This window comes from Coregonus clupeaformis, chromosome 26, assembly GCF_020615455.1.
Source record: "Coregonus clupeaformis isolate EN_2021a chromosome 26, ASM2061545v1, whole genome shotgun sequence".
Taxonomy (NCBI): Eukaryota; Metazoa; Chordata; class Actinopteri; order Salmoniformes; family Salmonidae; genus Coregonus; species Coregonus clupeaformis.
The window spans coordinates 40484415-40628593 of record NC_059217.1 but is presented as its reverse complement, the minus strand read 5'-3'; the positions used below and the strand labels follow the sequence as shown (position 1 = coordinate 40628593).

General features: G+C 44.4%; 3 protein-coding genes across 4 annotated transcripts; 1 reads left to right on the top strand and 2 right to left on the bottom strand.

Annotated features, from left to right (window-relative positions):
• Positions 1–72778: 72778 nt before the first annotated feature.
• LOC121539919 (overexpressed in colon carcinoma 1 protein homolog) lies at positions 72779–97561 on the bottom strand. 2 transcript variants are annotated; one of them, XM_041848566.1, is made up of 6 exons: positions 97320–97561; positions 80196–80220; positions 78977–79012; positions 74834–74913; positions 74187–74226; positions 72779–74013 (listed from the first exon to the last, which is right to left on the bottom strand). In XM_041848566.1, the coding sequence occupies exons 1-5, from the start codon at positions 97360–97362 to the stop codon at positions 74222–74224; spliced, it is 189 nt and encodes a 62-aa protein (XP_041704500.1). In that variant the 5' UTR covers positions 97363–97561; the 3' UTR covers positions 72779–74013; positions 74187–74221. The 2 variants fall into 2 exon arrangements, with proteins under 2 accessions (XP_041704500.1, XP_041704499.1); XM_041848565.1 differs by lacking the exons at positions 72779–74013; positions 74187–74226 and having other exon boundaries at positions 74802–74913.
• A 1549-nt stretch (positions 97562–99110) lies between these two features.
• On the top strand, positions 99111–114526 carry LOC121540379 (DCC-interacting protein 13-beta). Its single transcript, XM_041849220.2, has 20 exons — positions 99111–99438; positions 100696–100794; positions 105521–105580; positions 105990–106061; positions 107091–107178; positions 107303–107344; positions 107444–107502; positions 107844–107990; positions 108153–108388; positions 109251–109439; positions 109559–109601; positions 109810–109866; positions 110966–111060; positions 111232–111387; positions 111494–111546; positions 111649–111823; positions 111943–111979; positions 112284–112439; positions 112575–112622; positions 112721–114526. The coding sequence occupies exons 1-20, from the start codon at positions 99385–99387 to the stop codon at positions 112850–112852; spliced, it is 1998 nt and encodes a 665-aa protein (XP_041705154.1). The 5' UTR covers positions 99111–99384; the 3' UTR covers positions 112853–114526.
• A 2288-nt stretch (positions 114527–116814) lies between these two features.
• Positions 116815–118141, bottom strand: LOC121539844 (gamma-tubulin complex component 6-like). The gene is made up of 4 exons (XM_041848499.1): positions 118004–118141; positions 117758–117923; positions 117191–117374; positions 116815–116900 (listed from the first exon to the last, which is right to left on the bottom strand). Exons 3-4 carry the CDS (start codon positions 117351–117353, stop codon positions 116815–116817), a joined length of 249 nt encoding a protein of 82 aa, XP_041704433.1. The 5' UTR covers positions 117354–117374; positions 117758–117923; positions 118004–118141.
• Positions 118142–144179: the final 26038 nt, after the last annotated feature.

Here is a 144179-nt window from a genome sequence, read left to right as displayed (position 1 = left end):
ATTGGCTGGGCCTGGCTCCCAGTGAGTGGCCTGGCTCCCAAGTGGGTCGGCCTAAGCCCTCCCAGGCCCACCCATGGCTGCTCCCCTGCCCAGTCATGTGAAATCCATAGATTAGGGCCTAATTAATTTATTTCAAATGACTGATTTCCTTATATGAACTGTAATTGTTGAAATAGTTGTATGTTGCGTTTATATTTTTGTTCAGACAGGAAAGTTCTACTATCCCAATTCAATATAACTTTAAGTTACATAATGTGATTAATAGTATGATACATGGTTTGCAAAAGTTCAGATGCCATTTCTCTGAGCCATAATTTCCTTTTGAATACGCTCTGGTCTGCATACTCCTTCATTGTTTTGTTTTCATTTCTTTTACATCAACATTTAAGTGTTGCTATGAAACCACTAAGTTGTAGCTCACTCCATATTTCAGCAGGAGAAGTTGTGAAGCAGCGAGGACTGAAATAGATTTAGCTTGGCTCTCAATCCCTGAATTCAAACCAACCCTGTCCCCTTTGAAGCAACAGAAGTGTACAGTTTAAACACCAACACAGAGTTGAGCAGAGCCAAATTGTGCATTGAGAGTCACTGTGCCTGTTAGCGTGCGATCCTTGAAACATGAAGCTGGTGTAGCTGTCGGACCACATGGGGAGTAAAATTTAGATTAAGATTTTATTAGGATCCAACTCCAATGGTGACAGCTAGTCTTACTGGGGTCTGACACATAACGAAAAAGACATTACAGACAAAAGACTACAATTTACATACATTTAAAACATTAACATGTAGTGTGTGTGTGTGTGTGTGTGTGTGTGTGTGTGTGTGTGTGTGTGTGTGTGTGTGTGTGTGTGTGTGTGTGTGTGGTGTGTGGTGTGTGTGTGTGTGTATCTATCAGTTACACACACATGTCAGTACATACACACAAAAAGTAGGTGACATGGGGGAGAGGCGTTGTGCCGTGAGGTGTTGCTTTATTAGTTTTTTGAAACCAGGTTTGCTGTTCACTTGCGCTATGTAAGATGGAAGGGAGTTCCATGCAATCATGGCTCTGTATAATAATGTACATTTCCTTGAATTTGTTCTGGATCTGGGGACTGTGAAAAGACCACTGGTGGCATGTCTGATGGGGTAAGTGTGTGTGTCAGTGCTGTACACTGAGTATACCAAACATTAAGAACACCCACCCCCCTTTCAATTCGTCGGGCATGGACTCTACAAGGTGTCGAAAGTGTTCCACAAGGATGCTGGGCCATTTTGACTCCAATGCTTCCCACAGTTGTGTCAAGTTGGCTGGATGTCCTTTGGGTTGTGGACCATTCTTGATACACAGAGGAAACAGTTGAGCGTGAAAAACCCAGCAGCGTTGCGGTTCTTGACACAAACCGGTGCGCCTGGCACTTACTACTATACCCCGTTTAATAAAGGCACTTAAATCTTTTGTCTTGCCCATTCACCCTCTGAATGGAACACATGCACAACCCATGTCTCAATTGTCTCAAGGCTTAAAAGCCCTTCTTTAACCTGTCTCCTCCCCTTCATCTACACTGATTGAAGTGGATTTAACAAGTAACATCAATAAGGGATCTTGCTTTCACCTGGATTCACCTGGTCAGTCTATGTCATGGAAAGAGCAGGTGTTCTTTATGTTTTGTATACTCAGTGTATGTAAGTTGACTATGCAAACAATTTGGAATTTCCAACACATGAATGTTTCTTATAAAAACAAGAAGTGATGCAGTCAGTCTTTCCTCAACTCTTAGCCAAGAGAGGCTGGCATGCATAGTATTGATATTAGCTCTCTGATTACAATGAAGCTGCAGTTTACCTAGGTCCTTATTTGCAGCACTTAACCATATGACTGGACAATAATTAGGATAAGATAAAACTAGAGCCTGCAGGACTTGCTTTGTGGAGTGTGGTTTCAAATGTGAGGTGATGTATTTTTGTGAGGTAAGGTATTTTCGACTGGAAAACGTACATGTAATGCATTCCAGGCTTCTCGGCCGCATACCGCCCTCCCCGGCTACATATAGGCATTAACCCTCTCCTCTTTCCCAACATTAATAATAAACCCACTGCCTTTCAGGAAGAGCTCATTTCAGACCAAGAACACAACTCCCTCTTCTGCCATTTCCAGAGGCCCAGGGAGAAAGAACGAAGCCCACCCCAGAGCAGAGCACAGACACTGGGGTGGAACCTGGACCCCAGACCAACATGACCCCTATCATCTGACCCTCTCCCGTGGACTTGATGCTGGGGAAACCCTGTAGGTGGGAGACCCCCAGACCTCTCCCACACACACAGTTTTCCGCTTGATCCCAGACACACTCTCCAGTCCCTGCTGACTATAAGTATCCCTATGACACAATACTGCTATCTCAGCCGCCTCACTGCTTGACAATAGAGATTGGTGTTGACTGGGTGATGCCTGACCTTGGAGCTAACCCTGTACTTGAGTGTACAATATACATAGCTGTACTCCCTAATCCTGTAATGAGGATACGATATACATGTAACTGCCAAAATAAAGGAAACACTTGAGTAAATTAGGGATACAAAGTATATTGAAAGCAGGTGCTTCCACACAGGTGTGGTTCCTGAGTTAATTAAACAATTAACATCCCATCATGCTTAGGGTCATTTATGAAAATGCTTGGTAGGCCATTCTTTTTGCCATTATTTTGGCTACCATAGCTATGCCCCCATCCACAGGCCACGAGTGGTCACTGAATGGTTTGATGAGCATGAAAACTATGTAAACCATATGCCATGGCCGTCTCAATCACCAGTTCTCAACCCAATTGAACACTTAAGGGAGATTCTGGAGCGGCGCCTGAGACAGCGTTTTCCACCACCATCTACAAAACACCAAATTATGGAATTTATTGTGGAAGAATGGTGTCACATCCCTCCAATTGAGTTTCAGACACTTGTAGAATCTATGCCAAGGTGCATTGAAGCTGTTCTAGCTCGTGATGGCCCAACGTCCTATTAAGACATGTTGGTGTTTCCTTTATTTTGGCAGTTACCAGTACCTAGCTATACTGCCTAAACCTGTAATGATGATACACTATGATATTCCAAGGTGTACTCCCAGTTCCAGACCTCTCCCACAGTGTGAGCTACTCTGAGGTGATCTTATTTGACTGTGTTGCATAACAAAAGCAGTGGTTACACCTTGCATTAACATGTGGTTGTCGTCATCCGATCAAGTTTATTGGTTTACTATCAGAAATGTGTCTCTCATCTGCCCACTGCGTCCGCTTTTTGTCCAGATTCCATGGTCCCTCCCTGTATGCAAATTAATCCAACCTGCCTTGGACCTCCCGTTATGACACAAGCTGCAAGATAGATAGGGTAATTCACCTATTACAAACAGCTTATGTGAATGCAGCCGTACACACATGCAAACTAAATGCTGAAAGTAGTAGCCTAGTTATTCATGCATGCAAACAAAAATACTGAAAGCAGCTTGGCTTAGAATACCGACATGAATGCAAACAAATGAATGAGAACAGAACAAAACAGTGGTACCAAGTAGGCCTAGTAAACAAATATCAGATTGATAAAGGCATGACACAATCTATATTTAGATTGTTACATTAACAGTAAATAAACACAGTAAACAATAGGTGAATAAATAACCAAAACAAATAACCAAAACATAGCCTACAGCCTACTACAGTGAGATGCAGCCATGCACAGCTGTCTCGAGCAAGGCACTTAACCCTAATTGCTCCTGTAAGTCGCTCTGGATAAGACCATCTGGTAAATTACTAAAATGTACTAATATCACACTATACATAAACATAAAAGATAAAATGCAGAGACCATTGAGTGCTTTTGACCAAGGGGTGAGAGGTTGGCATGAAATCTCAGCTGCGCTCTATCAGCACCATGGTCATGGACAGCGCCCTACACATTAAAGCAAGGCCATTGAAAACCTAGGCTGGCTAAGGAAGTCATTTCGCCATTCCATACTCTAGGTTTTTGCTGAAATTATGCCACTGACTATACCACCAAGATTTTGATAAAATAAACAATCAGCTAGATTGTTTCTTACCTTTTTAGAAGAGTTGCAGCCTCCTTGATGCTCTGTGGAGCATGTACTGATCATTCCATTCTCCCCAAAACCATCTTGTAAGATCCCCCTCAAATGCCAGTTGGATTAGCTGAGCTTTCCTCGGGTGTAGCATGCTTCTTCTGTGCTGACTGAACACATTTGTCAAAGTCAATAGCATGCTTCCAGTTAAAATACCCAGCTTGGGTGAAGTCCTTGTCTGCATTAGCATTGGACCCAATACAGAACTTTCGACATGGGAAACAAAAGGACGCATTTGCAGTAACCAAGTATTACAGCCACTCTGTTCCTATGAACCAGTTGCTATTAAATGACCAAAAACCTGCAGCTAGGGTAGGATTCTAGGCTAACCTGGTCTGGCTCCTCTGTTCCAAGATTGTCAGGAACAGTCTGAGGTGGAGGGGGCTGTGGATAGTTATGTCGGCAGTCAAATTTCACTTGACCGTTTAGTCACGGTAATTAGGCTTCTCCAAACTCTGATGCTGCTGATGGAAATTCTTACACAGGCACACTCAAAGTAAATCTTAAATGAATCATTGTTCATTATCAGCGCGCTGGAGAGGTTCCAGCAAACTTAATGCATCATAGTGAACGTCTGTCAGAAGCTCTGCTGGGGCAGTCCCAGCAGTTATCTTATATACTGCTATACACAAACAAGTTATATTTGCATGATTTAGCACAATTAATTCATCATTACCGTTTTGTTTCATTCATTTGACCGACCAATACTGGTTCATACATGTGACAGACCAATACCTCACGAGGCTTCTTCTCTCTAAGCTGAGACCTTGAAACTGATATATTTCGTTCTCAAAACAAGGTCTGGGCATACTGCCAAATTGCAGATACTGATAAGTGAGGATTCATCCGATCAGTCACTTGCATGAACACAGAAATAGGTTATTAGAACAGTACATGAATAGAACATAGAAATGTATAGAATAGAAAAGCACCAACATTAAAATTTCCTTCACAATATGTAACCAAAAATCTAATCAAACACTTCATAAGAGCCCATGAACTCATGTTGCACAACAATTCTATAGACATTTACATTTTAGTCATTTAGCAGACGCTCTTATCCAGAGCGACTTACAGTCAGTGAGTGCATACATGTTTTAATTGTTTTTATACTGCAGCTTTTCAAGTCTCTCTGATAGGATACTCTCGAAAGAAGCTCATCGATCTTATTCTCGTGTGACAGGACATTTGCCAATAGAACGGAGGGGAGTGCCATTCGGTTTTCTCTTCGCGTCAATTTCACTAGGACTCCACCTCGTCTCCCGCGTCTATGCCTGCAGCATTTTGGTAGCCCATGGATCAAAGGAATAGGGTCCGGTATGAACAGTGGAACAGCTGAGTCGGAGTTGAAGTCGGATTTAAAGTGGAAATCGAGGTTAGTATCTGTCGATTTGATGTCCAAAAGTGCTTGGCGGTCATATATGATAATAGTGATAAACACGATAAAAGTTGGGTTGGAACTCGTAAGATGACCCCCTTCTCCGTCGGCGCCGTGTTCACAAGTGTGTGCATGTGCACATATGTACATGCAATCGCGTGTGTGTATAGGACATGAAATTGCGTAACATAACAGAGTGATGGCCTCTATTAAAAAGAGGAGGATCCCATCAGCTTTCTATAGGCTAGGCCTACTATATTTATTTCTCAACATTCCTAATGTTTCGAGACAGGTGCATGATAATGGTCCATTCTAAATCAAAACAAATTTCACACATATATAATTTAGTATATGTAAAGACAAGATTAAATGAAGAATAGTCTGACGGGTGACAATATTAGCCTATCACTTGTGAATTATAAATGATCACTTGTGAATGCATTTTTTTTGCGACTTTTTTAAATCATAGTCGCACACTTCATGTAGCCTAGCCCATTGGCCTATACGTTTTGATAGGGTTTGTATCACAACTAAAGTGTCCAAATAACTTCTTAAAATTAAGCACATTAATCCGTTTTACAACGGGTGTAGAGCCTAACTGGCATACATACGCAGCGCGTAAGTTTCAAGATCACTTTCACCATAAAAATGCACCTTTATGAAAAAAAGCATTACATGCATAATCACATTTGCGGTCACTTTTGAGAATGGTGTTTTCCCGCTAATGGAACATTTGTGCTTATAACCTACTGCCGTTTGTGCATTGCTGTGCTTATAATGTTAAGAAATAGCCTAATAGTTTATCAACATTTTAAGCTAAACGTTCTGATCTGTTGCGTCAGCCTCATTACTTAAAAAAGGTTTTTTGATGCTAGTGGTTGTATTAATTTGGGATCTATCGCATCCCACAACTGTCCCAGACTATGTTTGGAATATTTACTTATCGCACAGAATAGAATAGGTCAACTTTTGTACTATGGGGGATAGTAGATTGACATAGGCTAGTGCTTTTGCTGTTCGTTAGGCCTACTCATCTTGTTGGCTGATGAAAAGTAAATGTGGACAGTTCTTCCAATATCTTCAATATGCGCCTCGGAATTGTGGAGAGCCATGTGAGTGAGAGGTGCTTCGGAGCAGGCAGCTGTGAGAAGGGAATTATAATTATTATATTCAAGCCAAGGGCACAACGCCCACTGGCCGTAAAGGAACATTTTAGGGGGCATTACGGCCACACAAAGGGGATGACGCCAGGAAATTTGAGGCATTATCAAGTACTTGTCAAATTGTGAATGAGAGACTGATGAAGTATGTACAGCCTGTGCAAATTTTTTTTTTCAGAGCTCATGCCTTTCATGCAACATTAGAGTGGCAACATGCAGCCTTAGAATGTATTACATTTTAGTCATTTAGCAGACGCTCTTATCCAGAGCGACTTACATGACCAATTAGGGTTAAGTGCCTTGTCGACAGATCGACAGATTTTTCACCTAGTAGGCTCAGGGATTAGAACCAGCGACCTTTCGGTTACTTAACCACTAAGCTACCTGCCGCCCTATTACAAATCTAAACATATAGCCCAATGTTTGTATCACAAATAAAGTTACATAAATAACTCTAAATTAAGCATATAGGAGTACCTGTTTCTTTCTTAACTGCTCAACACAGATTAGCCGCATATGCGCACTCCTTCATTTTATTCAGCTATGTTCAATTGTATTCTTCATACCATAACATAATGTAAAATAATGCCACGGAATTCTAAGCAAATTTTGTCTGCTAAATGAACTAGTGTAGCCCACAGCCATGTGGCATAGCCAGATCAGATCTAACATAAGGACAACTCAGACTATGCTATTCTGTTCTTCTGAAATAAACTGTTTAAAAAAAAAAAATCTTTAGACCTGTCTAAAATAAATAATGGATTTATTGTGATGGTGTAGGCTATATTACATGGATTTATTAGACTTTTTAAAATGTAGATGTTCCAAAGGTCTGCATCCGTGGCTTTTAGGCTATGAGTGGAAGCCAGGAGATGCTAAATGTGTTTATGTTAATTACCTGTCAATTACCGTGAGACCAGCAGTTATTTGCTTGACAATCACCAGCTGAAGAGATTTGGAGCTATTATCCTGGTGGTGCTTGTGGAAGGGTGGGTAGGCTCTGCACGCGGAGCTAGCTGGCAGCATCATCGCTGGTGGTTTGATGCTTCTGCTGCTTCTCATCGCTCTCCTTCTCCTTTGGCTTTGTTTGGGTACTTTGGCAAAGCCAATCGTGGCAGTGGCAGATTAATAATATAATAATATGCCATTTAGCAGACGCTTTTATCCAAAGCGACTTACAGTCATGTGTGCATACATTTTTACGTATGGGTGGTCCCGGGGATCGAACCCACTACCCTGGTGTTACAAGCTGCATGCTCTACCAATTGAGCTACAGAGGACCACAGATTAGTTAGTTCGAGCTAGCTAAATAGGTTAAGGCTAATACATTGTTACAGCTAGCTAAGAAGATAACTAGAATCTGTATAGGTGGGGTGTGAGGCAGAGTTGAGTGAAGCAGCTTCAATAGTAAACTTGACCCCGCCCTTATCAATCAAAATCAAATATTACAGGTGACGCGTATCATGTTATTTACTTAGCCTACCACTAGAAGCGTTTTTTCCCGCTTTTTATATCAACCCAAAGGAGTCATACTTAACTGCCACAGTGGCTTTCCATAGCCCCCCTACACTCACCGCGGTGCTCTCTGTCCATTGTGCTTGTGCTGACAACGCAGTGGAGATTTTTTTTTTAATTGGGCCAACCCGTCACTCAATCATTTTAACTTTTTTGCTATTTTTATATAGGGATTGACGATGGCGCCGGAGAAGATGGCTGCCGTTTTACAGCCCTCTAACCAATTGTACTATCATGTGTGTTTTTTTGCGTTATTTGTAATTTATTCTGTACATAATGTTTCTGCCACCGTCTCTTATGAACAAAAATAGCTTCTGGATATCAGGACAGCGATTACTCACCTCGTATTGGACAAAGATTTTTTCTTCAATGAGTCGGACGCGAAGGATATTCTACAGACACCCGACAAGGCCCAAATCCCCTTCATTCGCATGAGAAAGAGACGGAGATATCGTGGACGTAGGTTGGGGTGCTTTGTAAGGATCCGACGGCGAGCGAGTAAACTGCCTCTTCCATCAATCCTATTAGCCAATGTTCAATCATTTGAAAACAAATTGGTTGACCTAAGACTAACATTATCCTACCAACAGGACATTAAAAACTGTAATATCTTATGTTTCACCGAGTCGTGGCTGAACGACGACATGGATAACATACAGCTAGCGGGCTATATGCTACATCGGCAGGATAGAACGGCTGACTCCGGTAAGACAAGGGGTGGCGGTCTGTGTATATTTGTAAACAACAGCTGGTGCACAAAATCTAATACTAAGGAAGTCTTGAGGTTTTGCTCGCCTGAGGTAGAGTATCTCATGATAAGCTGTAGACCACACTATTTACCAAGAGAGTTTTCATCTATATTTTTTGTAGCTGTCTATCTACCACCACAAACCGATTCTGGCACTAAGATTGCACTCAATGAGCTGTATAAGGCCATAAGCAAACAGGAAAACGCTCATCCAGAGGCAGCTCTCCTAGTGGCCGGGGACTTTAATGCAGGGAAACTTAAATCCATTCTACCTAATTTCTATCAGCATGTTAAATGTGCTACCAGAGGAAAGAAAACTCTAGGCCACCTTTACTCCACACACAGAGACGCATACAAAGCTCTCCCTCGCCCTCCATTTGGCAAATCTGACCATAACTCTATCCTCCTGAATCCTGCTTATAAGCAAAAACTAAAGCAGGAAGCACCAGTGACTCGGTCAATAAAAAAGTGGTCAGATGACGCAGATGCTAAGCTACAGGACTGTTTTGCTAGCACAGACTGGAATATGTTCTGGAATTCTTCCGATAGCATTGAGGAGTACACCACATTAGTCACTGGCTTCATCAATAAGTGCATCGATGATGTCATCCCCACAGTGACCGTACGTACATACCCCAACCAGAAGTCATGGATTACAGGCAACATCCGCACTGAGCTAAAGGTTAGAGCTGCCGCTTTCAAGGAGCGGGACTCTAACCCGGAAGCTTATAAGAAATCCCGCTATGCCCTCCGACGAACCATCAAACAGGCAAAGAGTCAATACAGGACTAAGATTGAATCGTACTACACCAGCTCTGACGCTCGTCGGATGTGGCAGGGCTTGAAAACTATTACAGACTACAAAGGGAACCAAAGCCGCGAACTGCCCAGTGACACAAGCCTACCAGACGAGCTAAATCACTTCTATGCTCGCTTCGAGGCAAGCAACACTGAAGCATGCATGAGAGCACCAGCTGTTCTGGATGACTATGTGATCACGCTCTCCGTAGCCGATGTGAGTAAGACCTTTAAGCAGGTCAACATTCACAAGGCCGCAGGGCCAGACGGATTACCAGGATGTGTACTCCAAGCATGTGCTGACCAACTGGCAAGTGTCTTCACTGACATTTTCAACATGTCCCTGACTGAGTCTGTAATACCAACATGTTTCAAGCAGACCACCATAGTCCCTGTTCCCAAGGACACTAAGATAACCTGCCTAAATGACTACCGACCCGTAGCACTCACATCAGTAACCATGAAGTGCTTTGAAAGGCTGGTCATGGCTCACATCAACACCATTATCCCAGAAACACTAGACCCACTCCAATTTGCATACCGCCCCAACAGATCCACAGATGATGCAATCTCTACTGCACTCCACACTGCCCTTTCCCACCTGGACAAGAGGAACACCTACGTGAGAATGCTATTCATTGACTACAGCTCAGCGTTCAACACCATAGTGCCCTCAAAGCTCATCACAAAGCTAAGGATCCTGGGACTAAACACCTCCCTCTGCAACTGGATCCTGGACTTCCTGACGGGCCGCCCACAGGTGGTAAGGGTAGGTAACAACACGTCTGCCACGCTGATCCTCAAAATGGGGGCCCCTCAGGGATGCGTGCTCAGTCCCCTCCTGTACTCCCTGTTCACCCATGACTGCATGGCCAGGCACGACTCCAACACCATCATTAAGTTTGCCGACGACACAATCAATCAATCAATTTTATTTTATATAGCCCTTCGTACATCAGCTAATATCTCGAAGTGCTGTACAGAAACCCAGCCTAAAACCCCAAACAGCTAGTAATGCAGGTGTAGAAGCACGGTGGCTAGGAAAAACTCCCTAGAAAGGCCAAAACCTAGGAAGAAACCTAGAGAGGAACCAGGCTATGAGGGGTGGCCAGTCCTCTTCTGGCTGTGCCGGGTGGAGATTATAACAGAACCATGCCAAGATGTTCAAAAATGTTCATAAGTGACAAGCATGGTCAAATAATAATCAGGAATAAATCTCAGTTGGCTTTTCATAGCCGATCATTAAGAGTTGAAAACAGCAGGTCTGGGACAGGTAGGGGTTCCATAACCGCAGGCAGAACAGTTGAAACTGGAATAGCAGCAAGGCCAGGCGGACTGGGGACAGCAAGGAGTCACCACGGCCGGTAGTCCCGACGTATGGTCCTAGGGCTCAGGTCTCTCAGTTGGCTTTTCATAGCCGATCATTAAGAGTTGAAAACAGCAGGTCTGGGACAGGTAGGGGTTTCGTAACCGCAGGCAGAACAGTTGAAACTGGAATAGCAGCAAGGCCAGGCGGACTGGGGACAGCAAGGTGTCAGCATGCCCGGTAGTCCTGACGTATGGTCCTAGGGCTCAGGTTCTCAGAGAGAAAGAGAGAACGAGAGAATTAGAGAGAGCATACTTAAATTCACACAGGACACTGGATAAGACAGGAGAAGTACTCCAGGTATAACCAACTAACCCCAGCCCCCGACACATAAACTACTGCAGCATAAATACTGGAGGCTGAGACAGGAGCGGTCCGGAGACACTGTGGCCCCATCCGAAGAAACCCCGGACAGGGCCAAACAGGAAGGATATAACCCCACCCACTCTGCCAAAGCACAGCCCCCGCACCACTAGAGGGATATCCTCAACCACCAACTTACAATCCTGAGACAAGGCCGAGTATAGCCCACAGAGGTCTCCACCACAGCACAAACCAAGGGGGGCGCCAACCCAGACAGGAAGATCACGTCAGTAACTCAACCCACTCAAGTGACGCACCCCTCCTAGGGACGGCATGAAAGAGCACCAGCAAGCCAGTGACTCAGCCCCTATAACAGGGTTAGAGGCAGAGAACCCCAGTGGAGAGAGGGGAACCGGCCTGGCAGAGACAGCAAGGGCTGTTCGTTGCTCCAGAGCCTTTCCGTTCACCTTCACACTCCTGGGCCAGACTACACTCAATCATATGACCTACTGAAGAGATAAGTCTTCAGTAAAGACTTAAAGGTTGAGACCGAGTCTGCGTCTCTCACATGGGTAGGCAGACTGTTCCATAAAAATGGAGATCTATAGGAGAAAGCCCTGCCTCCCGCTGTTTGCTTAGAAATTCTAGGGACAATTAGGAGGCCTGCGTCTTGTGACCGTAGCGTACGTATTGGTATGTACGGCAGGACCAACTCGGAAAGATAGGTAGGAGCAAGCCCATGTAACGCTTTATAGGTTAACAGTAAAACCTTGAAATCAGCCCTTGCCTTAACAGGAAGCCAGTGTAGGGAAGCTAGCACTGGAGTAATATGATCAAATTTCTTGGTTCTAGTCAGGATTCTAGCAGCCGTATTTAGCACTAACTGAAGTTTATTTAGTGCTTTATCCGGGTAGCCGGAAAGTAGAGCATTGCAGTAGTCTAACCTAGAAGTAACAAATGCATGGATTAATTTTTCTGCATCATTTTTGGACAGAAAATTTCTGATTTTTGCAATGTTACGTAGATGGAAAAAAGCTGTCCTTGAAACAGTCTTGATATGTTCGTCAAAAGAGAGATCAGGGTCAAGAGTAACGCCGAGGTCCTTCACAGTTTTATTTGAGACGACTTTACAACCATCAAGATGAATTGTCAGATTTAACAGAAGATCTCTTTGTTTCTTGGGACCTAGAACAAGCATCTCTGTTTTGTCCGAGTTTAAAAGTAGAAAGTTTTCAGCCATCCACTTCCTTATGTCTGAAACACAGGCTTCTAGCGAGGGCAATTTTGAGGCTTCACCATGTTTCATTGAAATGTACAGCTGTGTGTCATCCGCATAGCAGTGAAAGTTAACATTATGTTTTCGAATAACATCCCCAAGAGGTAAAATATATAGTGAAAACAATAGTGGTCCTAAAACGGAACCTTGAGGAACACCGAAATGTACAGTTGATTTGTCGGAGGACAGACCATTCACAGAGACAAACTGATATCTTTCCGACAGGTAAGATCTAAACCAGGCCAGAACTTGTCCGTGTAGACCAATTTGGGTTTCCAGTCTCTCCAAAAGAATGTGGTGATCGATGGTGTCAAAGGCAGCACTAATGTCTAGTAGCACGAGGACAGATGCAGAGCCTCGGTCTGACGCCATTAAAAGGTCATTTACCACCTTCACAAGTGCAGTCTCAGTGCTATGATGGGGTCTAAAACCAGACTGAAGCATTTCGTATACATTGTTTGTCTTCAGAAAGGCAGTGAGTTGCTGCGCAACAGCTTTTTCTAAAATTTTTGAGAGGAATGGAAGATTCGATATAGGCCGATAGTTTTTTATATTTTCCGGGTCAAGGTTTGGCTTTTTCAAGAGAGGCTTTATCACTGCCACTTTTAGTGAGTTTGGTACACATCCGGTGGATAGAGAGCTGTTTATTATGTTCAACATAGGAGGGCCAAGCACAGGAAGCAGCTCCTTCAGCAGTTTAGTAGGAATAGGATCCAGTATGCAGCTTGAAGGTTTAGAGGCCATGATTATTTTCATCATTGTGTCAAGAGATATAGTACTAAAACACTTAAGTGTCTCTCCCGATCCCAGGCCCTCGCAGAGCTGTGCAGATCCAGGACAGCTAAGCCCTGGAGGAATACGCAGATTCAAAGAGGAGTCCGTAATTTGCTTTCTAATGGTCATGATCTTTTCCTCAAAGAAGTTCATGAATTTATTACTGCTGAAGTGAAAGCCATCCTCTCTTGGGGAATGCTGCTTTTTAGTTAGCTTTGCAACAGTATCAAAAAGAAATTTTGGATTGTTCTTATTTTCCTCGATTAAGTTGGAAAAGTAGGATGATCGAGCAGCAGTGAGGGCTCTTCGGTACTGCACGGTACTGTCTTTCCAAGCTAGTCGGAAGACTTCCAGTTTGGTGTGGCGCCATTTCCGTTCCAATTTCCTGGAAGCTTGCTTCAAAGCTCGGGTATTTTCTGTATACCAGGGAGCTAGTTTCTTATGACAAATGTTTTTCGTTTTTAGGGGTGCAACTGCATCTAGGGTATTGCGCAAGGTTAAATTGAGTTCCTCAGTTAAGTGGTTAACTGATTTTTGTCCTCTGACGTCCTTGGGTAGGCAGAAGGAGTCTGGAAGGGCATCAAGGAATTTTTGTGTTGTCTGAGAATTTATAGCACGACTTTTGATGCTCCTTGGTTGGGGTCTGAGCAGATTATTTGTTGCGATTGCAAACGTAATAAAATGGTGGTCCGATAGTCCAGGATTTTGTGGAAAAACATTAAGATCTACAACATTTATTCCATGGGACAAAACTAGGTCCAGAGTATGACTGTGGCAGTGAGTAGGTCCAGAGACATGTTGGACAAAACCCACTGAGTCGATGATGGCTCCGAAAGACTTTTGGAGTGGGTCTGTGGACTTCTCCATGTGAATATTAAAATCACCAAAAATTAGAATATGATCTGCTATGACTACAAGGTCTGATAGGAATTCGGGAAACTCAGAGAGGAACGCTGTATATGGCCCAGGAGGCCTGTAAACAGTAGCTATAAAAAGTGATTGAGTAGGCTGCATAGATTTCATGACTAGAAGCTCAAAAGACGAAAATGCCATTTTTTTTTTTGTAAATTGAAATTTGCTATCGTAAATGTTAGCAACACCTCTGCCTTTGCGGGATGCACGGGGAATATGGTCACTAGTGTAACCAGGAGGTGAGGCCTCATTTAACACAGTAAATTCATCAGGCTTAAGCCATGTTTCAGTCAGGCCAATCACATCAAGATTATGATCAGTGATTAGTTCATTGACTATGACTGCCTTTGAAGTGAGGGATCTAACATTAAGTAACCCTATTTTGAGATGTGAGGTATCACGATCTCTTTCAATAATGGCAGGAATGGAGGAGGTCTTTATCCTAATAAGATTGCTAAGGCGAACACCGCCATGTTTAGTTTTGCCCAACCTAGGTCGAGGCACAGACACAGTCTCAATGGGTATGGCTGAGCTGACTACACTGACTGTGCTATTGGCAGACTCCACTAAGCTGGCAGGTTGGCTAACAGCCTGCTGCCTGGCCTGCACCCTATTTCACTGTGGGGCTAGAGGAGTTAGAGCCCTATCTATGTTGGTAGATAAGATGAGAGCACCCCTCCAGCTAGGATGGAGTCCGTCACTCCTCAGCAGGTCAGGCTTGGTCCTGTTTGTGGGTGAGTCCCAGAAAGAGGGCCAATTATCTACAAATTCTATCTTTTGGGAGGGGCAGAAAACAGTTTTCAACCAGCGATTGAGTGCTGAGACTCTGCTGTAGAGCTCGTCACTCCCCCTAACTGGGAGGGGGGCCAGAGACAATTACTCGATGCCGACACATCTTTCTAGCTGATTTACACGCTGAAGCTATGTTGCACTTGGTGACCTCTGACTGTTTCATCCTAACATCGTTGGTGCCGACGTGGATAACAATATCTCTATACTCTCTACACTCGCCAGTTTTAGCTTTAGCCAGCACCATCTTTAGATTAGCCTTAACGTCGGTAGCCCTGCCCCCTGGTAAACAGTGTATGATCGCTGGGTGATTCGTTTTAAGTCTAATACTGCGGGTAATGGAGTCGCCAATGACTAGGGTTTTCAATTTGTCAGAGCTAATGGTGGGAGCCTTCAGCGTCTCAGACCCCGTAACGGGAGGAGTAGAGACAAGAGAAGACTCAGACTCAGACTCCGACTCGCTACATAATGGGGAAAACCGGTTGAAAGTTTCTGTCGGCTGAATGAGCGACACCGGTTGAGCATTCCAACAGTATTTCCCTCCAGAAGCCATGAGAAAGTTGTCCGGCTGCGGGGACTGTGCGGGGGGATTTATACTAACGTTACTATCTGTACTTACTGGTGGCACAGACGCTGTTTCTTCCTTTCCTACACTGAAATTACCCTTGCCTAACGATTGCGTCTGAAGCTGGGCTTGTAGCACAGCTATTCTCGCCGTAAGGCGATCGTTCTCCTGTATATTATGAGTACAGCGACTGCAATTAGAAGACATCATGTTAATGTTACTACTTAGCTTCGGCTGTTGAAGATGTTGACGAACCATGTCCAGATAAAGCGTCCGGAGTGAAAAAGTTGAATGAGGGAAAAAAGTTGCGATGGAAAAACTAAAAATATAAACGGTAATTAAAAACAAAACAAAACAAAAAAAACATAAAGTTGTCAGCTAGCAAAATAAAGTAAAGTTGGCAGCAAAAACGCACAGCAACAAAACGCACAGCAACACGTCTGATGGATATACTGAGATCATGTGACAGGAACTACCCTCCTTCTTCAGCTGTACTCCCACGGAATGTATGTTGCTTTGCCAAAGGTTCTGAATGATCAACTCAACACAACAGTGGTAGGCCTGATCACTGACAAGCTATTTGCTTTTATTTTCAATTTTTCTTTAATTAACACTTTTTTCTTTTTACCTTTTTCTTTTTTTTAAACTGCATTGTTGGTTAAGGGCTTGTAAGTAAGCATTTCACTGTAATGTGGCAAATACATTTTGATTTGATTTTGATTTGACATAAACTAAACCTGAGGGGGCACAAGTTTCAACTAAGGGGGATAAACCCCCTTTTGCCTACTCAGTTTTAGAGCCGGGCCGACCACATCCTTATGATATAGCCTATATTTACATTTACATTTATGTCATTTAGCAGACACTCTTATCCAGAGCGACTTACAAATTGGTGCATTCAACTTATGCTAGCCAGTGGGACAACCACTTTTTTTATGGGGGGTGGGGGAGGGGGTGGGGTAGAAGGATTACTTTTATACTATTCCAGGTATTCCTTATGAGGTAGGGTTTCAAGTGTCTCCTGAAGGTGGTCAGTGACTCCGCTATCCTAGCGTCGTGGGGGAGCTTGTTCCACCATTGGGGTGCCAGAGCAGCGAATAGCTTTGACTGGGCTGAGTGGGAACTGTGCTTCCGTAGAGGTAGGGGGGCTAGCAGGCCAGAGATGGATGAACGTAGTGCCCTCGTTTGGGTGTAAGGGCTGATCAGAGCCTGAAGTTAAGGAGGTGCCGTTCCCCTCACAGCTCCGTAGGCAAGCACCATGGTCTTGTAGTAGATGCGAGCCTCAACTGGAAGCCAGAGGAGTGTGCGGAGGAGCGGGGTGACATGAGAGAACTTGGGAAGGTTGAACACCAGATAGGCTGCAGAGTTCTGGATAAGTTGTAGGGGTTTAATGGCACAGGCAGGGAGCCCAGCCAACAGCGAGTTGCAATAACCCAGACGGGAGATGACAAGTGCCTGGATTAGGACCTGTGCCGCTTTCTGTGTAAGATAGGGTCGTACTCTGCGAATGTTGTAGAGCATGAACCTGCAGGATCGGGTCACCGCTTTGATGTTAGTGGAGAACAACAGGGTGTTGTCCAGGGTCATGCCAAGGTTCTTTGCACTCTGGGAGGAGGACACAATGGAGTTGTCAACCGTGATGGCGAGATCATGGAGAGGGCAGTCCTTCCCCGGGAGGAAGAGCAGCTCCGTCTTGTCGAGGTTAAGCTTGATGTGGTGATCCGACATCCACACTGATATGTCTGCCAGATATGCAGAGATGCGATTCGCCACCTGGTTATCAGAAGGGGGAAAGGAAAAAATTAATTGTGTGTCGTCTGCGTATCAATGATAGGAGAGACCATGTGAGGATATGACAGAGCCAAGTGACATGGTGTAAAGAGAGTATAGGAGAGGGCCTAGAACTGAGCCCTGGGGGGACACCAGTGGTGAGAGTACGTGGTGCGGAGGCAGATTCTCGCCACGCCACCTGGTAGGAGCGACCTGTCAGGTGTGACGCAATCCAAGAGTGAGCAGTGCCGGAGTAGCCCAACTCGGAGAGGGTGGAGAGGAGGATCTGATGGTTCACAGGCAGCAGATAGGTCTAGAAGGATAAGAGCAGAGGAGGGAGAGTTAGCTTTAGCAGTGCGGAGAGCCTCTGTGACACAGAGAAGAGCAGTCTCAGTTGAATGACCAGTCTTGAAACCAGATAGCAGGAGAGTTGGCTAGAGAAGGCATGCTCAAGAGTTTTGGAGAGAAAAGAAAGAAGGGATACTGGTCTGTAGTTGTTGACATTGGAGGGATCGAGTGTAGGTTTTTTGAGGAGGGGTGCAACTCTCGCTCTCTTGAAGATGGAAGGGACATGGCCAGCGGTCAAGGATGAGTTGATGAGCGAGGTGAGGTAAGGGAGAAGGTCTCCGGAAATGGTCTGGAGAAGAGAGGAGGGGATAGGGTCAAGCGGGCAGGTTCTCGGGCGGCCGGTCGTCACAAGTCACAAGATTTCATCTGGAGAGAGAGGGGAGAAAGAAGTCAAAGCATAGGGTAGGGCAGTGTGAGCATGACCAGTGGTGTCATTTGACTTAATAAATGAGGATCGGATGTCGTCAACCTTCTTTTCAAAATGGTTGACGAAGTCATCCACAGAGAGGGAGGAGGGAGGGGGAGGAGGAGGAGGATTCAGCGGGGAGGAGAAGGTGGCAAAGAGCTACCTAGGGTTAGAGGCAGAGGCTTGACATTTAGAGTGGTAGAAAGTGGCTTTATCAGCAGAAACAGAGGAAGAGAATGTAGAGAGGAGGGAGTGAAAAGATGACAGGTCCGCAGGGAGTCTAGTTTTCCTACATTTCCGCTCGGCTGCCCGGAGCCCTCTTCTGTGAGCTCGCAATGAGTCGTCAAGCCACGGAGCAGGAGGGGAGGACCGAGCCGGCCAGGAGGATAGGGGACATAGAGAGTCAAAATATGCAGAAAGGGAGGAGAGGAGGGTTGAGGAGGCAGAATCAGGAGATCGGAGGGAGAATGGAGAAGGGAGAAGGATTTAGCAAAGGGAAGAGATGATAGGATGGAAGAGGAGAGAGTAGCGGGAGAGAGAGAGCGAAGGTTGCGACGGCGCATTACCATCTGAGTAGGGGCAGAGTGAGTAGTGTTGGAGGAGAGCAAGAGAGAAAAGGATACAAAGTAGTGGTCGGAGACTTGGAGGGGAGTTGCAGTGAGATTAGTAGAAGAACAGCATCTAGTAAAGATGAGGTCAAGCATATTGCCTGCCTTGTGAGTAGGGGGGGACGGTGAGAGGGTGAGGTCAAAAGAGGAAAGGAGTGGAAAGAAGGAGGCAGAGAGAAATGAGTCAAAGGCAGACGTAGGGAGCTTAAAGTCACCCAGAACTGTGAGGGTTGAGCCATCCTCAGGAAAGGAACTTATCAAGGCGTCAAGCTCATTGATGAACTCTCCAAGGGAACCTGGAGGGCGATAAATGATAAGGATGTTAAGCTTGAATGGGCTAGTGACTGTGACAGCATGGAATTAAAATGAGGAGATAGACAGATGGGTCAGGGGAGAAAGAGAGAATGTCCACTTGGGAGAGATGAGTATTCCTGTGCCACCGCCGCGCTGACCAGATGCTCTCGGGGTATGCGAGAACACATGATCAGACGAGGAAAGAGCAGTAGGAGTAGCAGTGTTTTCTGTGGTAATCCATGTTTCCGTCAGCGCCAAGAAGTCGAGGGACTGGAGGGTAGCAACGGCCGCAGAACGGCAGTTCCAGAGGCTGCCGGAGATCTGGAACTCCACGTGGGTTGTGCGCACAGGGACCACCAGATTAGAGTGCCAGCTGCCACGTGGTGTGAAGCGTTTGTATGGCCTGTGCAGAGAGGAGAGAACAGGGATAGACAGACACATAGTTGACAGGCTACAGAAAATGCTACAATAATGCAAAGGAGATCGGAATGAAATTAACTAAACATCTGGGAAAGCGAGAGAGCATGGTCTCCCTCACTTATGATTCACTGAAACACTCAAATATAACTCTCTCAACTTCCACTTTAGAAATTATAATTGTTGTAAACTACAGCGGTTCAATGTTTTCTAGGAATAGACTCTAACTTAGTTTAATCAGCTAGCTAACTTGGTACAGTATTCTTCCGTGAAAACCGCCCAGGGCACCGTATCCTATGACGCCATAGCTAACTAGCATGCTAGCTTCCAATAACACGGTTTAGCACCAATACTCGGTTGCAACAAACTACCAATAGTGTGTTAACATGCTAAACAGATCATTCGTGTTCATGTCTAACATTTTGGGGTTAGTTTTGACAGTTTGAGTGAGTACGTCGTCAACCTATTCAGCCAGTTAGTTAGGTAGCTAGAATAGTTATCATATTAGCTAGCCATTGCTCTCTGTCAATGAACCAACCCCTCCTCCCACGGTATGAAACACACAGAGAGAGCCAAGCTAATGTTAACTAGTCACCCATGTCTTGAATTCCTTTTGAACGACTCTGGTTACCAGTATGTAAAAATAAAATAAAAATAAATGTAGGTTATAACTTACCCTTAGTAGCTACTGTTAGCTAGTTAAGTGTAAAGCTAGCTACTGAATCGACTCAGCCAGTTCGCGTCTGTCCCAATGGAGAGAAAGCGTCTCCAAACATTACAGCTAGGTCGTTCCATCTATTGTTTAGTTAGCTATCCAGGTAGCAACAAGCTAGCTAAATTTCGAGTACAGTAGCTACTAACTACCTAACGTTAACGCTTCAGATAATGAGGTTAGAAAAACAGCTGAATGGTAGGTAGCTAGCTGGCATAATTACAGGTACATTGGAAACAACTATCCACAGTTGCTCATAGTTACCAGTAGCTACCTGCTAGCTAGCTTTATTGGTCCAGGTAGTGGGTTAGCTAGCCTCGTGCTTCACTGGGCTCAGCCGAATACAATACTTACCTACAATAACTACCTAGATAAAATACCTACAATACCTAACTACAATACCTACCTACAATCTAAATACATGGTTTAAGCTTTACTCGACACCATATAAAGAAGAAGTCAAGCTTACCTCCTGTTTAGAGAAACACGACCTCACCCCATCGTATTGCGGACCCTTTTATATCTTGTCATAAGAGCAACTTGACTGCAAAAGAGACAGCTTATAGTTTTTTTCTGATAGTGGATATAACATTGAAGATTTGACATTGTTTCAAAGGTACAAATTCAACATATTTTATAAAAGGTTTGTCTATGTTGAAAATTGATTACCATGATGATGTAATCCTGTGGTAAATGTTTTATCATCAAAACAACAGTTGATGACTTTTTGCAAATCCAATTTATTTTCCCTGTATATTCCACGTCACAATACCTTCACAAATTAAGTTGAAACAATGTTGATTCAACCAGTGTGTGCCCAGTGGGAAAGTGCATCTCAGAATGGCGCAACACCATTCTGGACAGGGTGGTTCTTTATGCATGGGTGTTCACATACAGTTGAAGTCGGAAGTTTACATACACTTAGGTTGGAGTCATTAAAACTTGTTTTTCAACTACTCCACACATTTCTTGTTAACAAACTATAGTTTGGGCAAGTCGGTTAGGACATCTACCTTGTTCATGACACAAGTAATTTTTCCAACAATTGTTTACAGACAGATTATTTCACTTATAATTCACTGTATCACAATTCCAGTGGGTCAGAAGTTTACATACTCTAAGTTGACTGTGCCTTTAAACAGCTTGGAAAATTCCAGAAAATAGTGTCATGGCTTTAGAAGCTTCTGATTGACATCATTTCAGTCAATTGGAGGTGTACCTGTGGATGTATTTCAAGGCCTACCTTCAAACTCAGTGCCTCTTTGCTTGACATCATGGGAAAATCAAAAGAAATCAGCCAAGACCTCAGCATTGAAGGTACCATGTTCATCTGTACAAACAATAGTACGCAAGTATAAACACCATGGGACCACGCAGCCGTCGTACCGCTCAGGAAGGAGACGCGTTCTGTCTCCTAGAGATGAATGTACTTTGGTGCGAAAAGTGCAAATCAATCCCAGAACAACAGCAAAGGACCTTTTGAAGATGCTGGAGGAAACAAGTACAAAAGTATCTATATCCACAGTAAAACGAGTCCTATATCGTTATAACCTGAAAGGCCGTTCAGCAAGGAAGAAGCCACTGCTCTAAAACCGCCATAGAAAAGCCAAACTATGGTTTCCAACTGCACATGGGAACAAAGATCGTACTTTTTGGAGAAATGTCCTCTGGTCTGATGAAACAAAAATAGAACTGTTTGGCCATAAATACCATTGTTATGTTTGGAGGAAAAAGGGGGACGCTTGCAAGCCGAAGAACACCATCACAACAGTGAAGCACGGGGGTGGCAGCATCATCCTGTGGGGGTGCTTTTCTGCAGGAGGGACTGGTGCACTTCACAAAATAGATGGCATCATGAGGAAGGAAAATTATGTGGATATATTGAAGCAACATCTCAAGACATCAGTCAGGAAGTTAAAGTTTGGTCACAAATGGGTCTTCCAAATGGACAATGACCCCAAGCATACTTCCAAAGTTGTGGCAAAATGGCTTAAGGACAACAAAATCAAGGTAATGGACTGGCCATCACAAAGCCCTGACCTCAATCCTATAGAAAATGTGTGGGCAGAACTGAAAAAGCGTGTGCGAGCAAGGAGGCCTACAAACCTGACTCAGTTACACCATCTCTGTCAGGAGGAATGGGCCAAAATTCACCCAATTTATTGTGGGGAGCTTGTGGAAGGCTACCCGAAACGTTTCACCCAAGTTAAACAATTTAAAGGCAATGCTACCAAAAACAAATTGAGTGTATGTAAACTTCTGACCCACTGGGAATGTGATGAAAGAAATAAAACCTGAAATAAGTCATTCTCTCTACTATTATTCTGACATTTCACATTCTTAAAATAAAGTGGTGATCCTAACTGACCTAAGACAGGGAATTTTTACTAGGATTAAATGTCAGGAATTGTGAAAAACTGAGTTTAAATGTATTTGGCTAAGGTGTATGTAAACATCCGACTTCAACTGTACGTTGTCTTTATATTATTGTAATCTTGGATTGTAAATAGCCTTTAGTATACAGTGCATTCAGAAAGTATTCAGACCCCTTGACTTTTTCCACATTTTGTTACTGTCACGGTTCAGACAGACGACCAGAGGACCACAATTGCGTCACACCAGAAAGTTTATTAAACTTAAGGGAAAAGGGAAGTAGGGAGTGAATGAAGGCTCCAGGGGTAACAGGGATCCCGTCCAATGCGCTGGGTCTGTGCCCCCCCCAGTGGCAGCGATGCGTCCTATGAAGCCGGTGGTGGGTGGTCCAGAAGTCCTGGGGGGGGGGAGACACAGACACAACAGGGCGGAATGAAACCAGGCAGCAGTACAGTTCAAGGGAAATCCAAAATACGTAGTAGCAAGGCAGAAGGCTGGTCAGAGTTACCGGGATTGAAGAGTAGTCAGGAGTCGTAATGGCAGAAGCAGGTCTGGATCTCCTGAGGCAGAAGAGTATCCAAAAAAACAGGCAGGTCCGGGGTCACAAAACCAGGGTGAGCCAGAAGCGCGAGCAAACAGGTTCCGGGGTGTGAGCTTTGCAGACGATCTGACACCGGAGAGCTGAAAGACAGGGCCTTAAATACTGGGAGAGGTTAGTGGGTAATGCAGCGCAGCTGGCAGAGTAATTAGAGCCGAGCAGAGCAGGGACAGGTGGAGCTAGTTAGGCTGAGTAGAGAGAGGGAGGTGAGCAGAGTGGAAGCAAATTAAGGTGGTAACCCGGTGGAGTGAGAGGGCTCATGACAGAACCCCCCAAGGGACGGCCCCAGAAGTCCCAAGAGCAACACCACGCCGGGCGGGAGGAGGGGAGCCGGAGGAGGGCTAGAACTCCTCCCGAACGGTCCGAGTGAACGTCCTCATCCTCGGAGGAAGCCGGAGGGCCGTGGTCGGGAGATGGGACAGGTCCCGAGACAGGATCAGGCACAGGACAGGAAGCCGAGCGGGCCGGACGGTTAGGGACCCCTCTGGGGCGGCCCCTACGGATTGCAGGTTGATCAGGATGCCGTTGGTGGAAAGCGGTGATGAGAGTCCTATCCACAATCCGACTAGCTGGCACCCAGGTCCTTTCCTCAGATCCATAGCCCTCCCAGTCAATGAGGTACTGGAGACCCCTACCCCTCCGTCTGGACCGAAGCAGGCGGCGGACGGTGTAAACCAGACCACCATCGACGAGCCGTGGAGGAGGAGGACCAGGCGCAGCAGGGACCAGCGGACTCTCATGGATGGGCTTAATCTTAGACACATGGAAAGTGGGGTGCACCCTCAGGGAATTAGGCAGTTGGAGCCGGACAGCAGTTGGGCTAATCACTCTTATGATAGGGAATGGGCCAATGAACCGAGGTGCCAGCTTCTGCGACTCCACCCTGAGTGGCAGGTTCTTCGATGACAACCACACCCCTTTGACCAACATGGTAGGTGGGAGCAGGAATTCTCCGACGGTTGGCCCCGGTAGTGTAGCTGGCAACGGACCTGAGGAGTGTGGCTCGGGCTTGTGACCAGGTGCGGCGACATCGACGGGCAAAAGCAAGTGCAGATGGGCAAGTAACCTCCTCCTCCTGGCTGGCAAATAGAGGAGGCTGGTATCCATAAACACATTGGAAAGGGGACATACCGATGGCAGAGCAGGTCAGAGAATTGTGTGCGTACTCCACCCATGTCAATTGCTGCGACCAGGAGTGGGGGTTGCGTGAAGTCATGCATCGCAGTGCCTTCTCGAGCTCCTGATTAGCCCGCTCTGACTGCCCATTGGATTGGGGATGGAATCCGGAAGTCAGACTGACTGTGGCTCCCAGCAGGTGACAGAACTCCTTCCAAAAAGCGGAGGAGAATTGTGGACCACGGTCAGAAACAACATCCCTTGGCAGTCCGTGGATCCGGAAGACGTGTTCCAGGACCACCTGGGCGGTCTCCTTGGCGGTTGGGAGCTTGGGGAGGGGAATGAAGTGTGCCATCTTGCTGAAACGGTCAACGATGGTGAGAATGACGGTCATGCCACTTGAAGGGGGCAGCCCCGTGACAAAGTCAAGGGCGATGTGAGACCAGGGACGTCTGGGCACAGGCAGGGGCTGCAGCAATCCGGCTGGGGGCTGGCAGGACGACTTGTGTTGGTTGCAGATGGGGCAGGCTTGGACGAATTCCCGTACATCCTTCCTCAGAGAGGGCCACCAGAACCTCTGGGCGAGCAGGTTGTAAGTGCGGGTGGAGCCAGGGTGACAAGCTAGGCGGGAGTCATGTCCCCACTGAATGACCTGGGACCTCAGGTCTTCGGGGACAAAAAAGGCGGTCAGCTGGGCAAGTGCTGGGACCTGGCTGGTTACGGAGAGCCTCCAGCACCTGTTCCTCAACAGCCCAGGTCAGAGCTGCAACGATGCAGGGACTTGGCAGAATCGACACAGGGTCCTTGGAGGGTGTCATCCTTCTGGAATTGACGGGAGAGGGCGTCTGGCTTGGTGTTGCGTGATCCAGGCCGGTATGACAGAGTGAAATTAAACCTGGTGAAGAACAGGGCCCAGCGGGACTGCCTGGAGTTCAACCGTTTGGCCGTGCGGATGTACTCCAAGTTCTTATGATCGGTCCAAACGAAAATGGAATGGTGGACCCCTCCAGCCAGTGACGCCACTCCTCCAAGGCAAGTTTCACAGCCAGCAGCTCACGGTTCCCTATGTCGTAATTGCACTCAGAGGGGGACAACCGACGTGAGAAAAAGGCACAGGGATGGAGCTTCCTATCCTCCGCAGCCCACTGAGAAATCACAGCACCAACTCCCACATCCGAGGCGTCCACCTCCACAATGAATTGCCGGTCCACATCAGGCATCTGGAGGATGGGAGCGGAGGTGAACCTCACCTTGAGGGTACTGAAGGCTTTGTCGGCTGCTGGGGTCCAGGTGAAGGGTTGCTTGGTGCTGGTTAGAGCAGTGAGAGGGGCAGCAACGGTACTGTAGTTCCGGATAAACTTCCTATAGAAGTTAGCAAACCCCAGAAACTGTTGCAGCTTCTTTCTGTTCTCCGGAACTGGCCATGAAGTGACTGCTGATACTTTGGCAGGATCCATTTGGATACTTCCTTCTGCCACTATGTACCCCAGGAAGGCCACTGTCTTGACGTGAAACTCACATTTCTCTGCCTTGGCGTAGAGGGAATTCTCCAGAAGACGATGAAGGACTTGCTGGACATGGCGGGTGTGTTCAGACAGGTTTCTGGAGTAAATTAAGATGTCATCCAGGTAAACGAAGACAAACTTGTTTAACATGTCCCGCAGTACATCATTCACTAGAGCCTGGAACACAGCAGGAGCATTGGTGAGGCCAAAAGGCATAACCAGATACTCGTAGTGGCCTGTTGGTGTATTGAATGCGGTTTTCCATTCATCTCCCTCCCGGATCCGCACTAGGTGGTAAGCGTTTCTGAGATCCAACTTGGTAAAAACAGTGGCTCCCTGGAGCAACTCAAAAGCAGAGGTGAGCAGAGGCAGAGGGTAACGGTTTTTCACTGTGATGTCGTTGAGTCCCCTGTAGTCGATGCAGGGGCGAAGAGATCCGTCCTTCTTCCCCACAAAGAAGAAGCCAGCACCAGCAGGAGATGAAGATGAACGGATTAATCCTGCGGACAGAGAGCCATTGATGTAGTCCTCCATGGACTTTCTTTCAGGAGCAGACAACGAATAAAGACGACCCCTTGGAGGAGCTGTTCCAGGGAGGAGGTCGATGGCACAGTCGTACGGTCGGTGAGGGGGCAGAGATGTGGCTCTTGCTTTGTTAAACACCTCTCTGAGACCATGGTAGCATTCTGGGACATTGGAGAGGTCAGGAGCGGAGTTAGTAGGTACTGGCCGAGGGGGTAGTGCGGCAGCAAGCAGGCAGGTTCGGTGGCAGTCCTCTCCCCACTCCCTGATCACCCCGGTCACCCAGTCGAGCTGAGGTTGTGCCGGGCGGAGCCATGGGTAACCCAGGATGAGGGGTTGGCCTGGAGAGGGGAGCAGGTGAAACTGGATAGTTTCTTGATGGTTTCCGGACAGACCCATCGAGACCGGGGCCGTGACATGAGTGACCGATCCGAGTAAGTGTCCGTCCAGTGCCCGGGCAGGAATAGGAGGTGTCAAACGGAGGTTCTCCAGTCCCAGTTGGCGTGCCAGCTTGATGTCCATTATGTTGGCTTCGGCGCCAGAATCCACCAGAGCAGCCAGGGTGTGAGTTGAGTCAGAGAGGCGGAGGTGAACTTGCAGCAGGGGGTTTGCGGTCGGAGGACTGGATGGTCATTGAACTCAACCGGACTCCCCCTACGCCCCGGTGAGCTTCGGCCCTTTAAAGGGCAGGTTACCACACGATGTCCATCACCTCCACAATAGAGGCAGAGGTTTGAGGTGAAGCGGCGCTGGCGCTCTGCAGGAGTGAGGGAGGCTCGCCCAATCTCCATAGGCTCAGACTGATCAAGCTGACCTGGGTGAGTGGCAGTAGATGACAGGAGCCCAGTCGGATCTCTCCGAATGCCGGTAGTAGGTGGACCTTGGCGCCCCCTCTCACGACGACGGGTCTGTATCCTTCTGTCGATCCTGACAGTCAGTGCGATGGCTTCATCAAGAGTGGAAGGCAGTTCATGGGAGACCAACTCGTCCTTGATATAGTCAGCCAAACTATGGAAGAACGCGTCCACCAACGATGGTGTGTTCCAAGAACTTCGTCTAGCCAGGGTTCGGAAGTCGATGGAATGGTCTGCGACTGTACGTCTGCCTTGTCGAATACTGAACAGTTCACGAGACGCCTCTGCGGTGGGTGAATCCAGGTCAAACACCTTCAGCATCTCCTCAGCAAACAGGTCGAAGGTTGCACATGCGGGGGTTTGACGTTCGAACTCTGCTGTTCCCCAGAGTCGAGCTCGGCCCGTCAGGTGAGTGATGGCATACCCAACTTTAGCCCCCTCCGTGGCGAAGGTCCTTGGCTGCAAGGAGAACTGAAGTCGGCAGCTAGTCAGGAATGGCCGGACCTGGGTTGAATCGCCGTTGAACCGCTCGGGGTTTCCAATCTTGGGTTCGGAGCAGCGGCTGCAATGACCGGGGCAGGTAACTCGGGGGCTGGGCTGGTGGGCAGACTGGCTGGGGTAAGGTTGGTGAGGAGTTGAATGATCATGGCGAGTTGTTGTTGCTGCTGCTGGAACTGCTGCTCATGCTCATCGGTTTCCATGTCGGGGAAAGTGTGCGCTGAGTCCATAATGGTCAGATCGTACTGTCACGGTTCAGACAGACGACCAGAGGACCACAATTGCGTCACACCAGAAAGTTTATTAAACTTAAGGGAAAAGGGAAGTAGGGAGTGAATGAAGGCTCCAGGGGTAACAGGGATCCCGTCCAATGCGCTGGGTCTGTGCCCCCCCAGTGGCAGCGATGCGTCCTATGAAGCCGGTGGTGGGTGGTCCAGAAGTCCTGGGGGGAGACACAGACACAACAGGGCGGAATGAAACCAGGCAGCAGTACAGTTCAAGGGAAATCCAAAATACGTAGTAGCAAGGCAGAAGGCTGGTCAGAGTTACCGGGATTGAAGAGTAGTCAGGAGTCGTAATGGCAGAAGCAGGTCTGGATCTCCTGAGGCAGAAGAGTATCCAAAAAACAGGCAGGTCCGGGGGTCACAAAACCAGGGTGAGCCAGAAGCGCGAGCAAACAGGTTCCGGGTGTGAGCTTTGCAGACGATCTGACACCGGAGAGCTGAAAGACAGGGCCTTAAATACTGGGAGAGGTTAGTGGGTAATGCAGCGCAGCTGGCAGAGTAATTAGAGCCGAGCAGAGCAGGGACAGGTGGAGCTAGTTAGGCTGAGTAGAGAGAGGGAGGTGAGCAGAGTGGAAGCAAATTAAGGTGGTAACCCGGTGGAGTGAGAGGGCTCATGACAGTTACGTTACAGCCTTATTCTAACATGGACTAAATTGCTTTTTCCCCTTCATCAATCTACACACAAAATCCCATAATGACAAAGCAAAAACAGGTTTTTATAAATGTTTGCAAATTTATTAAAAAACAACAACTGAAATATCACATTTACATAAGTATTCAGACCCTTTACTCAGTACTTTGTTGAAGCACCTTTGGCAGCGATTACAGCCTCGATTTGTCTTGGGTATGACGCTACAAGCTTGGAACACCTGTATTTGGGGAGTTTCTCCCATTCTTCTCTGCAGATCCTCTCAAGCTCTGTCAAGTTTGATGGGGAACGTCGTTGCAGTGCTGTTTTCAGGTCTCTCCAGAGATGTTCGATCGGGTTCAAGTCCGGGCTCTGGCGGGGCCACTCAAGGACATTCAGAGACTTGTCCCGAAGCCACTCCTGCATTGTCTTGGCTGTGTGCTTAGGGTCATTGTCCTGTTGGAAGGTGAACCTTCACCCCAGTCTGAGGTCCTGAGCGCTCTGGAGCACGTTTTCATCAAGGATCTCTCTGTACTACGCTCCGGTCATCTTTCCCTCGATCCTGATTAGTCTCAGAGTCCCTGCTGCTGAAAAACATCCCCACAGCATGATGCTGCCACCACCATGCTTCACCGTAGGGAAGCATTTATCAACAGCGATGTCTTTTGGACATCTTTTTTTTGTTCCTGTCTGGACCCACCTTTTTGTTGTTGTTTTGGACCAGATTTCTTGGTTCAGACGTCTATGTTTGGTTCCGATTCGGCCCAAACATAGATGTCTAGAATTGGTTCAGATTTTGTCGGGTCCAGACCAGACCAAATCTGAACCAATCATAGACATCTATGTTTCACAAGTTTGGACAGCACAGTACAGCACAGTACAGTACTGTAGAGCACAGCAGAGTACAGTACATTACAGTATAGTACACTGTACAGTAAAGAAAAGCAGAGTACAGTACAGTACAGTAGAGTACAGTACAATACAGTAGAGTACAGTAAAGTAAAGTATAGTGTACTGTATTTAACCCTACTTTACACTAATGTACTCTACTATACTGAACTAAACTCTACTGCACTGTACTCTACTGAATTCAACTCTACTGTCCTGTACCATACTGTAATGTACTGTATTAAACTGTGCCATACTGTACTGTGATGTTCAAACTTTAGAAAAATGGCCTACCCACTGGGCACACACTGGTTGAATCAATGTTGTTTCCACGTCATTTCAATGAAATTACATTGAACCAACGTGGAATAGACGTTGAATTGACATCTGTGCCCAATGGATAGAAGCCTATGATTAGTTCAGATTTGGATATGGTCCGCACCTACCAAATGTGTCCTTGTTTGGGGGCGGAGCTCATTAGAATAATACCAGCATGCTTTGTTATTGTATTTGAAGTGATCTGTTGGTTTATTCTACAGGTAGGACTATTTTGAACATCACCGCTGCCAGTTTTAAAGCTTTTGAAAAAGTGATTTGATTTGATTTTTTTATATCTGCCCTCCTCAGGCCACCACCAACCAGACCTGGACCAGCAGACCTCCAACCACCCGGAGCAGACCAGACAGCATTACCACCAGGACCAGAGGCGCGGAGGAAGGACCAAAGACACCAATCTACACGTGAAGCAAGCATACCACAGGGGAGTGCCCCCATTGACCTACGGGTCACAGGCTTCCAGGTGTGTCTGCCTGCTCTGAGGTTTGTATTTTGTCCCCCTGCAGGACCGGAGCAGACCCCCCAAAAAAACACCACCACCCACCTGAACAAGATGACCGATATGAACCCAGGAGTGATGCGCTGCTACAACGTGGTGAGGCTGACGCTAATCCAGAACGAGGAGGCTGCCGAGGACAGAGCCGCCAATCGCCGGGGAGCAGCAACAACAACGGCCAGACCAGAAACCTTGACCCGCTTGCAATTCAGCAGGGCAGTTCTCCATAGAGGTATGGGCTTTGTGCCGTCTGACCTAAACTGCCTGGTGAAACCCCCAGGGCCACAGGAATCATTCAAAGCCAATTTCATGATCCCCCAGTTACTAGTAAGAATTCTGAAAGTGCAAAGATTCAGCTCCGAGCATACCCCTTTTCAACGAATGCATCCAGGACTATGACATACAAGTTTGATTACGCAGGTCAGCGGCTAGGAGGGTCCTGGCCGAAGACAACGTCTGGACTGGGGCATGAAAATGGCTAGTAATGTTAAGACTGGACCCATTCGGAGTGGGCGGAGTCCAACACCTCCCCAGTACCATCACTCTGGGAAACAACAGAGGCTCCATCCACTACTACGGCATGCCCAAACTGTCCAGTAACAGCGACAAACTGGGCCATCTGGCCGCAGCCTGCACAGATCTGTAAAGACAACCATCCCACATCAGACTGTACCTCCACATGCTCCTGCAACCTGTGTGGGAAAGGGGGCCACTTCTTCAGAACCTGCCCCAGTTCCTTTGCCGACAGGACAAGGGCCAACGCCACCAACCCCATGAACCTAAATCCCAACCCCCCACCCCCTCCACCTGACAACAACAACAAAGACCCAGACCCAGACCTGCCTACAGGCACCGCCCAACCCACCACCCAAGATGTCTTAGAAACGGCCCCCACCCCTGTCACCACCCAATATGTCACAGAAACAGCCCCTACCCCTGCCGCCCCTCCACCTTTGCATAATCCTGTGGTAAAAATGTTACCCTCAAAACAACAGTTAATGACTTTTTGCAAATCCCTGGTCAAAGGGTAGCCAGTTTCGAGAGAGACCATACAACTCCCCCCTGCCCCTTAGCGACCCAGATCCACACCGAACATCCCTCCATCCGGATAGGTTAGGGGGCCACCAGACAATCAGAGGGGAGGCACGTCAAGAAACATGAACAGCCAAGAGGAGGGGCCACCATCCAGCACCACCGATCCTCTCTGGTCAGGCTCCAACATAGCGGATGGGGTCGGAATATTGGTGACCAACCCCTACCTCCAACTGAAGTCCATCAGGGTGGTCGAGAGTGGGCGAATCCTGGTCTTAGACCTCGAGACTCAGTGGTTGCCCCTGAGGGTCATCAATGTGTACGATCCCACCAATGTGGCCGAGAGAACATCCCTCTTCAAAAAGCTTCAGTCACTCCTGCTCACCCCCACACCAATCCTGGGGGGATTTCAACTGTGCCCTCCGAGATGAAGACCGCAGCAGGCCCAATAGAGACCGTAGCACACAGGAAATAAATAAATCATTTGACGACTTCTCCCTAACAGATGCCGGTGGCACCTCCCCTCCAACACCAACGTGGGTGAGTTCTTCCGGTGCATCCTACTCCAGGATTGACATGTTCTTGCTCTCGCCAGGTCTGAAAATGTGCTCCCTGACAATCCAGGCGGTGCACTTCTCAGACCACAGGAAGCTGACCGTGTCCATAGATTAGGAAGGCCTAGTGAGAGTAGGTTGGGAGTCTTGGAGGATGAATACATCTATCCTTCAGGACACAGCAGTCAAGCTCTCCTTCTCCAGACGCTACCTGGAGTGGAGAACTTTGAAAGAGCTATTTGACTCCTCGATAGAGTGGTGGGAAATGATCAAGGCCAGGAGCAAGGGCTACTTCGGTGGAATAGGGGGGAGGAAAGCTAGGGAAAAGAGGGCCAGTTTTGAACACCACTACAAAGCCCTCCAATGTCTTAGCCTCCTCCAGCTAGAGGGGTGGGATACGGTCAGAGAGCTGGCCGAAACCAAAGGACACCTTTCTACCCTCTATCGGGAAGAACAGAAGAAGATCCAGCACAAGTCAAAACTCCAGGGTCTGGAGGAGGATGAGAAATGCACCCACTTCTTTCGCAGGGCACGGTCAAAGCAAGAACCCATCCTGTCCCTATACAACAACCAAGGGGCCTCTGTGACCAACAGTGAGGACATCCTGGGGGGGGCCCATGAGTTCTACGTAGCTGTATGACATCAAGCCTGCCGACGAAGCTCTCATGGCTACCTTCCTAGATGGGCTAGACAGTCACAGAGGGTGGCGAGAGCGAGAACCCCAACCTAAACGCTGAGGAGCTCTCCCGGGCCGTGCGCTCCCTTAACAAACATAAAGCACCAGGACTGGACGGGATCCCAGGAGAGTTCTATTAGACCTTCTGGGACCTCCTCAATGACGACGTGACAGAGGTCTTCAGAGCAGTATAAAGGGAAAAGAGGCTGGGTGGGTCGGTCTCGCTTATCCCCAAGAAAGGGGACCTCAAGGATCTCCGGAACTGGCGCCCCATTGACCTCCTCTCCGTCGACTTCAAAATCATGACCAAGGCCCTCACCAAACGGTTCCAGACACACCTCCCTTCAGTAATAGCCCCAGACCAGACCTGCAGCATCCCTGGTAGGTCCATCAATGACAATCTGCTCCTGGTGACAGATCTCATCCTGCACTCCCAGGAGCGGAGATCCCCTTTGGGCCTTCTCAGCCTAGACCAGGAGAACGCTTTTGACAGGGTTAGTCATGACTTCCTGCAGAGGGTGCTAATCAAGATGAACTCCCCCCAATATCTCATCCACTGGATGGAACTATGCTACCAGAACATCACAAGCAAACTTCTGGTAAACAACACCCTCACAGACCCATTCCCCATCAGATCCGGTGTACGCCAAGGCTGCCCCTTAGCCCCTCTGCTGTCCGTCATCTACCTAGAGCCTTCCCTCCAGAAGATGAGGTCAATACCAGGAATCCCTGGCTATCAGATGCCAAGGGCCCAGGGGGAAAGGCTTAAAGTGGCGGCATACATGGACGACATCACCATAGTCGCTCCATTGCCACAGCAACAAAAGTGGTGGACGTGTGCAGCCACTGGCGCCCATTGTCACAGCAACAAAAGTGTGCAACCACTGGCGCCCTCATCAACAGGGGTAGGAGTGAACTGTACCTGTCACAGGACTGGCATGAGACTGTCACCAACTCTTTCCCTGTCAAAACAGAGACCATCAAGCTGCTTGGGGTCAACATCGGAGGGATGGAGGTGGCTCCGTCAGCTGGGAGGAGACCATCCGCCACGTCCAACAGAAGATCTGCGAATGGAGCGCATGGTCCCTCACAATGATGGGTAAGATCCTTGTCCTTTGTCTCTGGGAGCCAGATGGAGCGACTCAACCGCAGCACCCTGTCCAAAGCAGTTCAGAATGAGGCGAAGGGAGTCCCAGACATCCTTAACATCATTAGGGCACAGGGACTATCCAACTTGGTCACCAACATCCACAAGACAGACAGGAAAGCCAGCTACTTCAAACTGTATTTTGCCACCCCCATTCTCAGAACCCTCGGACTCAGCACCATCGACCACACTGTGCCCTATTGCTGGGACCCCCCACCAGTGTACAAGACGTGGAGATATTTTGTCTTCTGGTCAGGTCTGCCTATGGCTGGGCTGGCATCCTGGAAGTACAAGGACATCAGGGCCCATATCCACTCCAAGGACACCATTGCCCACCTGAGAGTCAGTTCAGCCCTAGACCCTCAACAGGTATGGTTAAACGTCAATCAACACGGCATCACAAACAAACAGAAAGACATCTCATGGACGGCTGTTCATGGTTGCCTCCCCACTAGGGAATTAATGTATAGACGGCACATAGCACATACAGAGAGCTGCTCCCACGGATGCACTGACACTGAAAACATCTACCACCTGTTTGTTGAGTGCACTGTGGCCAGGCGGGTCTGGGCCCTGTTTGTTCCCTCTTTCTTCCACAACAGGTTGCTGACCCTACCTCGCTTGAAGGCGGAGAACATCCTGAACGGTCCTCCCGGAGGATGTACCACCACCCAGCTCTGCCAGCAGTGGAGGATCCTGTGGGAGACAAGGAACATCAGGGTCTACCAACAACAAACCGTGTAACGAACGACCCTGAGGAGGAGGATCACCATCCTTTTCAGGGATCATGTCATCACAGATTTCCATAAAGACCCGGACCAGGTGAAGGTGGCAAGATGGAAGGACATCAACATCTAAACCACCCCCCAAGTCGCCGAGACCAAGACAAATCCCAGCCCCGTCCTCCGGTCTTCAACGTTCAGCCCCACCGCCGCATTGCTCCTCTTCCACACCCCACACCACCAACCACGCCTCCAGTACCAGCCAAGGCAGATGAACACATTCTCTACCCCCCACCCCTCCCCTTTCTCCCTCTCTCCATTTCTCTCTACTCTTACCTCCCACTATCACTCTCACATAATTGGCACAAGCCCAGAACCAGGAACCATCCACCACCACAAAAGGGCGGAGGGGGGACCAAACATCAGACCTTCACCCGGAACAAGCGGACCACAGGGGAGTGCCATCACTGACCCCTGGGTCTAGGGATCCCTTGTGTGCCTGCTTACTACTCAGGTTGTCCTTCCTCCCCTCTGCAGATCCAGCACCAGTCCCAGCACCAATCCAGATCCCATTGGCCAGTACCAGCACCAGACCACCAGACGAGGCACGGAGGAGGGACCAAAGATTTTCACCCGGAGCGAGCAGGCCACAGGGAAGTACCACCATTGACCTTGCGTCTAGGGCTCCCTTGTGTGTTTGCTTGCTCCTCAGGTTGTCTTTCCTTCCCTATACAGATCCCGACCCAGCACCAGTCCCAGTTCCTGGTTCCCGGTTCCTGTTTCTCCCAGGCCCACAGTCCTAGCACCAGACCCAGCACCAACCCCTAGTTTTCCAGCCCTGGTACCAGCACAATTTCCAACCCGGCCCCAACGCTAACCCAGGTTTTCCCGGTCCTAGCCCCAACAAGATATCCCTACAAGATGTGTCTTCGACTACCTCCGGAGGTGGTCAGGAAGATCTAATCACAATCAGATCACAATGTGTCTTTTGGTTGTCTATACCTGTCGACAAATGTGGGCACAATCAGAATGTGGACAAGATCAGGACAACGGACGCATGTTAGAACCAGGTATAAACAGGGCTAGAGATGACGTGTGATATTTCTCAGTCCAATGAAAGCCAGATGGCTGGAGGATGGTGTAATGTAATGTACAGTATGTGTTTATGAACAGAGCACTGTGGGAGGTGGTCTCCTCAGTCCTATCCTTTACACTACATTAATGAGTGCCAGTCAGGTATGCGCTGAAAACAACACTGATGGTCGATTGGCTGTACTGCAAAAACATGTTTTGTCACTGCATCACATGGGAGGGATGGGTAAATGTGTTAAGATATACAGTATGTGTGTGAAACCAAATAAGTGTCAATGAACGACCAATGTCTGGGAAAGATTTAGAACACTCAAACTCAACTCTGGACCTCGAAGCCAGTTCCACTGCATTTTTTCATTGTTCCCCTCTAATCAGGAACTGATTTAGACCTGGGACACCAGGTGTGTGCAATTAATTATCAGGTAGAACAGAAGGAGATCCCGGGTTTGACCCGGGTTTTGTCTCTAGACTCCCACATCCCTACAAGAATCTATTTCAAAGTTGTTCTGACAGTGATGTAAAACAGCTATGTTCTCTTTCATTCTCTCTCTCTCTCTGCTGCTCTTCCCTCTCCATCCCTCTCTCAGCTTGGTGGGTGGAAAGACATACATGGGGGAGCTGACACAGGATGACAGGGATTGGTGATGGGTTCTTTTGGGTGCTTTTAATAGAAGCAGGCCCTGTGTTTCACTCCTTCAAGGTGCCGCCTTGGTTTGAGATGATCGCTCCTGCTTGACTTCATTAAAGAGGAATGTGTGTGTGTGTGTGTGTGTGTGTGTGTGTGTGTGTGTGTATGTGTGCATGCATGTTGTGTGTGCGCTCCTATGTATGCTGCACCGCACTCTCCCCCAACCCCTCCTTCCCCATGTCGATTCAATGTTCTCCTCTCAATCGCTCCGTTTTTGTTTTAATTCCTCTCTTCCAAGGCATCTGATCCTGTGGACCTCCAGACGTGTGAGCGGACGGTAAATTCCACCCTCCCAGATGGGGGTGCTTTGAACTCTGCTCCTCTCCTCCACATCACACGAAACGGCCTGGACTGACCCGAACCGGGCCAAACTGAGCCGAACCGGGCCATGACACAGTCTGCTGGTTCTGTGGACCCGTCCTCCTATGCCAGATGTCTCACAGTTTCCCAGCCTCACAGTCTGACTCCCCACTGAACTCACTAACCTCCCTTTTATTGACCGACTTTTGAGGTGGCGCATATATGATATATGCAGGGACCGTGTTGTGGGGGTAGCAGGGCTGCATACCTCTCTGTATGTGGTGGGGGGTAGCAGGGCTGCATACCTCTCTGTATGTTCACGGAGTAGCCTTTCACCTCCTGGGCTCTGGGCTCCAAGCTGCCTGTCTCTGCAGAGCGGGGAAATAAATCACCAGGGGACCAGCACGGGGAACAACACTTACCCCCAGACCCCATTTCGGGTGGAGGAGGAGGGGGAAGAGGGGAGGTGAGTTGGTTTGGAGGTGGACTACGGAGGTACTGTAGTGAGTTTTTGTTCAGCTACAGAATCGAGAGATTCTTTCCCCCTCAGTTCTGGGAATGGGATGGAAGCCAGCCCCCCTGCACCGGACAAGCAGGGGAGAATGTATGTTTTATCTGCACCCTGTTCAACTCACGAGTCTGGCTGCTGCAGCACACAGAGATCCAATCCTTTTCTGTGGGTTAACTCTTTACAGACCAGACTGAGGTAGCATACGTATAGGAAGAGTGGTTTGACAGAGAAATTAGTTTGTGAGACCCTATTACAGTGAAGAGTGGTTGGACATAGAAAAGAGTGTGAGTTGAGAGTTCATTGAAGTTAACTTTAAGCCTGGAGGAAGAAAGGCTTGCCTCTGGAACCAGCCATGGTGTTGTTACACAGAAGTGTTGTATTCGAGTTTCAAAAGGCAGGTCCCTTCAGGCCTCGACCCTTGACCTCTCTCAGCACTGTGTCAAAAACAGCTGTGGTGCACTTCCCATTATTCAGCAGAGTTGTTAAAGGTCCAATGCAGCCGTTTGTATCTCAATATCAAATAATTTCTGGGTAACGATTAAGCACCTTACTGTGGTTGTTTTCAATTAAAATGGTCAAAAATAAACTAAAATAACTTTTTGGCTAAATGCAATTTAAGCAAGAAATTTGCTAGGACTGTCTGGGAGTGGTCTGAGAGTGGGGCCTAATTGGAGGAGCCTAATGGGATGGAGGTGTAACCTGAAAACTAGCTGTTATTGGCAGAGAGGAGGGCAAACTCTCTTTGTTATTGGTCTATCCAAAACCCCCACCCAGCCAAACAAGTTGAAATTTCAGGAGGTCTTTTCAAACAGCTCTTACACTAAAAATGCATTATCATAATTTTCACCATTTGTAAGTATTATTCCAACCTCATAGTGTGGAAATATATATCAAACACCGGAAAATCATGTTTTTGACTGCATTGCCCCTTTAAATTAAGACAGGAAGGCATTGTCTTTCGATTTATGAACTGAATTATATTAGCTGAAATTAGCTCTAAGCCATAGAAAAGACCATGAACAATAGGTGCATTATTCAATAAAGAGCTGTATTTTGAAGTTTTGGAAAGACAAAACAAATCGTATCTTGTGCAACAAGAGTGTACATTTCATTTAAGGTATTAGTCATGGTGCAGAATGGATGGCTAATGACAATACCCTGAAAACCTTGTCATATTAGATTTCAAGTAGATTCTCAACAGTTGGTAGACCAGTTAGTCTATACAAGTCAAAGTATCTCTCTCTCTCTCTCTCTCTCTCTCTCTCTCTCTCTCTCTCTCTCTCTCTCTCTCTCTCTCTCTCTCTCTCTCTCTCTCTCTCTCTCTCTCTCTCTCTCTCTCTCTCTCTCTCTCTCTCTCTCTCTCTCTCTCTCTCTCTCTCTCTCTCTCTCTCTCTCTCTCTCTCTCTCTCTCTCAATTCAATTAAATTCAAAGGGCTTTATTGGCATGGGAAACATATGTCTCTCAACAAAGACTGAGTACAGTGGCTCCCTACAAACAGCATAACTCCCAATGAACTAACTTCTGTTGATGTTTCAGTCTCAATCGCTCTCTTATCATCACATTACATAACAGCTTAGGACTGAATATCCATTGTCCTGCTGCTGCTGGTTCTATTTTAAACTAAAAGGCCTCACGTCTGCCCTGTGGGTCACCTATGTAATGTAAAAAGGTTGCTCATGTAACTGTATACCCCTCTGACATATGTTAACATGAGATCGCTCATCCCTCATCCCTTGTCCACACACAGTCTCACTCAGGGCTGAGGATTTAGGAGTGATGATGGTTATCAGCTATCACACGCACACAGTCACACATTTACATTTTAGTCATTTAGCAGACGCTCTTATCCAGAGCGGCTTACAGTTAGTGAGTGCATACATTTTCATACTGGCCCCCCGTGGGAAACAAACCCACAACCCTGGCGTTGCAAGTGCCATGCTCTACCAACTGAGCTACAGGGGACCACACCACATACACACATATACAGTGCCTTGCAAAAGTATTCATCCCCCTTGGCGTTTTTCCTATTTTCTTGCATTACAACCTGTAATTTAAATTGATTTTTATTTGGATTTCATGTAATGGACATACACAAAATAGTTCAAATTGGTGAAGTGAAATGAAAAAAATTACTTGTTTCAAAAAAGTATAGAAAAAATAAATAACGGAAAAGTGGTGTGTGCATATGTATTCACCCCTTTTGCTATGAAGCTCCTAAATAAGATCTGGTGCAACCAATTACCTTCAGAAGTCACATAATCAGTTAAATAAAGTCCACCTGTGTGCAATCTAAGTGTCCCGTGATCTGTCACATGATCTCAGTATATATACACCTATTCTGAAAGGCCCCAGAGTCTGCAACACCACTAAGCAAGGGGCACCACAAAGCAAGCGGCACCATGAAGACCAAGGAGCTCTCCAAACAGGTCAGGGACAAAGTTGTGGAGAAGTACAGATCAGGGTTGGGTTATAAAAAAATATCAGAAACTTTGAACATTCCACGGAGCACCATTAAATCCATCATTAAAAAATAGAAAGAATATGGCACCACAACAAACCTGCCAAGAGAGGGCCGCCCACCAAAACTCACGGACCAGGCAAGGAGGGCATTAATCAGAGAGGCAACAAAGAGACCAAATATAACCCTGAAGGAGCAGCAAAGCTCCACAGCGGAGATTGGAGTATCTGTCCAAAAGACCACTTTAAACCGTACACTCCACAGAGCTGGGCTTTACGGAAGAGTGGCCAGAAAAAAGCCATTCCTTAAAGAAAAAAATAAGCAAACACGTTCGTTGTTCGCCAAAAGCATGTGGGAGACTCCCCAAACATATGGAAGAAGGTACTCTGGTCAGATGAGACTAAAATTGAGCTTTTTGGCCATCAAGGAAAACACTATGTCGGGGGCAAACCCAACACCTCTTTCACCCCGAGAACACCATCCCCACAATGAAGCATGGGGGTGGCAGCATCATGCTGTGGGGATGTTTTTCATTGGCAGGGACTGGGAAACTGGTCAGAATTGAAGGAATGATGGATGGTACTAAATACAGGGAAATTCTTGAGGGAAACCTGTTTCAGTCTTCCAGAGATTTGAGACTGGGACGGAGGTTCACCTTACATTTACATTTTATTCATTTAGCAGACGCTCTTATCCAGAGCGACTTACAGGAGCAATTAGGGTTAAGTGCCTTGCTCAAGGGCACATCGACAGATTTTTCACCTAGTCGGCTCGGGGATTAGAACCAGCGACCTTTCGGTTACTGGCACAACGCTCTTAACCACTAAGCTACCACTTTCCAGCAGGACAATGACCCTAAGCATACTGCTAAAGCAACACTCGAGTGGTTTAAGGGGAAACATTTAAATGTCTTGGAATGACCTAGTCAAAGCCCAGACCTCAATCCAATTTAGAATCTGTGGTATGACTTAAAGATTGCTGTACACCAGCGGAACCCATCCAACTTGAAGGAACTGGAGCAGTTTTGCCTTGAAGAATGGGCAAAAATCCCAGTGGCTAGATGTGCCAAGCTTATAGAGACATACCCCAAGAGACTTGTAGCTATAATTGCTGCAAAAGGTGGCTCTACAAAGTATTGACTTTGGGGGGGTGAATAGTTATGCACACTCAAGTTTTCTGTTTTTTTTGTCTTATTTCTTGTTTTTTTTTCACAATAAAAAATATTTTGCATCTTCAAAGTGGTAGGCATGTTGTGTAAATCAAATGATACAAACCCTCCAAAAATCAATTTTAATTCCAGGTTGTAAGGCAACAAAATAGGAAAAATGCCAAGGGGGGTGAATACTTTCGCAAGCCACTGTATATGCACGCACTCATGCACACACACACACCGAAGAGACTACTCTCAGCAGGCCCAGGTCAACAGACTGTTTTCTCGTTCAACATTTACAAATACTTCTTACCTAACCCCCAACTCTCTCTCTACACACACACACACGCACTCACACACACATGAACACACACACACGCACACACACACACAGTCACACGTTCTCGCACCTTTGCTTTGCTCCCCTCTCATCCTCTGTGTATCTCACAGTTACCCACCGCAGCAAGGGTCACATCACAGATAAACTCCAACAGCAGCTGTGCACTTACATAAGTAGCTCCCAACGTGTCTGCAGACCGGTTAACCTCTGGCCTATAAGGTCAGAGGTCCAAGGTCAAGCCAAAACATCTGGGCGATGGCCAACACTTTCCAATAAATCAAACAAACTGCTCTCTTTGTGGTTGTAATAATAATAAATGTAGAGCCTGTTAGAAGGGCTCCATCTGTCAAGGCTCATTATGTAGATGGTTTATCACAGTTAAACATGAATGTGTTAGACTATTAGGTGTGTTTGTTTGGATTCCACACAGGAGAAGATTGAGGCAGAGTTATTTTTGAGGGGCTATTTGTACAAAGGCGTCCTGACGCCAACCTTTGTCTTTCTGACAGATGGAGTGGACGTTAGCCACCTGTGTGCTGATAGCTTGTGCCGCTGTTAATCTGCTGGGGCCAAACCTCTGTCATGGACCCAAGACCTGTGAGGAGATACAACTGGAGTGCTTCTGTCAATGGGGTGTGGTAGCAACCCTGGCACTTCACCTCTCATAGTCACAGCGTCAGAGAAAGAATGCATTGAAAATGGTCTTAGCCACTACACCCTATACAGCATCTATAACACAAACATAGGCACAGAAACATGCATACACACACACACGATAACATACACACTATACACACACGTACACATGGATTTTGTACTGTAGATATGTGGTAGTGATGGGAGTAGGGGCCTGAGGGCACACAGTGTGTTGTGAAATCTGTGAATGTATTGTAATGTTTTTTAAATTGTATGAACTGCCTTAATTTTGCTGGACCCCAGGAAGAGTAGCCGCTGCCTTGGCAACAGCTAATAAATACAAATAATGTTTTTTTTCTCCAGCATAGTTATGTCAGATGTGTAGTGGAGGATGCAGCCAGATGATCTGTTTGCTGATGTGTACAGGATATCATTATGAAATACCAGCCTCTCCACAGGCTATTTTTAACCCTGTTCCCGGACCAGATCAGATCGACCACAGTCGTCTGGGGCGACTGTCTCAAACCCTGTCTCGGACACATCTCAAACACGTCTCAAATATATATTGTACTTCTCAGGTGTATCCTGATTACAGGGCCTCTGAGGCAGTCTTGTCAGACCTCATTCATCACTGGGTAAAAGTCGACTCTGTCAGTGTATGGTTGACTCGCTCATGTCCCAGTATGGTTCCCTCCATAGCCGACTGACTCTGACATAAGGTATGCTGACTCAATCTCATGTATGGTCGACTCAATCTCATGTATGGTCGACTCATGTTCAATATGGTTGAGTCATTATTCCTCCGTATAGCCCCTATGTGCAGGGTCTTGTTTGCAACTGAGCTTAACAACTCTCAGAAGATGAGCCTGGTCTCTATGTAGAGGGGTCAGAGGTCAGGGGGGGTGGTCAGTGTGATGCAGTCCCCCCAGCATCCAGGAATCCATCAGCTCACATCAGCTCTACAGGGTATGAAGGCTCTGCTACACACTTTGTGGTAAGAGTGGGTGGGCCCACTAAACATTAGAATGGGTCGTCCACACAATGCATGAGACTAAGCAGGTGATAGATATATGGTTGTAGTGGGCAGTAATATTTGATATATGCATATTATGTGTACCTCACATGTGACTCATAATAAGACTAAGCAATTAGCCTATTAAAATGTTTATCTGACTCCATTAAGATAATTAAAATATACAAGCAAGCATTAGGCAACGAGTTGACGTTGACTACAAAGAATTGTTCTGAGAATTGTCTATATCAAAGGCAGATATTTAATTAACATTGTACAATTAATAGATTCACATACAAGGCATAAAGCTTAAGTTACAAAACATTAACAAGCATTACAAGGCACTACTCTAGGCATGATCATAGAGAGAGAGAGAGAAACAAAGAAACCTTGGCCCATAGCTCATGGGAGAGGGAGAAACAAAGAAACCTTGGCCCATAGCTCATGGGAGAGGGAGAAACAAAGAAAGAGAGTGTAGGTATCTCACCAGCACATGTCAGGAACAAAAAAAGAGAGAGAAACAAATAATCTAAGACCTTTTATAACATCTCAGTTGTTTGGATTCAAAATCAGAGTTGTTGACCAATAGCATTTCTGTAAAATTAACCTCCAAACAGATATCAGACCTATATGATGCAATCACAACAGAACCTCTTTTCTCAGAGGTGTGGCAATGGGGTTGGTAAAATGAACACAGAGAATGCTGAAGACAACACAGAGGAAATTATTGCATTCAGTTGATAAGAAGAGTTACTTCGGGGGCTGCCCTACATGGTACCATACAGTACCATACAGTGGTTGGGGCAAGGCCTGGTCTGTATAACAAAATATCTGGCACACCATGTACCCTGTGACTCCCTCCCTACAGTACAGTCCCTGAGCTCACGCAGTACCCCTCAGAGAGCTGCATGCGGGCAACGCCAGCCAGGCCAGATTGACATCTCTCATTTTACATAACCCCCTAATCTCCTCCACCCAGCCCGGCTGCCACCCAGACACCTAACCAGCACAGCACGGCTCAGGGGGAAAGCTGAAAAGCTTTTGTCCCCAAACAAAGGCAAGGCAACAGGGCCCGCACATCTGTCAGCGAGCCACACTCGTTTGTTTTGGATTTCTCTCCTTCCCTTCCTTTCTGCTCCCACCACCAAGCATGGCCACAAGCAGCCGAAGGATGGAGATGGAGAAGACGGTTGCTATAGCAGTGATGTTTATGGGGACTGTGATACGATGCAGGCCAGGGGGGAGGATATGGGCGGTGTGAGGAGGGACCGAGTGGGGGAGGTGAGAGGATGTGGGGAGGATAACAGTGGCTCGCTGGTTTGGCATATGTATTTTGTGGAGACCATGGTTTAGTGTAGGATGGCCAGAGTGGGAAATGAACACCAGCCAGCAACCAGCCAAATGCGGAGGACATGCTATAGAGCCCTGCAGTGGATTTATTTTTATAGAGTGAGAGTGAGAGACGAGAGAGAGAGTGATTATTGTGGGCCTTAGAATAGCATAATTAGAGAGACAGGCTCTAACCGCCACTATGTGGACGAGGAGTGTGGAGGAGGAGTGTTGTTTTCCTGTTCCTACGTTCCTCACTAAAACAGTGTGCTGTCTGTCCCTCCCAGGTATGGCCACTTACTTGATAATGTTGTTTACTGATTTTGTTTGTTTATGGGGGTGGCACTTTTTGGGAGAGATTCTGTGGGTGATTTCATGGGTGGTCGCTCTTAAATGAAACCTGTGTCAACCTACAGTAAGTGTTTACCCCCACATAAAGAAATACTACAGTTAACTATAGAATACTATAGTAAACTGTAGTATACTGTACTGTAAAATACTATACTACACACTGGAATATCCCTCGATCATGTGTAGTACTTACTATATAATTTAGTAGAATACTGTAGAATACTATAGTATTATCCAGAAAAAAAACACTGTAGTAAATACTACAGTAAAGTCCGCAAAAACAATACACTTTTTTAACTATAGTAAATACTACCCATATTGCAATTTGTACCACCCATAAGTGAGAAACCTACATGTCAAGTATAGAGCATATAGTGTTCCCTACAAATTATAGGAAAGAGTAGAAGTGATGAACTTTGTTCCGACTGCATGCCTACCTACAGGTTATGGACAATTTGCTCTCTTAGTGTCTCCCCAGTCGGTTTCCTAAAGGAGAAAGCCTCCACTTCTATGTCAAAGATAATTACACAAAAACACTATTGTAAATACTACTGTAATATCTGCAAAGACACTACAGTAAATACTAGTGATTTGACATTTGATACCGGAGCTCCAAGACGTGTCGAAATCGCCAAGCAGTGTACTTCGAAGCAGTGTGCCGATGTCTGTATCACTTTATCAGAAGCACGTGATAAATGACGTCCGAAGCTTCATTTCGTCGAACAACCACCTGATTGGTTTGGTATTGGTTTGGTAGAAGATAAAAAGGCTACGATGCGCACGCGCTACGGAGTGTGGGTCGTCATATTTAATAATCTGGCTGCTCTAAGTTCTTTTGACTAGCAGGTGCCAATAGTGTACATTGTTTTGATCAAAGCATTGAGTAATTCACCTATTTTTGACACAATTGGATGAAATAATTCAATGCTTCAGGAAGCATAGTTTCCCCATCACTATTAAATACTACAGTTTACTACAGCAGTGGTTCCCAACCTTTTCAGTTACCTTACCACCAACTGAATTTTGCTCTGCCCAGAGTACCCCTGAAGTACCCCCCTCGTGCATTTTACCAGTAGGCCTATGGTCTCATGAGTCTTTTCAAGTACCCCCTGTGGATAGGCCAAGTACCCACAGGGGTCCTAGTACCCCTGGTTGGTAACCACTGTACTACAGTCTGCAAAACACTACAGTAAATACTAAAGTATGGTACAGTCTGCCAAAACAATACAGTAAATACTACAATCAGCAAAGCACTACATTAATTACTATAGTATAAACTACCGTTTTCTTTTACTACAGTGTTTATAATATAGTTAACCTTTCCTGAAGGAATGTGGAACGAGGGAAAGCTCGGTTTGATGTTTTGAAAGTTTTGAAAGTTTTGAAAGTCTCTGAAAAACTGTTCTATTGGAAAAGTTTGGTTACCTACTACCTTTTGAATTTGCATCAGTTGCTGGTTCCGCTACTATCTGTCCAGGGATCCTGTCAACCAAAAGTCTGAAGCGCTGCTTGGCGTAGCAGCTAGTTTTCCTGAAAGCTTGAACACAGCCCGCGACACGGTTAGCCCTTGTGGCTGGGACCGCGGATTGTCCCCGGCTTGTGGCTGTCTAAATCCCTGCTGTTTGTTGCTGTTTCCATGTGCCCTGCATCGAACTGCATGGAGTACCAGCGTTAGCTTACGTTGCTACCATGACATCCAAAACCAAAGCCGGTGGTAGTAACAGGGAGGACAGTGTTTATTACAAAAGGGTTCTGAAACCAATTGTTACAACAACAGGAAAATAGCTTTAAGAGCTTTGTCCAAATACTGATGTACTCAACTAACAAAATAATGGACAATCTGACCAGAGAGGTCCAGGGCCTTAAGAACAGTTTGCAGTTCTCCCAAGGAGAGGCGGATTTCCTGAAAGAGACTTGCAGCCAGTGCTTAATTTGAGCTGCAAACTGAACAGGATACGGCACCTCTCCGTTTTGGACTGTTTCGTTCCGGAACCTATTTGGCCGGATCCGGTACCTTTCTTGGCATGAAAAGTAATTGTCACTTTTTGCAAATAAAAGCAATCAAAGTTAATTTGAGTTGCCTCTTCATTAATCCTCCTCTTCCTATAATTACTGTTGTCTGTTCAGAAATAAATGAAATAATTCAGAATAGCCTACTACACCATGAGAAGGCCCATAATTTAGCCACGGAGGTTCAATAGCTTATTTAAAAAAATTGCCTAGCTGTGGATTGTGTGTAGCCCAATAATAAGGCATAGCCTACAGTCAGAAATGCACGGCAAATCTGTCAGTGACAGCATGCAGACAAAACAGGCCTTTTGCAATATTTCAAATACAATCACGGGAAAAAAGGTTGGAAAGCAAATGGCTCCTGCTGAAAAGAAAATACTCTAATCTGTCTTCTGTAGGCAACCAAAAATATTTGATCAACTTTGACCAACTTCCAAATATTGTTTTACAAAGTAAAACAAGAGACTGATAGGCTTTTGGCACAAGGACATCGGCCATCACTAGCGAGTGAGCTGCCCATCATTGAGTGAGTCAGTGAAACTGAAAGCATTATAATTTCCTCCTCATATTGTAGCCTACAATATGTGTCTCCACACACCTAGACCTAGGCTACTGATGGATTCAAGACAAGGTCATTTTTATTGATATCAGATTCTCAGTTTGTCAGTGTCAAAGTAGCCTGTCATTTGATCATTTGTGCAGTATTAAAAAAGTTTCTGCCAGTCTCCAGTCATGTAAAATTACATAGAACTGCATGAAATGCGTTTAGAAAAGGCCAAATGTTCCCCAGACCCTAGGCTACTAGAAATGTTCTTCATGTGTGCAACTTCTATAAGTGCCTCTACTCTACTGCTCTATGCCACTACGCCAATCGAATGTGATGGTATGCATGCAATGCTTTACCTCCCGATTTACAAATGAAGTCCATGAGATTACATCAGCACTGTCTGTGAATCATTATTAACAATGACTGGGAAAACATCTAGAGGGACAATCCAGGAGGAATAACATTGTTGTGGATGGCATACCAGAGTCTTCATATGAGAACTGGGCCGAGGAGAAAGTGAGAAAAAGTATCACTAAAAAGCTGCAGATAGTCTGGAAAACCTGTAAACAGCCCAGGTTACAGACCCAGGCTGATAGCGGTCAAGTTCCTAAGGTTTAAGGAAAAGATGGCTGTTCTGGAGAGAGCCAAGAACTTGAGAGGAACCAACATCTGCCTTAACAAAGACTACTCGGAAGCTGTGCGCCAGAGGCGGAAATAACTTATCCCAGCCATGAATGCTGCCAGAGAGCGTGGGGACATTGCTTACATCCACTACATTAGACTCATTGTCCACCCTCCCTCCCAAAAAACTGGGAGAAAGCTTCCGGGTCAGTAGTTTCAGTCGTACATCACACACACACACACACACACACACACACACACACACACACCCCATACACCAATGGACACTCACAAGTGCCTGATTGACTGACTCTATTAGCCGAACAATGTTCTTGTCATGCTTTGTGTGTTTTCTTCTTCATATTATGTCTATCTCAATAAGCTACCCAGGAAAGCGCTAAACATAGCTCATATTAATATATGTAGCCTTAGAAATAAGGTTTATGAAATCAGAACTTACTCAAATCAGATAACATTCATATATTGGCCATCTCTGAGACTCACTTACATAATTCCTTTGATGACACCGTAGTAGTAATACAGGGATATAACATCTACAGAAGAGACAGGAATGCCTATGGTGGAGGTGTTGCTGTATATTGTATGTTCAGAGCCATATTTGTGTAAAGCTTAGAGAGGATCTCATGTCTAATGCTGTTGAAGTGTTGTGGTTGCACGTTCACCTGCCTAATCTAAAGCCTTGTATTTTGGGGTGCTGCTATAGGCCACCAAGTACTAACATTATATGTATAATATGTGTGCAATGCTTGATAATGTGTGTGATGTTAACCGAGAGGTCTATTTTCTGGGTGACCTGAATATAGACTGGTTTTCATCAAGCTGTCCGCTCAAGAGGAAGCTGCTCATTGTAACCAGAGTCTGTAATCTGGTTCAGGTTATTAATCAACCTACAAGGGTGTTTACAAACAGTACAGGAACTATATCATCCACGTGTGTTGATCACATTTTTACCAATGCTGCAGAACTCTGCTCTAAAGCTGTATCCATACCCATTGGATGTACCGACCATAATATAGTGGCTATATCTAGAAAAGCCAATGTTCCAAAGGTTAGGCCTAAAATAGTGTATAAGAGATCATACAAAACGTTTTGTACTGATTCCTATGTTGAAGTAAAATAAATATGTGTTGGTCTGATGTGTGTAATGAGGAGCATCCAGACGCTGCTCTTGTTTCTTCCAGTTATTGATAAGCATGCACCTATTAAGAAACTGACTGTTAGAACTGTTAAGGCCACATAGATTGATGAGGAATTGAAAAGCTGTATGGTTGAGATGAGGCAAAGGGATTGGTGAATAAGTCTGGCTGCACATCTGATTGGCAAATTTACTGTATTGAGAAATTAAGTGACTAAACTGAACAAAAAATAATGAGAAAGTGTATTATGAAACCAAGATAAATGACAAAGTATGATGGAAAAAAGCTTTGGAATACTTTAAATGAAATTATGGGCAGAAACACTAATTAATCTTTCATTGAATCAAATGGCTAATTTATCACAAAACCTTCTGATGTTGCCAATTATTTAAATGACTATTTCATTGGCAAAGTAGGCAAACTTAGGCATGAAATGCCAACAACAAACTGTGAGACATCATATTCATGCATAAAATACCTAATAATTAAAGAAAAGCATTGTCATTTTTAATTCTGTAAAGTTAGTGTGGGTTCGTTCGGTGGAAGAATCATTGTTGTCCATCAATAATGAGAAACCACCTGGTAAGAAAGCTACTGAGGATGGTAGCGGACTATATTGCCACTCCTATTTGTCATATTTATAATCTGATTCTGAAGAAGGAAAAAATGTTTGGCCTCAGACCTGGAGGGAAGCCAAAGTCATTCCGCTACCCAAGAATGATAAAGCACCCTTTACTGGTTCTAACATCCGACCAATCAGCTTGACTCTTAGAAAACTTTTGGAAAAACTTGTGGTTGACCAGATACAATGCTATTTCTCTGTAAACAAATTAACAACATAATTTCAGCATGCTTATAGAAAAGGGCACTCAACTTGTACTGTACTGACACAAATGTCTGATGATTGGTTCAAAGAAATTGATCATAAGAAGATTGTGGGAGCTGTACTATTAGATTTCAGTGCAGCCTTTGATATTATTGACCATAACCTGTTGTTGAAAAAAAATTATGTGTTATGGCTTTTCAACCTCTGCCATATCGTGGATTCAGAGCTATCTATCTAATAGAACACAGAGGATTTTCTTCAATGGAAGCTTCTCTAATGTTAAACATGTAAAGTGTGGTATACCGCAGGGCAGCACTCTTGGCCCTCTACTCTTTCCTATTTATTTTTTTTTACAAATGACCTGCCACTGGAATTAAACAAAGCCTGTGTGTCTATGTATGCTGATGATTCAACCCTATACACATCAGCAACCACAGCTAGTGAAATCACTGCAACCCTAAACAAAAAGTTGCAGTCAGTTTTAGAATGGGTGGCCAGTAATAAACTAGCCCTGAACATCTCTAAAACTAAGAGCGTTGTATTTGGTACAAAACATTCCCTAAGTTCTAGACCTCAGCTGAATCCACCTCTACGCAGACGACACCATTTTGTATACATCTGGCCCTTCATTGGACACTGTGTTAACAAACCTCCAAACGAGCTTCAATGCCATACAACACTCCTTCAGTAGCCTCCAACTGCTCTTAAACACTAGTAAAACTAAATGCATGCTCTTCAACCGAACGCTGCTTGCACCCGCCCACCCGACTAGAATCACTACTCTCGACGGGTCTGACCTAGAGTATGTGGACAACTACAAATATCTAGGTGTCTGGTTAGACTGTAAACTCTCCTTCCAGACTCACATTAAGAATCTCCAATCCAAAGTTAAATCTAGAATCGGTTTCCTATTTCGCAACAAAGCCTCCATCACTCATGCTGCCAAACATGCCCTCGTAAAACTGACTATCCAACCGATCCTTGACTTCGGCGATGTCATTTACAAAATAGCCTCCAACACTCTACTCAGCAAATTGGATGTAGTCTATCACAGTGCCATCCGTTTTGTCACCAAAGCCCCATATACTACCCACCACTGTGACCTGTACGCTCTTGTTGGCTGGTCCTCACTACATATTCGTCGCCAAACCCACTGGGTCCAGGCCATCTATAAATCTCTGCTAGGCAAATCCCCGCCTTATCTTAGCTCATTGGTCACCATAGCAACACCCACCCGTAGTCTGCGCTCCAGCAGGTATATCTCACTGGTCATCCCCAAAGCCAACACCTCCTTTGGCCGCAATTCCTTCCAGTTCTCTGCTGCCAATGATTGGAACAAATTGCAAAAATCTCTGAAGCTGGAGACACTTATCTCCCTCACTAACTTTAAGCATCAGTTGTCAGAGCACCTTACCGATCACTGCACCTGTACACAGCCCATCTGAAATTAGCCCACCCAACTACCTCATCCCCATATTGTTATTTATTTTGCTCATTTGCACCCCAGTATCTCTATTTGCACATCATCTCTTGCACATCTATCATTCCAGTGTTAATACTAATTGTAATTATTTTGCACTATGGCCTATTTATTGCCTTACCTCCATAACTTGCTACATTTGAACACACTGTATATATATTTTCTGTTGTATTTTTGACTTTATGTTTTGTTTTACCCCATATGTAACTCTGTGTTGTTGTTTTTATCGCACTGCTTTGCTTTATCTTGGCCAGGTCGCAGTTGTAAATGAGAACTTGTTCTCAACTTGCTTACCTGGTTAAATAAAGGTGAAATAAAAACATTTATTTTTTAAATAAGATGGCGTAGCAGTGCGGTCACTTTTATTCATTGTTCTTGTGTAAATATCCCGTTTCTTGTTTTTTTTGTCTATTTTGTATATATTTCTCAATTTTTACTTTTCATTCTTTAACTAAATATACTTTCCTGCAACCCGCCTCACCCAACGTGGAAAGGATTCTATTATTTCTTTATAACTTTCATCAAGAACCGTAAGCTGAAACTGAATGGCTACTTGCTATTAGTCACCGTTAGCGTCTTCACCACTGTCCGTGGCCTACACTATCCACCAGCCAGCTCTAGCTCTAGCCTGGACAATTCGTCGGCCAGTCTGCACAGCGTGCTATCGACCCAGCGTGCTATCGACCCAGAGCTTATTGGACTTTCTGCCGGAATCACTGGACCCTAGCGCCGGATCATCGCAACCAGCTAGCTAGCTGCAACCTGTTGTTGGCTGATTACCATTGCCCTATAGCAAGCACCAGTTAGCCTTGAGCTAGCCTCAGGCCCATCTCCCGGCTATCTACCTCTCTGTCAACCGGACGGGACCTCCTAGTGTTGACACTGAGCCCCGCCGATCCAACACGACTGGTTTGCCGACGAAATAGTCTGATGTGGTTTCAACAGGCTTCCCGTTGCGACGACCACGAAGATCCATCTGCCAGCCCCGGCCCGCTAGCACACGGAAACTACAACTGTGCTCCCTGCTAGCTGTGCTGAAGCACCAATTTGAACTGCTCTCGGACTCACATATTGCTGTTCACTGGACCTTATGATCACTCAGCTGCACAACTGATGCCTGCTGGACTGTTCCTTTACACGGTACCCTGTCCTGTTTATTCTGTTTAGCCTTAGCCCAAACGTTATCGCTATTTCCAGTTGTTGTCTTAGCTCTCTCTAATAACACCTGTGACTGCTTTATGCCTCTCTCCCATGTCAATTATGCCTTGCCTATTGCTGTTTGGGTTAGTTCTTATTATACAATTTCACTGTAGAACCCCTAGTCCCTCTCAAACTGCCTCAAATTGTTCCTTTGTTCCACCCCCCATACACGCCGAGACCGGCTCAATCGGTGCCTCCAGTGATGCTATCTCTTTCATTGTTACCCAACGCTTAGGGTTACCTGAACTGTACTCATATCCTTCCATATCCTTTTCTGTACATAATGCCCTGAATCTTTTCTACAACGCCCGGAGAACTGCCCCCTTTATTCTATGTACCCAACGCACTAGAAGACCAGTTCTTAAAGCCTTTAGTCGTATCCTTATTCTAGTCCTCCTCTGTTCCTCTGGTGATGTAGAGGCTAACCCAGGCCCTGCAGCCCCCAGTATCACTCCTACTCCCCAGGAGCTATCATTTGTTGACTTCTGTAACCGTAAAAGTCTTGGTTTTCTGCACGTAAATATCAGAAGCCTCCTTCCTAAGTTTGAGTTATTCACTGCGTTAGCACACTCCGCCAACCCTGATGTTCTAGCAGTGTCTGAATCCTGGCTTAGGAAGGCCACCAAAAATTCTGAAATTTCCATCCCCAACTATAACATTTTCCGTCTAGATAGAACTGCCAAAGGGGGTGGAGTTGCAATCTATTGTAGAGAGAGCCTGCAGAGCTCTATCATACTATCCAGGTCTGTGCCCAAACAGTTTGAGCTTCTACTTCTAAAAATCCACCTTTCCAGAAATAAATCTCTCACTGTTGCCGCTTGCTACAGATCCCCCTCAGCCCCAGCTGTGCCCCTGGACACCATATGTGAATTGATTGCCCCCCATCTATCCTCAGAGTTCGTACTGCTTGGTGACCTAAATTGGGATATGCTTAACACCCCGGCCATCCTACAATCTAAACTAGATGCCCTCAATCTCACACAAATTATCAACGAACCTACCAGGTACAACCCTAAATCCGTAAACATGGGTACCCTCATAGATATCATCCTGACTAACTTACCCTCTAAATACACCTCCGCTGTCTTCAACCAGGATCTCAGCGATCACTGCCTTAGTGCCTGCGTCCGTAACGGGTCCGCGGTCAAACGACCACCCCTCATCACTGTCAAACGCTCCCAAAAACACTTCAGCGAGCAGGCCTTCCTAATTGACCTGGCCCAGGTATCCTGGATGGATATAGATCTCATTCCGTCAGTAGAGGATGCCTGGTTGTTCTTTAAAAGTAATTTCCTCTCAATCTTAAATAAACATGCCCCATTCAAAAAATACAGAACTAAGAACAGATATAGCCCCTGGTTCTCCTCAGACTTGACTGCCCTTGACCAGCACAAAAACATCCTGTGGCGTACTGCATTAGCATCAAATAGCCCCCGCGATATGCAACTTTTCAGGGAAGTTAGGAACCAATATACACAAGCAGTTAGGAAAGCAAAGGCTAACTTTTTCAAACAGAAATTTGCATCCTGTAGCACTAACTCCAAAAAGTTTTGGGACACTGTAAAGTCCATGGAAAATAAGAGCACTTCCTCCCAGCTGCCCACTGCACTGAGGCTAGGAAACACTATCACCACCGATAAATCTACAATAATCGAGAATTTCAACAAGCATTTTACTACGGCTGGCCATGCTTTCCACCTGGCTACCATTACCCCGGCCACCAGCTCTGCACCCTCCGCTGCAACTTGCCCATGCCTCCCCCCGCTTCTCCTTCACACAAATCCAGACAGCTGATGTTCTGAAAGAGCTGCAAAATCTGGACCCCTACAAATCATCTGGGCTAGACAATCTGGACCCTTTCTTTCTAAAACTAGCCGCTCGAAATTGTCGCAACCCCTATTACTAGCCTGTTCAACCTCTCTTTCGTAACGTCTGAGATCCCCAGAGATTGGAAAGCTGCCGCGGTCATCCCCCCTCTTCAAAGGGGGTGACACTCTAGATCCAAACTGTTACAGACCCATATCCATCCTGCCCTGCCTTTCAAAAAGTTTTTGAAAGCCTAGTCAACAAACAGATCACCGACCATTTCGAATCCCACCGTACCTTCTCCGCTATGCAATCCGGTTTCGAGCTGGTCATGGGTGCACTTCAGCCACGCTCAAGGTCCTAAACGATATTATAACCGCGATCGATAATAGACAGTATTGTGCAGCCGTTTTCATTGACCTGGCCAAGGCTTTCGACTCTGTCAACCACCGCATTCTTATTGGCAGACTAAATAGCCTTGGTTTCTCAAATGACTGCCTCGCCTGGTTCACCAACTACTTCTCAGATAGAGTTCAATGTGTCAAATCGGAGGGCCTGTTGTCTGGACCTATGGCAGTCTCTATGGGGGTGCCACAGGGTTCAATTCTTGGGCCGACTCTTTTCTCTGTGTATATCAATGACGTCGCTCTTGCTGCTGGTGACTCTCAGATCCACCTCTACGCAGACGACACCATTTTGTATACATCTGGCCCTTCATTGGACACTGTGTTAACAAACCTCCAAACGAGCTTCAATGCCATACAACACTCCTTGAGTAGCCTCCAACTGCTCTTAAACACTAGTAAAACTAAATGCATGCTCTTCAACCGAACGCTGCTTGCACCCGCCCACCCGACTAGAATCACTACTCTACGTGGGTCTGACCTAGAGTATGTGGACAACTACAAATATCTAGGTGTCTGGTTAGACTGTAAACTCTCCTTCCAGACTCACATTAAGAATCTCCAATCCAAAGTTAAATCTAGAATCGGTTTCCTATTTCGCAACAAAGCCTCCTTCACTCATGCTGCCAAACATGCCCTCGTAAAACTGACTATCCTACCGATCCTTGACTTCGGCGATGTCATTTACAAAATAGCCTCCAACACTCTACTCAGCAAATTGGATGTAGTCTATCACAGTGCCATCCGTTTTGTCTCCAAAGCCCCATATAATACCCACCACTGTGACCTGTACGCTCTTGTTGGCTGGTCCTCACTACATATTCGCCGCCAAACCCACTGGCTCCAGGCCATCTATAAATCACTGCTAGGCAAATCCCTGCCTTATCTTAGCTCATTGGTCACCATAGCAACACCCACCCGTAGTCTGCGCTCCAGCAGGTATATCTCACTGGTCATCCCCAAAGCCAACACCTCCTTTGGCCGCAATTCCTTCCAGTTCTCTGCTGCCAATGATTGGAACAAATTGCAAAAATCTCTGAAGCTGGAGACACTTATCTCCCTCACTAACTTTAAGCATCAGTTGTCAGAGCACCTTACCGATCACTGCACCTGTACACAGCCCATCTGAAATTAGCCCGCCCAACTACCTCATCCCTATATTGTTATTTATTTTGCTCATTTGTACCCCAGTATCTCTATTTGCACATCATCTCTTGCACATCTATCATTCCAGTGTTAATACTAATTGTAATTATTTTGCACTATAGCCTATTTATTGCCTTACCTCCATAACTTACTACATTTGCACACACTGTATATATATGTATTTCTGTTGTATTTTTGACTTTGTTTTGTTTTACCCCATATGTAACTCTGTGTTGTTGTTTTTATCGCACTGCTTTGCTTTATCTTGGCCAGGTCGCAGTTGTAAATGAGAACTTGTTCTCAACTGGTTTACCTGGTTAAATAAAGGTGAAAAAAAAAATATATATATATATATATATATATAGAGATGCTCTGCTTTTTTGAAACCACACTCCACAAAGCAAGTCCTGCAGGCTCTAGTTTTATCTTATCTTATTGCTCAGTCATATGGTCAGGTGCTGCAAAGAAGGACCTAGAAAAACTGGTGATTGGCTGAAAGCCGTGGTATATACAGTAAGACTGTATATCACGGGTATGACAAAACATTTATTTTGACTGTTCTAATTACGTTTATAACCAGTTTATAACAGCAACAAGGCACCTCGGGGGTTTGTGGTATATGGCCAATATACCATGGCTAAGGGCTGTATCCAGGAACTCTACGTTGCGTCGTGCATAAGAACTGCCCTTAGCCATGGTATATTGGCCATATATCACACCTCCTCGTGCATTATTGCTTTAGTATACTATAGTATTTACCATAGTATATTATAGTATTTATACCATAGTATGCTATAGTATTTATACCATAGTATACTATAGTATGTTTTTATGTGGCCCTAATGAGACAGTTCAGCTCCTTTCATAATAATAGAGCATAGAGCTTTTGATGAAATAGTACTTTTAACGAATTGCCAGTTTAATTAACATTATTTTTACATCAATCACATGATGTGTGCGTGGCTGAGCACATTGCACACACATCTGAGAGCAAGCGCTGGAAGTATCATTGGATCTGTGAAAACAGAAACTCAGTCTCTCATTTAGCAGTCTAAATAGGCCCTTACCCACTGGGTTCTGGACTTCTGGCATATATTGATTCAGTTTTACTTGTAAGAGATCAAAAGGCTGATCTGGATCAATCTGGTGGCGGAAGCACTGAATCAAAAAGTAAACTTTCCAAAAGTAGGCCAACGATCTACAGATCTGCCCTACATTAGTGGACCGTGGTGTAGAGTTACATGCAAAGAGTAAACATCACCAGTTCTCAAAGAATAATCAGTGAGGCGCTGATTGAAATTAAACAATTAAGTAAACATCAAAGTGATTGAGTGAAGTAATCATCCCAGTTTCAACAGGAGGATGGGGAAGTGATAGCAGGGTTTAATCAACACATCAAGGCACCATCAGGAAATGGGAACTGAACATCTTGCACGTTTAATGGGCAAATTGATTAGGACCTTATGGTCAATAGAGTAATCATGCCATTTCTCAATACATCAACGCTCCATTTCCTTCAGAACACCCAGCGGAGTGAATAAACTAAGTAACCGATTTAGTCTCTCGCAGTACAGGAGATTTGTCTTGATTAGCTGTAGTGGTGGTGGGGATGGGTAGCAGGGTTGCGTCGGAAATGGCACTCTCTATTCCCTATATACTGTAGTGCACTACTTTTGACCTGGGCCTTGGTCAAAAGGAGTGCACTATATAGGGAATAGGATGCCATTTGGAACACAGCCCTAGTCTATTGGTGAAAGACAAGCTGCTAAATGTATCACAACAGAGCATGCATTACTGCCCTGACAGTTTACATAATACTACTGTACTGAAGCTGGGCCTTCCCTTCGTTAACAGGGATTACTACTCTAATCCTAAACACTGCTCACTACACTTCTCTCATCTAAACCTGTAAAACACACTATCAAGGGGGCCCTATCCACCCAATCCCCCTTACATAATCATACATTCTCAAACTTCAAACGCATGCGGGGTTACTGCATCTGTAACCCTAAGCTCTCCGACTTATCCCCTCTTTCATCGACACCTATCCCGACCCTCCATGTGACGGTGCAGCTTCAGGCAGGACAGGGTAAGGTAGGCTGATTTATTACAGGGTTAATTGTTCACTGAAAAGGAACAGTGGAGCAGCAGAGCTCTGATTATGGTTTAGCTGCTATCAGATTCTAGGATACAGTTCATTAGCTCCATAATGGGGGTATTCTCCCCCAGGACAGTGGAGGTGCAGGGGGAACCAGGGGGGGATCAGAGGAACTAGGGCATGATGAGGGGAGCACTGCCAAGCCACAAGCCTGATTAGGCGCCACTCAGGGGGGTGGGAGGGACTTCCTGTGTGTATCCATGGGCATTTGGCAACACAGGCCAGCTGTATGGTGTCTCTCTCCACTGGACTGTAAGAGAGTTGAGAGGCCAGGAGCTGGTTGTTCTATTGGTTGTCCCTTGGTCGGGTGGTAAAGGATAGGAAGCCCTGGGATGTAGAACAGCGGGGAGGGTGGTGATCCAACAACTGGAATGGTGTGTTGTGACATTATCATTAATCTAGTCCATTGCACATTGCTGCCATAGGCTATGCAGCTCACTCAGAGAGGAGGAAAGAGAAGCAGAGAAAAACAGCAGGGAAAGAATTGAGGGAGGTAATGGGAGGGAGGGAGGGACAAAGATGGAGGGAGAGAGGGAGGGAGGGGGAAAGAGAAAACGCGAGAGGACTGAATATGAGGGAGAGTCATAGAGAGTATAATCAGTCCTGGGACATAATGGACTATAATCTTCTGTTTCCTGATATTAACTACAATCAGCAATCAAAGTGCACTGCAATTCATGAGCTTGTAAAAACACATTTTGGGACTGTACATCTAATGCAGTTTCCTTTTTCGTAGCTCTGTCCCTTTTAAAATGAAATGAAAATGTCTAAAAAAAGACACTTGTTTAGTGGAGCCAGTAAAAAAGCCTCATTTTTTTTTAGGGGAAACTGGAACATTCCTCATGCTCATTAGCTTAAAATGAAAATGGACTCCAGATCAATTAATGTTAACTTTAATTTCTGCTTTTACATAAATACAAAAACCTGGATCAGCCCTTGGAATGTCTGGTGGGGGGGGTGCACAAAGCACACTGCACAGGCCTTGTGAGACCCATGGAAACTAAGCCTTCACATTTTTTACAGGGTTTTGGCAGGGGTCTCCTAAAATGACTCTGGCCTACCTTCATGTTTCTCTCTCTGCCGTGGAAGCATGGGGAAAAGGTTAGCCACTCCGACAGTGAGAGTCCCATGGTAACTACCAACACACACAGGCTCTCTCTCTTTAATGGAGAGTCCAGTTGACATGCTTCAGCTCTGTGTGCAATCAATGGGCGTTCAGTCCGTTCTTTCGGTTGCTAAAAATACAGCTTCTCTTTCATCCTGCTCTTTTCATTCTGCATGTCAGAGTTTTACTGGGTGCTTGTGAGCGGGCCTGGCGGGGCGAAGGGGCTAGCTACTCCTATAAAGTAGCAGGGCACAGAACATCTAGTGATTCAATGCCTCTGACCCACCCTATGCCTCCCCTCCTCTGCCTGTAAAGCCCAAATGAGAGTGAGATGTCCAACCCCCTCATGCTGTACTAACCTACATTCTTTCCAACAGGAGTTAGCTAGTAGAATATGTCAGACGGCTTGAACTGACTACAACCACATGCAAACTCCTTCGCCAAGTGTTCACGTGAAAAGCAGGAGACATGAGGGAGGGGTGTTATAGAGCTATGATAGAATCAGATGAAGACAGCTCTCAGCTCTCAGCTCTCAGCTCTCAGCTCTCAGCTCTCTGCTTTCAGCTCTCAGCTCTCAGCTCTCTGCTTTCAGCTCTCTGCTTTCAGTTCTCAGCTCTCTGCTTTCAGCTCTCTGCTCTCTGCTTTCAGCTCTCTGCTCTTTGCTCTCTGCTCACATACCCCGCCATCCCTTTGCAGAAATTAAATTCGATATTTCCTTCGATTTTTTAGCAGGAACACCTGGGGACCTGGGAGACAGGGGGTCATAGAGGGACTAGGCTGTGGAATCCCAGGCTTGAATTATAACCTAACAGAGTACTTCAGAGAGAGAGAAAGAGCAGGCAAAACAATAATAACCAAATTATACGGAGAGAGAGAGAGAGAGAGAGAGAGAGAGAGAGAGAGAGAGAGAGAGAGAGAGAGAGAGAGAGAGAGAGAGAGAGAGAGAGGAAGAGAACAACAAAGAGACCAAGACAGCGATTACATCAGAGAGAGAGAGAGAGAGAGAGGAATAGAGAGAGAACAGGAGAGAGTGCTATAAGGTCCCCTGTAGAGCTCCATTCTGAGAGCCACGGCGGGCCCCTGTAAGAGAAGCCGGCCCGGCGGGGCCCTGGACGAACCCCTCCTCAGAGGATTAGCTTTGCTATGATTTAGCTCCGTTCTCACTGGCCTCCGGAATGCGACGGATGACGGATCTATTTTCCTACATTGTTTCACCTGCTCTAAATGGAACCACATGCTGCACACACAGGGCCGCCTCTCCTTTGTCTGTAATTGGAAGCACATGCAAAGCAGCGGCAAGGAGAAGAGAGGAGGGGTGAGGAGAGGAGGGGAGCAGAGTAGAGCTGAGCCCTACAGTGGCTCACCTGGGGCGGGAGAAAGGGATGGAGAAAGGGAAGGCCACAACAGGGGAGACTGATCCTCCATTAGGGCAGTGGTTCCCAAAGTGTTGGGCACCCCCCCCCAACCTTGGGTCGGCAGGAGGGGTGCAGAGGTCCCCCTCTCCAAAAATATAAAATAATATACAGTTGAAGTCGGAAGTTTTCATACACCTTAGTCAAATACATTTAAACTCAGTTTTTCACAATTCCTGACATTTAATCCTAGTAAAAATTCCCTGTCTTAGGTCAGTTAGGATCACCACTTTATTTTAAGAATGTGAAATGTCAGAATAATAGTAGAGAGAATTATTTATTTCAGCTTTTATTTCTTTCATCACATTCCCAGTGGGACATAAGTTTACACACACTCAATTAGTATTTGGTAGTATTGCCTTTAAATTGTTTAACTTGGGTAAAACGTTTCGGGTAGCCTTCCAAAAGCATCCCACAATGAGTTGGGTGAATTTTGGCCCATTCCTCCTGACAGAGCTGGAGTAACTGAGTCAGGTTTGTAGGCCTCCTTGCTCGCACACACCTTTTCAGTTCTGCCCACAAGTACACCAGTCCCTCCTGCAGCAAAGCACCCCCACAGCATGATGCTGCCACCCCCGTGCTTCACGGTTGGGATGGTGTTCTTGGGCTTGCAAGCTACCCCCATTTTCCTCCAAACATAACGATGGTCATTATGGCCAAACAGTTCTATTTTTGTTTCATCAGACCAGAGGACATTTCTTCGGGGGGGGCTATTGTTAATCAAATAGTATACCTTCCCAGTCCCTTCTCTCGGCTGTGATGGTAATTATGGGTAACAGCCAAGCCCAGGGATTTCTGAGAACGTTGGGTACAAACATCCATTTTCAGATTTGAACCTCATTGTGAAAACCTTCCAATTGCGTTCCTGATTGAGACTGACACCAGTTGTAAACTCATCAGGGTAAGCGGCTGTACCACTGGGCCTGTTAAGTGTCTTGATTGCAATGAAAAAGCTGGAGGGCCGTTTCACCAAACTGTGATTAACACCCTGTTACAGTCATTGGGTTAGATTAGCTGTCCTGAGCCAAAGTTTGGCGCTATGCTACTGTAACCTTAATTTCTGGATTGTGGATATTAAAATAAAATAACTCACGGTTACAACGGGCAAAGTACTTTATCTTGTATTACTTCTCCGATCACAAGAATGCAGCCAAGTACGATTCACATCAACATCAAAACTCTTTTATTTCCTTTTCGACAAGCGGAGGTGCATTCATGGAATAATTAAGTGCTTCACGATAAAAGTCTTAAAAGGGCACTGTCAGTAATAATGACAATATAGTTTCTGAATAAAAGTTTAATACAAAAACCTAGGCTACACTACTTCAGCCTCAGCAGCCAACTGGAGAGAAGTGCTTTTGGCCACTCTGGAACAGGGTATAGAGACAGAGGCCTGAGGCTCAGGGAAAACCAAGGCCACGGATCTCACTTTTCATGAACAAAAATATAAATGCAACATGTAAAGTGTTGGCCCCATGTTTCATGAGATGAAATTTTAAAAATCTAGAAATGTACCATACACACAAAAACCTTATTTCTCTCAAATTTTGTGCACAAATTTGTTTACATTACTTTTAGCGAGCATTTCTCCTTTGCCAAGATAATCCATCCACCTGAAAGGTGTGGCATATCAAGAATCTGATTAAACAGCATGATCATTACACAGGTGCACCTTGTACTGGGGACAATAAAAGGCCACTTTAAAATGTGCAGTTTTTTGTCGCACAACACAATGCCACAGATGTCTCAAGTTTTTAGGGAGCGTGCAATTGGCATGTTGACTGCAGGAATGTCCACCAGACACCAGAGAATTTAATGTTAATTTCTCTACATAAGCTGCCTCCAACGTTGTTTTAGAGAATTTGGCAGTACGTCCAACCGGCCTCACAACCACAGACCACGTGTAACCACGCCAGCCCAGGACCTCCACATCCGGCTTCTTCACCTTTGGGATCGTCTGAGAGGGGGTGCTGAGGAGTATTTCTGTCTGTGGGGAAAAATGTATTCTGATTGGCTGGGCCTGGCTCCCCAGTGGGTTGGCCTATGCCCTCCCAAGCCCACCCATGGCTGCACCCCTGCCCAGTCATGTGAAATCCAAAGATTAGGGCCTAATGATTTCCTTAAATGAACTGTAACCCAGTAAAATCTTTGAAATTGTTGCATGTTGCGTTCATATTTCTGTTCAGTATTTAGAGATCTGGGGAAATATGCAATGTCATGTGTATCCAGCCAGGAGATCCATTGTAGGCTTGCAGACAGGCTTTTTGGTTATGCTACAGTGACACCTGTTGGTATGAAGCACAATTGCAACATTTTTCTTGTGTCTTTTTTCTTGCACTTTCTGTGCACTCTTGTCTGGTTCCCTTTGAGTTATTGAAAATGGTCAAATAGTTAATGGGTAGAGAGTAACATTTGCTTGATTAGCTATTCAACTGTGAACTACAGGTTGGGAGCTAGTACCTCTCCCACTTTGGCCCCTAGTGAAAACACAGAGTAACACCTACAGTGAGGGAAAAAAGTATTTGATCCCCTGCTGATTTTGTACGTTTGCCCACTGACAAAGAAATGATCAGTCTATAATTTTAATGGTAGGTTTATTTGAACAGTGAGAGACAGTATAACAACAACAAAAATCCAGAAAAACGCATGTCAAAAATGTTATAAATTGATTTGCATTTTAATGAGGGAAATAACTATTTGACCCCTCTCAATCAGAAAGATTTCTGGCTCCCAGGTGTCTTTTATACAGGTAACGAGCTGAGATTAGGAGCACACTCTTAAAGGGAGTGCTCCTAATCTCAGCTTGTTACCTGTATAAAAGACCTGTCCACAGAAGCAATCAATCAATCAGATTCCAAACTCTCCACCATGGCCAACACCAAAGAGCTCTCCAAGGATGTCAGGGACAAGATTGTAGACCTACACAAGGCTGGAATGGGCTACAAGTCCATCGCCAAGCAGCTTGGTGAGAAGGTGACAACAGTTGGTGCGATTGTTCGCAAATGGAAGAAACACAAAAGAACTGTCAATCTCCCTCGGCCTGGGGCTCCATGCAAGATCTCACCTTGTGGAGTTGCAATGATCATGACAACGATGAGGAATCAGCCCAGAACTACTTGTCAATGATCTCAAGGCAGCTGGGACCATAGTCACCAAGAAAACAATTGGTAACACACTACGCCGTGAAGGACTGAAATCCTGCAGCACCCACAAGGTCCCCCTGCTCAAGAAAGCACATATACAGGGCCGTCTGAAGTTTGCCAATGAACATCTGAATGATTCAGAGGAGAACTGGGTGAAAGTGTTGTGGTCAGATGAGACCAAAATCGAGCTCTTTGCCATCAACTCAACTCGCAATGTTTGGAGGAGGAGGAATGCTGCCTATGACCCCAAGAACACCATCCCCACCGTCAAACATGGAGGTGGAAACATTATGCTTTGGGGGTGTTTTTCTTCTAAGGGGACAGGACAACTTCACCGCATCAAAGGGACGATGGACGGGGCCATGTACCGTCAAATCTTGGGTGAGAACCTCCTTCCCTCAGCCAGGGCATTGAAAATGGGTCGTGGATGGGTATTCCAGCATGACAATGACCCAAAACACACGGCCAAGGCAACAAAGGAGTCACTCAAGAATAAGCACATTAAGGTCCTGGAGTGGCCTAGCCAGTCTCCAGACCTTAATCCCATAGAAAATCTGTGGAGGGAGCTGAAGGTTAGAGTTGCCAAACGTCAGCCTCGAAACCTTAATTACTTGGAGAAGATCTGCAAAGAAGAGTGGAACAAAATCCCTCCTGAGATGTGTGCAAACCTGGTGGCCAACTACAAGAAACGTCTGACCTCTGTGATTGCCAACAAGGGTTTTGCCACCAAGTACTGAGTCATGTTTTGCAGAGGGATCAAATACTTATTTCCCTCATTAAAATACAAATCAATTTCTAACATTTTTGACATGCGTTTTTCTGGATTTTTTTGTTGTTATTCTGTCTCTCACTGTTCAAATAAACATACCATTAATATTATAGACTGATCATGTCTTTGTCAGTGGGCAAACATACAAAATTAGCAGGGGATCAAATACTTTTTTCCCTCACTGTACAGCAGCTAGTTTGAGATGCGATTAAATATACAACAGAGAAAAGAGCAGGGGCAATGCCACTGTTGATAGAAGGCAAAGCAGGTGTGATCCGGTTGTGACCAGATGATGTGATTAGGGACGTGTGCTGCATCACGTAGCTACCGCTCATACACAAACGCACGCACGCACACACACACACACACACAAACACACGTGCGCACACACACACACACACACAGATTCTTATCAACACCAGCCACCCCAGTGGTGACTCACTACCCACTGGACACAGACGTCAGCTCAACATCTAGTTTTGATTTACATTTGGTTGAGTTGTCAACTAACGTGAATTCAACGTGAAATCAACAAAAACATGTCAACATGTCATTGGATTTAGGCTAAAAGTTGGGTGAAAAAAATACGAAATGTCCTTACGTTGATTCAATTTGGAAATCCAATCAGTTTTTCACATTGATTCAATGTCATCACATTGATATATTTTTTGTTGAAATTACTTGGAAACAACGTTGATTCAACCAATTCTTGCCCAGTTGGTAGTTACTGTAGACTATCTATCTCATTACTTGCTTCATGAACAGTAAATAGAATAAATAAATGTCAAAACATGAGAATCAATGGTTAGAATGGCCCCCAGATAGCTTTGGTCAGACTCCTTTTTCTTTTAATGTCACACTGTGTGAATGTGATCTGAAGTTTCTCACTTTATGAAAGCAAAATAGATTGCATAGAAAGTCTATGAGATCTAGTTTCAAGGTTTTGCCTGCAGGATGTGCTCGCTGGTCTCCCATTGCTAACGGCTGTATCCCAAATGGAACCCTATTGCCTATATAGTGCACTTCTTCTGACAAAAGTGGTGCACTATAGACTATAGGGAAAATGGTGCCACTTAGGATGCTGCCAAACACTGTTGCTGGGAAGGGTATAGTCTACTATCTTGTGCTGCTGAAGATAAAACTGAAACGGCAGGTCACATGATATTCATGATGAAGCAGCGAGCAACTGAACTAACTGGGGTTGAGATTTATGCCAGCAGGCCTACATTCAATGAAACAGTACCTTCTTTATTTCATTATATAGACAGTCAAGGAGTATTAGTCTCGTTCCCAACTAGAAGCCTGGCTAACGGGGCTATAGGGCACAGTAATCTTTATCTTTCTCTCCAACTTTTTGTGTATATAAGTACGTGTGTGCACGTGCATGCTTGTGAGAGTGTGTGTATGCGTGCATCTCCATCTCTCCAGTCAAAGACTCAATCATGGACACTCTTACTGACAGTTGTGGCTGCTTCGCGTGACGTATTGACGTATTGTTGTCTCTACCTTCTTGCCCTCTTTGTTTTATGCTGCTACCATGTTGTGCTGATAAGTTATTTTCCTGAGGATGGCTCACCCCTCACAGTTCTGGGTGACTTTAACCTCCCTACGTCTGCCTTTGACTCATTTCTCTCTGCCTCCTTCATTCCACTCCTTTCCTCTTTTGACCTCACCCTCTCACCGTCCCCCCCTACTCACAAGGCAGGCAATACGCTTGACCTCATCTTTACTAGATGCTGTTCTTCTACTAATCTCACTGCAACTCCCCTCCAAGTCTCTGACCACTACTTTGTATCCTTTTCTCTCTCGCTCTCCTCCAACACTACTCACTCTGCCCCTACTCAGATGGTAATGTGCCGTCGCAACCTTCGCTCTCTCTCTCCTGCTACTCTCTCCGCTTCCATCCTATCATCTACTCCCTCTGCTAAATCCTTCTCCCTCCGATCTCCTGATTCTGCCTCCTCAAATCTCCTCTCCTCCCTTTCTGCATCTTTTGACTCTCTATGTCCCCTATCCTCCCGGCCGGCTCGGTCCTCCCCTCCTGCTCCGTGGCTTGACGACTCATTGCGAGCTCACAGAAGAGGGCTCCGAGCAGCTGAGCGGAAATGGAGGAAAGCTAGACTCCCTGCGAACCTGTCATCTTTTCACTCCCTCCTCTCTACATTCTCTTCCTCTGTTTCCACTGTTAAAGCCACTTTCTACCACTCTAAATTTCAAGCCTCTGCCTCTAACCCTAGGAAGCTCTTTGCCACCTTCTCCTCCCTGCTGAATCCTCCTCCTCCTCCCCCTTCCTCCTCCCTCTCTGTGGATGACTTCGTCAACCATTTTTAAAAGAAGGTTGACGACATCTGATCCTCATTTATTAAGTCAAACCACTGGTCCTGCTCACACTGCCCTACCCTATGCTTTGACTTCTTTCTCCCCTCTCTCTCCAGATGAAATCTTGCGACATGTGACGGCCGGCCACCCAACAACTTGCCCGCTTGACCCTATCCCCTCCTCTCTTCTCCAGACCATTTCTGGAGACCTTCTCCCTTACCTAACCACGCTCATCAACTCATCCTTGACCGCTGGCCATGTCCCTTCCATCTTCAAGAGCGCGAGAGTTGCACCCCTCCTCAAAAAACCTACACTCGATCCCTCCAATGTCAACAACTACAGACCAGTATCCCTTCTTTCTTTTCTCTCCAAAACTCTTGAGCATGCCGTCTCCAGCCAACTCTCCTGCTATCTCTCTCAGAATTACCTTCTTGATCCAAACCAGTCAGGTTTCAAGACTGGTCATTCAACTGAGACTGCTCTTCTCTGTGTCACGGAGGCTCTCCGCACTGCTAAAGCTAACTCTCTCTCCTCTGCTCTTATCCTTCTAGACCTATCCGCTGCCTTTGTTACTGTGAACCATCAGATCCTCCTCTCCACCCTCTCCGAGTTGGGCATCTCCGGCGCTGCTCACTCTTGGATTGCGTCCTATGTGACAGGTGGCTCCTACCAGGTGGCATGGCGAGAATCTGTCTCCGCACCACGTGCTCTCACCACTGGTGTCCCCCAGGGCTCAGTTCTAGGCCCTCTCCTATTCTCTCTATACACCAAGTCACTTGGCTCTGTCATATCCTCACATGGTCTCTCCTATCATTGCTACGCAGACGACACACAATTCATTTTCTCCTTTCCCCCTTCTGATAACCAGGTGGCGAATCGCATCTCTGCATGTCTGGCAGACATATCAGTGTGGATGTCGGATCACCACCTCAAGCTGATCCTCGGCAAGACGGAGCTGCTCTTCCTCCCGGGGAAGGACTGCCCGCTCCATGATCTCGCCATCACGGTTGACAACTCCATTGTGTCCTCCTCCCAGAGTGCAAATAACCTTGGCGTGACCCTGGACATCACCCTGTCATTCTCCGCTAACATCAAAGCGGTGACCCGATCCTGCAGGTTCATGCTATTCAACATTTGCAGAGTACGACCCTACCTTACACAGAAAACGGTACAGGTCCTAAAACAGGCACTTGTCATCTCCCGTCTGGATTACTGCAACTCGCTGTTGGCTGGGCTCCCTGCCTGTGCCATTAAACCCCTACAATTTATCCAGAACGCTGCAGCCCGTCTGGTGTTCAACCTTCCCAAGTTCTCTCATGTCACCCCGCTCCTCCACACACTCCACTGGCTTCCAGTTGAGGCTCGCATCTACTACAAGACCATGGTGCTTGCCTACGGAGATATGAGGGGAACGGCACCTCCTTACCTTCAGGCTCTGATCAGACCCTACACCCAAACGAGGGCACTATGTTCATCCACCTCTGGCCTGCTAGCCCCCCTACCTCTACGGAAGCACGGTTCCCGCTCAGCCCAGTCAAAGCTATTCGCTGCTCTGGCACCCCAATGGTGGAACAAGCTCCCCCACGACGCCAGGACAGCGGAGTCACTGACCACCTTCCGGAGACACTTGAAACCCTACCTCTTTAAAGAATACCTGGAATAGTAGAAAAGTAATCCTTCAACACCCCCCCCCCCCCCATAAAAAAAGTAAAAAAAAGTGGTTGTCCCACTGGCTATCATAAGTTGAATGCACCAATTTGTAAGTCGCTCTGGATAAGAGTGTCTGCTAAATGATGTAAATGTAAAAAAATTTAAATGCTGCTACCATGTTGTGTTGCTACCATGCTGTGTCGCCATGCTATGTTGTTGTCTTAGGTCTCTCTTTATGTAGCGTTGTGGTGTCTCTCTTGTCGTGATGTGTGTTTTGTCCAATATTTGTATTTAATTTTTTTCCTTTTGGTAGGCCGTCATTATAAATAAGAATTTGTTCTTAACTGACTTGCCTAGTTAAATAAAGGTTAAATAAATACAAATCCTCTGGCAGCAAACTGCAGGTCAATAATCTTGCTCTCTGTCCCACAATTGTCTCATTAATTAAGATGGCAACACAATATTGCTTTCATTCTAACAGAAGCTTTTGTGGTACTCAAATACAATGTGACTTGAGTTTGAAAAACACACTGGAGGGCAACTCCAGGAAGCGTAGAAAGAGAAATGAAGAAACCCCCAAGGAAATAAACTCCATCTCTCTCTACCTCCTCCTCTTCCGCCTCTCTCCCTCCTCCTCCTCCTCCTCTCCTTCTCTCCCCCTCCATCTACTCCCTATACAGTCAATTACCGAGCTAGAAGAATGATTGATCATTTTACAAACCAACTGCTTGAGGGACCCCGTTCAATAATGACAAACATTCCTCACAGCAATGCTTCATTTTGTTTCGCAGTCTGTAATGCCACTAAGGATGGGTGTAGTCCCTGAAGCCAGATCCTATTGATCGAGAAAGTCAGATCCATTTCACAAAAAAACACAATCAATAACCACAGCTGTGCACAGACAATATAAAATGCTTCAATCATAAATAGATCAGTGATATGACAGAGGACAAATAATACATATGTCGGGTTATAACCAATAATTACTGTATGCATGCTTCTTACTGTGTGTTTGAGTGTGTACTGTGTGTACACAAAGTGATCCACAATAAGTTGGGAGCATCAATGATTAGGAACAGTATCTCATACAGTAGTAAATAGCATAAAAAGTCATCCATGGATTATCAAACTCATACAGTAGTTTTCTCATGTGTTTTCTCTTTTCCCAAATGTGTTATTATGGACATTCATTTGTACACAAGGAGATAGACACAGAATAAGAAGCCCACAGCACAGCTGCTTTAGACTCAAATGACTCCAAAGTAATCAATTCCCATGTCCTGTCTATAATCATGTGTGGCATCATGAACAGTATACCACTTCCATGAGATACAGTATATCCTAAGGTTGACAAGTGACCAGAATACAGCATATGGCAGGCCTCCATGGATGCTGCTTTGTTAATGCATTTTCTCCATCCTCCATCCATTTTCTCCAAGAGCTACATTCATATTGTACACTGATAGCTGCACTTGGTTATCAACTCCTGTGTTGATATTCTGTAGCAATGTTTCCTTTCCCAGTGTGGCTATTTCATATCCTTTTTTTCCATCCACTTCCCTCCCAGTCTTCCTAATCGAATAAAGCAGGATTAACTCAGTGACATTCACCCTTGTGTTACAGTACGACCGTCTGTAAAGGGCAGAGGAGTTGGCCAGAGCAGAGAAAAGAGGAAGAGGCAGAGTGTATTGCACTGTGCACTGTGAAAGCCAAAGTCCAGGGGACTCTGATGCAGTGAAACTGGAGGAGCCTCAACAGAAAAGAAATTTAGACATCAACGAAAAGAGACATTGCTGCACTACGTCCCAGTGTTTGGTATGGTAGCCGGGTAGTGGCAGAACAGAAACTGTGGGGTGCTCTTTAATTGGTACCCATCACATTCTTAAGCCTCACCTGCAGCCTGACACATCATACAGTCGTTCATAATGAGTAATAAAGAGGCAAATTAAATGTGTTTACAGTAGGCAACCCTTTGCACAGCAATGTAGTTCAGATGTTAGTATTTTAAGGATCATTTTCAGTATCTGTACATATTAATCTGTACATATTTCCAATCAACTGTTCTTATGCGCAAGGGTTCTACATTTGAAACAATATTCCGGTTTGCATTTTACATACAAATAGGAAAGACAACATTTTACAAATTGCAGATGGAGAGTTTAACGCACCGTAAAAATTACATTTCTTTGCTACAATGGCCGATAAGAGGGTCATTCCACGAAAAGAGTGCCTTTTGCATCCCTTTAACAGTAGCAGTCAGTGCATCCACGGAAGGATGGGTACCACAAGTCCCCATCCGTTTGGTACCAAAAGTTTAAAGTTTTAGACATTAAATGCAAGTAGTTTAAAAAGCAATAGCAGCAACCAACTAGAAAATAACACAACACAATCTCCAAATGGGTTATAGAAGGTTGTTTTTACAGTATCTCAGAAAAAAAGAAAACTGGGTGACCTAAAAGACTCCATAGTCACAAAAGTAAATAACACTTCTTGTTTTTGAGCCGCTGTGTGGATTCACCCCTCTCCCTCTCACTGCATAAACATCTATCTACACCAGCCACACTATGAATCCTTAACTCTCAGTTGGAAATAGATGCAATTGGATTAAATAAATAATATATGCCATTTAGAAGACACTTTCATCCAAAGCAACTTACAGGTATGCATTTTATGTACATATGGTCCCGAGAGTCAAAAACCACTATCCTGGCATTGCAAGAGCCATGCTCTACCAACTGAACTACAGAGGAAAACATGATTGCAGAGCCCAGGGGCGGATTGGCCATCTGGCAATTCTGACAAATGCCAGATGGGCTGGACCATTCTTTTGTTTTGTGGGCTGGTCGAAATATACACCTACAAAAAAGTAATATATATATATATATATATATACAGATTTTTTAAAAGAAAAAGCTGACATGGCCGACAGCCCATTGATCTGTTAAGATCTTTTTTCAACATTTTTGCCCAATTTCTCTGTTATACTAATCTATAATGAGCCTTTGACTGTTCAGTGGGAAATGGCCTGAGCTGAAAACTCAGTAACTCAAATTCATCAGCAAAGACACCTGCTCAGACTCTGTCATCAGTTAGACAGACAAGACCATGGATCGTAAAAAATGGTAAGGGTGCCTATAAACATAGAAAGAGCACATTCTACGTTGTCACCTCACTCAAAACGTCCTAATTTTAGGGCGGCTAAAACCATGATTTGGTCAAACATTAAAATGCATTATCCTCATGATTCCTGTAATGAAAGTGTGTGCCCCGCCCCTGTGCCTGTTTTGCTCGGGCCTGCTGCTGTAATGAGCGAGCCACTCTCCTCTCCCCCCATGCGCTTGAGAGACAAATTTGATCTGATCATATAACATTTAAAAATTGCAATTGCTAGAAAAACACAGCTTTGGAAACGTTGTCCCCTTGTCCTTGTCGAGGAGAGGAGGGTCTCAGCTTTCTGTAGCTATCTTTTCTATTTCTCAGCTCTCAATATTCAGCTCAATAGCAACTATTTTACAACCTAGATATTGGATATGGCTTTGAGATATGGGGCTCTATTTTCGGCTGGCATTAAGGCGACGCTAGTGTCAAATGCATGTTAGTTTGCAATTTCGTCATGTATAAACTGGCGCACTGGCATTTTCCAGCCCTAACGCCAGATTTGGCAATTTACCTGTCTTATATCAGCTTTTTTGTGCTCAGATGGGCGAGGTGGAAATATTTGAGGTGTGTCCATAAAAACAGGATCCAAAGTGCTAATTTCAGGCAGCGCTGATAGGGATATTTAAGACCAACCAAAGCTGGTTTTAGCAGTAACGCAGTTGGTTATGGCATGAATTTTGACAGCGGAAATGCAGCCTATCCGGCCGTGATGCACATTGCCCATATGTGGATGGACCAAAAGTAGCCTAATGTGCTTTTGGTGCCTGTATACTTAGTATTTAGAAACATAAAAAAAGTAATTTCTCCCCTCCATTTCGTTTTATTTGATTAAAAACCAAGCATATCCTCCCCTCCTCTCAATGAAGGCTTTTTTAGTCTGCCCAATGCAATTGCGAAGTAGTCAAGACTGTTGATATAGGGTTTGGCTCCTGAGACCGCTTGGATATAAATCTTAATCACCAAAGCTTTATTAAAATATCAAGTTTGAGAGGAATAAAACAGTGAGCTGACATTGCATTGTAGGCAGGCCCACATTATTTTAGCCATACAGGTCCCGTTTTGGATGTGTGTAAAACCCTCCACAGTCTGCATTGTTTAAATATTATATGCCCTCGAGGAGAAATTATGGTGCCTGTAAGTGTGACATAGCCTATTTAAAACAAGTTGTTGTTTCATTTTGTTTAGAATTTGATTATAATTATTTGTTCTCTTTTTAGGCCTTATCAATAATGAATTTAATCTTGCTTATTGACAATGTTTGGTATGTCCATGCTCAGCCATAATGCAATTTACAGTAGGCCTAGCCCCTATATCAGTGTGAATGCTATTGAAGCCATGCAATTACTTAGAACAATGTGGACTGCAAATGGGTTCAAATTAGCCTATTTAGCAAAGATGGGATAGGTCTACATTTTAACGAACTATAACTGACTAATATTGGAATTGGAGTTGATTCCAAGGCAATACATAAAATACAGTAAATACACAACCTGAAGCAACCACATATTTCCCCATGGATCATGTTCTGATTGGCCAGTGAGGGGCCAAGCCTCGACACACCCACAACTTGTTTATTAATCAAAACCCAGCCCTTTTGCGCCAACGCCAGCAAGTGCGCCGATAATTGTGAAAGTGAAAATAGCAAAAATATTGCTGATACACCCTGAACCTATAGCGCCACCGCCTGCGCTTAGATTTACCATTGTGTTAGGTTTGTTCAAATAGAGCCCATGGAGCGGCACGTGCCCGAAATGTGCACCAGCCATTGCAAAGGCATATGCCTATAGGTCTCATGGGTAGTAGCCTACAACTGCAAAGTTATTTTAGGACATTACATTTACTGTTGGATAAATGGCTACTAGCAGAGGGTATTATATTTAGAGTTAGCAATCTAATTAATGTGTTTTCAGTTTCCACTTCCTCAGGTGTTGAACCCCAAATTAATTTGCCTATGATATTAGTTAGTGCACATAAAGATGTATGTAATTCATCTCTATTGAAATAATACACGTATGGAAATTCTGGAGTCCTATTTTGACAGTAGAATATAGCAACTATAGTCTAACTGTCAACCCAAAATTCATGACAATCACTGGATTAGGTTGCACAAAATATCTTGATTCATGCATTCCTGCTTGGATGTGTTAGATGAAACAACTTATTACACTTCTTAGTAAAGCACTATGAATGACTTTATGAGATGATTACTCATGATTTGGGTCCAACCAAATCATGGGCTGGTGCCACCAACTGTAACTGGGGGGGAGTTAGCGGCGCTTGCAGTAATGTGGGCTGGTGTGGATAAAATGCCAGGGTCGAATTCTTGTCTCAGTCCGCCGCTGGCAGAGCCTGTCGAGGAGGAGTCTCAGAGAGGCTGTGTGTGTCTCATGTCTCTTCCTGAACCCAAGAAGCTGCACCAGAACATTGACCTAGAGGCCAGGATGTTGGTCCCAATGCTCACTGTCTCCCCACGGCCACCCGACTGCGCTGATTCTGCTGTCCAGCTCCATGTGAGGGTCAAGAAGGGCAAAGAATCCTCAAACAAAGGCATCCATTGAGGCTCCACTCGGTGCCACTCTGAAGCAGTTTCCTCAGGACCCAAGTAGGCTGACCTCATATCTGCCTGATGGTCCGGGCCCAGGGAACGGTCTCTCACTCTTTCGGAGGCTGTATTGTGATGGGGAGTCAGTAATCCGAGCACACTCCTCCTTTCAACGTGTGAATTTAATGTCCCTGTATGTTCTGAATAATGTATCTACAGTCCTGGAAAGAAGAATAACACACATACAGACAGTCAGACAGAGGTCATAGCCAGCCACCACGTTACGTAAGATGTTATTTGAGTACAACATTTATAACCAGTGCAGGCTGTCATTACATTGTGCTGTATTATCATGTCAAGAGGATAGAATGAAGGGATGGAAATGTTTCTGTACCTGTGTTGTATGTCAGTGAATCCCTTCTATATATTTTAGTCTACGGGGAGGGGGGAGGGGGGAGAGACAGATATACATCATAATAATGAACATTATAAACATTTTGAAATTAGGCTTTGAGTCAAAGTCCCTTGTGTTGCACACATAAACCCACACACGTACGCATGCACCCACCCACCGCCCCTCCACATCCTTATTGAAATCTACATTACCAAGAATTCACATCCTCAGGTTCCCAATCTGTCTCTTTCGAATAAGGACACAGATGCCACACTACTGGCATCAGATGTCTCCCCACTGGATACAGACGACAGTCCAATGTCTATTCCACATTGGTTCAACATAGTTTCATTGAAATGCAGTGGAAACAATGTTGGTTCAACCAGTGTGTGCCCAGTGGATCACTACTCCTAAACCATCAACAGCCATATGTTCCAATCTATTCTGGGCATCAACTAAGCAGACAATGCAATAATCTATAGCTAAAGAGGAGTGGTGTGTCCATGTCCACGAGTGGTAGATCATCTTATATGCCCTGTACAGTCAAAACTAGTGGAAACTATGTAACAACCAATCGTATTGCAATGCATAACTTACACCTTACAATATCCCCACTACACAGATGTCTTGCAGCTGTCATGTTGTACCTTTGCCTGTGGACTTGGACTGGCTGGCTGCCACAGTGGTCATGTCAGATGGTAGACCTACGTACACCCCGCCATAGTTCCTGAGAGAGGTAGTATGAAAAAAGGTCCACGGTCACATGAAAGTTCAAATCAAAGGTCACATGACACACAGATACTATACTGTGGCAGACTACCACCAACAACAGGGTGTGATACGTGATAGCACTGCAGTGTGTGTGTACAGTACGTAACCAAAACACATTAAAGAAGCAGCAGTCCTGGAGATGAAAATATGTATTTTCCGGATGTGAAAAAGACATATATTCCGGACGTTGAAAATAAATCATAGATTCTACAGCCAAATTTCAACTGCTATACATTGTCAATAAAGTAAGCATTATATAACAATAATATTTTTTCTCTTAATATAGGAAAGAGTCGCCAACTGAAGACTGCAACAGGGTGGTCCTCTGTAGCTCGATTGGTAGAGCATGGCACTTGTAACGCCAGGGTAGTGGGTTCGATCCCCGGGACCACCCATACGTAAAAATGTATGTGCACATGACTGTAAATCGCTTTGGATTAAAGCGTCTGCTAAATGGCATATTAATATTGATTATTGCTACCGTCTGTCACATGTGGTTATGTTAGCTTTTTCAGAAGCTTTCAAATGGGCATTTATGATGTTCAAAGTAGTCCAATCTACAGAATAAACCAACAGACCACTTCAACTCAGAGCATATGAGCGGAGTGGAGCGGGAGCGAGCGTGGAGTGTGAGCGGACGGATTTTGAACAGAGCGCAGAGCGGCATTTTTAAAAGGACGGAGCGTTGCCCTATGTCCTGCTCCAATTTCGCTCGCTCACACCACGAGTCTGAAGCATGCTCAAGCCTGACCCAGAATCCATCTGTTTAATTTAATTTGTGTCGTCCATGAATTTGTATTTTATAGAGCGAGAGGAGCAGCAGCAGCAACAAGAGAAAAGGGTTGAGGAATTCAAAAGTTTATTCACTGCACGCAAAGGCCCAACCATAACAAGGAGAGAAAAATAGAGCTGGATGTAGCATTTTTTGAAATGATTTTCATGGACTATGAACCGCTGAGTAAAGGAGAACGCGAAGGGATGCAACACTTCGCCAGCGCAGCTCAACCGGGCTACACCCCCAAGAAACTATGATAAATCAGTACTTTACTTTGTCAAATTTACATCTGAGATGCCCCATTCACATGCTTCAGCTGGCGATCAAAAACGCCTTTAACGAGCACGACAACATTAATAGGCTGTTAGTGAAAGTCGGGCACCTGGTGAAAAGTGTACGCAAGAGCACAGAGGAAACCGACCAATTAGGTGTCCGCCCCACAAATGCCTGCGCCATTCGATGGAGCAGCCAGCTGCGGATGATTCAGTCGTTCATCCGGTTGTTCCAAAAAAGACCCGTTATGGCAAAACAAACTCAAGTCTAATGTTGCTAACATCACCCTGAATCAAGTACGGCAGCTGACGCACCTTGTCAGTGTGCTGACACCACTAGCAGATCTCACAGACAAAATGCAGAAGGAGCTGGGGAACCTGGGGATGATCCTCCCTGCTGTCACAGAAATCAAATCCCTGCTCACCGATTACACTCACGCTGCACTTCCAATGGGCATCGCTGCTTTTGCAGAAACATTGGCAAACAACGTGTCAATTCGCTATGGAATATACTATACTGATTAACATCTAATTTTAGCGTCAGTGTTAGATCCCGTTTCAAGACAGAATGGATAATCCGAGATGAGTCTGTATGCAACAAATTCGGGGAGATAAAGTAAGGCTGTGGTTTAAGCTAAAAGTGAAATACATGCAGATTTTGTTCCTTTTTTGGAGTGAGCGGGGGGCGATTTGAGTGGAGCGCGATGCAAACTGCGTTGAGCGCTGAGCGATAATGAGCGGACTGGCCTGATGTGGCTTTGAGCGGGGGGAGCGGAGGGGTGAACAGCTCCGTGAGCGAGGAGCTGAGATTCTCACCGCTCCACTCCGCTCATATGCTCTGCTTCAACTACAATAATATTCTCAGTAAAGGTTACAGAAACATTTTCTTGCTATGACTGTGATGTTTTTATTTATCTACCTTAGTTTAATGCACTGAATGTAAGTCACTCTGGATAAGAGCGTCTGCTGAATGACCAAAATGTAAATGTAAAAACAAACACTTGCAAAGCATGCTGGGTATTATTCCAAACAAGTACAAATTTGGTCGGCGCGGACCAGATCCAAATCTGAACGAATCATAGACGTCTAGGCTATATTTCACAAGTTTGAACATCACAGTACAGTACAGTACGGCACAGTAGAGCACTGTAGAGCACAGTACAGTAGAGTAGAGTCCAATACAGTAGAGTTCAATTTAGTAGAGTATAGTAATGTACAGCACAGAAGAGCACAGTACAGTAGAGTGGAGTACAGTACAGTTTAATTCAGTAAAGTACAGTACAGTACAGTTTAATTTAGTAGAATAGAGTACAGTACAGTCGTGGTCAAAAGTTTTGAGAATGACACAAATATTAATTTTCACAAAGTCCGCTGCCTCAGGTTTTATGAATTGCAATTAATTGCAAAGTCTCTCTTTGCCATGAAAATGAACTTAATCCCCAAAAAACATTTCCACTGCATTTCAGCCCTGCCACAAAAGGACCAGCTGACATCATGTCAGTGATTCTCTCGTTAACACAGGTGAGAATGTTGACAAGGACAAGGCTGGAGATCACTCTGTCATGCTGATTGAGTTAGAATAACAGACTGGAAGCTTTAAAAGGAGGGTGGTGCTTGAAATCATTGTTCTTCCTCTGTTAACCATGGTTACCTGCAAGGAAACACATGCCGTCATCATTGCTTTGCACAAAAAGGGCTTCACAGGCAAGGATATTGCTGCTAGTAAGATTGCACCTAAATCAACCATTTATCGGATCATCAAGAACTTCAAGGAGAGAGGTTAAATTGTTGTGAAGCAGGCTTCAGGGCGCCCAAGAAAGTCCAGCAAGCGCCAGGACCGTCTCCTAAAGTTGATTCAGCTGCACGATTTTGCCTAAGAACACAGCCATGAATAAAGAATGGTACCAACACATCCTCCGAGAGCAACTTCTCCCAACCATCCAAGAACAGTTTGGTGATGAACAATGCCTTTTCTAGCATGATGGAACATCAACATTTTGGGTCCATGGCCAGGAAACTCCCCAGACCTTAATCCCATTGAGAACTTGTGGTCAATCCTCAAGAGGTGGGTGGACAAACAAAAACCCACACATTCTGACAAACTCCAAGCATTGATTATGCAAGAATGGGCTGCCATCAGTCAGGATGTGGCCCAGATGTTAATTGACAGCATGCCAGGGCGGATTGCAGAGGTCTTGAAAAAGAAGGGTCAACACTTTAAATATTGACTCTTTGCATAAACGTAATGTAATTGTCAATAAAAGCCTTTGACACTTATGGAATGCTTGTAATTATACTTCAGTATACCATAGTAACATCTGACAAAAATATCTAAAAACACTGAAGCAGCAAACTTTGTGAAGACCAATACTTGTGTCATTCTCAAAACTTTTGACCACGACTGTACAGTACAGTTTAGTTCAGTAAAGTAGAGTACATTAGAGTAAAGTAGGGTACAATTCAGTGGACTATAATTTACTTTACTGTACTCTACTCTATTGTACTGTATGCTACTGTACTGTACTATACTTTTCTTTACTGTACTGTAATGTCCTGTACTCTGCCTTGCTCTACTCTACTGTACTGTGTTGTCGAAACATACAGGTCTATAATTGGTTCAGATTTGGTGCAGTCCGGACCAAATCTGAACCAATTATAGACGTCTATGTTTAGGCCAAATATAGGCCAGTCCGGACTGGACATCTGTGGCCGTTGAAATCAAGGCCTGTCCAGACTGGACCAAATCTGAACCAAAAATAGATGTCTATAATTGATCCAAGTCCAAACTGCAAAAAAAAAAGACCATAAAAAGAAGGCCAGTTCGGACAGGACAAAAAAACTGACAGAAAGACGTCGCCGTCGGTAAATGCTTAGTATGACCTAATCCAACCATCTAATGACGGTAAGAACACCCATGGTTTGGACTGTGTTTGGGCTAAAAGGAGGAGTAGGATGATAGGACAAGCACTTACCTTCTTTTGTCATCGTCTGGTGAGGGCTCTTCTGTCCTGATTAACACAAGAATCACAGATCAACTCACATGACCGGATACAATGCTCAAAGCACAAACATATTGTACATAACACCCAAGACAACACATAGAAATGATGAATATAGTTGACCTGGATAGTGGATATGACTTGATTATGAGATGGGCAAGACTTGGTATAGGAGCCCTGTGAGGCCACTGATCATAGGGAATCAACAATGTGGATGATGTTTTTCTACCTACAATGAATGGAGGTGAAATGGTTACTGGACTATGCGATGTATCACGTTTGCCTTTCTTCTCTGTCCACAAAAGAGGCATGAAAAAAAAAGTTTACATGTCAACTGCCGGTCACGCGTGCACGCGAGTGTGTGTGTGACAACGGGGCATAGCAGGCCTGGAGGTGTGTGACTGACTAGCTGTGGTTGGCAGTGTGCTGCTGTCAGTCGCCATGGGTCCTGGATTGAGCACTTTAGCTGCTAAGATGTTTATCATAAAGCACACACACACACACACACACACACACACTCACACACACACACACACACACTGATTGATTGAAGGAAATGTTTTGGAAATGGCTGCCTGCTCCCTCTGCCCACGTTGTGATGCTGACAGTGGCACACTGTGCCTGGTGAAGGACAGGGCAGCAGGATGCACATAAAGCAGGATGTGCTGCAGATATTGTTGATGTACAGGAAGTAATTTCTTTACTGAACAAGGCTGATTAATTGTAAAACCAGTACTGGAACATCTTTTCATTTCTCTACACACTAATATTCTATACGTGAACGATTTGAAGGCCTTGAAACAAAAGACTGAACAATTTAATCAGATGATTCACATTAAATGTTTGTATCGTACAGATACAATATTTGAAAGTAGGCATTTTGAGGTATTGCAATGTCATATCAGTATAAGATGCATGTGATAGACCATTTTGAATTTAGACCGATTACAATACATTTCTCTCATTCTTTCTTTCTCTCCCTCTCTCTTTCGCCTTCTGCCCCCTCTCACTCTCTCTCTATTTCTCTCTTTCTCTCACTCTCTCTCTCTTTCTCTCACTCTCTCTCTCTTTCTCTCACACTCTCTCTCTCTCTCTATCTCTCTCTCTCTCTCTCTCTGTGCTGTGCACTATGAAGGCAACACCTTGTTGAGTCTATGAAACAGTAATCGGATGAGACGGTTGCTGTACTTACAAATCTTTGGAAGCTTCTGCAGGCCCTGTGAACACAAGAAGAAGAATATACAGTGCATTCAGAAAGTATTCAGCCCTCTTGACTTTTTCCACATTTTGTTACATTACAGCCTTATTCTAAAATGGATTAAATTGTTTTTTCCCCCTCATCAATCTACACACAATACCCCATAATGACAAAGCAAAAACAGATTTTTTGAGATTTTTGCAAAACACGGAAATATTACATTTACATAAGTATTCAGACCATTTACTTCAGTACTTTATTGAAGTACTTTTGGCAGCGATTACAGCCTCAAGTCTTCTTGGGTATGACGCTACAAGCTTGGCACACCTGTATTTGCAGCGTTTCTCCCATTCTTCTCTGCAGATCCTCTCAAGCTCTGTCAGGTTGTATGGGGAGTGTCGCTGCACAGCTATTTCCAGGTCTCTCCAGAGATGTTCGATCGGGTTCAAGTCTGTGCTCTGGCTGGGCCACTCAAGGACATTCAGAGACTTGTCCTGAAGCCACTCCTGTGTTGTCTTGGCTGTGTGCTTAGGGTCGTTGTCCTGTTGGAAGATGAACCTTCACCCCAGGCTGAGGTCCTGAGCGTGCTGAAGCAGGTTTTCATCAAGGATCTCTCTGTACTTTGCTCCATTCATCTTTCCCTCAATCCTAACTAGTCTCCCAGTCCCTGCTGCTGAAAAACATCCCCACAACATGATGCTGCCACCACAATACTTCACCGTAGGGATGGTGCCAGGTTTCCTCCAGACGTGACGCTTGGCATTCAGGCCAAAGAGTTCCATCTTGGTTTCATCAGACCAGACAATCTTGTTTCTCGTGGTCTGAGAGTCTTTAGGTGCCTTTTGGCAAACTCCAAGTGGGCTGTCATGTGTCTTTTACTGAGGAGTGGCTTCCGTCTGGCCACTCTACCATAAAGGCCTGATTGGTGGAGTGCTGCAGAGATGGTTGTCCTTCTGAAAGGTTCTCCCATCTCCACAGAGGACCTATGGAGCTCGGTCAGAGTGACCATCGGGTTCTTGGTCACCTCCCTGACCAAGATCCTTCTCCCCCGATTGCTCAATTTGGCCGGGTGGCCAGCTCTAGGAAGAGTCTATTATTATTTTTTTAGTCTTTAAAGAAATAAAATTAGGGGGTAGATCAGCTTTAATATTGCAGATAGATTGTAACTTCTATCAATGTAATTGTCTGCATCACTTCCAATCCTTCATATGTGGTTTCTTTCTCGCGAATATATATATATATATATATATATATATATATATATATATATATATATATATATATATATATATATATATATATATATATATATATATATATATATCACACACACATACACACACACACATATACAGTTGAAGTCGGATGTTTACATACACTTAGGTTGGAGTCATTAAAACTCATTTTTCAACCACTCCACAAATGTCTTGTTAACAAGCTATAGTTTTGGCAAGTCGGTTAGGACATCTACTTTGTGCATGACAAGTAATTTTTCCAACAATTGTTTACAGACAGATTATTTCACTTATAATTCAATGTATCACAATTTCAGTGGGTCGGGCGTTTACATACAGTGGGGAAAAAAAGTATTTAGTCAGCCACCAATTGTGCAAGTTCTCCCACTTAAAAAGATGAGAGAGGCCTGTAATTTTCATCATAGGTACACGTCAACTATGACAGACAAAATGAGAAAAGAAAAATCCAGAAAATCCCATTGTAGGATTTTTTATGAATTTATTTGCAAATTATGGTGGAAAATAAGTATTTGGTCACCTACAAACAAGCAAGATTTCTGGCTCTCACAGACCTGTAACTTCTTCTTTAAGAGGCTCCTCTGTCCTCCACTCGTTACCTGTATTAATGGCACCTGTTTGAACTTGTTATCAGTATAAAAGACACCTATCCACAACCTCAAACAGTCACACTCCAAACTTCACAATGGCCAAGACCAAATAGCTGTCAAAGGACACCAAAAACAAAATTGTAGACCTGCACCAGGCTGGGAAGACTGAATCTGCAATAGGTAAGCAGCTTGGTTTGAAGAAATCAACTGTGGGAGCAATTATTAGGAAATGGAAGACATACAAGACCACTGATAATCTCCCTCGATCTGGGGCTCCACGCAAGATCTCACCCCGTGGGGTCAAAATGAACACAAGAACGGTGAGCAAAAATCCCAGAACCACACGGGGGACCTAGTGAATGACCTGCAGAGAGCTGGGACCAAAGTAACAAAGCCAACCATCAGTAACACACTACGCCGCCAGGGACTCAAATCCTGCAGTGCGAGACGTGTCCCCCCTGCTTAAGCCAGTACATGTCCAGGCCCGTCTGAAGTGCATTTGGATGATCCAGAAGAGGATTGGGAGAATGTCATATGGTCAGATGAAACCAAAATATAACTTTTTGGTAAAAACTCAACTCGTCATGTTTGGAGGACAAAGAATGCTGAGTTGCATCCAAAGAACACCATACCTACTGTGAAGCATGGGGTTGGAAACATCATGCTTTGGGGCTGTTTTTCTGCAAAGGGACCAGGACGACTGATCCGTGTAAAGGAAAGAATGAATGGGGCCATGTATCGTGAGATTTTGAGTGAAAACCTCCTTCCATCAGCAAGGGCATTGAAGATGAAACGTGGCTGGGTCTTTCAGCATGACAATGATCCCAAACACACCGCCCGGGCAACGAAGGAGTGGCTTCGTAAGAAGCATTTCAAGGTCCTGGAGTGGCCTAGCCAGTCTCCAGATCTCAACCCCATAGAAAATCTTTGGAGGGAGTTGAAAGTCTGTGTTGCCCAGCGACAGCCCCAAAACATCACTGCTCTAGAGGAGATCTGCATGGAGGAATGGGCCAAAATACCAGCAACAGTGTGTGAAAACCTTGTGAAGACTTACAGAAAACGTTTGACCTGTGTCATTGCCAACAAAGGGTATATAACAAAGTATTGAGAAACTTTTGTTATTGACCAAATACTTATTTTCCACCATCATATGCCAATAAATTCATTAAAAATCCTACAATGTGATTTTCTGGAAATTTTTTTCTCATTTTGTCTGTCATAGTTGACGTGTACCTATGATGAAAATTACAGGCCTCTCTCATCTTTTTAAGTGGGAGAACTTGCACAATTGGTGGCTGACTAAATACTTTTTTTCCCCACTGTACACTAAGTTGACTGTGCCTTTAAACAGATTGGAACATTCCAGAAAATGATGTCATGGCTTTAGAAGCTTCTGATAGGCTAATTGACATCATTTGAGTCAATTGGAGGTGTAACTGTGGATGTATTTCAAGCCCTACCTTCAAACTCAGTGCCTCTTTGCTTGACATCATGGGAAAATCAAAAGAAATCAGCCAAGACCTCAGAAAACAAATTGTAGACCTGCACAAGTCTGGTTCATCCTTGGGAGCAATTTCCAAACGCCTAAAGGTAGCACGTTCATCTGTACAAACAGTAGTACGCAAGTATAAACACCATGGGACCACGCAGCCATCATACAACTCAGGAAGGAGACGCGTTCTGTCTCCTAGAGATGAACGTACTTTGGTGCGAAAAGTGCAAATCAATCCCAGAACAACAGCAAAGGACCTTGTGAAGACACTGGAGGAAACAGGTACAAAAGTATCTATATCCACAGTAAAACAAGTCCTATATCGACATAACCTGAAAGCCCGCTCAGCAAGGAAGAAGCCACTGCTCCAAAACTGCCATAAAAAAGCCAGACTATGGTTTGCAACTGCACATGGGGACAAAGATCGTACTTTTTGGAGAAATGTCCTCTGGTCTGATGAAACAAAAATATAACTGTTTGGCCATAATGACCATCGTTATGTTTGAAGGAAAAAGGGGGTAGCTTGCAAGCCGAATAACACCATCCGTGAAGCATGGGGGTGGCAGCATCATGCTGTGGGGGTGCTTTGCTGCAGGAGGGACTGGTGCACCTCACAAAATAGATGGCATCATGAGGAAGGAAAATTATGATTATATATTGAAGCAACATCTCAAGACATCAGTCAGGAAGTTAAAGCTTGGTCGCAAATGGGTCTTCCAAATGGACAATGACCCCAAGCATACTTCCAAAGTTGTGGCAAAATGGCTTAAGGACAACAAAGTCAAGGTATTGGAGTGGCCATCACAAAGCCCTGACCTCAATCCTATATACAATTTGTGGGCAGAACTGAAAAAGCATGTGCGAGCAAGGAGGCCTACAAACCTGACTCAGTTACACCAGCTCTGTCAGGAGGAATGGGCCAAAATTCACCCAATTTATTGTGGGAAGCTTGTGGAAGGCTACCCGAAACGTTTGACCCAAGTTAAACAATTTTAACGGCAATGCTACCAAACACTAATTGAGTGTATGTAAACTTCTGATCCTCTGGGAATGTGATGAAAGAAATAAAAGCTCTCTACTATTATTCTGACATGTCACATTCTTAAAATAAAGTGGTGATCCTAACTGACCTAAGATAGGGAATCTTTACTGGGATATAATGTCAGGAATTGTGAAAAACTGAGTTTAAATGTAGTTGGCTAAGGTGTATGTAAACTTCCGACTTCAACTGTATATACAGTGGGGAGAATAAATATTTGATACACTGCCGATTTTGCAGGTTTTCCTACTTACAAAGCATGTAGAGGTCTGTAATTTTTATCATAGGTACACTTCAACTGTGAGAGACGGAATCTAAAACAACAATCCAGAAAATCACATTGTATGATTTTTAAGTAATTAATTTGCATTTAATTTTATGACATAAGTATTTGATCACCTACTAACCAGTAAGAATTCCGGCTCTCACAGACCTGTTAGTTTTTCTTTAAGAAGCCCTCCTGTTCTCCACTCATTACCTGTATTAACTGCACCTGTTTGAACTCGTTACCTGTATAAAAGACACCTGTCCACACACTCAATTAAACAGACTCCAACCTCTCCACAATGGCCAAGACCAGAGAGCTGTGTAAGGACATCAGGGATAAATTGTAGACCTGCACAAGGCTGGGATGGGCTACAGGACAATAGGCAAGCAGCTTGGTGAGAAGGCAACAACTGAAACAAATTACAGACCTCTACATGCTTTGTAAGTAGGAAAACCTGCAAAATCGTCAGTGTATCAAATACTTGTTCTCCCCACTGTATATACAGTGAGGGAAAAAAGTATTTGATCCCATGCTGATTTTGTACGTTTGCCCACTGACAAAGAAATGATCAGTCTATAATTTTTATGGTAGGTTTATTTGAACAGTGAGAGACAGAATAACAACAAAATAATCCAGAAAAACGCATGTCAAACATTTTACAAATTGATTTGCATTTTAATGAGGGAAATAAGTATGACTCCCTCTCAATCAGAAAGATTTCTGGCTCCCAGGTGTCTTTTATACAGGTAACGAGCTGAGATTAGGAGCACACTCTTAAAGGGAGTGCTCCTAATCTCATCTTGTTACCTGTATAAAAGACACCTGTCCACAGAAGCAATCAATCAATCAGATTCCAAACTCTCCACCATGGACAAGATCAAAGAGCTCTCCAAGGATGTCAGGGACAAGATTGTAGACCTACACAAGGCTGGAATGGGCTACAAGACCATCGCCAAGCAGCTTGGTGAGAAGGTGACAACAGTTGGTGCGATTATTCGCAAATGGAAGAAACACAAAATAACTGTCAATCTCCCTCGGCCTGGGGCTCCATGCAAGATCTCACCTCGTGGAGTTGCAATGATCATAAGAACAGTGAGGAAAGCCCAGAACTACACGGGAGGATCTTGTCAATGATCTCAAGGCAGCTGGGACCATAGTCACCAAGAAAACAATTGGTAACACACTACGCCATGAAAGACTGAAATCCTGCAGCGCCTGCAAGGTCCCCCTGCTCAAGAAAGCACATATACAGGCCCGTCTGAAGTTTGCCAATGAACATCTGAATGATTCAGAGGAGAACTGGGTGAAAGTATTGTGGTCAGATGAGACCAAAATCGAGCTCTTTGGCATCAACTCAACTCCCGTGTTTGGAGGAGGAGGAATGCTGCCTATGACCCCAAGAACACCATTCCCACCGTCAAACAAGGAGGTGGAAACATTATGCTTTGGGGGTGTTTTTCTGCTAAGGGGACAGGACAACTTCACTGCATCAAAGGGAGGATGGACGGGGCCATGTACCGTCAAATCTTGGGTGAGAACCTCCTTCCCTCAGCCAGGGCATTGAAAATGGGTCGTGGATGGGTATTCCAGCATGACAATGACCCAAAACACACGGCCAAGGCAACAAAGGAGTGGCTCAAGAAGAAGCACATTAAGGTCCTGGAGTGGCCTAGCCAGTCTCCAGACCTTAATCCCATAGAAAATCTGTGGAGGGAGCTGAAGGTTTGAGTTGCCAAAAGTCAGGCTCGAAACCTTAATGACTTGGAGAAGATCTGCAAAGAGGAGTGGGACAAAATCCCTCCTGAGATGTGTGCAAACCTGGTGGCCAACTACAAGAAATGTCTGACCTCTGTTATTGCCAACAAGGGTTTTGCCACCAAGTACTAAGTCATGTTTTTCAGAGGGGTCAAATACTTATTTCCCTCATTAAAATGCAAATCATTTTATAACATTTTTGACATAAGTTTTTCTGGAATGTTTTGTTGTTATTCTGTCACTCACTGTTCAAATAAACCTACCATTAAAATCATGTCTTTGTCAGTGGGCAAACATACAAAATCAGCAGGGGATCAAATACTTTTTTCCCTCACATACTTTTTTCCCTCACTGTAGCTATTTAAAAATATATATCCATTCAAATATCTTGCATATCTTATTTTCTATCATTATCGATTAATATGCGTAATAATGTCGACAGTTCATGCGTAGGATTTTAACCTAGAACCCGGATTGCCATTGTATTACATTACATTTTTGACAAGCAGTTATTATTTTAGCAAACAATTATTGTGGTTCATCCTTTATTCCCCCTAGCATCCTTACCCCCTTGCAACAGATGTGGGATAAACATACAAGCACATACTTTAACACACCCAACCCCTTTCCTCCACAATCAACCATAAGATCAGGTGCTCAACGGATGTTACATCCCAGAACCCAACTCAAAAAAAGGACCTGATTTACGAATGCATATACAGTTACAGCTGTTTGAGAAAGCATGCAAGATTGAGCAAAATGGACAACAATGTGAGATTTGATTAATCTATTTAATCTATGTCAAGTCCTAGGTGATCAGATCCACCCTCTTCACCTGAGACACAAACACTCTGGTACCCCGTTGTAACCATTTTTCCCAAGCATCTCCGTGCAGTCAGACCTTTGATTATTTTGTGCCACTTGGGCCACATTAATAAGCCCCCTCTCTGATTGTCCGAGTGTGACCCCCTCCCCATGGGTTACTGCAGCCAGTGTTGCCAGCACTGCCACTACCTGGGTGGGGGTACCCCACCGGAATCCCCACCGGCTAGGTACAAGGTCATCAAGGTTCTCATTAGCAGCTTTGAGAATTTCCTTGTATATTATGCTCTCCCATCAGGGGGCTTTGTAGGACCAACCCTGCCAGGCAGGCTCAGAATCTTGAGGGGGCGGTGCTGCTCAAGTAGGTCTCTGACCGCATTTATTTTTCTGTTTAGGCTACATATAGGCAACTCACAGCAGGTCCATAAAACAGATGGGGACTTCTCTTTGGTGTATTGGTCACTCAGGTGGGTGTCTATGATATAGGGTTGGGGATCGTTCCATCATGATAGGACAATACAAAAATAGATTAAAATGTATATCCCTCATCTGCACAAAATTGAAAGCTCTCTCTCACAACCCATGCTCACAGACACACGTTGGTTCTGGGATATGCAACCATTTCTTTTCTCACTCACTTAACGTCACACTTATTCAAACACAAAAACGCACACCACACCTTCCATCACAATTCATCCACACATACCCACATACTGTTCCTTTTATGTCTTCTGTTTGCTATGTTTTTATCTCCACTATGTTGATTGAGTACTTGTGTTCTAATTTAGTTGTATTTGAAGATGTATTATTTTGCTTGTAATACCGTCTTTTCCCTTTATAAAATACTATACTTACTATAAATGTGCTTTATTATTACAATCCCTATCATGGCTAGTATTGGGTGTTCCATTATTCGACTCCTCTATTAGAACTTTCAGAATAGCCATGGAGTACTCTTTGTGTCGCGGTACATTTGGTTGTCAATATACAGTTTATCGACAACGAGAGCAACACGCTTCCCTTTTAATCTATTTTCCTTGAAGATTGGGTACAGAACTTTGCGCTGTTCTGCAATCTCCCTCAGGAACTGATCATTCATTCCTATTTTGGTGCCAGCAAGTCTTTTACCTTTTAACCATTACTTTATCCTTAAAAAAAGCAAATTTGGCAACGATTGGACGCTCATATCTCTGTCCTCTTTGTCCGAAATGGTGTACACGTTGGAGTTGGATTTTATCGACAGCCTCGAGTGGGATTTGAAGCGCTGTTAGAAAGAAGTCCTTCACAATAGTCTCGGTTACCTCTCCCTCTTTTTCCTGGATAACCGTAAGTACTAGATTTTCTCTCATCGATCTAGTTTGCATGTCTAGTAAGGCTTCTCTAAGAAAGTTGTTCTCCTTTTTAAGTTCCTTAACGTCCGTTTCTATCTTAGTGACTGTCTCTTTTAGTTTTTTTGTATCTTTCTCCATTATCGCAGCTTTTCCGTCACTCATTTCAAGACTCGTCTTCAACTCTTTTACATCATTACTGACCAACTCTAGAATGCCCAGTTTGTCATTTATCAACTTCAACAGGTCGCTTTCCACACTTACCAGTCCCAGTGGTGAAAAGCATAAATCATCTGTATCAGTCGACAAGTCGCGTTTTCTCTTGGAGATTGATTCTCCTCGTTTATCTTCCGTCATGTTTGGGTGTTGCGTGTTGTTGTAACATTTGTTGATACATTTCTCTAGCCTTATAATTTGTTTTGTGTTATTATCCAGATTGAATGTTATTATCCTTGAATATATGAAGTGCTAATATCTAGTCTAACTTACTGATATTGAATATTATGGTTTTATCTTGAGGTGATTTTTACCGCTGTGTATTCAATACGCCATCTTGTCTAGCGGAAGCCTGCCCACAAAAAAAAAAAGCTCTATCAGAGTAACCATCGGGTTCTTGGTCACTTCCCTGACCAAGGCCCTTCTCCCCCGATTGCTCAGTCTGGCCGAGCGGCCAGCTCTAGGAAGAGTCTTCGTGGTTTCAAACTTCTTCCATTTAAGAATGATGGAGGCCACTGTGTTCTTGGGGACCTTCAATGCTGCAGACATTTTTTGGTACCCTTCCCAAGACCTGTGTCTTGACACAATCCTGTCTCGGAGCTCTACGGACAATTCCTTTGACCTCACAGCTTGGTTTTTGCTCTGACATTCACTGTCAACTGTGGGACCTTATATAGACAGGTGTGTGCCTTTCCAAATCATGTCCAATCAATTGAATTTACCACAGGTGGACTCCAATCAAGTTGTAGAAACATCTCAAGGATGATCAATGGAAACACGATGCACCTGAGCTCAATTTAGAGTCTCATAGCAAAGGGTCTGAATACTTATGTAAATAAGGTATTTCTGTTTTTTATTTTTAATACATTTGCAAAAATGTCTAAAAACCTGTTTTCACTTTGTCATTATGGGGTATTGTGTGTAGATTGATGAGGGGAAAAAATAATTTAATCCATTTTAGAATAAGTCTGTAACATAACAAAATGTGGAAAAAGTGAAGGGGTCTGAATACTTTCTGAATGCACTGTAAATACTAAACAATCATTGTTTTGTTCTGGATACTACATGACGTGTGGATTAAAATAGAAATGTACATTTTATTCAGTAGGCTAAGTGAGGGGGTGATTTGAGGTGGTCTTGTCTCACAGCGAGTCCACTCAACACGCATCACATCAAGCCCACATTTACTCATCCATTCACACTGTCTATCTCTCCTCTTTATACTGTGTGCCTGGTTTATCTATAGCAGGGCTGTTCAATGTCGGTCCTGGAGGGCAGAAACACTTCAGTTTTTCATCCTCTCCTTCTAATAAGGGACTAATTCAGACCTGTGACACCAGGTGAGTGCAATTAACCACCAGATAGAAACGAAAACCATAATTGTTTTGGCCGTCCATGACAGAGTTGAACAGCCATGATTTATAGGGATGTAGTGCATTACATATAGAGGCAGCAAACACAACAAACTCTGTCTTTGAAGAATCATTACCATCCACAATATCAGTAACCACAGAGCAGCCAGAATCATTGACAGTTAATCACTGTACCTGTCTCTACAATACCTTGTCATATTTTTTACCCCTTTTTCTCCCCAATTGGTAGTTACAGTCTTGTCCCATCGCTGCAACTCCCTACAGACTCGGGAGAGGTGAAGGTCAAGAGCCATGCGTCCTCCGAAACATGACCCAGCCAAGCCACACTGCTCACTTAACCCGGAAGCCAGCCGCACCAATGTGTCGGAGGAAACACTGTACAGCTGGTGACCGAAGCCAGCGTGCATGCACCTGGCCATCACAAGGAGTCACTAGAGCGCACTAGACGCTGGGCCAATTGTGCGCCGCCTCTTGGGTCTCCTGGTCGCGGCCGGTTGCGACACAGCCCGGGATCGAACCCGGATCTGTAGTGACACCTCTAGCACTGCAATGCAGTGCCTTAGACCTCTGCGCCACTCGGGAGGCCTTCCTTTGCTGTATTTCTGATGCTATCGGAAATGCTATAGGCTCCGTACATCACTATTAACACAACTACCTGACTTAACGCCTCCCTTCCCACTCTTTGAAGATGTTACAGAAATCAATGTGCCACAGCTTAATGACCGCCACTTAAGGCCCACTGTAAAGGCTCCTGTAACTGGGCGGAGGGAGTGAAAGAGCATTGTGGGTGATGTTGGCTGACTGGGCTCGATGGGCTGCCTGTGATTTGACAGAGGAGATGTTGGCGGCTTTCGAGTGGCACTCCAGAGCTCTCCTGGGGGGACTGTATGTACCAACTCCACGCCACACAGAGAGGGGCCTTAAGGGGCCTTTGTATGGATGTGAAGGACATGTAGGGCAGAGACAAGTAGTGAGAGAAAGGTAGTGGCCACAGTGCAGATGGGACTGGCTCTGGGAGAGAGGAGGGAGAAGGTTGGACTGGCTCTGAGAGAGAGGAGGGAGAGAGAGGGTTGGACTGGCTCTGACAGAGATGAGGGGTAGGGAGGGTTGGACTGGCTCTGAAAGAGAGGAAGGGTAGGGAGGGTTGGACTTGTTCAGAGGAAGAAAAGGGATAGAGAGGGTTGGGCTGGCTCTGAGAGAGAGAGGAGGGATAGGGAGGGTTGGACTGGCTCTGACAGAGAGGAGGGATAGGGAGGGTTGGACTGGCTCTGACAGAGAGCAAGGAGGGATAGGGAGGGTTGGACTGGTTCTGACAGAAGGATAGGGATGGTTGGACTGGCTCTGACAGATAGAGAGGAGGGATAGGGAGGGTTGGACTGGCTCTGACAGAGAGAGAGGAGGGATAGGGAGGGTTGGACAGGCTCTGACAGAGAGAGAGGAGGGATAGGGAGCGTTGAACTGGTTCTGACAGAGAGAGAGGAGGGATAGGGAGGGTTGGACTGGTTCTGACAGAGAGAGAGGAGGGATAGGGAGGGTTGGACTGGTTCTGACAGAGAGAGAGGAGGGATAGGGAGGGTTGGACAGGCTCTGACAGAGGGATATGGAGGGTTGGACTGGCTCTGACAGAGGAAGGATAGGTAGGGTTGGATCTGTATTATGGAGGTTGTCAGAGAAATGTAGAGGTCATAACAAAACCTGCACTGGCTCTGGGGGACAGGAGGTATAGAGAGGGTTGGACCTTGGAGAGGGTTGGACCTTGATGGATGTCAGGTATACTCTGTATCAAAGACAGCGAACTTTGAGCAGCAAGGGTCAAATAGACCAACAGCTTACAGTGGGTGTAACTGGACGGAGTTTACAGTGGACATAGTTTACAGTATATGGAGATTACAGTGGACATAGTTTACAGTGGATGGAGATTACAGTGGACGTAGTTTACAGTGGATGTAGTTTACAGTGGACGGAGATTACAGTGGATGTAGTTTACAGTGGACTGAGATTACAGTGGATGTAGTTTACAGTGGATGGAGATTACAGTGGACGTAGTTTACAGGGGACGTAGTTTACAGTGGACGGAGATTACAGTGGATGTAGTTTACAGTGGACTGAGATTACAGTGGATGTAGTTTACAGTGGATGGAGATTACAGTGAAAGTATCTTACAGTGGACATAGTTTATGTCAGGTAGTTTCCATGATCATGCATCATCTACAGTTGTGTAAAGTACTTAAGTAAAAATACTTTAAAGTACCACTTAAGTAGTTTTTGGGGGTATCTGTACTTTACTATTTATATTTTTGGCAACTTTTACTTTTACTTCACTACATTCCTAAAGAAAATAATGTACTTTTTACTCCATACATTTTCCCTGACACCCAGAAATACTCGTAACATTTTGACAGGAAAATGGTCCAATTCACACACTTAATCAAGAGAACATCCCTGGTCATCCATACCGCCTCTGATCTGGCGGACTCACTAAACACAAATGCTTTGTTTGAAAATTACGTCTGAGTGTTGGAGTGTGCCCCTGGCTATCCGTCAATTTAATATAAGGAATTTGAAATGATTTATACTTTTAATTTTGATACTTAAGTACATTTTAGCAATTCCATTTACTTTGATACTTAAGTATATTTAAAACCAAATAATTTTAGACTTTTACTCAAGTAGTATTTTACTGGGTGACTTTCACTTGAGTCATTTTCTATTAAGGTATTTTTACTTTTACTCAAGTATGATAATGTAGTACTTTTTCCACCACTGATCATCTAGCATATGCTACATTGTGTGAATATAGATTACATCACAAGCTGAATTCCATTCCAGTCCATTCAAATTGTCTTCATTCACATTTAAGTCATTTAGCAGACGCTCTTATCCAGAGTGACTTACAGTTAGTGCATACATTTTTTTTTCATACTGGCCCCCCGTGGGAATCGAACCCACAACCCTGGCGTTGCAAACAACATGCTCTACCAACTGAGCTACATGGGATTACAGTTCACCTTCTTCATCTGCTACTAAATTCCTAGAAATTATCCATTCAAATTGTCTTCATTCACATTCCTCATCTACATCTAAATTCTTAGAAACACAATGGTTTCTATTTTATTCTGCGAATAATTGAATGTTCCGTATTCCCTGATGTCTCTCAAGAATCTGTCCTTATATCAAATGGAACATTATTTAACTTTTAAAAACCAGGTAATGATACCACCTCCACTGTCCTCCATCTGCTCTGTTACCACACAACATGACATTGATAAAGTGTGTACACCTACGGCAGCCGTACTTGCTAACTTTAGAAAAAGTTGAAGTTTAAGCGTCAGCCAATTCAAATTGTTCACATAGTTGCTCGTGATCAAAGGCTAGATGTTAGCTGTTCTGAATTTGAAATGGATATAATCACAGCCACCTGGTGAGGTTAGCATAGGGCAAAATGTGCCAGGTTATGTAATGGGAACAGCTAACATGTAGCCTTTGATCAGGTGCAACTATGTCGACAATTTTAATTGGCTGATGCTTAAACTTTTTCTAATGTTTGCAAGTATGGCCCCGCCGTGTTCCTATGCTATTCTACAATGTTGTCCATCTATTAACCTCTACGGAATCGGTGTCCCATATACGGGACGGTTGAGCTAACATGCGCTAATGTGATTAGCATGACTGTTGTAAGTAACAGCAAACTTTCCAGGACATAGACATGTCTTATATGGGCAGAAAGCTTAAATTCTTGTTAATCTAACTGCACTGTCCAATTTACAGTAGCTTTTACAGTGAAAATATACCATGCTATTGTTTGAGGAGAGTGCACAACAACAAAAAACTTTTCACGGCAACTGGTTTGATACATTCACCTCTGAAGGTAAATAATGTACTTACATTCAGTAATTTTGCTCTGATTTGTCATCCTAAGGGTCCCAGCAATAAAATGTAGCATAGTTTTGTTTGATAAAATCAATTTTTATATTAAAATGTAAGAACAGGGTTCTACAGTTTGAACCCCTGCTGTCTCTGGCTCCACACCCACCCCACCCGGCAATCTAGAAAGTTAGTGTATAAGCTAATGATCCATTATGTATGACATTCCTGGGAGTGTGTAAACTTACATTTTGCATTACCATATCATTGTTGTATGTTCTCTATAGTTATGTACTTGAAAATGAATAAATTGACCAATTCGGCACATTTGGGCAGACTTGATACAAAATAGTCCAGTATTGCAATGTTTCACTGGATCAATCTGAAACTTTGCACACACACTGCTGCCATCTAGTGGCCAAAATCTAAATTGCACCTAATCTGCAATATTATATTGTGGCCTTTCTCTTGCGTTTCAAAGATGATGAAAAAATAATAATAAAGAAAACGCATGTTTTTTTGTTTGTATTAACTTTTACCAGATCTAACGTGTTATATTCTCTTACATTAATTTCACGTTTCCACAAACTTCAAAGTGTTTCCTTTCATTTACATTTTAGTCATTTAGCAGACTCTCTTATCCAGAGCGACTTACCGTTAGTGAGTGCATACATTTTTCATACTGGTTCATACTACTTTCAAATGGTATCAAGAATATGCATATCCTTGCTTCAGGTCCTGAGCTACAGGCAGTTAGATTTGGGTTTGTCATTTTTAGGCGAAAATTGAAAGAAAAAGGTCAGAGCCTTAAGAGGTTCATACTTATGCAATTGAAGGAATAACGTCAGAAATTAGTTGGAGAAAAAATACGAAATATGCATCTTCCAATTCACAACAAACATCACCATTTTATCCTCATCTATAGAAGAGGAGACCAATGCCTTTATACAGTAACAATGCAAGGGGTGTGCCTTAAGACAGGACAGAGTGGCCATTTCACAACCCTTACAAAAGCTTATTCATTATTAAGGACACTCAGATCTGGTTACACAAGAGGAGGGATGAGAAGCACAATATCCAGTGCGTTTAGGAGGTCACTATTGAGCTTCTGGAAAAACGCATGGGTGTGGAATGAAAACGAAGTGGGGAATCGAAACTTCCTTTACCTGATCATTATAAAGATAAACCATTAGACAATAGCTTGTTAGGAGAATTTAACCAGACTCACATACAGAATAGCACAGGTAATTTTACCTCACAGCTGTGTTGTGCAACACTGCTGATATGATCACATTTACACTATAGTACTAACGATTCCAATACTGTTATGGATGTCATTTTAGCATTGGCCAAATCCCCTAGACCTTTGTATTGAATAATGACAGATATCTGTGACACAGAAAAGGGCAGCTTCTACCACACATTCATCATAATGACAGTGTCACATCTTCACATCTTGTCCCTGAATTGGAGAGTGACCTCTAACCGTGGGCTTAAAGATCCCTCACAGAGACCCTAACACATCTTCCCATTGTATAACACTCATACATAATCATAATTCTCACCTAGTACACAGCTAGACTACAAGTTCACATTATTTTCCTCTGGGGTCTCCTTACCATGAACTAGCGTAGACTCAGAGAAGAGAAAACATGAAGCCGTTTGTCCCATTAGCTGCCTGGGGTTCTGTTAGACATGGAGCCTGTCTGGTCTTTGCTGATTAGCTACACACACACACACACACACACACACACACACACACAGTTGCTTTGATGGTTATTGAGATAATGCTACAGGCGCTCTGATTCTATTACCATCGTTCTACGACCGCAGCAGCAACAAGTGAGTGCTATACAAATCTCCAATCTCAGAAATACAACAGGAATTTTATTCAGTCATTCAGTCATTGCTCTTTGCTTATGGCAATGAACGGTAGTGTATTAACCAGGAACATTCACTAGTAGGAGTAAGACCTTGATGAATGAAACCAGGAGGAAGAGTGAGCATTTCAAAAGGAGCAGAGGACAACCAGCATCAATCACCTGAAGAAACGGAGGAGAACTAGCTGCTGAGATGCCAAAATCTCGTCTTTCTTTCATCCACATCCCATGGAGAAAGAGATGGCATAAATATAAGTCAAACTGTAAACCACACACACACACACACACACACACACACACACACACACACACACACACACACACACACACACACACACACACACACACACACACACACACACACACACACACACACACACACACACACACACACACACACACACACACACACACAGCCTATACCCATCTTTGTAAGCTTTAAATTCCTAGACACTTTGCTGTCTCCTGGCCACCAGGGGTCAAAGTCTGAGCACACATACACACACATGCACAGACACACATGCACACACACATGCAGAAAGAGCAGGAATGACCCTAACCCACGATCCACATAACATCACCTCCCTTGGGCATGAACCCCCCCCCCCAAAAAAAAAAAAAAAAACAACACACACACACACACACAGACACTGTATTGTCAAAGACTCCAGTCACCCTAGTCATAGACTGTTCTCTCTGCTACCGCACGGCAAGCGGTACCGGAGTGCCAAGTCTAGGTCCAAAAGACTTCTCAACAGCTTCTACCCCCAAGCCATAAGACTCCTGAACAGCTAATCATGGCTACCCGGACTATTTGCACTGCCCCCCCACCCCATACTTTTTACGCTGCTGCTACTCTGTTAAGTATTTATGCATAGTTACTTTAACTCTACCCACATGTACATATTACCTCAACTACCTCAACTAGCCGGTGCCCCTGCACATTGACTATGCAACGGTACCCCCCTGTATATATAGCCTCCCTACTGTCACTTTATTCTATTGTATATATAGCCTCCCTACTGTCACTTTATTTTTACTTCTGCTCTTTTTTTCTCAACACTTTTTTGTTGTTGTTTTATTCTTACTTTTTTGTTTAAAATAAATGCACTGTTGGTTAAGGGCTGTAAGTAAGCATTTCACTGTAATGTCTGCACCTGTTGTATTCGGCGCATGTGACCAATAAAATTTGATTTGATTTGATTTGATTTGATATGTTCTGGAACAAGAACACTCACCCCCTCCTGATGTGCTGGCGGCTGAGGAATTGCCACAACCCATTTTGCATCGATGCAGCTACCGTCCAAGCAAACAAGTGAAGCTCAAAGAGAAGAGGAGGGAATGGAGAAAAGAGCAAAAGTCATGTGGAGATGGAAACAGTTGAAAGAGGGATGAAAGAAGGAGGTAAGGAGTTGTGTTATGTCTCTCAGTCACACTGATTTCCTATTTGGTGGTAGGCTCCTGCGCTCTGTGTCCATCCCCTCTGCAGAACTGAACTGAGTGGTGTGTGAAAGCATGGAGATGCTGTTATATACACAGAGGGAGGGGGAGAGAGAGAAAGACAGAGAGAGAGAGAGAGAGAGAGAGAGAGAGAGGGGGGGCAAAAGAGAGAGGGGGGAGAAAGAGATGATTTTAAATTTTTCTCCACCCTGACAGGGTTGCCGAGGAAACGGGGTAATGGGGAGGAGGGTGGGGAGGAAGCCAGCCAATGGAGCTCCCAAAAGGGACATTATCAATGGTCCAGCTTGTATGTGTGACATTCCAAATTCCTGATGTGGTAACATGCATGTTAAAATACACAGCTGAAAAGCCTGTAAGCCTTTGAGAAGCCTGACATATCTCACAAATAGTATTTTCTTCAAAAACTTCAACCCGGCGTGAAACTAAGTTCAGCATTGTGTGATCCTCTAATAAAGCACAACAGCTCCACTAGCCTTTCCTTCTCTGAATGTCTTATTATGTTTCACAAGCCATTTTGGCAACAAGACTTGAGCTTGGATACCTTGCTGTGTACAACTAGCCTACTAGACTTACTACCAGGGCTCAAATTCCATGGAACCCGCATTGCAGTATTTACGCAATAGCTCCTTTCCCGATGGTCAAATAAACAATATACAAAAAACTAGCTACCACTATCAGATAGACTTTCCTCAAAGGTAAATGCATCCAGTTTTCACAATAACAAGAGTCTGCATTGGCAGTAGTTTGTAGGCCTAGTAAACCAAAATAACCTGTGTAGGCTACTCATTACCCTTAAGATAATCGTTCTCATGGTTTCCCTAACCAAGCCCGCAGCAACAATGTTATATTTTTCTGGTCACATGACGTTTCAGGTGTTGATGATACAGTGTTTTGTAATGTCTGCAGTCCATGCTTAGCATCAGCTGGAGCTATGTAGTCCAATTCCTTAATAAAAACAGATGTTTCTCTGTCCTCTCCAAACCCTGAGGGGTTAGAACTTTCATTAACTCTGGGTGCACACACACACTCACACACACACACACACAGGAGCTGCAGTCATGAGATCATTAGACAGAATTAAGCTGAACATGCATTGACTGTGAGTGAGGACAAACCTATTATGGTAACAGCTTGAGATAAATGCAGTACATTCAATCTCAAACCTCACCTTTGTCAAAGATTATGAGTAGCCTACAAGTATGATTACAGAGCTAGATGCCTTACAGGTTTTGCAATTTCAAGAGCCAAGATCTCTTTCCATCTCAACGTGTTATCGAGTGACTCAATGTTATTTGTGGTTTTTGTGGTACATTTCGTACGCAACTGAACAGAGTTCAATGGAAATGTTAGGCTATAATTGCGTAAAACTGAGTACCCTAACAATCCCTTCAAACTAAATAACCCTCAAAACTAGGTAATATTCAGGGACTATTTATGATTGTATTTGGTATTTGGCACTAATAATTATAGACTACAGTACATTTAATTATCCATGCATCCAGAGGGGGACACTGTTGTCTTGTTTCTCAGCCCATTGACAGTGAGCCTACAGGCTACAGAGAAAGCCTAGAACAGCTAATACAACAGGAGTTCAACATTCAAAGACAGGGCGTTTTCAGAACAAGACTATTCTTGTAACTTGGATTGCGGGTGGCCTGATTCTAAATTGTGTCAGTGTTCAGGACAGGATGCTTGCACGATTGCTCACTGGTTGCTCTAAGACTGGCTGTTCAGGGACCGCCTGCAAATGATACGTGTCATCCACATCCACAGACAAAGCTCTCTGGGAAAGAGAGTCCACGCGCTAAATAATTCAAGTCCGTTCTCTTCGCTGTGAACAAGATGCCGGCCGTCCATACACTGCTTTTAGAAGAGGCTTTGCAGGACAGTCCTCAGGTGAGTCGATACTATGTTCATGTTATGTGCCGTTATTGAGAGGAAAGGTCTTGTAGGAGATGTCAAATTGGCTAAACCAGCTCCACTGTTGTAGGCTATTTACTCAACTCGACGATGACAGCTTTGAATTGCCTTATTGTTATGGAAATGTAGACTATTCCGCAGTTGCACACCCGCGAATTGGCTATGTATGCGATGCAAAGTTGATACAATGTGTCACAAGTCGTAGCTAATTGTTATCAGAAACAAATGTCGCCTACAATTTGCATAATGCTCGAGATTCGAGAAGGGCTTTCCCTGTCTAGTATGAGTAGTGACGTGATGAGTTGCGCATCGCCCGGTCTGTAGTTGGCTGTTGATAAAACAGTGTGCATCAGAACAACGAGTCGTTGTTTATTGTCACAGTCTTTTGTAGTGTAGACCATTATGTTTTGCGAATGACATGGATGATTTGTTTGACGGAAGTGTTCAAATATGTCGTTTTTGAAAAGACCCCGAGTTGGGGCCTGGGCCTATTTTACGGGCTGTTGTAGTTTTAACATCTTAACAGTTAATAACATCTTAATTGCACGTAGTGTAATACTACTTAATAACAGTTAGGTAAAGAGTCTTCTTGATATTTTCCACTTGCAGATACAACACATTTAGGATACATTTCTGTACGCTAGGCTTCACTGGCTCTTATGTTATAATAGGCTGTGTCAGAAAAATCGAGCATATTACATGCGCTTAAATTATTTTGTCTTCTTAAATATGTGTGTAGTTTACGACTGGGTCATGTGAGTTTAAATTCAACATATGCCTGCGGCTTATGTCTTGCTCTGCGTATTGCAGAATAGTTCATCCTATTCAAATCAAGGAATCAATTTGAGTGAGTCAGGGACTAGAAAGTCACGTTTCAAATGAGCATATTTATGAATAAAGGGGCTAGGCCTACAAATGGTGTAGATATAAATCTATACACACAATAAAGGTGTGTGCTTCTTTGCCTTACCCATGACAGTTTACCACACCACGCCTGTCTCCAGACAATTACAGTTGAATTACAGGTGAACAAACAGGCTAAAGGTCTTAAAAGCTTATCCCTAATTTGGCCTATGTCAGCGTTTTTCAATCGGTCTATTGTCTGGCTGGCTGTCTGGCTGGCTGCCTCCCTTCTGCTTGCCTGTTTATTCCATTGCCACATTGCCAGTCTCTGTCTGTCTGTCTGTCTGTCTGTCACTTGTCATAGGTTTCAGTGTGTCCTCTTCTCTACAGACTCGCTCCTTGCTCAGTGTGTTTGAGGAAGATGCAGGGACGCTCACAGACTACACCAACCAGCTGCTTCAGTCCATGCAGAGGGTGTATGGAGCCCAGGTAACACACACACGCATGCACACACATACAAAAGCCTGTGTCCAATCTAGAGTTGGGCGGTATCCAGATTTTCAAATTGTCATACCATCCTTCTCTCACCCTGGGATTTACAGTATTACCGGCTTAGTACACAAGGGGACGCATTGGGCATCTATTACCAGAATGCTAACAAAATTAGCACAAGTAATAAAGAATTTCCATGGAGGCTGCTAGCTAAATATGCTAACGAGCACAAACGAAAATTAAACACATTTTCATTTTTGGTGAGTTTGTACATTTTCAAGTGAATGTGAACGAGAGATATTGTGCAAATGAACAAAGTTGTGACTCATGCAGTACTGGCTCTGGAGCAGCATGTGTACAGGCTGTGTCTGTGTGGAGTCTGAAGTCGCTAGGGCAACAGGCCTGCCTGCTCTGCTCAGAGAAGAGGGGGGAGGAGCAGACAGGCTGAGAACGGAGAGGAGAAAAAAACGCAAGGAATTCAAGATAGCAGTGGCAGCTGTACAAATAACTCATCCAAAAGGGCTTTGACTTCTCAAACACGGCAGAAAGCTAACACAATATGATGCCCCGTCACCTTATTAATTCAGCCACTTACTTAGATAGCAAGTTAAATTAGGGGTTTTGTTAACGCATAATTCTGTAACGATGACGCTGGGAGTCGAGAAGCAGGTGCTGGTGGTAAGTTTAATAAAACAATGAACGATACAAAACAGGAGTAGCGTCTGGACATGAAACACATAATCAACACTGCCTGGGGAATGAACCTAAGGGAGTGACAGATATAGGGGAAGTAATCAGTGAAGTGATGGAGTCCAGGTGAGTCTCATGATGAGGCGCAGATGCACGTAATGATGGTTGTCAGAGCCAGTGATTAGTAAACTGGCGACGTCAAGCGCCGGAGAGGGGGAGCTAGATGTGACAAATTCAGTTTTTCACGCAGGAAATAAATATAAAACACATAACAAATATCTTCCTGCATTTTGTCAACGCATATCTAAAATGCTTCTTATTGTAATTTATGCTTGACATCAGACTTTTGTGTGTCACGATCTTCTTCTTGTGAGATATTGGACCAAGGCGCAGCGTGTGCAAAATACATCTCTTTATTTTGGAAGAGAGAAAAACACGAAACCGAACACTATCCAAAACTAACAAAACAACAAACGACCGTGAAGCTAAATAACGTAAGTGCACAGACAAGCAACAAACGTTCAACATAGACAATTACCCACAAACACATGATGCCCATGGCTGCCTTAAATATGGCTCCCAATTAGAGACAATAAACCACAGCTGTCTCCAATTGAGAACCAATCTAGGCAGCCATCAACATACAAACACCTAGACAAGACATTACCCCATTAAACCTACAAACCCCTAGACAAACCAAAACACATACTTCACCATGTCACACCCTGACCTAACTAAAATATTAATGAAAACAAAGATAACTAAGGCCAGGGTGTGACATAACCCCCTCTTAAGGTGCGAACTCCGGGCGCACCAGCATAAAGTCTAGGGGAGGGTCTGGGTGGGCGTCTGTCCACGGTGGCGGCTCTGGCACTGGCCGTGGTCCCCACCCCACCATAGTCACTACCCGCTTTCGTAGCCTCCTCCAAATGACCACCCTCCAACTTAACCCCACTGGATTAAGGGGCAGCACCGGACTAAGAGGCAGCACCGGACTAAGGGGCAGCACCGGACTAAGGGGCAGCACCAGGATAAGGGGCAGCACCGGGATAAGGGGCAGCACCGGGCTAAGGGGCAGCACCGGACTGAATGGCGGATCCTGGCTGGCTGGCTCTGGCGGATCCTGGCTGGACGGCTCATGGCTGGCTGACGGATCTGGCTGCTCATGGCTGGCTGACGGATCTGGCTGCTCGCGGCTGGCTGACGGATCTGGCTGCTCACGGCTGGCTGACGGATCTGGCTGCTCGTGGCTGGCTGACGGATCTGGCTGCTCATGGCTGGCTGACGGATCTGGCTGCTCATGGCTGGCTGACGGATCTGGCTGCTCATGGCTGGCTGACGGATCTGGCTGCTCATGGCTGGCTGACGGATCTGGCTGCTCATGGCTGGCTGACGGATCTGGCTGCTCATGGCTGGCGGAAGGCTCTGGCTGCTCCTGTCTGGCGGAAGGCTCTGGCTGATCCTGTCTGGCGGAAGGCTCTGGCTGCTCCTGTCTGGCGGAAGGCTTCGGCTGCTCCTGTCTGGCGGAAGGCTCTAGCGGCTCCTGTCTGGCGGAAGGCTTTAGCGGCTCCGGTCTGGCGGACGGCTCTGAAGGCTCATGGCAGACGGGCGGCTTAGCAGGCTCAGTACAGACGGGCAGTTCATGCAGCGCTTGGCAGACGGACAGTTCAGACGGCGTTGGGCAGACGGGCAGTTCAGGCGCCGTTGGGCAGACGGCAGACTCTGGCCGGCCGAGACGCACTATAGGCCTGGTGCGTGGTGCCGGAACTGGAGGTACCGGGCTGAGGACACGCATCTCAGGGCTAGTGCGATGAGAAGGAACAGGGCATGCTGGACCCTGGGGACGCACATAAGGCCTAGTGCGTGGTGCCGGAACTGGTGGTCCCGGGCTGAGGACACGCATCTCAGGGCTAGTGCGGGGAGCAGCAACAGGACGCACAGGACTCTGGGGACACACAGGAGGCTTGGTGCGTGGTGTAGGCACTGGTGGTACTGGGCTGGAGCGGGGAGGTGGCGCCGGAAATACCGGACCGTGCAGGCTTACTGGCTCCCTTGAGCACTGAGCCTGCCCAACCTTACCTGGTTGTATGCTCCCCGTCGCCCGACCAGTACGGGAAGGTGGAATAACCCGCACCGGGCTATGTAGGCGAACCGGGGACACCATGCGTAAGGCTGGTGCCATGTAAGCCGGCCAGAGGAGACGCACTGGTGGCCAGATGCGTTGGGCCGGCTTCATGACATCCGGCTCAACGCTCAATCTAGCCCGGCCGATACGTGGAGCTGGAATGTACCGAACCGGGCTATGCACGCGTACAGGAGACACCATGCGCTCTACTGCGTAACACGGTGTCTGCCCGTACTCTCGGTCTCCACGGTAAGTACAGGGAGTAGGCGCAGGTCTCCTACCTGACTTCGCCACACTCCCCTTAAGGCCCCCCCCAATAAATTTTTGGGTAGTACTCACGGGCTTCCAGCCTTGCCTCCGTGCTGCCTCCTCATATCGCCTCCTCTCGGCTTTAGCTGCCTCCAGCTCTTCACGAGGGAGGCGATACTCTCCCGGTTGTGCCCAAGGACCCTTTCCATCCAGTATCTCCTCCCATGTCCATGAATCCTGTGTAGGTGGGTCCTGTTGCCGCTTGACACGCAGCTTGGTCCTAGATTGGTGGGTAATTCTGTCACGATCTTCTTCTTGTGAGATATTGGACCAAGGCGCAGCGTGTGCAAAATACATCTCTTTATTTTGGAAGAGAGAAAAACACGAAACCGAACACTATCCAAAACTAACAAAACAACAAACGACCGTGAAGCTAAATAACGTAAGTGCACAGACAAGCAACAAACGTTCAACATAGACAATTACCCACAAACACATGATGCCCATGGCTGCCTTAAATATGGCTCCCAATTAGAGACAATAAACCACAGCTGTCTCCAATTGAGAACCAATCTAGGCAGCCATCAACATACAAACACCTAGACAAGACATTACCCCATTAAACCTACAAACCCCTAGACAAACCAAAACACATACTTCACCATGTCACACCCTGACCTAACTAAAATATTAATGAAAACAAAGATAACTAAGGCCAGGGTGTGACATTGTGCTTCAGTTGCACTTCTAAACTCTTATGAGAATTCACCAACGGGCATTCTATCAACAGACAGAGCTTCAACTGATGTGTAGCTTATTTTCTCCAGTACTTTTCTTGGTGTAGCCAGCCAATTTTTCTCAGGTAAAATGCAAGATTAACTTTAGGCAAAATATTAGGAAATGTAGCTGGCTACATTATTTATATGATAGGCCTGAACATTAGAAATATGATGGCCATGCATTGTTTGCATGTTTGCAAAAAATACCTTGCTTTTTCATTGTACGCTCATTTACTTGTGTGGCTGCCAGCCAAATAGCATTGATTTAAAATGATTTTTCTGCCAAATGTGTTGCACCAATGTATTTTCTGTGAAGGAAAACTATAGTTGCACGTCCCTGATCACTCTATTGAAGCAAAAAACCACTGTTGACTTCCAATATAAAACACGACCCCTGTCAATACACAGCTGGACTCACCTGCTCCCGCTTTCTCCTGTTGTGCTATTTACAAACAAACGTGTGACTGGCTCAACTGTGCTGGGGGAAAAAGTAAGCTTCATAATGTAAAATAATGTGACAGGTGAAATATGAATGCAATCCGCTTTATCTCCTAATGCATTGCACAAGTTGACTGCAGGTATTTACTTAAGAAATAGCTACAAATATTAAAATGTATTGAAAAACTTCAAAGAAATAGTTTGTACGGTATTGACAGTATTGAAAAACCATCCCATGTCTATTTCCGAATACCCATGTATAAGGTATATACGGTATACCACCAAAGCCTAGTCCAATCCAATTTGAAGAGTCATTGATTCTTTATGTGAGGATACAATGGCTTAGTTTTCATGATGTGTGCAGTTTCTGAGATGTAGTTTCCTGTAAGACAGGTCATCCAGAGGATAAACTGCTAATAACATCCCTTCCTGTGTTCTTCAGAGTGAGATGGGATTGGCTACAGAACAGCTGTCCAGACAGCTACTGGAATATGAGAAGCAAGTAAGTCTCATTGAGAATATTGAACAACACTCATGTACTTAACTGCAGTGTATTGCGATACGCCTGTTACCTAGCATTATTTCAGAAAGCATAAGACTACATTTATGAAGTTCTGTCCTTGAGCTGTTCTTGTCTATTAATGTTCTGTATTATGTCATTTTTTTAGTTTTGTGTGGACCCCAGGTAGAGTAGCTGCTGCTATAGCAACAGCCAATGGGGATCTAATAACTAAATAAGACTCAGCATTCTACCATTGGATTTGTTAGCATATTGGTCCTTGACAGGAGAGAGCAGCATGCCAGCAATTTGATGAGAATTTAGTATTTCTAACATCATAGTCTCAACGTTTATTTGGAATGTGCTAGATTCAGTGTTTTATGGCATTTTTAAGTCATGTTTTTTTCTTCAGAATTTTGCCCTTGGTAAAGGTGACGAGGAGGTGATCAGCACACTGCAGCAATTTGCAAAAACTGTGGGGGAGGTGAGGCTAGTGCATCTGTGCCTGTGTGTTTGTGTTACTGGGTTTGTGAGCATGCTGTTTACACAGGGAGTGTTGGTGTGCATATAGGAGTTTCTGGTCTGAGAAGAGTGAGTGAGTGAGTGTCAACGACAGTGTGTGAAAGTGCAACAGTCATGGAATATATGGAGGTGGAAAAAATATACAAGGCTTTCCCTTGTCATTACAACTGACACATTTCAACATTAGAGCATCCACCAGCTCTCTGTAGAGGCTATGGGGCCCAGGCTGCCAGAATGAGGGAGACCAGTGGCGGTACAGCCAGGTAGACAATCACTCTGGCTTTCCTGGAGGTGGAGGCGTAGTCTAGTGGTTAAGAGCGTTGGGCCAGTAACTGAAAGGTCGAATCCCCGAGCCGACTAGGTGAAAAATCTGCCGATGTGCCCTTGCGCAAGGCACTTAACCCTAATCGCTCCTGTCAATCGCTCTGGATAAAAGTGTCTGCTAAAATGTAAAAAATTACAGATGGACTGAGCCACAAGGGGTCCATGGGCCTGGCTGGCTAGCCTGTGCTGGAGAGGCATTAGAGCGGTCATTGTTTGCCCTTCTGGACTAACTACACAGGCCTAGAGAATGCATCCATCTCCCTGCAGATTACACCTAATCCTGCTCTGACCTTAGGTTCACATTACTGTAGGTGTTGGATACCACTGTGTGTTTACTTGATAGATGGTTTAGCACTTATCTGAATTTGGCTTCTTTAGATATGACTTGATAACGAAATTAACCAGTCCAAGTCAAGCACAGCCACATAGGGTATATGCTTTATATTGGTAACAAATTACAGGATGAAATTCATCTTCAGACCAAGAAAATGTGTTTTGACTGGTTCTCAATTGCACAATAGTGATTTGGCTGTGTGATGATCAGTCATTTTAATTAACTGCTTTTCAACTCACTTTTGAACCACAATCAATCAACCCCCTGCTGTTTTCAGAGATTACGGAAAAGCCAAGGGTGCCTCTGGATAATTTAATTGTCTCTCCTCCCAAGCTGAACACACTACACTCAGAGCTGGCCACTCAGATGGCTGACAGGATGATCTTTCCCATGATCCAGTTCAGAGAGAAGGACCTTACAGGTAGACACAAACACCTGCTCATCAGCCTGTTGCACTCATTTTGAATACAATTTGCATGTGATTGATTCTGGTTTTGTGATTTGTCATGGTTTTTGACACACTGAATCTCTATTTGACTTCTCAGAGATAAGCACATTGAGAGAAATATTTGGCATCGCTTCTGATGGTATGTATGGGTTTCTCAAATTTGATATGATTTTGTTTTGGAGTTGTTATAACACAGTAGCTGATCATCAGACTCATGTCCACTCCTTCCCCCTCACAGAGCACGAGGCTGCCATGGTCAAGTACAGCAGACTGCCCAAGAAGAAGGAGAATGAGAAGGTAGTGATGGGTACTGTATGAGATGTCTACTAGCCAAACCTCTAACAGTAGAACAATGCACTGGTAGTACCTGTTAAACTGGTACAATAGATTAAATTGCCTCATAATAGTTGAGAGGTCATGACATACGTTAGTTTAGAGATCATTTTGCTGTACTTAGCTCTCCCTCTGATTAGCTGGGTATTTGCGGGCGGCAGGTAGCCAAGCGGTTAAGAGTTTTGGGCCAGTAACCGAAAGGTCGCTGGTTCGAATCCCTGACTGGACTAGGCGAAAAATCTGTTGATGTGCCCTTGAGCAAGGTACTTTGTGTGTGTGTGATTAACTACTGTGTTATGGTGCAGGTGAAAGCAGAGTTGGTGGGGGAGGTGGCCTACTCCAGGAGGAAGCAGCACCAGGCCTCCATGCAGTATTACTGTGCCCTCAACGCCCTGCAGTACCGCAAGAGAGTGGCCATGCTGGAGCCCATGCTAGGTTACACACAGGCCCAGGTACCAACACACACCCAAACCCCCATTGCAAGTCGTTAACCCAATATCAACACACTCTTTACTCCTACTGCAATAAACCAGGACACCACATATTGCTGTGGTCCTACAGCAAGTCAGAACTGGAGAAGCAATGAATGTATTTTCTCTTTGTGTCTCTCTCAGATCAACTTCTATAAGAAAGGCATAGATCTAGTTTCAAAGAAAATGGACAGCTTCCTGGCCTCAGTGTCCAGCATGACACAAAATATCCAGGCTCAGTTGGACTCGGAGGCTGAGGCCATGCGTATGACCCAGAGAGAGCTTCTCTCCATGGAGGACACGGTCTACATGCCTGACCGCGACCCCGCCCCTGTCAACCGCACGCTCATACAGAAGGCAGGCTACCTCAACATCAGGAAGTAAGGCTCTGTTTGATTAGGTTAAATTCAGTCTTTCAATATCTTGCATTCAAGGGTGATTTAATTCAACTCAGTCCTTCATTCAATGCTCTTTTATTAAATTTGGTGTGTCAGTGTTCGATGTCTTCTCCTTGTTTGATGTTTTCAGGCTATAGCTGGATGTGTTAAATTGTGAACGAATGTGACAGCATTGTCTGCAGTTCTTGTTTTTATTCCGTATCAAAGGAAACTTGAATGAATGCGTCAAACTACAATTACAATTTGTCTCAAAGTTAAACTTTTTGTACTTCAGTGAAGACAATTTGTATGTCAGCCCTGGCAAGGTGGGCTGTCAGCTACGGTTATAGTTAAATATAAGAAGAGAAACTTGTCTTGAGGTAGAATTGCAGAACTAACGTTGTGATTTAGTAAAGTGTCAGAACTGTCAAATACAGTCTTTTCCTCATATACATCGTCAATCTTTGACAAATGTCTGCAGCACAAAATAAAAGGTTCTGCAGAATGCCATTTTATTTAATGACACATCTGTCTCAAATGCTTGTCAAACGCAGCTATGCCGAAATATAATTTGTTCTCCCCTTTTTTAATGGACAAATCTGAGTCATACAAAAAGTTTTTGGATTTGAGCTCTTAGCACTTTCTGAGTGCTTTTAGATTTCCGATTGAGATGTTTAGTTCTATTAGCTGAGTCATGGAGACGGCAGCTGCTCCAACCCTGTGAACTGGGTTGTGTTCACTAGGAACTAAACGGAAGCAAACGGGCCTTCAGGACTACCTGAACGATTGTTTTCGTTTTAGGTTGCAAAAGTTTTTCCTATGTTTTTCTATGGTGTGCAGTAATGAATACAAGCCTTTTCTGCAGTAAGACGGGCCTAGTCACCACAGCCTGGGACCGGCTTTACTTCTTCACCCAGGGAGGGAACCTCATGTGCCAGCCGCGAGGGGCAGTGGCAGGGGGTATGGTGCTGGACCTGGATAACAGCTCTGTCATGGCCGTAGAGTGCGAGGACAGACGCTACTGTTTTCAGATCACCTCCCCCAACGGTAAAACGTATGTACGCTAAATATTCACACTTCCTCCTCACCAAGACCTTCACTGGTCACACACAGATTTGTGAGGAAGACTTGTTATGACCCTACAAAAAGTGTTGTGTTTTAATTTTGTTGCAGGTCAATGATTTTACAAGCAGAGAGCAAAAGGGAATATGAGGAAGTATGTATCATATCAGTCAAATATGTTGTACCTGTTTGTTTCATAGGTTTCTTTCATCCATGTGTTAAAATCCATTTTTACAATTTCATTCCTGAAAGTTATTCTTGCCTGCCTGTCACAAGCTGCGTTAGAGGAGCTATTTGAAATCTCTGATGTTTGTTGAGCAATGGCTATGAGTTTAATACTTTCCTTTGTTTCTCATCTCAAGTGGATTTGCACTTTGAACAATATTTCCCGACAGATCTACCTGACTGACAACCCTGAGGTACAGTATATATACTCTCTCTAATCAAATCAAGTGAAATAAGTAGTAAATCAGTAGTATTTCATAGCACTTGAAAGAAGTCACAATTAATAAATCAATATTATGTTGTGTGTGATAAGGCGAAGACACATTCTTTTTTTACACCAAGCCCATTCTATCTGAGTAGCAGCAGGGCACTGTGATTGACTGATACAGGACAGGATGTTTCCGGAGTCCAGTCTAGCCCTAGAGACTTTGCAGGGGGCTGATTATGCTCCTGTCTGGTCTGTTTTTAGCACATTTCCTGATTGTTTTAGAGATGATTGTGCTCCCATGGGATATGTCTAAACTGGGATATGGTGTTTTACAGATCTTAATTTGATCACTCTTTTGTTACTGTGTATTTTACTGCACAGCAGGAAATGCAAACTTGTAGTGTATTTTAGTTTTTAAACGTTTCTAAAGTCTGTAATTTTCACTTTGAAATTTCCGACTTGATTTGCACTAAAGAAAAATGTATCAACCCCTACAAAAATGTCCATTCATTATAATCCACATAATAATTCAAATGTCCTGTTGCTGCAGACTAAAAGGCTCTATCTACTGTATACTGTGTGTGTATGCATGCTTGTGGGTGCATATGTGTGCGTGCACCAGCAGGTTCTGCATGTTCAGAAGTATGCTTTGCCATAAATTGAATACATAAACAAATGCATCGTCTGTTCTGTTACTTCGTCTCTGACCTCATGGCTCCCTAGTGCCCGTGGGTAATTTGTTTATTCCAAACAAACCAGGAAGCAACTCTGGCAAGATGCAAACAACTGATGGGTTAGTGTAAGGTCAAGTACTGCTTCCAATTGATACTTTTCATAGGCCTATATGGTGTACATAGCCTGTCATGTATTATGTAAGACTTATATTACTCTATTGATGACGGTGAAGAAGGTTGGTTTGATCCCAGAGGTCTTCTATACCTGCCTCAAACTAAATAATGTTCCCAATAGAATTAGCCAAACTACGCTCTCTTGTGGCACCATGTGTTAGTCACAGAGCATAACGTTAGGACTTTTATCATTATTACAGTGTAATGACAGAAACTGCACCCTGTTCCCCTCTTTAGGCAGTGGCCATCAGACTGAACCAGACAGCCATTCAGGCGGTCACTCCCATCACCAGCTTTGAGAAGAGAGGAGAGGGCTCGCCCAACCCAGACAGGTTAGCCTCAATCATGTGGAGGAAACATCTTGATTTTCCTGGATTTCCCCAAGAGGAAAATAAAGAATATCTGCATGTTATTTCAGGAATTCTCGCGAGTACACTCGCACTCATCATTTTAAATTTATTTTTTCCCTTCCTCTCTCTTCATTTCCCTCCCTCTCTTTGCAGGGCTAAGCCAGGTGGGATGCAGTCCTCTAGCGGTGCGTCCCAGAAGACCTCCAGTGCTCCTGAGCCAGAGGACCTGATAGTTCCCGGGACACCCATCCAGTTTGACATCATGCTGCCTGCATCGGAGTTCCAGGACCAGAACAGGACCGGAGGGAGGTAAGATCGACACCACAGGGCTGGTGTGTCAGAACCATTTATTGTACTCTGATTTGTACAATAATAGCTCAACTGGGTTTAATTGTGTGTGTTTCTTCCCTGACAGGCGTACAAACCCTTTCGGAGAAACAGACGATGACTGCTCCCCTGAAAGCGACGGTAGGAGTGTCTCCAATCCAGTTTTCATTGGTACTGTACTCTTTATGCACTACATATCCCCTGATCCTCTCTGTCTCCTGATGTGTGTGCGTGTCTGTGTAGACTCCCTGCTGCAGCAGGTGTTTGCGGTGCGGTTCCTGGGCTCCATGGCAGTGCGTTCGGGACAATCCCAGGAGGTGATCTATGAGGCCATGAGACAGGTGCTGGCGGCCAGAGCCATCCACAACATCTTCAAAACCACAGAGTCCCATCTCATGGTCACCAGCAGTAGTCTCAGGTACAATAACAGGTCAAACGGCAGACCCATGATAGTGCTTAGAGAGTTTAACCTTGCCACTGTGCTTCTGCTAGCTATGTTGATTTATTGTGTTCTCTCTTTTGTTATCTTTACCACAGGTTGATTGACCCCCAGACACAAGTCACAAGAATCAGTGTAAGGGCCTGAAAAATGTAACCTTAGTAGGCTGCGTTTACACAGGCAGCCCAATTCTGTATTTCTTCCACTAACTGGTCTTTTGACCAATCAGATCAGCTCTGAAAAATTATGTGATTGGTCAAAAGAACAATTACTGGAAAAAATATCAGAATTGGGCTGCCTGTGTAAACGCAGCCGTATACTGTAGTTATCAGTGTAATGTTGTCTGTTCGCTAGTGCTTCACTCCTGGTGATAGCACTAAGGTTTCAGAATGAATGAATCCCTATTGGTCCTGCTCTCTCTCCTCTTCCTCCCCCACAGTTCCAGCTACAGGAGGTGACCCAGTTTGCGGCCCACCAGGAGAACGGCAGGCTGATGGGCTTCGTGGTGGAGGGGCGAGACTGGAGCGAGGGGGACGAGGAGGGAGAGCCCTCCTTTAGTGCATTTGTCTTCGAGAGCAACACAGAGGGGGAGAAGGTAGGCATCTTAACACACATTCATGTGCTGGGCTCACTAGGGCACAAAGCCTTCAGTCAGTGACTTTACTTGTCCTTTATTTGCCATGGGTTCATCTGTTTCACAATGTAATTTGCGTCATATCTTTATTCACAGATATGTTACACAATAAGCTTGGGGAAGGATATTATAGAGGCAAAGAAGGTATGTTTTTAAATCAATCTCAATTTATGAATTCTCAATCTAACCCACTAATATGCATCTGAATCTCTGTGTCGGTCTGTCTGTCTGTGTGTGTAAAGGACCCAGAGGCTCTAGCCCAGCTGTTGAAGAACATGCCTCTGACCAACGAGGGCAAGTTCCTCCTGCTGAACAGCGAGACGGGCAACACGGCTAACGGAGGAGCACCGGATGAGGAGGAGTCTGAGGCCTAGCCAGGCCCAGTGGAGGGTTTGAGGTTCCCCCACCAAGCACGTCCTCATGTGGGGTTGAGGTGTTCTCATGAGCCCTTCCCCTGGCTCTAGTCTGGTACTACCTGTTCACCACTTGACCAGAAAAAAACCCTGGGTCTATATGGTGTATATCTTATGACCACTAGAGTGAGGTAAAGGTACAGGTACTTATACAAAGGGACAATGTTTAGGTTTAATATTTCATTAATTCACTCCTTTTCACTGGTGGAATTAATATCCTCAGCCACCCTGTCAGTTTAAACTGGGACCTCCAACACTAATACATTTACATTTCATAACTTTGAGTTTAGTGGTACCATTGTGTCTGTGCTGCTGTATAAGTATTGTGTTGAGATGGATGGCCATGACATCTTACTTTTCAGCAGCACTTAATGACATTATTATCTATCATTCCTATAGGACAATATTGCACACCCAAGGTTTCTATTTAATCAAAGGCTTGATTTCTGTAGTAGAATGCACTAACGTCAGATATTGTCCGGCAGCATTCTGAAGTAAGGTGTTAGGCCTCGATTAAATCAGATCGAGCATTAACCCACGTTGGCCGACATCCGCATAGCGTGTTGGATAACTTGGAACGCGGCTGCATAACGCGGCTGCATGGGATTTGTCAGATATAAAGTCAGGTGTGGCGTTGTTGCATCCAATGGCAGTGTCTGCGCTAAGGTAACGCAAGGAGACGCTTGTGGATTTGACAGCTGTAACGCAGTTCCACCTCAGACGCAGTCAAAACATGTGCTATGCAGATGTCGGCTAGCGCAGATCTGATAGAATTAAGGGCTAGATTCTATTGGCTTCATAGAATCTGCAAATCTAAACAAAACACTAAAGGCAAAGGGGAAACACATGCATTGCATTTTCCTTCGCACAGGCATTGCATTCCTGCGTGTGTATTCTCTTAGCCCTGATAACCTGCAATACTAAATGTCATGTATGTGCGGTTTCTGAAGGTGAGATGTTTTTGTATTGTGGAATAATAACGGTAATAGGTCAAAGCTCGACTTTGCGTGGACCGCGAGGTCATTCAGTGTTGACCAAGGTGTTTGCTTGCATGCCGAGATGATGAAAACAGCTTTTACAGAGTTTTGTCTGAGTGTAGGTGAGTTTTTCTTAGTCGGTCAGTTCCCTCCTTTTCCCTCAAGGGCTTTCATGACATTCTGTTTAAATGGCTGTGTCTATAGACAGAGTGGGTTTTGCATTCCTGCATTGTTTACTCACTAAACCATGAAGGAGTCATTTTAGGGGCAAATCCTAATTTCTACGTAAATCTAATTTTTACTTAGTCATGCATTGATGTCGATGGGAGACGAAGGGAACATTTGACTTAAATGGAAGTTAGGATTCGCCCCCTAGAGAGGATCCATCTTCTTTAATCGTCCTTAGTGTATGCCCTTCATGTTGCTGTAACTCCCCTCTACTTTCTAAGTAAAATGCACTGTCAGGGAAAATATACACAAGCCATCTGGAAAATGGACAAAAAGTGGCAAGTGCATTGCTCTCCTTTCCTGGAATTTCTCTTTTGTAAATTACCTTTGGTTGTATATGACAGTATGTTCACTTCCCATAAGGCTTTACACTCCATTTCCTAAAAGGAAATGTTAACATGCAATCTTTAATAAATATAAGTTACATTTTCTTATTCCCTTAAAAGTGGTTTTTATTTATACACAGGGTTTGATAAATGTGGTGGATAGTAGAGGAGGGGCACCGGAGCTTTGGGGAGTGTTGTTACATTTGGCATCAGCGTGTAGGGGAGTTGGAAGGTTGTAATCACTACCTTTGATAGTGTACAGCATTGTGGACAGGGGACATCATACTGCAACTGCACGGTGAGGCACATTGAAGCTGTCGAACAAGTTGTTGGAGGTACATTTAAAAATGTAAATACAATACTGGATATTTTTTGTCAAATATCAAGCCACAAACATACATTACTACCACATTGCAATGGGTGTAGGGAGAGAGATTTGTACACATGTACATAATAAAACATTCAACGTATCATTAGTTTCTATACACATACAGTGGGGAAAAAAAGTATTTAGTCAGCCACCAATTGTGCAAGTTCTCCCACTTAAAAAGATGAGAGAGGCCTGTAATTTTCATCATAGGTACACGTCAACTATGACAGACAAAATGAGAAAAAAAATTCCAGAAAATCACATTGTAGGATTTTTAATGAATTTATTGGCATATGATGGTGGAAAATAAGTATTTGGTCAATAACAAAAGTTTCTCAATACTTTGTTATATACCCTTTGTTGGCAATGACACAGGTCAAACGTTTTCTGTAAGTCTTCACAAGGTTTTCACACACTGTTGCTGGTATTTTGGCCCATTCCTCCATGCAGATCTCCTCTAGAGCAGTGATGTTTTGGGGCTGTCGCTGGGCAACACAGACTTTCAACTCCCTCCAAAGATTTTCTATGGGGTTGAGATCTGGAGACTGGCTAGGCCACTCCAGGACCTTGAAATGCTTCTTACGAAGCCACTCCTTCGTTGCCCGGGCGGTGTGTTTGGGATCATTGTCATGCTGAAAGACCCAGCCACGTTTCATCTTCAATGCCCTTGCTGATGGAAGGAGGGTTTCACTCAAAATCTCACGATACATGGCCCCATTCATTCTTTCCTTTACACGGATCAGTCGTCCTGGTCCCTTTGCAGAAAAACAGCCCCAAAGCATGATGTTTCCAACCCCATGCTTCACAGTAGGTATGGTGTTCTTTGGATGCAACTCAGCATTCTTTGTCCTCCAAACATGACAAGTTGAGTTTTTACCAAAAAAGTTATATTTTGGTTTCATCTGACCATATGACATTCTCCCAATCCTCTTCTGGATCATCCAAATGCACTTCAGACGGGCCTGGACATGTACTGGCTTAAGCAGGGGGACACGTCTCGCACTGCAGGATTTGAGTCCCTGGCGGCGTAGTGTGTTACTGATGGTAGGCTTTGTTACTTTGGTCCCAGCTCTCTGCAGGTCATTCACTAGGTCCCCCCGTGTGGTTCTGGGATTTTTGCTCACCGTTCTTGTGATCATTTTGACCCCACGGGGTGAGATCTTGCGTGGAGCCCCAGATCGAGGGAGATTATCAGTGGTCTTGTATGTCTTCCATTTCCTAATAATTGCTCCCACAGTTGATTTCTTCAAACCAAGCTGCTTACCTATTGCAGATTCAGTCTTCCCAGCCTGGTGCAGGTCTACAATTTTGTTTCTGGTGTCCTTTGACAGCTCTTTGGTCTTGGCCATTGTGGAGTTTGGAGTGTGACTGTTTGAGGTTGTGGACAGGTGTCTTTTATACTGATAACAAGTTCAAACAGGTGCCATTAATACAGGTAACGAGTGGAGGACAGAGGAGCCTCTTAAAGAAGAAGTAACAGGTCTGTGAGAGCCAGAAATCTTGCTTGTTTGTAGGTGACCAAATACTTATTTTCCACCATAATTTGCAAATAAATTCATTAAAAATCCTACAATGGGATTTTCTGGAATTTTTTTTCTCAATTTGTCTGTCATAGTTGACGTGTACCTATGATGAAAATTACAGGCCTCTCTCATCTTTTTAAGTGGGAGAACTTGCACAATTGGTGGCTGACTAAATACTTTTTTTCCCCACTGTATATACACTGAACAAAAATATAAACGCAACATGCAACAATTTCTACGATTTTACTAAGTTACAGTTCATATGAGGAAATCCATCAATTTAAATAAATTCACTAGGCCCTAATCTAAGGATTTCACATGACTGGGAATACAGATATACATCTGTTCGTCACAGATACCTAAAAAAAAATGGGCCTCAGGATATCGTCATGTTATGTTTATATTTTGGTTCAGTGTACATAAGGGCAATAAGACACCTAGGCCTAGTTTGATTATCTACAACACACAGGCACACACACACAGCGTTCCACACGTACTTTCAGGAGTCTTTGTAGTAGTTGTTGATGTGGTGCGGGTAGTCCTCCCAGTGAGGCTGATATCCTCGGTTCTCCAGCTTGGTCACCACTGAGGAGACACCACCGAGACAGAGATATTTGTCATTTGCCTGACTGGTTAAAGGGGTTACTGACATGAGACTTTTCAGAGAGCGGAAGTACGGAAAATGGGCCTAAAACATGAAGTTGTTTTTACTCTACCCAGTTACAAACTAACAACTGCAACAAGAGGTGCTCAGGAATAAGGGCTTCTAGATGTTGATTTGGAATTGAACACATCATCTCCTCCAGATAGAAACTCCCCTCTACTCTCATCAGAAAGGTCACCAGAGGTCAGTGAGGCTTTAACCCTGTCCTTACCTTTAAAGAGGAAGTGGGAGTAGTATTTGAAGGTGTTGTATGACTTCTGCATGGCGATGAAGCTTGGATGCACTGCCTCCCCTTGCTGGTTGTCCCAGGGCTGTGCTATCAGCTGGGCCCGGAACTTCAGGATCAGACTGAAGATGCTGTGGATGAGGTTCATGCCTTCTCTGTCAACAGACCCCTGGGAGGGGAAGAGAGGAAAAGGATACAGAATGTCGAGTTCATATAGGCTTCATATTGAGTTAAAGATAACCTGTTGAGAGCAGGCTGAGTTCAAAGTTTAGAGTAGGATTCATGTATAGTGTGTGTCTAACCTGGAGATGGCGACGCAACCACACACACATCATTTAATGGGTTACTTTTGAGTGGTGGCATATGACTGGAGCTATAGAATAAAGAAAACCTGCACATGAGATATGCTGCTCCCAAGCGGTGTGGTGCTTGTTGTATTAAAGCGCTTGAGACCAGCAGTATGCCTTTCTTCAGGGCTTTCTTTCCTTTCTTTAGGGCTTTCTTTCTTTAGGCATTATTTCAAGGGTTCTACTTCAGAGATGGAGCTCTTACCGGTCCTCGAGGTGGAACTAGATGTCCCGGAGGCTCCACACCATGTTTTAGCTACAGCAGGAAGGAAAAGAGACGGTTGTACTTGTTCATACAGCTGTCTGTGATGATGATGTTCAACGGCCAGTCCACCTGAGAGACAGAAGGGAGGGAGAGAGAGAAGGAGGGACTACATCACAATTTGAGGGATGTAAGCAATCTACTGCACACACACACACACAGGCTCCCTCATACACTCTGGCCTCTGACCTTGTGGCGTAGCTCCAGGCAGTTGAGTGTCGGGGGTGTGAGGGTGGAAGGTCTCAGGGAGGAAGCGCAGGGCGAAGGTGAAGTTAGGGGCCAGGGAACTGTCTCCATGGAGACTGTACTAGAGATCCTTACTCAGGACCAGAGCAGTCAACAGCTCCCCAGGAGTCTGACCACTGCCCATCTGACGAGACAAGAACACACACGTGGGTTAGATATGGAAACACCACTGACAAAACACAGACACACACACAAAACAGAGGCTGACAGAAAAAGCATAGCAAATACACACCCAGGCAAAATGCACACAGGTACAAAATATACACATACAGACAAAACACACACCAAGGCATATGACAGCTGCATTTTACATTCTCAAAGATCAGGTCGCTGAGAGACTGGGCAAACTACCCATCCTCCATCAGCAGGAAGTGCCTGACGGCCTTAAAATGCCTCTCACACCCAGCTTGACGAAGAAATAGTCCACCACCACCTTGTTCACCAAGGACACACTGAGGGGGAGAGAGAGAGGAGTGGGGTTAACAGGAGTACGAAATAGTCAGTGCTAAGCGCACAAATAGAGAGATGTTGACTTGTTCTGACTCACTGTGTGATGAGTGGGGTGGTGACAGAGGGTTTCATGAGGGGGGACAGAGAGACCATCCCACTGAGCTGCACCACCGTGGCGTCTGTGGCCCTGCGACGCGACAGGTCCACCGGGAGGCCCCAGGGGACCCACATCACCTGCTGCAGGGGGTGAAACCCTGGCGCCAACGCTGTAGAGGAAACAGCGCACAAAGACAGACACATGGTGAGATTCTACTTCAAAATATGTGTAAAATACATTTCTGGTTACTTCACTAAAATAGCTTAAAAATGAATAGACGACCACTGTTAATTTCCTGGGCAACTTTAGACTAGAGCAGTCCATTCCTGATACCGTATGATGCAATGGCCTTTTATCCTTTTGATTTGCTCACCTCCTGCATTCTCTCTCCTCCGTTATCTCTCACCTCCTGCATCCTCTCTCCTGCGTTATCTCTCACCTCCTGCGTCCTCTCCTCCGTTATCTCTCACCTCCTTTTGAAAAATGTCAAAGTTAATCGAGGAGAGTTGGCGAGGAGAGTGAATGTGGATGAAATGAGATTGCTCGAAATGAGACGGTCCTTCTCCACTCACGGGTCATTAGGCTAATGACGTTTACAGGGGTGGATCCCAAAATAAATGTGTAAAGTGATAAAAACTAAGTAAGTTAGTTGTGCAATAAGTTTTATAGATTAAACAATAAGTAGCATATTGTTTTTAAACATCCATGTTTTTCTCTGACAAAACAAAAGCTGATTCAAAGGGGGTGTGGCAGATTTCAAAACTCTTCTGCAGTAGGATACACATGAGGATCTTCGATGAAAGATGGCTATCGAGGAGAGGAGGAAACTTCCATTTGCCTATTAACGAATTGACTCAACCACTTATCGGTTTCCAGGAGGAGAGAGGACGGAGGATGGTCTTTTGCCCAAACGAGAACCTCCCAGTGACTTGAGACTGTCATGAATGTGTGCACTATACCAGCCTTTCTCAAATCTCTCCTCAGGAAACCCCAGCCATTCCACGTATTTAATCTATTCCAGAGCTAGCACACCTGATTCAACTTGTCAGCTAATCATCAAGTCAGGGCTCGCCAACCCTGTTCCTGGAGAGCTACCATCCTGTAGGTTTTCACTCCAATGCTAATCTAGCACACCTGATTCTAATAATTAGCTGTTTGATAAGCTGAACCAGGTTAGTTAAAACTGGGGTTGGAGTGAAAACCTACAGGAGGGTAGCTCTCCAGGAACTGGGTTGGAGACCCCTGTTCAGAGCCAAGCCCGCTGCCCAGGACGAGATGCCCTCAGCCAGCCGCTGCTGCTCCAGGGTCCTGTGGTCGTATTCATTACCAGTCTCCGTCACCACACAGCCCACTCTCAAGGCAGAGTCTGAGCTGTGGCCGTAGGTACTGCCAAGGATGGGGGAGGGTAGAGGATTTACACCCGACACCACAGCCCATGCCCAGGGTGGAGTCTGAGGATTGTCCGAAGTTGCTGCCGGGAAGAGGAGCTCAAAGGGATTCAATCCCAGATATCACGCATCCTCTGCCCATGGCTGAATCTGAAGAGTGTCCATAGTCACTTCCTGGTATCGGAGACGGAAGGTTTACCATTCCTGACACCACACTTCCTGGTATCAGAGAAGGAAGGGTTAACATTCCTGACACCACACACCTGACTCCTCTACTTGGAAGTGAATTTGGACACTTCTCAGATTCAACCCTGTGTGGAGGAGCATGAAGGGGTTCAACCCTAGAGACTACACACCCTCCTCCCATTGTGGAGTCTGAGGAATGACCGTAGGTACTTCCAGGTAGAGGTGATGGGAGAGCTTCACTCCCTGACACAACACTCCTACAGTATACTTAGGGGGACCTAGGGGGATGTGGGGGTGAGCCACGTCAGGCTGTACTGCGGGTCTCCAGCGAGGTCTAGCCAGGGCCAGGACCGGGGCCGTCACTTCCTCAAAGGGACTGTAGGAGTTACTGATGTCATAGCCTATGGGTTTGAGAGGAGCGGGAGCTTCAGGGAGGTAGGACCCAATCTCCTGCAGGGCTGGTCCACCTGCTGGCTGTTGGGCGGCTTGGGCAGGAAGTCATTGATGTCAATATCGTCTGAGATGAGGGCGTGGTGGAGAAAGGCCTGGGTTGGCTCCCCTGACTGATGCTTACAGGGCTATGTCCAAGACAGGGATGGGAACAGTGAGGTAAGGGCAGAGAGCATAAATCACACACACTCAGTCAAGCTTACACTTCTATGAGTTTTAAACAGTCTGTATTTGGGTTAACTGCTATGCGATTCTACACACATACCTGTGCTGATGGTTGAGTAGTCTGAGCTGGAGTTAGCTGTATTATTTCCAGAGGGGGTCTCTGCCCTCCCAGAGGATACTTCTCCAGAATAGCCTGAGGGTTTAGATAAGAATAGTACTGTATCCTCATCATCATCAGCCACCAACATCATCATCACCATCTTTAACAGGATCCTTATAGCCCCTTTCCCCAGTGTGTATGAGAGAGAGTACTGGTCTTGCTGTAGGAACTGTGCCCGGGAATCGTCCAGTCTCATTCGCTGAACCCTCCACCTTCCACCTCCTTTGATAGGTGGCTGTACTGGGTAATCAGCTCCTTCCTGAGGATCAGGATGCATTGCTTCTCAGGTTATTTATATGTTCACCCTAATCAGGCTTGTCTTAAAGATCAAGATATGAGATGGTATGATTTGATTATGAGATTAGTGCAACTCTGACCTTTATCATAACCTATTACCATTATTCTTGCTTTATTGTCTTAGGAGACTTTGTATACAAATATAGTTCCAAATAATGCTTTTTAAAAGTATTTGCTCTAAAGGAATGAGTGTGAGTGGCTGTGTAATGTGTGTGTGTGTGTATGGTGGCGCCCCTTAGTAGCCAGACCTGGCTCTGTGTGTGTAATGTGTGCATGGTGTGGTGGTGCGCGGATCAGCTGTTTGTTCACCCGCAGCCACCCGCAATTGCTATATCACTATATGTGTAAAGTGAACATTTGAGGCCCGCACCCTACCCTAACCCGCAAATATAGAAAATGCGCTGTAGGCTACAGTCAGAGGCTGCGGAACAATTTTTTGACAGGGGATGCAGGATTTATTTTGTTGCCTGATTTAGATATGGTTCTCCTTATGATTTCTGACATTTTGGTAGGCTATTTGTTAGTCAACTTGTCTATAATTAGATACATGCAGCTTCTCTTCTGTCATTATATGTTGACCTAGAAGACTCAATAAACCCTTGCTCAACAGAATAATGTCATACATCAATAGAATGAATGCTTCAATCTAGTTGACATCAGTAAAGTTCTGTCATCTCTGCTTCTTTCCCATATCAAAGACGTTTAGGGACCTGGGAGAAAATGCAATAACTTAAAAAAACTGGAAAGATTTTCTGTGCAAAATTTCCAAATGACATCAGTTTGACCGGTTGTAAGGAAATAGAAAGCTGTGAAAATGACCCAACATGTTTCTGATAAGATTTCGTTTCGGCTTGGATTAATATTTGATGTGGTTGAAATACTATCAGCTGTTATGATGCTGATAAAGATAGCACCTCTACAGAAGGTATCCTACTGCCATTCGCATTCTTTCAAGATGCTGACAGAAAGAAATCATATTTCTCCACTCCTGTTCCCAAGTAAAAATGTAACCTACATGTGGTGTAGACCTATCATTTTACTGCAAGAAACGCTTAATTCTGAAGGAGTTAATATTAAGGCTATGTGAGAGGTTATAGACCTACAGTCAGTATCCAGATTTCAGTTAACATTTAACCCATCTGAACAGTAAGCTACAGTTCCCTTGATGTGCCATAGGCCTATTTGAGGTCCCAGTCTTGTGAATGTCAAATTTGTATAGCGCCTCACAATCACACATAACATAGCCGGCACTGCAATCATCCTCTTTTACCACTTTACCAAATATTTTCCAAACATTACTTTTCTGGCCCTCCATTCTCTTTATTTTCAACTCTCCTTTCACAGCTTTACTCTTATTTAATTAAACTTCGATATTGTCATTTTTGCCTCCGTGGATTGACATTAACTTTTTCTGCTCGTTCCAAAAAGCATTTGGCAATTGGCATGTAGGCTATTTGGCGCGAGTACAGTTAGGCCCTAAAGCTTACGCTTACGCACTAATGCCAGATAGCCTAAAAAAAGAATGAAATAAAAACCTCAAAGATATAAATTACACAAGAATTATACATTCATGGATTTTTAAGGTATTGTTTTCTCTTTATTCAACATGCCCATCCCTCACTCGCCAGTGTTGCCAACTCCTCAGTAAGGAAAATAGCTATTGGCTGTCCTAAAAGTCACTAGAAGTTAGAAGTCGATAAATGACGTCATCACCTAATTTACATAATGTCATGTGCATGTAATTGTGATGGACGCTGTAGGGGAGAGGAATACCGTCGTGGGAGGGACAAATGTGAGTAAAAAGCTGGGCGAGGACTGGGCCGCCTGTGAGTGCGACAAAGTCGCTAAATTGGCAACACTGACTCGCTCTTCGTCCACACAATATTAAATAACCCTACACCTGCCCGCCCTGCTGATATAACTGCAGGATAGGAGACAAACCCGCGCATCACTAGTGTGGTGGCGCACCCTAGTGGCCAGGCCTGGCTCTGTGTGTACAACATGTGTGTATGGTGTGGTGGCGCCACCTAGTGGACAGATCTGGCTCAGACCTCTAGCTGCTCTTCCAGGTCCTGTAGTTTCTTCTCTCTGGCAAAACTGTAGTCATCCTCCTGCTCATTTCTCCTGGTTGCACTCATTTCTCCTGGCTACACTGTGCCGCTGAAACAACACACACACAGGTTATACCCACACTACAGCTGAGGCAAGACAACAGTAACACTGAAGATTAAAGGACAGTTTGTTCCTAGCAGGTGTTTATATGATTTAAGGTAAAAAATGAGTTAAAGAGTAAGTGTTTGTTTCTCTCTCATTCCTTCCTTCAAACTCTGTCTCTCTAGTTTGTGAAGATATGAACGTCAAAAAGGAAACAGTTGAGTAGTCATTCTTTCTTTGTCGATCTCACATTCTCTCAAGCTTGTTAAAATACAAACAGTTCAAAGGGACAGTTGGAAGTAAAGTGTAACTCTCTCTCTCTCGCTCCCCTTCTCTGTCTCTGTCCCACCTCTTGTTCCTGCTCCAGGTGCTGTCTCAGCTCCTCATAGAGCTCTCTCTTCTTTGCCTCTTCAGCCAGACGGTGACACCTGGTGCCCTGCAGGGGGCGAGAGAGAGCAACAGGCCAGTTACCCCCTGAACGCACTCACTCACACACACAGCAGTACTTGGCTCTAGCTTCATTCACTTCTCACTGCACATCTTTGAAGTAATAAATTATATGAGCAGTTTCCTAAACTATGTGAACGATGATTAGATTTCCCACCCTGCAGTGCTGGAAGCTGTTCAAAGCCTTTTCTCACTCATATCAGCCCACCTTCTCTCTTCCGTCTCTGTGAGGAATCCTTAGGGTTATAGAGGGCTCTTAGAGTGATGTGCCAAGAACTCTTTTGGGGTGTAATCAGTTTTGTTCGCAATGTTGTAAAGGTATAATCAGTGTTGTAGCAAGGTGTGTGTGTGTGCATGTGTCTAAGTGTGTGTGTACCGGTGTGTGTGAGACCGTGTGTAACTCTGTGTGTGTATGGTCCCTCTCACCGCAGATGCTTTCCAGGGTCTTGGCGGCTGACTCTGAACTGATTGATCAGTTCCTGGCGTGCCTGCTCTGTGCGCAGGACCAAGCAACAAAGACAGAGAACAGAGACAGACCATCATTAGCAGATATCTATCTGCTGCCCTCTGGCTTACCTCTCCCCTGTTCTGTTCTCCCCTGCCCTCTGTTCTAGCATAAAAATAGGCCATGGATTTGTACTGTAGATCATGCAGGGTTTCAAATTGAGTATCTGTACATCAGTTTAATGGGCCATTACTGTTGCTTTCCCTCTCTCGCTCTCTTTCTCCTTCCATCTCTTGAAAGCTGAATCCAGAGAAGCACAGAACGAACATTTTCACACAACTTTCTAATTAACATTAATGCACTACACTTTAAATGTATTATGTATTATTTATTAATGCATGGTTTTCATGGCAGTTAGAGTTTCATGCATTTCTAAGGATGGTCTTGGGTCATTGCTGCAGTACCTGTTCTTCCCTGCTGGTGGCGCTGTGCTTGGCGATCCTCCCCATGCATACTCGGTACAAATCAATTTAAATCAAATTTGATTTGTCACATGCGCCGAATACAACAGGTGTAGACATTACAGTGAAATGCTTACTTACAAGCCCTTAACCAACAATGCAGTTTTTAAGAATAATAAAAAAAAAAGCTAATAATTAAAGAGCAGCAGTAAAATAAAATAACAGTAGGGAGGTTATATACAGGGGGTACCGGTACAGAGTCAATGTGCAGGGGCACCAGTTAGTCGAGGTAATTTAGGTAATATGTACATGTGGGTAGAGTTAAAGTGACTATGCATAAATAATAAACAGAGTAGCAGCAGCGTAAAAGAGGGGGTTGGGGTGGGGTGTGGGGGCAATGCAAATAGTCCGGGTAGCCATGATTAGCTGTTCTGGAGTCTCATGGCTTGGGGGCACTATCTCCTCTACCTCCTGCAGGGAGAAGGTGACAGCGATGCGAGGGCAGCTCCGACCAGCAGATGTAATGCTGCAGAAGAGAGAATATCAGACAGAAGTTACATTTACAGCTGATCCAGGATCAGGTTTAACATTGAGCTGCTCTGGTAGAAGATTCTTAGGTACAGATCTAGGATCAGCTTAGCACTCCCACAGTCTAACCTTAACCATTAGAAGAGACAAAACAGACAACTGAGTAATTTCTGTGTAATTTCATCCTGATATTCACTGACCCTAGGACAGGGTTCTTCAATTCCGGTCCTAGAGGGCCGAAACACCTCTGTTTTTCATCCTCTCCTTCTAATCAGGGGCTAATTCAGACCTGGGACACCAGGTGAGTGCAATTAACTACCAGGTAGAAATAAAAAACAGAAGTGTTTCGGCCCTCCAGGACCGGAATTGAAGAACCCTGCCCTAGGACATAGTATGAGACTGTATGGCTGTGAAAATGAATTATTAATACTGACCTGGGGACAGTAGATCTTGAGTAGGTTAATGGTCTTCCCATAGACGTTGTTGGCAATGTGTCGGAGGAAGACAGGCACGCAGTCCTCCACGTCAGGGGAGATCAGGGTGTAGCCCTGTTCCCAGAAGTGCTTGTCTAGGGGGAGAGAGGAGATGGGAGAGAGGAGACGGGAGACTATGAGGCACAGCAGTAATGACTACGCAATTAGTTTTTCCTGACCCTACTACAGTGGGGCCAGGAGTTTTTACAATTGTGTATTTCCTGGTTCTACTATAAAAATAACAACTGAGCAGGTTAATCCGGTGTACCCTAATACAGGCACTGGGGGCGTGAATTCACCAGGTTTCATATTATAGCTCTTTACATGAAGATATGATCCTAAACCTAGCAGTCTTTCCAAGCAAGTTTCACTGACCGCGTTGCTAACTGACTCACTTGGAGTAAAGCAAATATTATCCATTATATTGACAAGATAATCAAGTGACCGCTCTAACAATGGAAATACATGTACTCAAAGATGGAAGGCAGGCGGGAGGAGGCGAAATCAGGTGGGACAATTCTAGCCAATGAGAGGGCAGATACGCGTGTGAACAGACACAACCAAGTTGTTTTTCTCAAAGTTGCCGGAATGCCATGTGCATCCACTTATATCAGTACATTTGTAACAGCCTAAACATTATGAAACTTCTATTCGATCAAATAAGCCTCACGTAATTCGACACTCTCTCACAGACCTCCATACAAATAATCCCCACTTGGTCTGCTTATCTCATGCGGACAGAGTAAATCCTCTTGCTTCGCCTCTTCCTCTGTGAGTAAAGTCATTGACATTAGTGTGTCCTCTAAAACCAGGAGTGAGGAACCCCAGTTTGTCCCTGCAGGAGTTGAGGTGTAGCAGATCAGCTAATGATCCTCTAAACCACAGACAAATCTAAAGGTGATACTGCCCTTGAATGTGGTAACGTAATCCATATTTGTTAACAGGCTGTATCAATAGCTCTCGTTACCACAAGAGGCTTGAACCGCTTGGCGCAGGTCGCTGGGTGTTGTACCAAGGTCACTACAATCACTAGTGTACTAGCAGGTTACTCTTATTAGGCAGTGTATTATTGTATGTTCTGACCTCTGAAGCTGAGGTAGTCCTCGTTGACTTCGATCATGAACTCTGTACACGTCCCGGAACACTCCGCTGTACACCCAGTCTGACACAAATCTATAGACAGCACAAACACAGGGAACAGGATCGATCAGGCACACAACCAGGCCTACACAGGTTGTTTACAAGCACCTTTAAAGCGTTTCGGTGATGCAGTCATACAGGTTAGCATGCATTCCATGTGGGATGGGTGGGACAGATCAGTACATGTTGTGTGTGTGTCAGACGAAGACTGGGGTGACTGACCATGTGTAGGGCTCACAGCTGCTCTTGAGCAGGGACAGCAGCACGGGGTAGTTCTCATTGCTGCAGTTGCTCTGGGCCTCGTTGTACAGGTAGGAGAGCAGCTTTACACCCTGAAGAACAGAAGATACTGGCTGTGTTAAACTATTGAGTTAATACACTCCTACTGTCTGAGAGACAGACAGAGATAGACAGAGAGTGAGAGAAAGAAGGGTGGTGAATAGGAGGGGTGTAATGTAACTTACCACAGGGAAGGTAGCCTTGGCCACACCAAAAGCCCCGTCCACACAGCACAGCTCTGACAGATACCTACAACACAGGTCCACACAGCTGGGCTCTGACTGGGAGTCTGGGGTCAGGTTGGAGGCTGACTGGAAGCCCTCATCTTCTGACTGGTCCAAACAAGATAGCACCTGGATAGAGCACCAACAAGAGATGATGGATTATTGTGACTAATCATCCAGTGCCAATAAATACAAATCAATGGGGCCTGACAGATATTGATTAACATACTTTTTACCATCTTCAAAAAACAATCACTTATATTGACAAAGAAGCACTTCAACCAAATTAACTGAATCTCGTCACACACCCATCAGTAATGGCCCATTAAACTGATGTACAGATACTCTTACCCGTATGGCTAGCCCAGTGACATCAGCATTGCTGGGCACAGGAGGCATGGAGCCCAGCAGTTCAGTGATGCTGTTGCTGCTGCTGTTGTGACTGCCAGATTGTAGGCAGACGTCTGGGTTGGAGTCAATGGTTGTAGCTTGTTATGTTAGTTGATGTGACTTATTCATTCTGACCTGTAGATAAACACATATTTACAACACTTGAAGATAGTGTTTAGTTTGTGAGTTGAGTCCGTGAAACATTATAATTTCGAAATCAAGCTACCTATAATATGTAATATGTGAGTGGGTGGGTGGCCTGCATAATTAATGACAACAACTAGCTAACGTTAGCCGAGTACAGTGGGCTAGTACCTAGCTACGGTAGAGAAGGTTAACTGCAGCTAGCTAACATTATTCCCTAACGGCACAGTAAACAAATCAACGTTAGTTGCCTGGCTAGCTAGCTGGGCTAGCGAGCAACATTTATTTAGTTAGCTACATTGAGACCACCAAGCTGGCAAAATAACTAAATTTAACCAAGCCAGTAACGTGTATTGCATAATAATACATATCTAGTTAGTTATCCAACTAGTTAATTGAAGTTACCTTCAATTCAGACATTGCTTTTTCGTTGCCAGTTATTATACCCATCCTTCCATGATGATGCTGCTGCTGCTATGCTCAGTAGCCGAGGGACCACTTCATTTTTAGAGAGATCATTTAGATGTCCCCGGTTTAATGCATACTAGCTAGCTATCTACTTTTTCTAGCTCATGAGATTACGTTTTTAAAACAAAATTGCACATCCACCTACTAGAGACATATTGGATCCGCCCGCTCAACCTATGATTGGACAAAATACCATGTTTGTATGACAAACTTACGGGGAAGTAGCGTGAAAATAGTGTTTATCTTTCACTGCGTCCATCAATGGAAGTGAGGGCGAAGTATTGGAGTGGGTAGGTGTGGTGAAGTTCTCAGAGCCCGAAGTTTGCACCGAGGGTCAGGATAAAGATGAGTCTGTCACAGTAGGAGTGACATTTTTGGAAAAGGTGGACCCTTATCTTTTTGCTGATCCATTTGTGGTTTCATGGTGGGTGAAAACAGAGTTCGGTGCTGTGGAGTGAAGGTAACTAGAAGTGATCTGGTAATAATTGTTTGTGTTTCTGCTGGTCAGAGAGAGCAGGCGCTCCATCTTAAACGAATGGGGATGTGAATTGTTTTTCTCTCAAGAAAAGGGCACCATTGAAAGGAGTGATTACTTGGGTAGCGGTAAATGTGAAAGTTGACCAACTGAAGGGGAAGATTCCCGGTGTTTCTGATGCTGGTCGTTTGGTGCGATGCAGACAGGGTGGCGTGAGTGGTGAAACAGAAGAGTCGTTGTCTGTTCTTTTGAGTTTTGATGTTGAGTCTTTGCCCAACAAAGGGATGTTAGGATATATAAGTTAACACATAACAGCTTTTGTGCCGAATACATTACGTTGTTACAGGTGTCAAGCTTATGGTCATGTGGCAGCAGTGTGTAGGAGGGAGGTTCCTAGGTGTGAGAAGTGTACAGAAGGGCATGAGACAAAGGAATGTGTAGCATTGGGGAAAGTAGTGGTATGTGTTAATTGTATGGGTGCCCATGGGGCTGGGCATCAGAAATGTCCGGTGCGAGAGAGGCAGGTTGTGGTTTCCAGGGTTAGAGTAGTCCAGAAGTTGTCATATGCTGTAACACCATTGTAAATACAACCCATATTTATGTTTATTTATTTTCCCTTTTGTACTTTAACTATTTTCACATCGTTACAACACTGTATATAGCCATAATGACATTTGAAATATCTCTATTCCTTTGGAACTTTTGTGAGTGTAATGTTTACTGTTCATTTTGTTTATTTCAATTTTGTTCATCTACTTCAGTTGATTTGGTAATGTAAACATATTTCCCATGCCAATGGGCCCCGTGTAGCTCAGTTGGTAGAGCATGGCGCTTGCAATGCCAGGGTTGTGGGTTCGATTACCACGGGGGGCCAGTATGAAAAATGTATGCACTCACTAACTGTAAGTCGCTCTGGATAAGAGCGTCTGCTAAATGACTCAAATGTAAATAAAGCCCTTTGAATTGAATTGCTGAGGCAGTGAAGATGGATCAAGGGGGAGGGATCCTGAGAGGAGTGGTCTGAGTAGTAGATCTGTACCAGTACAGAGGGATAGGCCAACAAGTGATATATGCTTCAGTAAGATTGGATTTATAGCAATGGTTATCAACTGTACTGCAGGGATGGAACGTAAATTGCAGAAAATTGAGGTTGTGGTGGCAGCTGCAGAGAGGTATTTGGGTGTACGAGACTTGATGTCAGAAGAGTTACAGGGTGTGTTGGCCTGTGGTAGGACTAAATATATTTAAATACTGCTCATGCTCTCAAAATGTTGGTGTCTGGAGAAGACACATTTCCAAGGTGAGCAGGATGATTATGAGATGGAGTTACAATACCAGTCAAAGAGTTTTCATTTATTTTGACTATTTTCTACATGTAGTAACCAAAAAAGGTGTGTCTAAACTTTTGACTGGTACTGTACGTTGGGATGCCACCGGGCCTCAAGCAAAGTCAGGAGACGAGGTTTGGAGGAGCCAAGATGGCGTCGCTGTGAGAGGGAGTGTTTTCTCACTTGTCCAAGCAAATTTGAGGGTTAGGTGGTTAACAGTCTAATATTTGCTATCAATGTAGCAAGAAACTAACTATAACTGGTTTTGGCTACATATGGCAAGTTTAGAGTTCGTTTTTGTCAAGTTGAATGGGCAGAACACAACAGAAAGACAACAGAAGACAGAATATTCAAGTCTCACAGAAGACGGCAGGCATGCTAGCTAGCTACGACAAGATCCAGAGCAGCATGGACACACAAGATGCCGCGAGCTCAAGCAAGAGAAAGAACAAGACGGACCAGGATGAGATCCTTGCAACCTCTTTGTTTTCAACTCACTCAATATTGTTAGCCTGAACGTTAGGGGTTTGAGAGATCTTAAGAAAAGGAAAGCCTTATTTTTTATTATTGTAAACGCAGTAATGCAGATTTTGTCCTGCAGGAAACATATTAGTGTGAAAGTGACTTTGGAAGTCACAATGGGGAGACATTGCCCATCTCAGTCATGGATCAAACCATTCTGCTGGTGTTGATGCTTATCCACAAGTTTAAAGGAGACATTCTAGAATCCACATCTTAACAGGATGGTCATTGTTAAACTTGACAATGATATTTTCATCATTTGTAATGTGTATGGACATAATTCTCTCAGGGGGTTTTAACAAAACACCTGACTGCTGATCGTTTTCCTCCTAGAATGAGTCAAAGCTCTCAAAATAGCAATATCATCACAACATTATGCGAGGATCTATCTGTTGATGATGCCTGCCATTATTTCAGTCTGGATGCAAAGGGTTATACCTGGACCAACAAAACTATGTCACGAAAATATAGAATAGATTTATTCCTAATTTCCCATTCTTTGTTACAATTTGTTATATATGTAGATTATCAATTGGCTCCCTTTTCTGAGCATAATTTGATTTTCCTGAATTTACAAGCTGCTAAAAAATCTAAGGGTATTCGAGACTATTGGAAAATAAACACACTACTTAAAGATCCTATTTTCATTGAAAACATGATAAAAATTAAAATATATACAGGTTAAAAGTAATGACTAAATGTTCCACCCTTAAATATAGTTGTGAAATGTTCTTGTTTTAAGTGATTAGTACTTTCTTAGTAGTGACTAATTATTATACTCCGAAACTGTGTGAGATGTGTTAGAATCTACTACCTGGTAATGTGTTAGTGTAGGACCAGTAAATATTATGACATTGTGTTACTATTTAGCAATGTGAGTAGGAGTTAGACCGGACGGCGAAGAAGAAGGAGAACTGTTAAACATGGTGCAGAATATTGTGAGAACGGCGATAACTGAAGAATGCAGGGAGTAGGCTATGATAAGAAAGTGTGTGTGTGAACTGATGGTCAGGAGAGCAATTATAAAGTGGAAAACTACAGCCTGCCTACAGAGAGGAGGGATTTTCATATGACGTGTGCGTATAAACATATTGTACAACCATTTTGTGGCAGAATTCTCAATGAATAAACATCTCTGACTATGCAGACCGGGACTCTGTCCGTTTCTTGATTTTGGGAGATGCACTGAAATAGTTTGTTAAATAATTCATATAACAAAACATCAAATCGTTAGCCAAAGATTTGGGTCATGGGAATGGGAATTCTTCAAATATAAAGTCAGAGTTGTAGCTGTTAAACATGCCAAAGAGCTGAAGCACCTTAGAGATAATGTTTTGATAAGCAATCTTGACAGTTTTCTAAAGAAATATCATTTATCTCAAGAAGAAGAGCCTGTACTTAAATCTTTACAACTAGAATTATAACCGTTTTAGCTGGATCTGGCAAAGGTGTATGGGTGGTCCTCTGTAGCTCAGCTGGTAGAGCACGGCGCTTGTAACGCCAAGGTAGTGGGTTCGATCCCCGGGACCACCCATACACAAAAAAAATGAATGCACGCATGACTGTAAGTCGCTTTGGATAAAAGCGTCTGCTAAATGGCATATTATTATTATTTATTATTAAGAGCAAAATGGATTGAAGAGGGGGAAAGAAACACCAGTTATTTCTTTGCACTTGAAAAGAGAAACTACAAAATAAAATCTATAACTGCACTCAAAACGAATGTGGTATTATGCAAAGATCCCATTACAATATCACCATTTGTCTATTCCTTTTATAAAACCTTTACAACTCACAATTTCAGGAAGATGGTTGTGAAAGCCACATTCAGAATTATGTCCCTGTGATTGAGGATGATTTCCACCCAGTTTGCAAATCACCCGTGTCAATCAAGGAAATTAGAGAGGCTTTGAATTCAATGAAAAAGGGAAATCACCTGGCACTGATGGCCTCAGTTGAATTCTATAGGCAGTTTTGGGAGTTACTAGAAGACCCTCTTTTTTTATGTTTCAAGATTGCATTGAAAATGGTGAAATGGTTTCCACTATGAAACAGGGCCTTATTTTACTGATTCCGAAGCCTGATAAAGACCCTTCTCTCATTGACAATTGGAGACCAATCACTTTATTAAATATTGATTTCAAATTGATTGCTCTGGTTTATGCCTAAAGATTAAAGAACGGAATAGATAAAAATGAGACTGAAACAGGCTTTACGAAGGGCCGTCACAAGTTCCAACATTCGTTTAGTCTTGGACCTTATGGATTATTCAGATGCAATTGACTCAGATGCTGTTATTTTATTTTTAGACTTTTGTAAAGCCTTTGACATTAATTTCTCTTTCGGTCTCTTAAACTTTTTGGCTTCAGTGAAAATTTGATCAAAGTCATTCATGTTTTACAAAGATATAAATAGTTCTGTGATACTAAACCTTAACACATTCAAACGATTCCATATCAACAGAAGTGTACGACAGGGATGCCCAATTTCGCCTTTTATATTCATCTATCTCTAGATATTCTGAATAATGCAAATTTGCATGGCTTTTTCATTTTTGCATTCTCTATTGCGTCTGGATTAAAACCGAATGTTTCTAAATGTGAAATCTTATATGACTGATGATAAAGAAATTGAAAATTGAAAACCTTACACTCTTGTTCTATGAATGTAAATCTGTGATAGATTTTTGGGAACCTTATAGAATACATATTTAGCTTTTTGAACACTACCCATGTTTTTGACATGAAGGATATAATGTTACTATTGCAATGATAACAATACCATTGAAATTGTGATTTTATTTATTTATTCTTGTTGCCAAATACTTTAAGCAAACACAATTCCAGAATTCAATAAAAAAAAAATTATGTGTTTAAATTATTTTCTTGTTTCTACCTGTATTTTGTTTTGTGTTAGACATGTTTGATGTAGTGATGTAAGTTGTTGATTACTGATAATTTGTATAATGAATAAAAATAAAAAAGTCAGGAGAAGAGGAATATTGGGACAGGGACACAGAAAGGTTGATTTCTGAGGGGGAAATAGAGGAAGAAAAGGTTGACGAGAATGAGGAAAGCAGAGGTTGGATTTGAATTTGAGGAAGATGGCGATAAGAATGGAGATGGGGTGTCGAAGAAGATTTGGTGTCAAGTGCAAACAGTGAGCCGTGCGCCAGACCGAGTTCTGAAGTTGAAATGGAAGTGAATGTTAAATTAAGTGAGTTGGAAGGTGTGGTGAAGAGCTCGGAACCCGAGCCTGGCATCAATGGACATGATAAAGAAGAATATGGTCCGGTGGGAGTGACATCCTTGCCTTTTGGTGGATCCATTTGTGGTTTCAGGTTGGGTGTGGAAAGGAGTTGGGTGCAGTTGAATCAGTGAAGGTAACTTGTAGTGGAGTTGGGATATTTGTCTTTCTTCTGACCAGAGGGAGCGGGCGCTCGTGTCACGCAACTTGGGTCAAGATCTGTTTCTTGCTTTGCTCTTAGGAACATTGAAATGAGTGATTTCTGGGGTAGAGTGAAGTGTGGAGGTGGAGCAATTGAAGTTGAAGATTCGTAATGCCCACCGTCTGGTGTGACGCAGACCCGGTGGTGAGTGTGGTGAAACAGAGCAGTCACTGTCAGTCCTTTTGAATTTTGAGTCAGTCTTTACCCGATAAAGTCATGTTAGGATATATCAGTTATCCTATTAGAGCTTTTGTGCCGAATCCACTACGCTGTTTCAGGTGCAATGTTTATGGTCATGTCGCAGCAGTTAGTAGGAGGGAGATTCCAAGATGTGGGAAGTGTGCATGAGGGCATGGGATAGAGGATTGTGTAGTTTTGGTGGATAAAGTTATGTGTGTCAACTATAGGGGTGCCCATGTTGCTGGGGATCAGAAGTGCCCGGTGCGAGAGAGGCAGGTTAAGGTGGCTAGAGTCAGAGTAGTGCAGAAGGTGTCGTATGCTGAGACAGTGAAGATGTAGAGGAGGATGGGTCAAGGGTGAGGGATCCTGAGAGTAGTAAATCTGTGCCAGCACAGAGGGATGGGCCAGTGAGTGATATGCTTCAGTAAGGTTGGATTCTTAGCGTTCATAGCAATGGTTATCAACTGTCCCGCATAAAGTGTTGAGGTGGAGTAACTGAAATTGAAGATTCCCTTTGACACCCACCGTTTGGTGCGATGCAAACCCAGTGGCGAGCGTGGTGAAACTGATTAGACACTGTCACAGTAGGAGGTGGCGGAATGCACAAACCTAGGTCAAAAATATACTAATAATATTGTAATCTTCAACCAACAAAATGTGTGAACACCATGATACCGGTCATGGCTAGAAGGGATCCAGCTTTTGTCAATTTAATGTCAAACCTAGAGGCGCAACATTGCGAGACTTCCGGGAAAGCTTGTGAAACAGACCAAGCAGACCAGGCCGTGTTTTGGGGTTTAAGAAGTCAAGGAGAGAAGTGAAAAATGATTTATTGGTTGTTAATTTTCTCGAAATCTGAAGGCACAACCTAGATTCCAGCCAATGTCTTAAGTAGTTGAACATGTTATTACTCCAACCTCGTGAAAGTGACACGTTTTCCTTTTCATCAAAAACAACTTCATATCAAAGGAGTGCCTTTGATTTGACGGCCTGCACTTGCGCAGTTCGGAGCGAGACCAAACAAGGAAATGATTCCAATCGTTTTTCCACCATTCATTATGGGATTTTAGAAACACTTAAAATAAGGGCTGTGTTTCGTGTAGGCTTACCCTGGTGTGACGTTTTGATAACCATGTAAATCTCTAGGACGAGGTGACGTTTATCAGTATATTTTTATCAGTTGCCTAGTTCCGACTAGCATGTGAACGCGGCATTAGCTAGCCTACCAAAGTTGCCATGACATCGCCTCCAAGTATGATCAGGGATTTTTATTGGAGAAGCAGTTTCTGCTTATCTTCATACTGTACTGTCTTTGGTTTTGACAACAGCTTGATCCAAAGACAGTACATTACACTTCTAGGCGATGTAATGGCGATGTTGGCTAGCTAAACTCATGCGTAGAAACACATAATCGGGTCTAATGGTCGTCTCGCACCGAACTGCGAATGTGCAGGCTGCCAAATCAAAGGCACTCCTTCGATATAGTTGTTTTTGACTAAAATGAAAACTCGGTTTATCACTTTCACGACATTGGAGTAATAACATGTTCAACTACTTAAGACATTGGCTCGAATCTAGGTTGTGCCTTTCGATTTCGAAATAATTCACAACGAAAGGAATAATTTGTTACTTCTCATTGACTCCTCAAACCCAGGCCTGGTCTGTTTCGCAAGCGTTCCCGGAAGTCTCGCTATGTTTCACCTCTGTGTTTAGAAACTCTGTGCTGGATCCCTTCTAGCCATGACCCATGATACCGAAGAAGAAGACAAACATCCGATAACAATGATTGCGTGGTAAAATCAAAGATAAGAATCCCATTGGGCAATGAATGGAGAAATATATAACGCCCCACACTCAGACTGTCGACCAATTGCATTCACGATGTCATGCTGCGTCACGCGTTTGCTAAGCCAACCGTCACACAATCCCTTCTCAAAGTCAGGGTATGAGTTGAAACCCACCTATATTCCTTGAAAGTACGTAATGTCACGATTCCAAAGCTATACGATATTACAGAGAACAAGTTAGTTATCTCACATGTCAGAAAATATTTGTAATCTTGTACTTCTTGTTCACGAAATCCATGCTAATGTTGGGTTTTTTAACTAGCGCCCAATTGGCGCCCATTCACTCCTTAAAGGAGAGCTCTCCTTGTCCCAGAATCGCCCAGAATGTAACGCGCGGCCCATTGACGATGCCTGGGAAACGTACACAATGGCCGTTAATACGATTCCATTGGAGATTCCCCAGATCCTCAAAAGTATCTCTTGTAAAATACAACAGACAGAAAAATCGATGGTGTTTGGTGCCGCCAACCTCAACATACTCCACAGAGAAAGAAGCTGAAGAAAAGTTTATCAACCCACCACACCATTCACCTTTAGCTAGCCTCTACCATGTCTGTCTGAACCCTAGTCCACAGAGTTCCCAGGTTCTTATTCTGGGCGTCGTGTTCCAGCCCAGAGAAATGGACAGTGGGGCGCAGAAAAATAGCGTCAGTTGTCATGGAAGAGGAGGAAGCGAGATGAGGCAAAGACGGTGAAGATAAGGAGGAAAATAGTTTTTGGGTTCACCCAGGAGAGAGTTTCAGCTCAGTCAGTGAGCCTAGTCCCAGTTCCACTTCCAGCTCATCAAATAAACAACACAGACACAACCATCACCATTGCTTGGATTGCTTCAGTAGCTAGTTTCTGAGGATTTGAGATGTCACACATGCAAACCATGCTCAGATTGCAGTGAGAATTGTATTTGTCTAGCTCACCTCAAATTACACCAACAGACACAGAGAAAGGTGAAGACCTTCCACTGCTCAATGTGGGCAACGTTTCAGCTAGGCAGAGAACCAAAAGAGACATCAGTGAAATCACACAGGAGAGAAGCCTTACCACTGCTCCCTGTGTGGGAAGAGTTTTAGAGCACATTACCTAAATATACATAATTGAATACACACAAGTGAGAAGCCTTACCACTGCCCCCTCTGTGGGCAGTTTTTTTCTCAGTCCCAACACCTAATGGCACATGTGCCAACGCACACAAGTTAGAATCCTTTCCACTGCTCCTGGTGTGGGAAGAGTTTAATCTGGGCACATGACATAAAGAGACATTAGAGAACACACTGGAGTTAGAATCCTTATCCCACTCCGTGTGGAAATACTTTTTCTCAGTCCCAGCACATTTACATTTTAGTCATTTAGCAGATGCTCTTATCCAGAGCGACTTACAGTTAGTGAGTACATACAGTTTCATACTGGTCCCCTGTGGGAAACGAACCCACAATCCTGGCGTTGCAAGCGCCATGCTCTACCAACTGAGCTACACGGGACCTTCCACTGCTCAATGTGGGCAACGTTTCAGCTAGGCACCTAACGACACACCTTGTGACACACACGGAAAAGCCTTGTCATTGCTCCCAGTGTTGGAAGCATTTTTCTCTGTATTCTTACCTAAAGAAACACCAGCAAACTGTCAAATGTCACTTACAGACAACTCAACAAAACCAGTCTGGAAATGTTATGTTAGGCAAACTTCCATATATAAGGAGAAAATGTGTTTGGGTGGAGCTTCTAGTGAATGGATCATCTTATAATTTAATCAGTCAAGCTCTTGACTCTCCCAGAAAGACTCCCAGAAAGCCTAATATCCATGTCCTACAGTTAGGCCTACATAGCTTATAACAGTGGGTGGGATTCAGTGGAGGCTGCTGAGGAGAGGACGGCTCATAATAATGGCTGGAACGGAGAGAATAGAATCGCATTAAACACTAGGAAACCATATGTTTGATGTTGTTGATACCGCTCCAGCTATTACCACGTGCCCGTCCTCCCCAATTAAGGTGCCACCAACCTCCTATGGTGGGATGTAACATTTGCAAAGCATGGACTATGGCTGCATTTACACAGGCAGCCCAATTCTGATATTTCTTCCACTAATTGGTATCTTGCTCAATCACATTAGATATTTTTCAGAGCTGATCTGCACCTGGTCCTGTATCATTTATCACCACAACTGTGTGAAACCTACTTCTTCACACAGTATTATTGTTTTTTTCATTTTCCCCAAAGTCTCTTCCTCCACGTTAGGCCAGGGGTGGGCTGTGAAGCCCACTCCTCCCCTAGGTGGTGGAAATCAAAGCCTCAAATCATTGCAAGCTATGGAACATGTGGAGGTGAAACATGCATGACTGCTGGTAAACATACAATGGCCTGCTCAGCCAAGGGAGGGACTGGCATGGCTCACTGCTGTGCTGTGCTGTGCGGTGCTGTGCTGTGCTGTGCTGTGTGTGGGAGCAGAGACAAGGGGCATGCAGATTTTAACCCATTTTGTGCTCTGGAAGAAAACACCCTGCAAAGATGCAAACTGATCATTCTAATGCTTTCATAGCCAAACATGATGTGTGTGTTGTATCATTCTGGGTGCTAGAAGTGCACTGGGGGTGCATTATAATTCCACATTTTATCAACAAGATACTTCCCAAATAATATTGACTCCCATTAAAAAATATATGTAGGCTACATATTTTATATATCAGCAATCAGATTTTTCAAATATATTACAAGTGTTTAAAAAGTGGGAGTTATTATCAGTTATAATGGTTACTAGTGTGTGTAGGCTGTTGGGGGTTGAGATAATGAAATGTAATCGCTCTTGCTGTGGCAGCAGCCTTCAAGTTGTTCTCTGTGTATGCATATCTTGTTCTGCAATCTTTGCAATCACACAGACCAATTCTGATCTTTTTTCAACTAATTGGTATTTTGACCAATCACATCAGCTCGTTTCACATCAGCTTTTTCAGAGCTGATCAAAAGACCAATTAGTGAAAAATATCAGAATTCGGCTGCCTGTGTGAACTCTATGGGAGTCAGTCTCTCTTTGCTATCCCCACCCCTGCTTAGAGGTTTGTTAGGCTACTAAGATCAGCCAAGTTTCTTCTTTCATATCTTTCTCGCCCCAAATTCATTCTTAGCTGTTAGTGCTTTAATGAATGTTTTTACAGCCGTTTTTATGTAAGGCCATCACTGGAGGCCTTATGATAATATGTGACTGTTGGCCATTATAAACACATGTAGTACTCAGCCACCCTGGGTGATTCAGTCTTAAGCTTGGCCCAAGGCTCTAGTACCTACAGGATGCTGCTGGGGAAGTAGGCTCAGATAACTTTGGGGGATTGCGTTCAGGGAATGCAAAAATGAACAGGAAGGACGGTAGTTGCGTTGGCGGGGAGGGGTTGGAAATCGTACAAAAAACAGTTTACAAGGGGGTCATTTTTGGGTAACACTTTATTTCTATATCCATCTGTAGATGCTCTACAGAATATCAGTAACATTTCAACTATCTACTAGCCCCACAGGAGGTTGGTGGCACCTTAATTGGAGAGAATGGGCTCGTGGTAATGACTAGAGCGGATTTAGTGGAATGTTATCAAATACATCAAACACATATTTTCAGTGTGTTTGATGCCATTCCATTTGCTCCATTCCAGCCATTATTATGAGCCTTCCTCCCTTCAGCAGCCTCCACTGACTAGCCCTAACCTTAACCCTTATACTAACCCTAAACTTAACCCTTACCCTAACCTTAACCCTTATCCTAAACCTAACCGTAACCTTAGCAAGCAGTTGGTTATCAACAGATAGCTTGTTGATGGTAAAGAACATCTGTAGAGCATCTACAGATGGAATATCCAAATTAAGTGACTATTTTCTGTTAACAAGGGGGATATCATCACCCCACATCGCTCCCTCAATTTGATCCGATTGCATCAGTATGTCTATGGTTTGGGTGTGGATGCAAGTAGAGGATAAAATGTGATCAATAGGTCGTGGAACATCTCCATCCACACATACAGTGGGGGAAAAAAGTATTTAGTCAGCCACCAATTGTGCAAGTTCTCCCACTTAAAAAGATGAGAGAGGCCTGTAATTTTTATCATAGGTACACGTCAACTATGACAGACAAAATGTGGAGAAAAAAAATCCAGAAAATCACATTGTAGGATTTTTAATGAATTTATTTGCAAATTATGGTGGAAAATAAGTATTTGGTCAATAACAAAAGTTTCTCAATACTTTGTTATATACCCTTTGTTGGCAATGACACAGGTCAAACGTTTTCTGTAAGTCTTCACAAGGTTTTCACACACTGTTGCTGGTATTTTGGCCCATTCCTCCATGCAGATCTCCTCTAGAGCAGTGATGTTTTGGGGCTGTCGCTGGGCAACACGGACTTTCAACTCCCTCCAAAGATTTTCTATGGGGTTGAGATCTGGAGACTGGCTAGGCCACTCCAGGACCTTGAAATGCTTCTTACGAAGCCACTCCTTCGTTGCCCGGGCGGTGTGTTTGGGATCATTGTCATGCTGAAAGACCCAGCCACGTTTCATCTTCAATGCCCTTGCTGATGGAAGGAGGTTTTCACTCAAAATCTCACGATACATGGCCCCATTCATTCTTTCCTTTACTGCAGGATTTGAGTCCCTGGCGGCGTAGTGTGTTACTGATGGTAAGCTTTGTTACTTTGGTCCCAGCTCTCTGCAGGTCATTCACTAGGTCCCCCCGTGTGGTTCTTGTGATCATTTTGACCCCACGGGGTGAGATCTTGCGTGGAGCCCCAGATCGAGGGAGATTATCAGTGGTCTTGTATGTCTTCCATTTCCTAATAATTGCTCCCACAGTTGATTTCTTCAAACCAAGCTGCTTACCTATTGCAGATTCAGTCTTTCCAGCCTGGTGCAGGTCTACAATTTTGTTTCTGGTGTCCTTTGACAGCTCTTTGGTCTTGGCCATAGTGGAGTTTGGAGTGTGACTGTTTGAGGTTGTGGACAGGTGTCTTTTATACTGATAACAAGTTCAAACAGGTGCCATTAATACAGGTAACGAGTGGAGGACAGAGGAGCCTCTTAAAGAAGAAGTTACAGGTCTGTGAGAGCCAGAAATCTTGCTTGTTTGTAGGTGACCAAATACTTATTTTCCACCATAATTTGCAAATAAATTCATTAAAAATCCTACAATGTGATTTTCTGGATTTTTTTTCCTCAATTTGTCTGTCATAGTTGACGTGTACCTATGATGAAAATTACAGGCCTCTCTCATCTTTTTAAGTGGGAGAACTTGCACAATTGGTGGCTGACTAAATACTTTTTTTCCCCACTGTAAAGGTCATGAGGGTAATAAAGAAAGCCAAGATGCCAAGGACATGGAAGTGTCAGTTTATTAATGGAGGAGTGCATGATGCAATCTGTATGTAATTGCTTCATCCACATAAGCCTCTGAGAAGTGAGTAACCCATTACAAACAGATCAGGTACAGGATCGATGTCTTCTGAGCTACCTTGAATAAGAAAAATGTTGGGTTTCATTAAGGTCCCGCACTAATTTACTGTCCCATTTTTCTTATGTCACGGCACATTCACAAGTAAAGGAAAGATCTCGACAACAGCACAACAAACCAGGACTCAATGCATAGGGTTATAGTTAGAATACAGTATTTCAACAGTTTTTTTTTTACAAAGGTATGTATATGTTATAGGAAACAGGAAATAAAAATAACTGCACAGCAGTAAGAAAGGTAATTGTCGAGTATAGATACAGTCGTTTTTCATACACAGAATCACGGGGCAGAAAACACCATTGGAACAAATTGCGCTATACTCAATACTCTACATTTGTCACTTTTTTTGTCTCAAGACTAATTTAGGAATGCCAAACATTTTAGGGGAAACCCATCTCAGGCTGGCCAATGCCCCCGCACATTGACTCTGTACCGGTACCCCCTGTATATAGCCTCCCTACTGTTATTTTATTTTACTTCTGCTCTTTAATTATTTGCTATTTTTATTTTTTACTTAACACTTTAAAAATATATATTTTCTTAAAACTGCATTGTTGGTTAAGGGCTTGTAAGTAAGCATTTCACTGTAAGGTGGCAAATAAAATTTGATTTGGGCTGTTGCCATAGCCACCATAGTCCTACTATAAGCATACAACACAGACACCCAAAATAAATGCACACATCACATCTGCAACCATAGAAATTATACTGAAATGTGTTCAGCCTGTTGACACGCATTAGCTGCAGCAGAGTTCTAGCATTTGACAGCATATACATATCACAATCGCAAATACATTGCTGTGTCTTCCATAACTATAATCGCTTCGTTATACTCACCAATAGAACAATAAAAATGATATATTCATCATATAAGGCACATGTTGGTTAAAGAAAGGCTTGAACAAAGCTTTTTCATCACTCTGTGAGGAGTGGAATCTGCTATGGTAAACAACAAAAGCTTTAGAGGAGGATGCAGTCTGCAGTCTGCATGCAATTAAGATCAAAAGCATCCCCCGCTGATGCCATTATGCAAAGTGCCACTCCGTTCTGTGCTGAGTGGGCAGTGCCATGTGCAGCATGGCCAGGTTGCCACGCTAGCTGCTTTGGAGGCAGGCAGGCAGGCACAGGCTCTGTGCAAACCTCACTCTACCAAAGGCAGGAATATCATTAACATTCTGGGATATGGAACGCAAACATCTAATCTGACACTTGACCACACACTGAATGACGGTCAAATTCAGGGAGCTTGTAAATTAAAAAATCAGTAGTCAATGGTGTAAGAGGAATATTAAAACCACCCCTGAACGAGGTGCAGGGTAACAGGTTTGAATTGGCAAAAATGATCCAATAAAACAATGAACAAATCAGACCAGGCATCAACTATGGGCTATAGAATGCCATATCAATGTGTATTGTAATTCATTATTATGTACATAAATTAACCTGACTTGTGTCACATTATACCAACGATGGCGCATGTTGTAAAAATCATAATTAATTTAAAAGTGTACGATTTCCATTTAGTAGAAGCTTACAAAATGGGATATTAGTGGTAATTTGGCATAAAATAAGGAAACACAAAACACTGTTAACAACTTGTAAGTTAGCTACTGCATATTATCTCCTGTCATATTATTTATATTTCCCTCTTAGTATATTTTCACTCATGTATTGCTGCTTCACTATTGTAGATGAAATGGTAAACAACAAATTGTATATTCTATAAAGTAAAATACATTAATGGGAGATTAATGATATCCCAATGTCTCGTGCCTAAAAAATGTCAATGTTATATGCTTGACTAGCTCCAGAGTAAAATGTAATTCCCCTGACTTAAAATGTAATGTAATGCTATTCAGAATATATGAAACGATCTGGGAGATATTTAGCTTTAAAAAAGTTAATCATTATAAACTGGAGGTCAAAACTAACTGAGGTTCCAGTGGAATGTGTGAGAATGTACTCCAACAGGGGGAAATAGCTGTGTTATTGATCATTGAGTGTGAGGGTGTATTGGCAACCAAACCCTGCCATTGCACTATGAAGCATGTGAATAAAAATAAAAATACAATTAAAACTGATAATTATGAAAATCACTATAGTCCGCCTGTCATTTCCAAGAGGAGCCTGTGTATAGTTAGATAGCCTGTCCCAGTCATGCCCTTTGATCTGTGTAGAGGATCTCAGTGGGAGAACGGGCTCCTGTGAGTTGGTGACTAGTGGAGATTAAAATAACAGATAGGGCATCCACCCTGGCCTGACAGTAGGCATTCCGAGCACACACACGCACACACAAACATACATACAGTGCATTCGGAAAGTATTCAGACCCCTACCCTTTTCCACATTTTGTTACGTTACAGCCTTATTCTAAAATTGATTAAATAAATAAAAATCCTCATACACACAATACCCCATAATGACAAAGCGAAAACAGGTTTTTAGACATTTTTGCAAATTTATTAAAATTAAAAAACAGAAGTACCTTATTTACA

Bases quoted from the DNA above. Each gene is read 5' to 3' on its own strand.
- LOC121539919 (XM_041848565.1), bottom strand. From the start codon at position 97,362: ATGGGTTGTGGCAATTCCTCAGCCGCCAGCACATCAGGAGGGG. The intron at 80,221-97,319 runs GTGAGTGTTCTT...TTGTGTTCACAG, and splicing joins CGCCAGCACATCAGGAGGGG to GGCCTGCAGAAGCTTCCAAA. The intron at 74,914-78,976 runs GTAAGTGCTTGT...TACCTCTCTCAG, and splicing joins CCAGACGATGACAAAAGAAG to GAACTATGGCGGGGTGTACG.
- LOC121540379 (XM_041849220.2), top strand. From the start codon at position 99,385: ATGCCGGCCGTCCATACACTGCTTTTAGAAGAGGCTTTGCAGGACAGT. The intron at 99,439-100,695 runs GTGAGTCGATAC...TCTTCTCTACAG, and splicing joins CTTTGCAGGACAGTCCTCAG to ACTCGCTCCTTGCTCAGTGT. The intron at 111,980-112,283 runs GTAAGGGCCTGA...CCTCCCCCACAG, and splicing joins CACAAGTCACAAGAATCAGT to TTCCAGCTACAGGAGGTGAC.
- LOC121539844 (XM_041848499.1), bottom strand. From the start codon at position 117,353: ATGAACCTCATCCACAGCATCTTCAGTCTGATCCTGAAGTTCCGGGCC. The intron at 116,901-117,190 runs GTAAGGACAGGG...GTGTCTCCTCAG, and splicing joins CTCCCACTTCCTCTTTAAAG to TGGTGACCAAGCTGGAGAAC.